This window comes from Periplaneta americana, chromosome 9, assembly GCF_040183065.1.
Source record: "Periplaneta americana isolate PAMFEO1 chromosome 9, P.americana_PAMFEO1_priV1, whole genome shotgun sequence".
Lineage (NCBI taxonomy): Eukaryota > Metazoa > Arthropoda > Insecta > Blattodea > Blattidae > Periplaneta > Periplaneta americana.
In genome coordinates, this window is record NC_091125.1 from 58589339 (window position 1) to 58711682 (window position 122344).

General features: G+C 34.4%; 3 protein-coding genes across 3 annotated transcripts; all 3 read right to left on the minus strand.

Annotated features, from left to right (window-relative positions):
• Positions 1–1474: 1474 nt before the first annotated feature.
• On the minus strand, positions 1475–25231 carry CtsL1 (cathepsin L). Its single transcript, XM_069834770.1, has 7 exons — positions 25092–25231; positions 24626–24735; positions 12743–12895; positions 11597–11791; positions 8957–9148; positions 5064–5229; positions 1475–1967 (listed from the first exon to the last, which is right to left on the minus strand). The coding sequence occupies exons 2-7, from the start codon at positions 24719–24721 to the stop codon at positions 1756–1758; spliced, it is 1014 nt and encodes a 337-aa protein (XP_069690871.1). The 5' UTR covers positions 24722–24735; positions 25092–25231; the 3' UTR covers positions 1475–1755.
• Positions 25232–33946: 8715 nt separating this feature from the next.
• On the minus strand, positions 33947–47314 carry Trs31 (trafficking protein particle complex subunit 31). Its single transcript, XM_069834773.1, has 4 exons — positions 47006–47314; positions 41742–41868; positions 37788–37970; positions 33947–35352 (listed from the first exon to the last, which is right to left on the minus strand). Exons 1-4 carry the CDS (start codon positions 47167–47169, stop codon positions 35254–35256), a joined length of 573 nt encoding a protein of 190 aa, XP_069690874.1. The 5' UTR covers positions 47170–47314; the 3' UTR covers positions 33947–35253.
• A 7978-nt stretch (positions 47315–55292) lies between these two features.
• On the minus strand, positions 55293–103388 carry ClC-b (chloride channel protein 7). The gene is made up of 17 exons (XM_069834774.1): positions 103112–103388; positions 96692–96823; positions 89085–89283; positions 80433–80542; positions 79492–79635; positions 77711–77888; positions 76051–76342; positions 72540–72678; positions 70736–70829; positions 68499–68668; positions 68063–68242; positions 64870–65079; positions 64257–64421; positions 62751–62834; positions 60744–60824; positions 58495–58631; positions 55293–55495 (listed from the first exon to the last, which is right to left on the minus strand). The coding sequence occupies exons 1-16, from the start codon at positions 103229–103231 to the stop codon at positions 58530–58532; spliced, it is 2400 nt and encodes a 799-aa protein (XP_069690875.1). The 5' UTR covers positions 103232–103388; the 3' UTR covers positions 55293–55495; positions 58495–58529.
• Between the last annotated feature and the right edge of the window lie 18956 nt (positions 103389–122344).

Sequence of the window (122344 nt, forward strand, 5' to 3'; positions counted from 1 at the left end):
TGATGTTCAATCAGAAGTTTCGGGTAGGTGTTGTGAGCATGTAAAATTTTATTCGAAAATTAGTGTAAGATAGCATTAGAATGGCAGATTCACCCAAGTCAAAACTGAGGAAAACGTGCTTAAACCAATAACGTGCAACAAGAAACCCAGGAAAAGTCCACTATAGTGTCAGCAACACAGTCCACTTTTTTTTTTTTTTTTTTTTTTTTTTGACGTGATAAAGTAACCATACATTATTAAATGAAGAACAAAACAAGGTAAATCAATTTTGTAAAATTTTCTGGATTGGAATTTCAAATGTAATATATCAACCAGCTTTGGTTCTAAACAGCTATGATTTCCTACAAATTTTACATTCTTCAAGAACATGAGTCTTGAATTTGAGTACAGAACTCTTAAACTCAAAGATGGTTTATCTATGATATTCTAAATTTATCTTGTAAACATTTTTCTAAATTGAAGACCTAACATCCTAAATGTGCTAAGTGCCAATTTCTTCAAATTTAACTTTTTCCCATCTAAGGGAGGAACATCCATATGACAATATCATACTTAATTGTCTTTGTAGTAGCTCCACTGTAAGCAAATCATTTGTGCAGCAAAAGACAGTGTTGTAGGCATCTCAACATACATTTTGCAGTGTATTCATCGATTTCTCAGAAAGCTGTTTTTGGCACTTAGCACATTTAGAATGTTAGCTCCTCAACTGACTTAACTTGTGCTTTCCATATGGTCTTAAAACGTTATTTCAGATGTTGTTAAATGTCATTTCAGTCATACAGTTTTCTCACATAAAAAACATGATATAAATTAAGTTTTCCTCTATTAACCTGCTGTAAGACAGGATATTGAAAGACCTGCAGTAGCAAGATGATTCTGAGAATAGAACAGACTAAGTATCCAGTCAGTGATGTAAAACAAGGACAAGAATAGAGGAAAGTTGCGTAAGACTGAATAAATTGAAGGATGTTAAAAATTATCTTAAGTATTACATTATACATGTGACAAAAACTAATTATAAATAGAACTGAAAAAGCAACGACAGGTTACCCCAGAAAATACGAAAAACTCCAACCTTAATGAAGTTAGATAGGCCTATTAAGAGACGAAAAAAGATAGCAAGGTTGAAAAATCCTAACAGGTAATACATCTATTAAGAATAGGGGAAATTTCCAAGAAATCAACTATTAAATCACTTATGAAACATCAGGATATGAATACTAAATCCTTAAAAACTAATTTAATCTGTTATTTCGAAAACATAACATGTTCAGTTCTGCACAAACTACTTCAGCAGCATTTATTATATTAATCAAACTAAAACTCAGTTTCTTATTCATTTCTATAGATGAAATATGCGACTTATTTTCTGATGTTATAGGAATGGGTAAAAAGCACTAGTTGAAAAAAAGTTAACATGCATGAAAATATCACATGTTATGTTTCGAAATAACAGATTCAATTACACTTCGTATTTGTATCTTTTGTATTATTTATTAAGGAACATTATACAAATAGGAAAAATAAAACAACCATTTACTCTGCACTTGTACCGTACCAACTAAAATCTTGATCACACAATTGTCAGCACAGTAAGTACAGATGAACTTAAAGATGTATCAATATACTTCAAAATCTGATATCAAAACTCAAGTCTTAATCTTAGTAATTCTTGATTCATGGTTACAGTAATTTTGTTCGTCACATATGATTCAAGATTACAATAATATTCATCACCTATAAATACCACAGTAATCACACCAATGGATAACTTGCTAGAGTGGCAATACCACAATTGTTGTCACGATTGCGAGCCATCATCACATAACCATTCTTGCCCCAAGATAATCCCCAGGAATTCTTAACCAACCAATAATCTTCGCCTGTTTCTTCATCAGTGCCATATCCAACAACAAGCACACCATGGTCGAGATTTGTGCTATTACACTGTGGTTCGTAATATACACCTAAAATAAATCAATCAATATTAAAAAGTTGACAATTCAATAACTGCAACACTTTCTCCATACCACGTAACTACTGCGCTGATAATGTTTAAATCATGAGATGGGATTTCATGCTTTCATGGTGATAGATTGAGAAGATTTTGGACTTCTTCAACCATACAGAATTACCAAATATTTGTAACTATTTATAGAGTTCATACTTTTCGACTGTGCTGTATAACCTTCAGTTTGCAAGATTCACTTTAAACGATTATGCTTGGCCAACCTCCAGAGATACTACACCAAGCATGGACCCTATAAGCAACTCCAAAATGTTGGAGAAATTAAATATCAACACAAACTCAATTAGCATATTCTTTCAGATTTAAGTGACAGAGAAATCCAACAACACATGTTATAAAACCAAAATTACCTTAATGATTAGGCCCTTATCCAACAGATCTTAAATTTTCAGTGAGTTCATCGAAATCTTACAAAGGTCCAAACAGTACTAATTTAACTCTTATTTTGGTATATTATCATTGATATTACCGTGATCACAGACTAAGTCATTTGGTAAAATTATTAGATTTTATCAGTGTTTTTCAAATGCTAACATAACTGAACAATGTCGAATACTTGACAGTGAAGTCACACTCTCTTCTGCACTGGTCCTGACTCATTTGTTACTAGTTTCGAAGTTGTGCTGCTCATACCAATATATTGAGAGAGAGAGAGAGAGAGAGAGAGAGAGAGAGAGAGAGAAAGGTGAATAAGCGAGATTTTGAATTTCTTACATAAAAAACTACTTCATTCACAACATAATATCTATCAATCACTTCAATTCTTCAATATATGAAAAAAAAATTGTTAGATAATCTCCCCAAAGTCAGTTTATATTTTGAGATAATGCAAGCATGATGTTAGAGAAAAAAATGCCTGCTTGTGATTTTCTAACGGGTTTTTCAGTAATCTTTTACTGGCTAGTGAGCTATGTAGTAGTTCTGTCACCCTCCTTCCCAAAGAAAAATGTCGTGACTAGAATGCTTTAAGAATAAGTGTGAGATGTAGTAGTTCTGCCTCCTCCCTCCAAAAGAAAATGAGAATGCTTTAAGATTATGTGGTAATGGAATTACCAAATAATGCTGACCAATATTCATTCCTGTCATTCTATAACCTTCTACATTTTCTTCAAAGAAATACGGTTATATTACAGAAGTAACATGAAAACATGCCAAATGGTATTGTTCACATCATGTAGTACTATGAATAAGTTTATGATATAATTCAGATTGTGTGCATTCAGAAGTACAGATACTCATTTAAATATAATGCAAGCACACAGTAGTTATGTTTTGAAATAGAGGTTACCAAAGAAACAAATTTAACAACTGAAAACAAGTATTGTGACACACTCCATTCCCTTGTGAATTTCACAGTTTTATTTTCATAGAATAAAAATCTAATTTTTAACACAGTTTTGGTGGTTTTCAGTATCTGACTTCAGTAACTTTATACAGGCAGTAAATAAATTACCTGAGGATAATGGCTTTATATCCTCATCTGAATATAACATTATTTAGGAGTTTTTTCAAATAAAAGACTGCTGTCTGAGGCTAGAACTGAACCTTGTACCTTAGATACAAAGGATAAGTGCAATATAACTAGAACAATGAAGCCAACTGGTTCAATATACATCACGCACTATTTTTAGTTTTTCATTATTTGAAATAAATGAATACTCTTAAATGAGTTATTCAAAAAGCTTTTTCAATACCTAAAGAAATTGGGCTACCTAGAGATAACTATTGTAATTTTTGCAAAAGATCGACTTCAGGGTTTTCTCAGTGATGCAAGTTTTCAGCATCCTTTGAACCGTAAGTACCACCACCTGTCTGAAATTCTTTGACAAGAGTACTTTTACACTGAACCAATTTATTCAGGAAGTACTGTATGAATATGAAATTACAAATTTTAGTCTAACAGCAATGTTACGTTGCTTTAAATGCTTGAAAAAAATGGCACAAAATTATGATGCCATTAATACCAATTCAATTATTTTCTTCCTTATTGCTCTTCTTTACAGACTTTATAGACTGTATATTTATAAAAATATATCCAATTTGATGAACTTTTAAGTACACAAATGCTGGGTAAGCTACTGTGATAATATAATGGATATATTGTCAGGAGGGCTTCTATAACCATGAGACCTGAGCAGTTTTCCTTCAATTCTCCTATATCTGCGACCTAAATCAATGGTGCCAACTATTAGTAAGTAACCACCTGTTGCTTCTTCCAATTTCAGCAGTTACTTTTAAAGAAATGATAAGGTACACTGTACATCTTTTATAAGAAATAAACCAATTGTGAGTTTAAGTTTAATAGATAATCATTCAATACATAATCATTCATTAACCTATCCTATCTGAATCCCATCCTCACCTACTCGTGGTACAACCTATTTCTTCAAACTAGACTCTGGGAACCAAACAACAGCAGTGTAACCAAAACACCAGAAATAAGGGAAATGCTATTTCACCAAATATGCTGGCCTGTCACTGTATAAAAATAACCTGCAAGTGGCGATTGCAAGGGTAGCTGGTAGAACTGATAAAGATCTCCTGGCTAGGTTAGAGGAATCCATTGACCAACGACAGGTGTGGTCCTCCGCTCATACTGGAAGTTTTTGAATGAGTGGGTTATGTAACGACCATAGCATATAAAAAAAAACTGGTGCCCACTTAAAAAACGATTATATATATGCTCAAAAGATAAAGATGACAAGAGAGATACTGGAAAGCAAGAGAGCTAATGACTTCATTGCCAGACCCAAGCATTTGATAACATACGCGCAAAAAAAAAAAAAAAAAAAATCCATTACAAATAAACTAAGTCAGATCTCAGGATAAAAACAAGTTTCATTTCTGATCATAGTTCCAACATGGCAGTTAATGTCGTGAACTAAGTGAAAAAATAAACGGTCATGTTGTATGTACAATACTTCTACTTTCTTGATATCTGAGTGTGTGTGGTTTTAATATTTCAGATAAAATGAAAATAATAGTATAACTAAACTGAGATGACCAAACCAAACCTAATGAAAGTTACACTTACCTTCACGATACAGCTGAAATGATTCATGACTTGCGTCAATAGCAACAGAAACAGGTCCAACTGTAGCAACTGCTTCCTTCAATTTGCGTTCACTACCATGCTCAATGTCCACAAAACCAGCATCTGTGGCTCCTGAAGTTTTAGGGTTGTACCTGCATTTATCGTCCTAGAACAAAATTAATGACAAGCATTTCATACTGTACAAGTGGAGAAGTAAGTTCTAAAATAACGTGAATTTTTCAAAGCCTAAATGTAGAAAGGAAACAGTGAAACAACTATAGATAGGTGATCATTAACAGAAATGTGATCTCCTAGGAAAAAATCAGATGAATTTTCGTAAGTATTTATAGATCAATTTTCGTTAAGTATTTATTAAGCACTATCTTCACATTTATACAGATGGATAACGAAAACCCTAATAATAGGACATGAGGGCCATTATGGTATATATGGAAATGAAGTTAACTTTCGAAACAGGCACCACATTTTGCAACCAAGACCATTGCAAATACTATTTTTATCCAGTGTCTTTGCTTCAATTGACACATTTTACAAATCTATGGTTCAACAATTGGATATCTTCTGACAAAGCAAAATTTTACAGGCCATAGAAAAGAAACCAAATGACCTGAAAATTTACAAAACTTTACCACAACATATTCAAACATTTTTAACAAACACCAAAGAGGTCACAGAGTCACATCTACACCAATTTCACCATTTATCTACTGTATGGTGCAATAAGCATGAAAACCTGGATCACACTCTTTCATATTGCACATCCATAAATCTTAAGTTAAAGTTATCACTGTCATCAATACCAGTCGCACAAGACTCAATCTCTGCAAAACATACTGACCACACCATAATTCTTGCTAATGGTGCAGCAGGCAACTTCTCCAATCCAAGTTCCTCACATTTGTTAGAAGAAATTACTAACTGGAGACTATAATGGATTGTATATTATTTATCAGTATTCTGCTCAATACATCAAGAGGATTGTCCATACAATAAATCAGCAAAAGAAAATATAATTATCTACAGAGAAACGAAATATACGTATTTACCATATATTTCAGCTGAGAAGATGAGATACAGTCCTCAAAGAAATCGATGTTCAATATTTTATTGCAGACTTATGAAATATATGATATATATTTTGTTTTTTGCTCAAAAATTGTTGCATATGTCTCTATAATTCCAAATCCAATGTTGCCACAACTCTTTTGTACTGCCTGATGCGGAGGGCTAGTGATACCTCAGATTGCAATAATATGATTATGTAATGACTGATATGGCACTTGCAGGAGAGAACTACTATAAGTACCCTACAAGCAAAACTCAGCTCAGACTTCTCGTGACGTGCATGCTATACCCCTCTTACCCCCCCCCCCCTGCAATAGGTGTAAGAGCATGCTGGTAACGGGAGGATAAGTCATCTGCACGAGACAGTCATGCCCACTGGTTTCTGCACACTGAGTTTTCCCTTGTTGGATGCCTATAACAAATCTATTTTAAAAATAAAACATAGTACTTATCTCACTCCAGAAACTAAGCTAATTCAAAATGAGACTCAGATGCTTGAGGAAGAAACCGTGACAATGCTGCATAATTTAATTGACATGCACCATATAATTTATAGTTATATTTTGGGTCAGCTATGTGTCTGGAGAGTGATGTCAGTGAGACTAAGGTTGGTGAAAACTATAATATTTCTTAAATCACAGTACACTCTTATAATACAGAAACTTGGTTTTCCTTCATTTACTTGGAGTTGCATTATGTTTTTGGGTACTGTAATGTGAAAAAAGAATAATCCATTTCACTATAGACTATTTGGAGCAAGTATTGTGGAATTGCAATAAATTGGTTTTGAATTATTCACAGGAATACACATTTTTAGTGCCCATGATATGAAGAATATGGTTTTGGAAAAATGCACATGACAATTTTTAATACAAAATTAATGGGTCTTTATTTGAAATCAAAAACACACATTGGTGATTTAGTGCAAATCACTTTCAACTACTTTTTTTTTATCACTTTTTATTATGCGCACTAAACTAACATGTGAAGTGGTATGGTTTGTATCGAAGGAAAACTGATTTCCTAAGAGAAATTTATTATTTATATTTTCTGCTCCACTTTTAGTTTATGCTTTTACCCCCTTTGGTTAGATGACTATACACAGATAAGAAAGGATTAATGTTCAGTAGTTGTAAACCTTCCCTCCCATTATACATGCATGAATTTTTCACAAAAGCTATCTGAATTATAAAGGTCTGATTGAAAGGGACGATAAGGTACATTTAAATGAATAGAAAACCTACTAGACCAGGGCTGGGCATTGGGAGCGGAACTAGACTCTAAACGGGGACGATTAATATTCATCCGTCACTAAATCAACGCTGCACGGTGTTCGGCAGGGAAGAAAGGGGATGAAGAGAAATCATATGGCTCCCCGTGAGAGAGTAGAATCCGCTCTTGCTGCCCAGCCCTGTATTAGACCATTTGAAAAGCAATGGCAACATAGTTACTGTTTCACACTAAATTTATTTAGTGTTACTTTTGACATATACTTCAAATATAGTCTCCTGCCATGTCAACAATACATTGCCACATTCTCGGGAGACAGCAGACTCCAGCTGCAGCAGCATTTCTGTATCTCTCCCTCAATGATCAATCTAAAGCTTTTGGATGTCAACTCTTGATTGAAAGCGAATGCCTCGCTTCCACCCAACTTGCAATAGTTCATTTTGGTAGGACTTCTCTCCCACAGGCTTCTTGTAATACACTAAACCATGTTTTTCTCTTGCAACTTGGATTTTTTATGAAGCACCTTTGTTCACATCTTTAGGGCTGTATGTTTACTACAAATTAGAAACAGCCACTGAATTTACAAAATACAGCCATTTCGAGACTCAATATTGCAATTTATGAAACAACTGCTGCTATATTTTGCAGTACAACATTTCAATGATCACCAGGGAGCACTGATTTACAGCATTGATGCCATTACTGATCAAATGCCCTAGTATATTACGTTTTGTGATTAAATGCACGATTAATTAGAAAATTAAATTGGATGTTTCAGCAGTCTGGCGCACGCGCACGCACACACACACAACATTGCAATCTTTTCACATCGTTCAGTGGCTTGAAATTTGTGGTTTTCAAATTAAATTTACACGAAAACTGTCCATGTTATTGAAATACATCAGAGGGATAAATGATTATTAGATTTTCTATCGATATGGACAAAAATCACGATCCTACTCGCAATAGTTACAGAATAAGTGTGTGTTAAACATTTGGGGGAGGGGGGGAATTCTAAAAAACTAAACTTTACACTAATATGATGTTACAATGTTTTGTTACCTACAACATGAACTATTCACTCTGATAATCTGCTGAAGGTTATTTCACTTCTACCCTGTATATTCAGGATGTAAATGATACAAACTGCCAAAATTACACACACTATACATCTAGGTCTACTTAACGTGTGTAGTGATTTTTTTTTTCCATTTTTGTTTTTAATTTCTAAAATACCATGTTTTTGGGATTGATAATAGTCTAATATTTACTCTTCGAGTAAATGTGAACGTCATTGCCAATGACCTTCTGTCCAACACACGCTAACATCACTACAACATCACAACAGAGTACCCTGATTAGTAAACAAGGATATTACCACAGTTGCAATGTAGACTATGTGGCGGACCAAAGTAAGTAATGGCAGCCTACTATTTCGAAAAACTTTAGACTCATAACATTTTAATTACAGGAAAATTTTATTAGACTCTTCAGTTCAGCAATTTATGCTTTATCACTAGTATTTTTCTGGCAGTTTGTATTGCTTACACCCTGTATATAGGCCTAGTCATTATTACCTCAGCTTCGTAAGGATATGAAACTTCAGTGTCAATTCCGCCATTGTCCTTCACATATTGGAAAGCCTGATCCATTATTCCACCATTACAACCTTCATTGCCTTCAATAGTTGAGCAATCAATCAGATTCTGTTCACTCAGAGAAACAAGCTTTCCAGTCTTTCTGAAGTGTTGGCCTTCAAGTGCTCCAGTCTGTAAGTAAAACATGAATTCTTATTTGTACAATGAAAACAATTTTATTGTTAAATGTAAGTCATTTCAGAACATCGTACATATACAAGATACAGTCTTTACTGAGTACGTAATGAAACATTCTTCATAATATGTATCGAGACTAACTTCAAAAAAACTCAATGAGCTATTCTGTAAATGTTCCTATGAAAATTGGTGGAATTAAGATTTTTTAATTATGGTTATTTAACGATTTATTTAGTGTCGATGGAATTGATGACAGCGAGATATCTGGCGAGATGAGGCCAAGGATTCGCCATAATTACCTGACATTTGCCTTATGATTAGGGAAAACTTCGGAAAAACCCAACTAGGTAATCAACCTAAGCAGGAATCAAACCCACACCTGAACGCAACTTTGGATTGGCAGGCAAACATCTTGGTCAACTGAGCTACACTGGTAGTTGGGAATTCAGATATGAAGATTAAAATATTTTAGTAAATATTACGCAGAAAAGAAATGTTGGTAGCTGTGATGTAGAATGTGCATGGACTTTAAGAACTTTGACACATAATATTTTAATTATGTGTCAAAGTTCTTAAAGTCCATGCACATTCTACATCACAGCTACCAACATTTCTTTTCTGCGTAATATTTACTAAAAATAAGACTTATACTTCTAACTTTATTTTGAGGCATTATCTTTAGTGTAAGCATTATGTAATATAGCCTGCAATTAATCCCTTCATTAGTTACTGGCCTATATATGAGAAAGTTTGTGTGTCTCTGCTCTATACTATTCAGCATTGAGATTATAGGACATTTATTATACCTCAATACAGATAGAGAATCTTATATTTATAGTAATTTTATTAAAAGCAGCTAATTCTATGTTAGAGAAAAGAAGACTACCTGGCTATAAACATGAAATAAAGCAGATCACTAAAAGGATTGTAAGATTCTAACAGCTGCGTGAAAACTTCAGGTGTAACATTGTTACACGCAATTGATGAAAACATTAAAAAATGAGGTCATGAACTTTCTGATTCTCATTATTACTTCCTTGCTATGCAATACCCCAGAACTGTAATGTTCATAAACTAGACCTATTGCAACATGTCAAGTACATACGTAAACAAATTCCAATGACGTAATCTTTCAATACACAGCCAAAACAATAGCAGCATTTTGTAGATGTAGTGAAAATTAGTGCATATTAAATACGTATCAAGTTCATTACTTTATATTGTATTCCTCAAATGACATGGTTTGTCTTCTGTTGTAAGTTTTTATTCAGCGTTTAACCTTTCACACAATTCTTTTTAAAATTTTTTATGAGAATATTCTGTAGGAATGAAAATTGTGGCAAGTCCATGAATTTCGGTATCTAAAAACTTATTTTATTAGCAATTTCAACTTTTGTTACTATGATCCTGTTGCAAAACAACGAGGACAAAGTATAAATGTCGATAAACAACGCAAAAATGATATCCAAAACATAGGTCTAGTAATAGTATATGGATTATCGACAGAAAGATAGCACATGCTCAGATACTCTTACGCCATTGTCATAAACCCACTGTAGGTATTACTATAGTATTCTTACTAATTATTGTGCTTTTCAGTAGTTCAACTAGATAGAATGTATAAATATTAAGTAGTTTTTATATATTATTTCAATGTACCGAAATACACATGATATTTCCATGCAGATATTCTGCGTCATCATACGATGAAAGAGTAATGGAACGGAGAAAAATTCTCTCCGGCGCCGGGATTTGAACCCGGGTTTTCAGCTCTACGTGCTGATGCTTTATCCACTAAGCCACACCGGATACAACCCCAACGTCGGACAGAATTGTCTCTGATTGAGTTCCAACTCTTGGGTTCCCTCTAGTGGCCGCCCTCTGCACTACGTCATAGATGTCTATGAACATAGGACCGAAGTCCACACATGTGGTGAGGTGCACTCGTTATGAGTGACTAGTTGGCCGGGATCCGATGGAATAAGCGCAGTCTTAAATCACTTCGTGATTTACGCATATCATATATTATTTCAATGTACCGAAGTACATATGATATTTCCATGCAGATATTCTGCGTCATCATACGATGAAAGAGCATGTCTCTCCAGAAAATTTTGGAAAGATCACATACATGGCATTAGATCTAGGTCATTGATATGCTTCTTACTGCAAACCAATTTGCAACATTTGTGAAATACTTAACAGAAAAAATGCCCAGAGTTTGTGAAGTATGTATTTATTCGCAAGTATAGTAAACAACAAATTAATTGAATTATAACTGGAGACTAGCATTCCTTATCAAGTTAGGAGCAGAAAATTTTACCAATAAAGAAAAAAAAAAAAAGGCATTACTTTTTTAATTGGAAAAAATTATTAAATAAAAACAGCTAGTGAAGTATTAAATTAAGTAACTTAATATTATTGACAGGAAATATTACTCACAGAGCTGAAAGCCCAGCATGAGCCACATTGTCCCTGATCCTTGATAGGTGTCACAGCTCCATCATCACGCCAGTCAACAGTGCGAGGCAATTCAACATTTGCTGGAGTGATGAAAGTTGCTCCCTGCAGTATCTTATTTTGTTTCTTCTGCATTTTGTTGAAACCATTCATAATATGTGTGAACTCATGAGGGAGCTGCAAGGAATTAATTTCATATAAGCATATCAATTGTTGTTTCAGAGGTCTGGTAAATGTCCTAATTGTTTTGGCAGGAAACAGAATGTAGAGTGTTACAGAATGCAAGTAAACATTCTCATTCCATATACAAAATTCTTCAACATGTAACTTTTAATAAGGAACTCTACATTATAAAAGTTATTCAGCCTATTTTGACAAATCATTATGAAATTATTCATATATATTTCTTTAAGTAAAATCTTGATTTTATTGCTATTAATTTAAGTTCGCCATAAAAAAGAATAAGAACTGTAATGAATCAATTCTGCAATATACGTATTAGTGTATCGTATTAAAAAATTGTTCCGAAACTTTCATACACAATTTAGCAATTAACATTACATACGAACATCAAACAGGTTTTTTTTTTTCAGAATCACGACACATGAATCATAACCACTTTCGTAAATACTCTTGATGTAAGTAGAAAAACTGTTGTATGCATAAGAAATTTTGAATTCATTTTAGATTTTACAACAAACTCAAAATATATGCATTTACTTTTCTAAAATAAATTTAAAAAAATCACTTGCCGAAGTGAGCTAACATTTTCTATTCCTTTACAGGCTTTTCTTTTCCTCCTTGATTTGCATCAAGTAAGGTACGAACAGTTCAATAATCCTCTACTTGTGAAAATGTGAATAGTGCATAAGAGAATAAGAGAGCATATGCAAAGAGAGGAAAGGACAGAAGAGGGAAGATATGAAGTGTGAGGATGTGTTGATGGGAAAGGAAGAAGGAAATGCGGAAAGGAGGAAGAAGGGAGAAGGGGGCGGGAGTGGAAGGTAGAGGGGAATAGGGGAGGGGAGGGAGAGCATGTAGACATAGAATAAGAGCTTGGGTGCGTCAGTATGCATATACGTATTTTTCATTATTGAAAATACATTAAAATTGTAATGAAGTGATCACCATGTCTCCATATTTGTTCATGCCAAGCTTGAATTTATGGACGCCCTGCTCATATGCTGCATTATGTTTTGCTACTTTATGTCTATTTTCCATGAAGATCTTCATCCGAAACTTGTCTTCAACATCAGATTTGTATTTCTTTCCATGCTCAAGCTGTAATATAAAAACAAAAGACATTAATGACTTGAATAATATAAAATATACATTTATCATAAGTGAAATTACTTTCATAGCTTCTACAACTTCGACTGATGTTTTTTAAAGGAGAACTTGAATTTTAGTAACTTAAAATAATTTTTAGCAGCACAAAAATATATATGAACACCTTTAATAACACAAGGCCACTGGGAAGTAGATGGAAAGATGAAATTCAGAAGAAATGCATTGAAATGGGAATTACCAACGGGAGGAACTAGTAAAAGAAGGTACAGAGTGGAAGTGTTTTGTGAAATTGATATGGAATCGACGTGTTCCATAATGTCCTTTGGGTTTGATTGATTAAAATAATTTTTATAGCTAACAGCAAAGGACGAGCAGCTACATCAAAACTACAGTGTTTTGTGGGATTGGGCCATGACTTCTAAAATAAAGACTCATATTTATCTTACAGTAATTAAAAGTACAATTGGAGAGTGTAATTCTAAAATGTGTTCAGTCCATTTTTATTAAAGAACTGGGCTAACTTTTGTATTCACAATTCTACTGACTGATCAAGTTTTCAAGTGACATGCACAATAACACAAACTTTTAGACAAGGTTTGCCCTTGTTTTGAAAGAAAACATGTTTAAAATATTATAGAGGGCTGAAACATAATCATATACACATATATGTTTAAATCATAGAAATGGTCAAATGAATTGTGCGAGTTTTAGAATCACACTCTTCAATTACTAATGCAACAGAAACATGAAATTTAAAATCAATGTAGCAAAATTAAACTTAAAAGAAATGAATTTTTGGCAATGGTCAGCTAGGATTTCTAGGAAGGGCAAAACTAAGAATACAATATTTAAACAAAAAATGAATATAACTGGGTCTCTTTTGGATATTAAAACAAAACAAATGAAATCTTATGGACATGTCAAGAGAATGAAAGAGGGTAGGTTACCAAAAGAAGTTATGGAATGGTATACACCAAGAAGATGGAAAAGAAGCAAGCCCAAATTACTTGGTTACAAAGAATTGGCGCAATGATGAGAGGATTAACAGAGAGAGATTGGAAAGAAACAACTGGAGACTGAAGATAAACTACTGTAAATGGGCAGAGAAAGATGTGGTAACATTGTACAACCTGCAGAGTAAGAGTAGTAATAATAATAATAATAATAATAATAATAATAATAATAATAATAATAAAATGTAGACGTATAATTATAGCAACCATTTTGAGTTTTCATAACACTTTTTAAAGTAGGCCCTATTGTTTCTTATCCCTGTTGATCTAATTACAAAAGTTTCATGGAAAGGTGGATCAAGGTTTGCAGTTTCTTCTTAAGAGAGATATTGAAACAAATATATGCAAAAAATGTTTATGCAGCTTTATTTGAATATTAAAGTGAAAATAGGAAATAAAATATTTCGAAACATTCAACAATACAACATAGGACAAACTAGGTTTTAATCTATGTAACAAAATTAACAAGGGAAAAAAAAATTGTAATAAAAATTATGAATGTTTCCAAAAACAAAAAAAATATAAAGTAAACTAAATTCTGAGGTATTTAAGGGGAGGCAGAGGTGAATATTTCAAAATCCACAAAATTTATCAGATTTGTTTGAAATTGATCATGGATACTAAGTATGTTACTAGTAATGGACATACCAAGTTTCAACTTTCTAAGTACAATAGTTCTGTAAATATTAATAATTATATAAAACTTTATATCGTTTGATATAAAATGCTCCATGCACCATATTGTAAGAAATTTTCAATATTTCTTTTTATCTGTATGTTCAGACAAGGTATATAAGTAATGATAAGTATTAGTTTATTATGGGAATAATATAGTAATACAGTTATTTTGGTTTTAATTTCATACTTTTAAAGGGCACAAAATCAAAAACTAACATCGGAATATGAAAATAAAGAAAATAAAAATGGAAAAAACCAAATTTTCATTTTTTCTTCAGTTTTGTTCGAAAATTTCACCTCTGCCTCCCCTTAACAGAACAAACAAAATAATGAATGATTTAAGTTATACACACTTAAGTATTACACATTAAAATGTCTAAATAAAACTAGAAAAATTACGAAGAAAATGACTAACAAAATTTAATTTAAAAAAATATTCCACAAAGCAATGTTCAACTCCCTCATCTGCAGAATAAACTATGCAAATGTCTACAGGTAACATACAGTATTGTGTGAAGTGAAACATGTGCCCCTCTGCTCTCCTCTGAATACGTCCCTTATCATACGCAGGCTGTGAAAATGTTGTTTTGGGTTTTTATTTGACATAATTTAAAAGCGTAAATATGCGTCACATTTGTAGTTTACATGTATTATTGGGTAACGAAAGTATTCCTCATTATGACACTGAATTATAAAAGAAGTGTTCTTTATGGCCATAATACAGAGTGAAAGTGAAATAACCTTGCAGATTTTCAGAGTGAATAAATAGCTCACGTTATATGTAACAAGAAAGTATAATACCATATTGGTGGAAAGTTCATAGTTTTCTCAGAAAAAAATATTTTTTCCCCAAATGTTTGACACCCTCTTATTCGGTAATTATTGCTAGTAGGATCGTTTATTTTTGTCCATATTGATAGAAAATCTAATAAAGCATTATTTATCCTTCTGACGTATTTCAATAGCGTGGACGGTTTTCGTGTAAATTTAATTTAAAAACAACTAATTTCAAGTCATGAACAATACGAGGAGATTACAACATCGCAGCGAGAGAGGGAGGCTTGCCTACAAAGTCAGAACTGAGTTCGTTGACCTCTTACATCTGTATGACGAGAAGAAAGAAGACTGTGTTAGCAGCAATGTTGCCAGACTGCTGATAATTCCAACTTAATTTTCTAATTATCGGTTCATTTAATCACGAAATGTAATATAGGTTTTCTATTCCTGTAAGAGTACCCTAACATTCCTTTCAATCTGGAGAGTTATTTCACTTCCACACTGTATACCTATTCCTTCAAACATGCAAGGAAATATTCTCATATGGGGAAAAAATTCAACACTTGATAATATATTTAGAATTAGCCCTACAGATAGTATCTTCCAATAGTAAGTATTGCAGATACATGTCGAATGAAATAAACTTATGACACGCTACTTTCATAACTATCATCAAAGCTTTATTGCAGAAAGAAATATTCAAAAAAGCTCTATGTTTCTAGTCATTATACTTTGGGGTCCTTTGATCAATACCTGATAACACGTGGCTTTAAAATTCTTCGCTTGGAAAAAAGAAATCATATCAATTATGAAATCCACATGCCCTAGAAAAACCCCACATTAAAAAAATGCTTGCGGCACAAAGGTAATTTAAAAAAAAAAAAAAAAAAGTTTCATTAGTTTTTATGTTGGAATCTTAAAGCAATATCTGGCAATATTTTCTATCTTGATGTAAGAATCTAAATCTATGCCTCATTTTTCCACAAATGTTAAAAATATAGAGATTTCTCAATGTGTTTAATCCTAATTTCTTTTTCCAACTATTTTGTTAATTCTGTCAGAGTATTTCTTCTGAAAATTGCTTCCTAATGGTTCAATATTATTATTATTATTATTATTATTATTATTATTATTATTATTATTATTAGAAGCAACATTATCATTATTACTCATTTACGTTACTGCAGGAGTTTTTTTATTAATTCGGTTTAGAGTTGTTTTTAGTGATTGATTAAATGTTTTTATTTTACTTATTTCTGGTTTAACAATATTTATGGCTGGATTAAGGGTGAATTTTGAGTATGATTTAAGGAAAATTATTGCTCTCTAGAATTAATAATGCAATTTGAGTTATGATTAATAATCTTAATATTATATAGTTTAAGAATGGACCTGTATTTCCTAACAAGGTTAATTAATAATAAATGTCCGGCAATTATGTTGGCTGCTATTCGTACCGCAAGTGTTCCAGGTCGAATTATATTTCTGATTGTTTCAATACATACTATAAATGGTATTAAGATTGAACTATTAAAAGTAACGACATTTAAATTTTAAAAAAAAGTCATTCTCGTGAGCAATGATGTAATCAAATGCCACGTGATTCATCATCATATGACGCAGGGGAAATCCGGAATACATGGGTTTCCTTATCACTCTTCTACGGAATAAATTACCATACCAAGATAACTCTGTACAATAAAAGACGAAAGTATGTCTCATAATCAATGTATCAATGCCATTTAACAAGAATTTACAATAAAGTTAATGAACGTTTTAAACTGGCTGAGGAAATCAGATAAATGTCGAAAATAGAAGAAGTATGAGCAGATTTATTTAGTAAATTGTTCATTTTTTTATTCAGAACAAATTTATATCATGATACAAACATGGAAAACTCATTTATAACCCGAAGGAGTGGTGAACTTATATAGGCCTATAGTAATGACCTGATACATATATTACTTTGAACTATAATGCAAAACTGTCAAAATGTTCTAGTCTTTCTCATATATTTTAAATAATTTGAACAATTTTCGGCAACCTTAGACCAACAAAACCCGTGGTAATGGTGATTGTTATATTATTCATTTTTTTGCTCCTTCCCTGTTCCATGGCCCTAGGGTCGAAGACATAACAGTATGGAATGAGTGCTGGTTTGAGTCTCCATGGGAAAATCTCATGAAATTATGGTCAACGTATGTAACTGATGTTACTTAGTGAGTAATTTAGGAACCTACAATGAGAAACAGAATCCAGTTTTGTAAGCTAGCTGTTAAAAATGTTAATCCCATAGGTTGGATGACCGAACAAATATTAAATATGTTTCATTTGACCATTATTAATAAAAATTTCAACTCTAACTCTGCAATATTAAGAGAAACATTAGTAGAGACAGACAATGTTGTAGCTTTCTACAAGTTAGAGACAAAGAATGTTAAGTCTAGTTAACGCTGTTTGATTCATTTTTTTAATGCCAAAAACATTAACTCCAAAAAAAATTTAAACTACTGAAAATACGAGAACAGCATTTTGCGGTCGAAAGGTGTGAAATTTGTGTTCTTAAAACTGCCTTTAACTCAAAACTTGATTTTTGGAGTTATCGTTGTCTAAGTCCTCAATCTGTTGTGATGAACTTTATTATATATTTCTCACAGCTTCGAGTTCTAACAATCATTTTTCTAGACTGCCATAATAAATTCCTCATTTTACTAGAAGAATGTTCCATTCCTCAATCACAATAACAAATCAGTACATATGTCCTAGCTATAATGCAGAAGATAAAAATCACATCACATGATGCTGAATCATGTTCACTGGAAGTACATGAACTTCCTTGTAATGACTTGCCCTCAATAATCAATAGAGAACTTCTTATAGAAAAATTTATAAAAAATTTTAGCATACTTTTCAAAGGCGTTCTAAAGGTTCTGGCACATAATGAAAAGAAAATTGACGTGAAAGTGCCAGTTAACAGAAATGAACACTCAAATTACACATGTAACATTAGAAGAAAGTTAAAAAAAAAAAAAAAAAAGAGAGAGAGAGAGAGAGAAATGGGAGAGGAATTGAACACTACTGGAAAAAAAAAAGTGCACACGCACATGTGCACATACACACACAAAAGTAGTACCAGGAATTCTCTTCCAACAATAAGCAATCTTTACATTAAAAAAACTGTCATTACATAGAATCCAGAAATATGTTCTATTAGGTAATTAAATTAATATTAAGCAAAATTCATCTTAACGGAATTACATAATATTACTATTTCTTGATGTACCGGTAAGTATAAATATATCCCCCTGTTGTGTCACTAATATCAATGATAATTATAATACCAATGAAATAACAATAAAAAAAAAATTCCCATTTCGAATTGAGCTGTTTAGGGAGTGCTTTTAGGATTTCGAGCTTCTGTTTCTAAGTTTACCATTTATTTGGTGAAATCATTCAAAATTCCTAGTTTTCATATAATAAATTCTGAAGCAAATACTCAAATATTCTGTACAAATAGTACAGTATTGTTTATATATTGTAGGTAATTAATTTCACATTTCTTTCATACATTTGCTTTTGTTATTTTATTATTATTATTATTATTATTATTATTAATAATTGTTATTCTATTTATGTTATACGTATGTTTCTTTTTCTACATTTAAAATATTTTGTTCTAATTTCTGGATCTCCTAGGTCAATCTTATTTGAGGACAAAGGATTTCAATAAATCAGTACATAGACTATATCACATTAAATAATAACACTGAAAAATGAAACGCACAAAGTGTACTTTGATAGAGCTATCAGAAAAGATAAAGAAATGCGTCACACTAGAGGGCAGATGTTACACCAGTTACAAAAAGAAATTATTGCTATGCTAAACACGAACAACACTAATATAGGCTACAGACATAAATTAAGCAGATTTCAGATTTTTTAGTGTCCACTATGGTGCACCACACCACATGCAGAAACATATAACGTATTGGAACAAAGTAACACTTTCATCATCAGGGAAGGCAGAACTATTGGATCTGTTACCAAGAGTTATAGTTTTACACGAAACTTGATGGGAATGTATTTAAAATCGAAGTACAAACAGTAGTAGCAATTCAATCAAAATAAACTAGGCTAACTTTTTTTTGCCTAAATATGTCTATATCGAAGGGGAGTAGAAAAATCTGGCTAATAGAATCAGGAAATGAAAAGTACAAGTTTTATGTGGAACATTCAAAGTCTCTCTTTGTTCTCCCAGGGTTAGCATGTTTGAAACGTATTCCCCTTCCATTGCATATTCCTCCGTTAATAATAAACAATGTTTAAAACTATATTATCAAAACATATCCTTTTTTATTTCCCGCCCCCAAAAAGTTATTTCTCTCATTTTCAGGTTGTTTTATTTTATCCTACTTGTTTACAATATAAAATCATGTTTGTCTTCTATTCAGACCTTTATAATATGTATCAGTTATGAATCTACAGTGGTGCTCCTGACTTTATGGCACCAAACTAACTTTTTTCCAAACAAACATTATTATTAACACGAGGAATTTTTGTATGATATACAGTGCGAACAATTTGAATGCTGATATCTGCAAGTAGGCCTACCATCTGAAGCAGATTTTGTTACATTTATAAGAAATCCACTGAAAAAGGATTTTAAGATGTTTAAATTATAAAATACTCTAGTCTTTTTTACTTTTCTACAAACTCGGCTTAAAATTTCAAAATGAAAAAACTAAACTACAAAATAAAATTTTGAAAGTACACCACAGGGTACCAATTTTTTCTGCTGTACCACCGAGTCATTAAACTACCAAACACCAGTTTTACTTCATGAAATGTTTTCACTGTTGAGTGCACGAAACAAACATGCAAGTTTGGCAGCCTTTCCCTACAGAACAAGTGATCATTCAATCATGATCACTTGCTCACTAATCGATACTCAACAGTGGCATCATAAGAAATCCAGATATTCAGTTTGATTGCAAACATGTCTTTGTGTTTCTGTTGTGTGGTCCAAGTAATAAATACAGTAGTAAATCCAAAGTAATCGGTGTTTTAAGTATGCTGTCTAAATATTTAGGAAAAGGAAATTTTGATGAACCTCCATTAAAAAAAAGTGTTTATTTAAAGAGGTGGAGAGATGTGTACAATTGGCTTGTAATAATCCCTTTTAAGCTTACAATGAACCACAAATGGTCGAACAGCAGGAACAGATGCCCCACTGTTTTAATGAAATCAGAATTATAACTTTGTGCCAATTCAAAACTGGACTGTCGAGTTTTTTTATAATGTTGTAAAAATGATTTCTCACTGGTTAACAGATTATAGATCTTCAGAGAAATATATGCAATCAAACTGAGGTAAATTTTAAAATATTATTTTTTTATGAAATTCACCATTTTCATAAATTTTTTTAGTTATCCTACTAGTATATTAATTTTAAGAATAAATAACCTTATATAATTTAATAAACACAGCGATAAATTTGAAATGTCTAAAATGCCAGTTTCCCGAATTTTTCTTAAACATCTGGAATTTCGCTAATTTTTACAATACTCATCTGGCAACCCTATGTAGTCTATAAAACATGTTTAAAAAAATGTCAACTTTGTCATTTTCAACAGTTGAAAAATTAATCGACTCAAAATATCAATCATTTCCACGAAATTTCAAATAATAAAAGATGGGAGAGTCAATGTACAAAATATAATTCCTGAGTATCCAAGGAAAAGTGCAGCTGCATCCTTTCGATTACTCACAGAGTATGACTGTTTATCAAAACACTTGAACAAAACTGGAATTTTTTCTTCATTGTGCAGTTTTCAGAAAGAAATGGACCAGAATCATACATCCAGCCTTTTCCTCTAAACCCACTGTGTGAGAGCAAGAGAATTAATGGCTTTATTACCAAGAACTCAGTATTAGTTAACTAGACGATGACAACAACAACACATTTTAAAAACGCAATATTTCATGATACTGCTTAAAACAATATAAAAACAGTTTAAAACAAAAGGAACACATTTATTTTTTTAAAATAAATATGTTTTTTTTTTCCAACCCTGTTCTCCATGCAGTCCATATCACTACATTACATAATATATAATGTACCTAATGGTCTTCTACAAGTTGCAGTATTTCTGTCCTTCAAGTGCTATTAGGTTATATTCCATTTTTCCTCCCTTCAGAATTCTCATAGTTCTTTCAGGAGAATAGTGAAAAACAAAGTGAAACAACAAGTGCTAAAGCTCACACAGATTCTTTCTTACAGCCTTAATTCTCTTGCTTGGACCCACGATTATGTAATTTTTAATTTCCCCTTCTATCATCATCATAATCATATCACCACCACCACTTTCAGCGTAATTCATCTCACTCAATTCTCTATTGGATATGGTACTGTATATACAGTCCATCTATTTTGCTTGGGCTTAATAATGTACGGAATTCAGAGACATCAGTTAAACAAGCACAAGTCGAGTAGCCAGGCAGTGATAAGGTATCATGATGTATGAGTTAGCTGTTCTGAGACATGTATGCAGTGCAATTTCAGTTATCTGCTTCTATCTACCATTTATGACATGGTTCAAAGATTTATTACTGAAAGAAGAATTTGTATAAAATTTCAGAATCAATTTCCTGTGGTTAATCCACCTAATAGAAAACAATTCCTAAAACAGTGAACTGCAGGATCAGTTTTGGATAAGAAATCAAATCGAAGAAGTCACAAAACCGCGTAAGAGAAGGAATAGTCAACATTTCGGAAGTAGAGCTGAAACAGGTGTATCTAATGTGTTTAGACACTATAACACAATTTTAAATTGCAAAAAAACTGTCAGTTCTATGGTTTATTTCGCATGTTCTTGACTAACAACCAACCTACATAATTATACATCCAACTGAAACTTCAGATTAAAATACAGTAAATTAGGCTGTAAGATATCTGCAAGAATTTATTACCAAAACTGACGTAACATTATTCTTAAAGAAATACGAGCAACGAAAGTAAGCATAAAATAGGACAATATGAATGTGTTCTAAGCAGACGTGTACATTTTGGCGTTACTTCTAATTACCTTCCCTCTCTTTGAAAGCAGTAAGCAGCGTCACTCTCGCTTGGAGGAGAGGCAGTAATATTTGTCACTGCAAATACCTCTGCCAACCCTCCTCAAATAGGCAGTACAACTTGGTCCCGGTATTCGTACTCCTAACTGCTCTGGTATACGTATTGACATATTTATTCAGAAAAACAGTATACTGGTAAATAAGTTAAGATTATTATTTTCTCTTGCATAGGCAATAGTACATTAAATTTTTTACAGATAATATTATGTTCAGTTATGTTCCTTTAACACATTGGTGCACATTAATAATAGCTGCCCGATCTCTTCACTTACTTTAGACAGATATCTGCATTGCAATCATCGCAACACAATGTATAATAAATGAAATGGATAGGAAGTTTTAATTTAGGGCTATGCCTACTTCCATAAACTGAGCACACCTGCTATATTGCTTTAACAAAACAATGATTGCGCAAGCAACAGAACATTTGCTTTCTTTTCGGAGCAGTACAATCACAGTCAACTATACCTATTACAGAGTGTAGTAATAGTACTAAGCATTTCATCCTGGTCAGGACAAAATTCCCATCCTACCAAAGACTGAAAATAACTTGCTTGCTCTCATGCAGTACACTTCACTCTTTTCCTGCCTGGACGGTCAAGCAGTAGTAAGCAGTACAGATAATGAAAATGAACATGCCTGATTCTAAGAGATCGTGAAGGGACATGTTGACTGATCTTCGATATTGACCCATACCACACACGGGACTGACGTCTGATATAAGTTTCTTTATGGATTAGTGGGGTTAAATGAGGGGATAGCCAAGTGACATTAAGCCAAGGTAATTCTAAAGAACGACCACTCCACGATTTTCGAACATTTTTTTCACAAACGACGATTTTATACTCATTTTTTTTAAAGATAAAAAAAAAAGTCTAACATAACCTTAACTGCAAATCAAGCTTCCAGGTATAACTCCCTGTAAAGTTAATTTGAATAATTTCGAGGGAAAAATTGTTCCGGGGCCGGGTATCGAACCCGGGACCTTTGGTTAAACGTACCAACGCTCTCCCACTAAACTACCTGGGAACTCTACCCAACACCGATCCAATTTTTCCCTCTATATCCACAGACCTCAAAGTGGGCTGACAACTGTCAAGCAACCAACATTGAGTGCACACTAACTCTGTGTGACTTAAATTGTACGTTTAACCAAAGGTCCCGGGTTCGATACCCGGCCCCGGAACAATTTTTCCCTCGAAATTATTCATAACCTTAACTAACCCTAACCCAAGCAAAACTAAGCTAACCTAACCAACAAACATAACATTATGCTACCATCCAAAACTATGTAAAACTTTAAAAATCTAAAACATGTAAAATCTTTGTCCGTCCGCAACAATCTACGCATATAAATGATGGGAATTTAATAATTATAGAATTACACATGCTCAGAACTTGTAAAATCCATGGAGAGAGTTTGCTCCAGAATTAATTCCAAATTAACTTATTTATTTGTTAGCAAGTAACACAGAGTCCCATTATGAAGGGTTAAAACCTTTTCATATTCCTATCAATTTTAAATAGTAATTTTTTGGAATTAAAAAAATAAAATGAATAGCAGAAGTGAATTTAATAAACGAAGTGGTATAATGGAAATTGTCTTCTTCGCCAAACCACTACCATCATTAATATTCATAATTTAGGCCTAGGCATTTCCTGCTTGTAGCAGGATATAAAATTATTTTATACCGTTCTCTGGGAATGATCACTATCCGTTTCTGAAAGCTTCAGAAAGGACAATCAAATGCACGAATGATGCTGAATACTTTAATTAAAGTACAGATAATTAATGATAATGGTATGTTTGTCTAAGAATTGTAGCATTAATTTGCGTTACTGTAGACTATGCAACTAACATTTAGAAGTAAAAAAGTTTAACCAATTAGGCTGTTACAGATTGGTACTACGTCGAAGTTTCAATTGAACAAAGAGGCATTGTATTTCTCGGTAATGATGATGGAATGCAATATGAGTCATCATCATGTGATGTGAAGAACAACAGGTGACTTCCTTTTAGGCCCGTCATAACCGAGAATATTTCTAAAAAAAATAAATAAAAAATGAACAGAGCATCTGGTAAGTTAAAACAAATGTTCTGAAACGAAGAATAACCTACCTTGAATGCTTCCCACTCTTCTGTGACTAGATCGAAGAAAGAAACTGCGTTAACAGCAGCAGCAATAACAACACAGATTACTATTAGGACCTTCATTTTGAAGTCTATTTCTGCAACATACAAAATTAAAATCGAAATGCGGGTTAATAAAGTATGCACAGAAAGATATTCGTTTGTACACAGAAAACACCATACACACACAAAGTTAACCTATCTGGTGAAACAGTGAAAGTACTGTAAATTATAACATTCCAATGGAAATATATGGTTATAAATCAGTGAATAAAAGAAGAATTATTTTCCTGGATCAAAATACAATAGACCTACAAATGGGGTGAAAACTAATATTTTACCCCTAGATCAAATTTGTGGTAAAACGGCTTAAGTACACGTTACCGTGGCTCACTATAGCTGAAATTAATGTGACGTATTATGTATGAGAACAAAGAATTTGCAATACACTTACATCAAACTTCCAACACTTCCTTATACTAAACTACGAGACAAAATATCTGCAAACGACTGCTAAATGAAACGCGTATTAAGCGCTATTAAAGCTTCTGTAGCAGATGAATACTTCCCCCCACTCTGCACTCACCCAATCACTGAATCACGTGCTTGACAAAAGATACTTCCCCCACTCTACCAATCACGTGCTTGACAAACGATACAGATTGTTTTGCCAATCACAGAAAAGAATGAAATTTAAAACTCGGAGCAAAATACGACATGTTGTCTTGCAAGGAGCTTTGTTGCGTCAGTAACTCAGTATACAATAAACAAACAAGAATATGTGCTAAATGTTTTGTTTTTCCATGCTAATTAAAACTGTGTACCAGACACAATGGCTACGTCGGTAACTGCGCACACTGCCACACTGTTTTCAATTAGCAGTCACAAATTCACTGTACATTTCCATTTCTCTAATAATTGCTTAAATTCTCTCTTCATGCCCAAATTATTATCTAACTCACTGCATTTTTTTACTTCCTGATCACAAATTTTCACAATAGTATTTGGTTGTTGAGAAGTTAATAAAATTTGATAACCTATGAACATGTTGCCACGAAGTCAGGATGACATCACTCTTAACTGAATGAATTAAGTCTGTAATAGGCACGTGAATAGTAATATATTTTATAAGACACATGGGAGTCACTTTTCACCAGTGTTCAAATCAGACATTAGTATCCTCCGTGAGCGACTTACATTATGTATACCGATACCTACTGGGGGAAGGGGTGTATGAAGAGCAAAAGAAACTAACTTAATTCAGATCTTACTTAACAACACCAGAGGCAGTTTGTATAAAAATCGCATTTGATAACTTCAATATCATACTTCATATTATAATTTTATTGATTAGTATAGCCTACTTTGTCTTATGGCAGACCATGGAATGCATGGTAAGTTCATTAAAAAAACATAGAAAAATGGGATCAATTAAAGAAATAAAGCTTTCATTTTTTATAAATGTACATTAATATGTCCGCCACTGTGAAGTACAGTAACTGTTAGCACATCTGACCGTGAAATGAGCGGGCCCAGGTTCAAATCCTGGTTGGGCTTTTTCCGGGGTTTTCCCTCAACCAATTGAAGCAGAATTGCTGAGTAACTTCCGTCGTTGGGCCTCGGATTCATTTCGATATCATTAATTCATATATCATCATCATCATCCATACCATAGATCGGGTTAAGTTTACAGTACGGTGTGCTGTACTTGTACAAGAGTGTGGCCATTCGGATACCCAGTCATTCACAGGATAGGAGTGGTAAGCACAATAAGCCTCTGGCTGCAGTGTAAGCCTTTGGGTCCCTCCTCCTTACAAAAGAAAAAAATTTTAATATAGCATAAACTTAAGAATTTTAATACTGTTATGGAATATGAATAGTAGGTACTGGTACCTTAATTAACCTTATTTGTAAAAGCCAATGTTAAGTGTTATTTTGTGTAAATTATATTATTTAGTTTTAAAAATGTGAAATCTCAATAGGGGGGATATCTTAGAATGTGATCTTCATCCAATATCAGATGACATTTTCACTATAAAATTGTATTTAGATTTAAATTATAACTTATTCATTAGATAGGCTACAGTATGTAGGTACTGTACTATACTGTATTGCACTAATAAAAATTAATTAGAGGTATATTTGTTAATTACTTTCCATAAACCGGTTGAATACAAAAGCAACTTAAGCATACATCTTTCAAGTGATCCCCACAAGCCCATTTATGCATCTACCACAAGGCTGTGCGCAAGATTTTTAAAAGGGAAGGGGGGGGGGGGTTGAAAGGAAAAAACAATTTTCCATAAAGTGGCGACTTGTAATCAACTTTGTAATAAATTATTGATCAATTACAACATCACGATTTTAAATGGTGTGTATAACTCCGGTATTGTACATCACATTGAAATATTTCACTTTCTAACTCACTGATTTCTTTCCAAATGTGGAGGTTAAACCTACAAATTCTCCATTATGCAGGTTTTATTCCTACAACACCATTTTCTTGTTCTTTCCCGACTTCTGTCACATTCGAAACATTGACCTTTAGACCCTCGCTGTTCTTGAGGTGATATTACAGGTTTCTTGATTCCCAGCAGTACTTCTGCTCGTCTTCAGAGTCTTGGAATTATAGTGAGTTCACATCTTCGTTTTAGTTGTGGTCGTCAACTCTCACGCAATGTTTTCTAAAAACGTGACTCTTTTGACATTTTTCTGACAACTCTTATTGGATTTGTGAATATAAAGTGCATTGAATGTTGCTATATTGAACATGTTATAAAAATGATCATGGGTCAATATTTCGTATTCCTAGCTACATCATTTTTCTGACAAAGGTGATCTAAATGATTCACTCCAATTTTTGTTCTATTAACTAATTAATTAATTAATTCATTCATTCATTCATAGTGTTCAGCTCAAGAGCAGGTCTTTCAGTGAAAATCCAGCATTCTCCAATCTTAGTCTTCGCATGTTCTATTATGGAACATTATCATGTTGGGGTTTTCTGTCTTCATCAATCATATCATGATGCATAGTGAAAAAGTACCAAAACTGTTTTGTTTCTTTGCGGACAATATGACAAAAAATCCGTTAATGGTAAAAATTCCTTACATATAACTCTCTTTTATTTTTGTTCACCCTTCCCGATCAGTCATTTGTGACCACGTCTGGCTCTTTACAGCAATCTTCTTTTCCAGGAAACGTTACAAACTGCAAAATTTGGAGAGCTTTTATTTTAAATACCTGTTCTACAGACGCATGACGATTGTGACCATGAGCTGATAAATATGATTTTATACTCTATCTTATGCCAGAATTCACAATTTAACTTCAAGTCACTGTCCTCATAAGATTAAAACTTGTGTATCATTCATTCATAGTTTTCTGCCCAAGGGCAGGTTTTTCACTTATTTTCTGCCTTCCTCTTAGTCTCCGCATACGATCCATATATCTTAACGTCGTCAATCATCTGATATCTTCTTCTGCCCCAAACTTCTCTCTCGTTCACCATTCCTTCCAATGCATCATTCAGTATGCAGTTTCTTCTTAGCCAGTGACACAGCTAAGTATACCCTAATTAAGAAATGAAAATAAATATAGTAATATGTTAAATTTATGTCTGTGTTAGGAGAGCACGTGACCATGTGTCCTTATGAAACAACAGCCATTGGTACAACAATCCTATCACAGATTTTATTTCAGTATCCTTTGTAGGCCTAAGATCCCTACAGTACCAAGTACATTATTATCAAGAAATCTAAAGATTCAATTTCGGATTTCACTCTCTGAGCGTCACCTCTAGGTCCAGGAAAGTGAACTATTATCCTATAATATGGCCATGTATGGTCACTACAGTGAATTAGTTCCCTACTGGCAAGCTTTGTGTTGGATATATCTTTTTTCCACGCATTAATACTTGTAATGTCAAGTGGCGTTGTCACATTCTTATTGCAAAACTTATCCCTAATTACAATTATTATTATAATGACATCAATACCTTGATTTCCACCATCACCACCAACACAATGAATCAATTTTAAAGATGATTATCAAATCAATTTTTTTAGTCGTCGTCAATCAACCCCCTCGAGATATGACATTTTATATCCACACGGAGTTGACATGGGCACGTCACTTTAAAATGCTAAGACATCATTGGTAATATTGTTTTATACTCCACACGGAGTTGACGTGGGCATGTCACTTGAAAATGCTAACACATCATTGGTAACGTTGTTTTATACTCCACACGGAGTTGACGTGGGCATGTCACTTGAAAATGCTAACACATCATTGGTAACATTGTTTTATACTCCACATGGAACTGACGTGGGCATGTCACTTGGAAATGCTAACACATTATTGGTAACGTTGTTTTATACTCCACATGGAATTGACGTGGGCATGTCACTTGGAAATGCTAACACATCATTGGTAACATTGTTTTATACTCCACAAGGAATTGACGTGGGCATGTCACTTGGAAATGCTAACACATCATTGGTAACATTGTTTTATACTCCACATGGAATTGACGTGGGCATGTCACTTGGAAATGCTAACACATTATTGGTAACGTTGTTTTATACTCCACATGGAATTGACGTGGGCATGTCACTTGGAAATGCTAACACATCATTGGTAATGTTGTTTTATACTCCACATGGAATTGACGTGGCCATGTCACTTGGAAATGCTAACACATCATTGGTAATATTGTTTTATACTCCATATGGAGTTGATGTGGGCATGTCACTTGAAAATGCTAATACATCATTGGTAATGCTGTTTTATACTCCACATGGAATTGACGTGGGCATGTCACTTGGAAATGCTAACACATCATTAGTAATATTGTTTTATACTCCACATGGAGTTGATGTGGGCATGTCACTTGAAAATGCTAACACATCATTGGTAATGTTGTTTTATACTCCACATGGAATTGATGTGGGCATGTCACTTGGAAATGCTAACACATCATTGGTAATGTTGTTTTATACTCCACATGGAATTGACGTGGGCATGTCACTTGGAAATGCTAACACATCATTGGTAATGTTGTTTTATACTCCACATGGAATTGACGTGGGCATGTCACTTGGAAATGCTAACACATCATTGGTAATGTTGTTTTATACTCCACATGGAATTGACGTGGGCATGTCACTTGAAAATGCTAACACATCATTGGTAATGTTGTTTCATACTCCACACAGAGTTGACGTGGGCATGTCACTTGAAAATGCTAACACATCATTGGTAATGTTGTTTTATACTCCACATGGAATTGACGTGAGCATGTCACTTGGAAATGCTAACACATCATTGGTAATGTTTTATACTCCACATGGAATTGACGTTGGCATGTCACTTGGAAATGCTAACACATCATTGGTAATGTTGTATTATACTCCAAATGGAATTGACGTGGGCATGTCACTTGGAAATGCTAACACATCATTGGTAACATTGTTTTATACTCCACATGGAATTGACGTGGGCATGTCACTTGAAAATGCTAACACATCATTAGTAATATTGTTTTATACTCCACATGGAGTTGATGTGGGCATGTCACTTGAAAATGCTAATACATCATTGGTAATGCTGTTTTATACTCCACATGGAATTGACGTGGGCATGTCACTTGGAAATGCTAACACATCATTGGTAATGTTGTTTTATACTCCACATGGAATTGACGTGGGCATGTCACTTGGAAATGCTAACACATCATTGGTAATGTTGTTTTATACTCCACATGGAATTGACGTGGGCATGTCATTGGAAATGCTAACACATCATTGGTAATGTTTTATACTCCACATGGAATTGACGTGGGTATGTCACTTGAAAATGCTAACACATCATTGGTAATGTTGTTTCATACTCCACACAGAGTTGACGTGGGCATGTCACTTGAAAATGCTAACACATCATTGGTAATGTTGTTTTATACTCCACATGGAATTGACGTGAGCATGTCACTTGGAAATGCTAATACATCATTGGTAATGTTGTTTTATACTCCACATGGAATTGACGTGGGCATGTCACTTGGAAATGCTAACACATCATTGGTAACATTGTTTTATACTCCACATGGAATTGACGTGGGCATGTCACTTGAAAATGCTAACACATCATTAGTAATATTGTTTTATACTCCACATGGAGTTGATGTGGGCATGTCACTTGAAAATGCTAATACATCGTTGGTAATGCTGTTTTATACTCCACATGGAATTGACGTGGGCATGTCACTTGGAAATGCTAACACATCATTGGTAATGTTGTTTTATACTCCACATGGAATTGACGTGGGCATGTCACTTGGAAATACTAACACATCATTGGTAATGTTTTATACTCCACATGGAATTGACGTGGGCATGTCACTTGGAAATGCTAACACATCATTGGTAACGTTGTTTTATACTCCACATGGAATTGATGTGGGCATGTCACTTGAAAATGCTAACACATCATTGGTAATATTGTTTTATACTCCACACAGAGTTGACGTGGGCATGTCACTTGAAAATGCTAACACATCATTGGTAATGTTGTTTTATACTCCACATGGAATTGACGTGGGCATGTCACTTGGAAATGCTAACACATCACTGGTAGATATGTGTTACCACTTCTGGTGTTTGGAGCAGTTTGTGAGAAAAAAGCATTCATTTTGACAGAGGCTGGGTGTTTAATTAACTGAGAATACTATACGAACATTCACACTCCATCTTGATTTATGTTACATGGTGTCACTGTCCTTTCATATGTATTGCCCTTCATCACCGAAGGTTATCATCTGTGTTGTCTGCTCGACCTCATACAAGTCCTGCTCTGATGAGTCATGATTGTTTTCCCTTACGTCATCTTCATTATCAATTTCAACATCAATGTAACTTCCTCTTCCTCCTCCTCCTTCTTCTTCTTGTTGTTTCATCGACCCAGTCAACCACACATTTGGATCTGTTCAGTTTTTCGTCTCTTACTCTCTATAATTTTGGTGTTATAAAATTCCCGAAAATGTCTGCAAATGAAACAAAGTAGTAAAAGGGAAGTCCCTACTGCCATATTATCATTATTAGTCAAAAGATAGATTGTGGTTGATTATTTATTTCCAGGATAACAGATGTTAAAAATTGTTGCTTCCCTGTATTGAAAATCTGGTCTTTTAACAGCCTCAGTTATTCTGCTACTTAACTGAAATAAATATATTATCCTTCAGTCTTTTAATTGCATTAGTGCACAGTTTGAGTTGGGTAAAAATGAACTTTAAATAAAGAAAAGACTATGCATTGTTGAAAAAGTCTTTCAAGATTTTGGGACTTCAATCTTAGGAAAGTATGAATAGGGTGCGACATAGTGAAAAATACAAAAATTGTTTATCTATCTGCCTAAGGTATCGAAAAATTCACTAGAGGTACTATTTTTCGAATGTCTTTAAGAAGTTTCGGGATAATGAGATTCCGAACACAATTTATTTTTGAGGCAAATAGGAAAATGGACACCATTTGGAGAAAAAAAAAGGGGGGGCCATTTGGCATGCCCATTACACTTCTCTCAGTATGTGGAAAAAAAGGCTGAAAAAAGGGTCAATCATATTTTAAAAACAAACGAAATAGCAACCACAAGTAATATTGAGTGACACGATTATCAAAGAACGGCAAGCAATGAGGACTTCATGGGTTGCAAAACCTATGCTTGAAGCTGGTCAATGACACACAAGTTCGCTATTTGAGGTTTAGCAGAAGCAGATCATACTTGCAACATTGGAGTAACAATCTAATAAAATATCACTTATTTGCACTAATTATATACTTACCAATGTCACGCAAGGAGATGATGGAACTGCTGATCTTAATTTTCCACACATTTCTAGTGTCTGCTTAAAATTACTCATCACCAGGCAGCGAAACTTGTTGTCTGATGAAACAGTTTTGCTGTTACTTTACTATAGGTATTGGTTTGTTTAATTATGCGTGAGTAGAGTCATGATCAGCAATGGAGAGGGATAGGTAGAGACCACAGATTTTCGTATAATGACATGAAGCATAGAATGAATATTTTTTAATTTTTTTTTATTTATTATTTATTTGTATTGTCATCAACATTTATACCAGTTATGGTGTACCACCACATTTCTGTATATGGGTTTCACCCTAACTTCTATTACATTTACTTACAATTAGTATGCAGTCTTGACAGTCTGTTTAATAACTCTTCTACTCTCGCTATTAACTTAACTCCCAAACATTCTATTTCTCTTTATTGGTCTTAAATATCTACCGTCTGTTAGTCCCATACTTTATTTACGTTCCTTCCAGCATTCTATTCTTCCCAACTATAAGTTCATAGTGCCTAATCTTGGTGACATGGACTTACATACATTCGAAAGCTGACCTGAAAACTGTAACACTCATTAAGGGTTGGACTCAAGTCCTGATAAGAAGAAATAAAGGTGAATTTTAAATCCTACAAAAAATCACCCTAGCTCTGGGAACCAAAATTTTTACAAAGCTTTAATTCGTCCACTTATAGAATATTGCAAAGTTAAGGCTTCCGATGTAAAGAGACGAAGGAGGTCGATCCACGAAAATGAGTTTTGTACTTGTGAGCAGAAGGATATTTCACTCTAAATCAAGAAATAGATCTGACACAAGACGGAGAACATGCTGGAAAACTGGAGGAGAAGGATTTATGACAGAAACAGGCGAGACTAGATTTTAGTACCTATAATAATACATTTACAAGACCACATATTGATAAAGACAATGATGATGGTGACAATAGTGGATTGAAATTGTATGTAATTAACATAATATATTTTAAAAGTAAGCATATTTTTAGTAAATTATGCTGTAACATGTTGTACTTTAATTAACATTAATTTTTTTAACCAATGGCGGGTATTTGATTTACGTCATTTACCCATATGAAGCCAGTTATGTAGACCAATTTACCAACAGAGTCTTTGCCCAGGTGCACAATAGAAGGCTGGTCTAGGTACATTACACCCCCGAAGAGATGGCTATGGAGATTTGTTGGGATGCCACATGGAAACTGGAGCTTCCCGGAGAAAACCCATGTGTTACCTGGACCATGGGCTTTCCCAACACAAGTTACAAATCGGGGGTACACCAGGCATCGAACCTGGGTCCACAGGATTATAAGTTCAGCGCTCTAGCTGCGAGACCACCGTGGCAGCTTAATTAATATTAATATATTTGCTATCTGTAAGAATGTGAGTGAGACAGGAGGGTGGGAGAGAAAGGAAGCAAAATAAAGCAACAAATCTGGCATGTACCTATTTGTATTTAATTGGCTGCTACCTACTTGAGAAGGATTGTAACAGCAAATTAGTAAAAACTAATATGAGAGACTAAGACGAATTTCATAAGAATACAGAAATTTCTTTTCGTTATTTGATGAAGAAGTTAGTATGTCACATTCAGTTTCATGTATTAAATTTTCCATTGAACATATTGTAGTCAGCCTGGGTAACATAGTCGGTATAGCACTGGCCTTCTGTGCTCGAGGTTGCGGGTTCGATCCCAGCCAGGCATTTAAATGCGACAGGCTCATGTCAGTAGATTTACTGGCATGTAAAAGAACTCCTGCGAGACAAAATTCCAGCACACTGGCAATGCTGATATAACCACTGCAATTGCGAGAGTTGTTAAATAAACCATAATTAAAGTTTTTTTTTTTTTTTTAACATACGATACTGTACGATTTATATTTTAATATTATATTGTATAGCACATACTTTCTTTTGAATAAATCTAATGTAAAAAAGTTAACAGCCAATATTCCATGAATAGTAATTGTCTTTACGTTACAGTAAACATTTTTCTTCTATGACAATTATAAATCCCATGAAGCAATACATAGTTCTTCATATACGATATAAGTTAATAAAAAGAATTTTACCATATTCGAAAATAATTAAAAGAATTTATCACGGTCTTCCTGAATCGAAAATACAAAGTGTGAAAACTACTATGTACATGTCACTCGCTGTTTATTGGGTGCACTCACTACTATATTGGTCTGTCCTTTTTATACACCATCAAGTGGACCAGGCTTTCTAAAGCAGAAACCACTTCTTTGTCCATCTTCTACTTCGCTGCTAATGTGCAAACCTCGAACATTCCTGTGTCCACATTCCCAACACCCATTAAAAATTCACGCATATATCCAATGTCCATGTGTCCCCAGTCTAAAAGTTATCGAAACATTCATAATACTTTGTAATAACATTAATTTTTTCAGAAATTCTATATTTCACTGAATTTAAATATATATTAATATACGTTTAGAACTAGTAACACTCAGGTTTATATGACTTCTTAATGCAAGCAATTTTCTCCTACTTCAGAGATGAGAGGAGGAATCCATATCATATAACAATGAAAGTGACTTATCAACCAACGAACACCAATGCAAAAGAATTGGCATCTGATTTAAGTTAATATTTGTTACATTATATTTAAATTTATTTTCATTATAATAAGCTTCATTACTTTATCTACAAAATAAACATCAATACACTATACATACAATTTGATAATTTGTCGCAAGTAACTGTTTTATGTTTGTGATTATCTGTCTTCTAGTTGTTTGTCTCTTGCAATCACAGAATCTTCAAATTTGACCATGTATGTAGTTCCCTTATGCCAATGAGCAGTAACTTTAGCAGGCTGAAAATAAACATGAATATCAATGCATATAATAAGTAGAAAACAAAAAAAAAAACACACACACATATATATCATACCTAAACTGAAGTGTTTTTGTAATTCAACTTTAAATTAAATAAACAGTTGTTTAGACTGGGAAGTTTTGAAATGAAAACTATGTATATGTACTTCATCGGAAGTCTCGAGGACCAGATAGTATTGCTACAGAGATTCTTAAATTAGGTTCCGAGGCCATAATTCCATACTTAATGCGTATATTTCATGTTTCCATAAACAATGCAGCTATTCCATGTGACTGGAAATCAGCTATAGTGGTACCCATACATAAAGGTGGAAATAAATTAGATGTCGGAAACTACAGACCGATTAGCCTTACATCTGTCGTATGTAAAGTCTTGGAGCATTTGATATCGGATTATATTCGTCATGTTCTAAATGCGAAAGACTGGTTTTACAACCGCCAGCATGGTTTTAGGGAAGGCTTCTCATGTGATAGTCAAATTACGTCGCTGGTTCAGGATCTAGCTGAAGAGGTAGATAGAGGCGGAAGAATCGATGCAGTTGTGATTGATTTTTCGAAAGCATTTGATTTGGTGCCACATGACATATTAATAGATAAGTTAAGTAGGCTAGGAATAGATAAAAGAGTGGTGCTATGGATCCAAGAATTCTTAAAAGGTAGAACCCAGAGAGTTAGAGTAGGTCATGAAATATCGGAAATTGGAAATATAAGTTCAGGGGTGCCACAGGGCAGCGTTCTGGGTCCATTACTCTTTATAATATACGTAAATGACCTATGCCAGGATATTACATCAAATGTGAGGCTATTTGCAGACGACTGCATTATCTATAGAAAGATTAGAAATAATTCAGATGTAGATGCTATTCAAACAGACTTGAATAAAATTTATAACTGGGCGTTAAAGCATAGGATGAAAATAAATGGTTCTAAAAGTAAATCTATAACATTTTGTAAAACCCGAGAGGAAACTAGTCTTAATTACGAATTCAGTGGTGTTGTAATTCCGCAAGAACAATGTTGTAAATACCTAGGAGTGTATTTAAACTCCAAACTTTCTTGGGGAGAGCATGCTGATAATGTTACAGGCAAAGCATGGAGGGCACTTCACTTTATTATGAGAATCTTGAGAAAGGCTAGCCCCAAATCGAGGGAAATAGCATATCTAACGTTAGTGGAATACGGAACTACGTGTTGGGATCCCTATAGAATATATCAGATAAATTCCTTAGAAAGAATCCAGTATAGGGCAGCTAAATTTGTTAAAGGTAAAAGAGAAGATGGGAACGATACGATAAAAGAACTTAAATGGGAAACTTTGGAAAACAGACGTAGGAAAACTAGAATAACATCATTGTATAGAGCACATCTAGGTCAGAAAGCATGGGTAGATATAACGGCTCGGTTAGGAAAGCCATCGTACTATGGTAGGAACGATCATGATTTTAAAATCAAATGTAGGAAACAGAAAACGGATGTAGGTAAATTCTCATTTTTAAACAGAACTATAAATGATTGGAATGACCTACCTGCAGCGGTCTTTGAGGGCTGTCCTTCCTTAAGGAGATTCAAGAATAACTTAAAAAGTTGTGTATAAAGTGCAAATTAAAATTAAGGTGACATTCAACATTTAATTTTTTAAGGTGACATGTATTTATCTAGCCTGACGAGTTTACTTCCTTGGTTTGAATTGTAAATTATTTAAAAATAGCGTGTAAGAGGGCCGTAGACTAGAAATGTTTAGTTTAAATGTAGTTCTGTTTATAAGTATGCATAAGGATGCAATTATTTGACTTATTTGAACTGTTGTATCAGTGAAGCGAGGTGAGTCAGTGAAGTTATGGTTTTACAGTGCAGTGAACAGTTCCGATCAGTGATAATTTATAGCGGCAATGAAATGTGTTCTATAGTGTCAGTGAAATGTGTTACAGAGTGTCAGTGAAATGTGTGCTAAAGTGTCAGTGAAATGCGTCATAGTGCCACTACAGGGAATGAGATGAGAGTAAAGTGAAAGACTATTGAAACTTATGTAGGACCTATACATAATTATGTACGTTGTGTTGTAAAATTAGGTGTTTTATTTTATGTTTTATTATTATTGTGTTAAATTGTATTGTGTATAAAATTGTATATGTGTTGTAAATTGTATTATGTATTGTAAATTTTATTGTGTATTGTTTATCATTTTATTGTGTATTGTTAATATTGTATATACCACTGCCACCGGGTGCTTGCCCACTTGCAGTGTAAATAAATACATACATATAGATAGGGTTGCGAGGAAGGAAGAGAGATGGGAAGGAGAGAGGGGGAGAGGAAGAGAAAGAGGAAGAGCGAGAGAGAGAGACAGAGATGGAGGGAGAGAGAATGTGCTTGGTCGTATGAATGCAATATAAAATAATATTAAATTACTTACAAATCCACATCCATTAAGAACAGCTTCAATGATACCAGCTGTAAATACAGAACAGTTCAGACTTCCTTTATCCTTAGGTACAGAAATAAATTTATTCACGAGAGGTTCCTTCTCAATAATATAGTATGTTCTCTCATCATCATTTGCATGTTCTAGTTTGTCAGCTTCTCTTCCAAACAGGGACTGAAAAGAAAAATATCGCGGTTATATAGAAATAATGTTCATTATTATTATGACTCTACCAGCGTATTCTGAATCTCACCGGGTCCGGTGGCATCAATGACGTCATGTTGCAGCGAAATAAGGAATAAAACTGCTGGAAGGATCAATGGCTGTCATGGCGACTGTACAAGTTGTTGTCTGTGCTACGCTAGCAAAATTTTGCGAAATTTTCGTACTGCCATCTCGTTCAAAGAAAAGAGAGCATAAACAATTTATTTCTTGAACCGGTAGTAATAACTGGTCCGTTGACATGTTCGCTCATAAGCCATTAACATATTGTCTTTACGTTGTGTTCTTTACAAACAATACAGCAGAATTAAAGCAGAACACACCACCATGACAGAACAGTGCACGATGTTATTCGTCTGCTAATTCCCGCCCTATGCAAGAACCAATCAGATTCACTGATGGCGGCTGATGGAGACTGCCACCACCTCTGCAAGTTGATGGCACCGGTGCGACACCGGTGGAGCATCAATGACGTCATCAGTGGAATTCGGAACACCGTGATGCCATCGGATTGCTCACCGGTGAGATTCGGAATACGCTCTACATTACTCCTCCATGAAGTACAGTCAGCATATGCATAGACCACCAACAAATTAACAATAGTTTGAAAAGATATATAGAGTAAGGAAACGAAGTACAAGCAATCCAAACCTAGCCACACACATGCATGTAATGAAATATTCTGAATAATAAAAAAAAAACACATTATACTGTAATGGACTAGGATTGTGGAATATAATCTAATAACAATTGAAATGAAACAAAACAAAGTCAAATACCAAATTCAATGACGATAAATGGAAAATTCTAATCGTATCAAGAAGAAAACGACAATATAATTGACAAACGGATATTTATTTAAACAATAAGACATCAGAACAATAGGAAGAATTAAAATACCTAAAAATTTAGTTGGCTCCATTTTGATAACACATAAAATAAGTTACTGAAAAGTGTGCATTACTGATAATTAGGGAGCAGATTTTTATGTACTAATAGTTAAAAATGACATCAACTATAAATTGAGTACATCCACTCAGTTAGAACCATTTTGAGGCCTTGTTCACAACACTCTGAAATCTAACAGAGAAGAGTTGGGTCACAAAGACTGGAGAATGCATCTACTGAACTTTGCTTGCTATTTGTAAATAGCGATTGAGATTGTTCATTTGAACTTGCATTTGAAAAACATGCGCCATCTACTGAGCTCTAGTCAATAGTATGGAAAGTCGCGAACTTCGTCAATTATACAGTGAACACGGAGTTGCATTAATCGCTATAATTGGCTAATGCTTTCAAACCCAACAGTGTTATTTATATCAGAGAGGGGATTACTGTTTGCTAGTTTCTAACTATAACGAGTTGGAATACTAGCTTTTAGTACATAAAAATCCACTCTCTATGTGACAAATATGCTGGCAAAATCAGCAAGACTGAATTGTGGACTTGGACACCAAGTTCCAAAAGCTATCTATAAAGAAGCTATTTTACTAAATTTATCATATTGAATTTTTTAAGTTTTTGAATTCTAAATCACTAGATGATCATGCAGAGTTCAAGAGAAGATCAGCCACTGTCAAAAGAGAAATCCGCAAGATAAAACGAACTAGATGGCAAAAAAAAAGTACCAGTATTGGTGATATAGATTATGGCATATATGGAGCACAAATGAAAGCATATAAAATTTTAAGATAATTAACTCCAACTGAATGTGATACCCGAATTTGAATGGCTTATTTATTACCAAAATCTCTGAACACATGATGGAAATAATCTCAATTTATCCAGATTGAAATTGACTTAGATCCCATTAGAGAAGAAGAAGAACTTCTAACAGTTCTAAAAACATTTCAAAACACAAAAGATACAGGTATTGATGGTATAAACATAGAATTATTCAAGAATGCTCCAACAATTTTATGACTCGCTTTTCACAATTTTTTTTCTTTATGTCGAACCTCAAAAATTTTTATAGATACTTGTGTAGAAACTAGTGCTGTTGATAGATCAAAATATTTAATCAATTAACTATTTGAATTTAATCGATTAATCCATAGACTAATCGAGTTGAAAAAATGTTTTAATATACTGTAATACATAATTATTGTTAAATTTAACTTGTGTTCGGTGATAAGCTTAAGTATTAAATGTTATATATTTGTATATATATTGTATCATCATATTACAAAACAACTATTTTAATTACTTACTAACATATTTATTATGAGGCTTATAATTTATTGTGTCAATTTCTCAGGGAATTTTTGAGACAAACATAAATAACAAAAAGTATAAAAACTCAACTAGTTAATACTGCTTCATCTATGATTTTAAACATGTGAGTGCATTCACATGCTCCGAATTAAGTGCAGCTCTATGTTTAGTAACAATGTTTCCTGCATCACTAAACACGAAAAAACTTTTTTTCTGTCAAGCACTTCTCCACGATCATTTAATTTAAATCCAAATGTTTCACTGAGTTTACCTCTCAAATTCTCATATGACATAATGGAGTTTACACTTTTCACAAACCACAGAAAACTGATTTTTTTTTTCCTTTATCACAACCTTCATATACAAACTCAGTACAGAAACTCCAACTGCAAAACTACAGCGGTCGAAACGGAAGACTGGCACCTATTGTAATCGAATTACCAGATTTTAAAAAGAGAAGAAGGTAGTTCCGCTCTCACTTGCACATAGTGTAGACAAGACTATTTTAAAAGGGATGAGGGGAATGAATCCTGAAAAGTATGTACTTCATATGCTATAGTCCCGACACTGTTATTTCCGGCGTGACTCCGCCTCTTTGCTTATGTCTTAGAAAGTGAAGGCTCTATAAAGTCTAGGTAGGTAGTATCGTTCGCCATTTTTGTTCTCACGTTGCCGAGCTACCATACGAGGAATCTATTTGCCACACCGTTAAACATTATAATGTCGTAGCTCCTATGATAATAAATCAAACGCAATGTAATTCAGCAAATATTTGAGCGGAAAATAACGTCTTCGTGTGCTTTCTGTGAACGCCAACTAAAGAGCTAAAATGGCGGGCGATTATATTACGTATTTATCGAGCCTTAAGAAATGAATCAGCGAATCACAAGACGCAAACGTTTAAATGTAGCCGACCTGCAATGCGATCGGCTGCCGGAAATTAGAGCGACGGGACTATAGGAAGATGCGCTGACAAGGTGGAAGTTTTCTTGGAAAACCATAAAACCTAATAAGGATTTCGCATTGTGTTTCAACTTTCAATAGAGGTAGACTAGGTCAATGTCCTCATATTTCCATTTTTTTCTGAAGTGTTTGTGCAAAGATTTTCCCTACTCTATCTGGTTTACAGTTAGAAAATAACAGTACTCTTGTACTTTTAAGTAAGCAATGTCTGAGAGAGGAATATTGTCGGAATTTTTAGTATGAGTTTATATTACCAAAATAATAATTAATATCAACTACAATTGATTAATTTTAATCGACTCGATTATTCAATTAAATATTTTTTATTGATTATCTTACAACAGAAATTGATCGATTAATCGATTAAATCCCACAACACTAGTAGAAACATGAATTTAACACTTCTTCCAAGTATTAGAAGAATCCATCTGAAATTACAGAAGCTTTTTATACTGTATTCTGTGAGCTATACTTCAGAATCTGGACACAAATCTAAGTTTGAAAAAAAAAAAAACTAATAAATAGCTTACATTAATATCATCTTACCTTCCACAGTGTAGATTTGATGAAAAGGAGAATATTTAATAATTTTATTTCACGCTTGCAATTTCTCTCTCGAACAAATAGGATATCAATCACTTTTGCACCTACTTCTTGTCCCATATCAGCAAGTCTGGAACAATTCCAAATAAAGGATGCTGCTAAATCGCACAGACTTGCTCAAAAACACTTAATCGATAAAGTATAATTAAATCAGTTATTTTTGTACAATGAATTATAATTAAATCAGTTATTTTTGTACAATGGAATATGGCTCTTCAGTGCACATAGGTCTGTATGCTCATAAGTTTGTGAAGTTACTGTGGCAATATTTTTTCGTAATGTAACGGATTTCCGACAAACTGACATTCGTATATAGGCCTAATGGTAGATTTGATTCTATTCCGCAAAGTTAGATTATATCATTGAGTCTTTTGGTTAACAATCATGGAAGAGGTAGGATCCAAAGTGCATGGTTCATGCAACGGTTGTTAATGGATGGTTCTGCTTCTTCTCAGTATATTTTTCGATGTCCAATAATTTTATTAGTCAATGGGCACCAATTTTAATATTAGGTTTGTGAATTTGTAGCCAATTAAAAAAAAAAAGGTGGACTATTTTGGGATTTTCAAAGAGGCCGTTGTTGAATATTGAAAAACTGTGATCTTATTCTGTTAAGACATGGTGTACTGTCTGATAAATGTGTGCAAATTGTGGAACTATGGAATAAGCGAGTTTTAGTACAGGTCGAGTGTCAGTGACAGGTTAGGTTTGGGTTTTTTAGGCTTTTGGTATGCCTTTCAAGTATGTTTTTTGGTAGACAGGTAGATAGAAAGGGAGATTTTGTAAATTCGAGGATCAGTAACAGGTTAGGCTTGGTTTGTTCACGCTTTTAGTATCCTTTGCATATACGCTTTTTGTAGATAGGTACACAGATATACAAGTATAATTGGTGAAACTAGCGCACAGTTAGTTCTGATGATTTCAGAAGTGACCAGTACTGATAACATCACAAAACAAAATTCACAGCTTTTGCCCAGCACTTGAAAATCGTTCACAGATTCGTATATGCAAGGCTTAACAAAAGCCTAACATAATCTGTCACAGATTCGTATATGTAAGGCATAGCGTGAGTGTACACTAGCTTGAAACTTTCGTAATGTCCTCAAACTTATGTTGGTATGACTGAGGAAAGAGCTTTAAACACTTGAGGCCTTCTTAGGTATAATAGCCTACCAAATTATCTTACAAAAATATCTGCACATCTAAGAAAGCTCTTTACAAAATTTTAATCAAAAATTGCTTTTACAGTATGAACGAATTTATTGAAAATTGCCATAACTGAATAGAAAAAGAATGCCTTACATCAAAAATTTTACTTCATCTTTTCCAGATCCTGACTTCGAGAAGAGATGTTATCTCATGAAGGACGCATTTGTCGAAATTGACTCCAGACTGTTAAATGAAATGTGATTTATCTCGTGAAGTGTTACATCTGTTCTTGTGGTTGTTATTTGTTAATGCTGAAATTATTTATAATTAATGTTGAAATTTTTATGTTGCATTTTAGTTAATGTAACTTACTATGTTGTAATAAATTTCAATTAGACCATCTATGCTTATCTTATGTTACAATTATAAATTTGATTAATTTGTCACATTAACGTTTTCGGTACGTTGGTGTACCACCTTCAGATGTGTGTATATGATACTAATTAATAACCAAGCCAATAGGTGCATGTATCGTAGACTTAAATGATCTGTGTTTGTGTGCATAATATACTATATCCATGATGTATTATAATGATTACGTAAATAAATACCTTAAAACTCTTATATGCTATTAGCTGGTAAAACACTCTATTAAAATTAAATTGTTTAAAATCAATATTTAAAAACACTATTTAAAAAACACATTGGTCGTTGCTGTTATGTCGTGATATGTTGATATGTGTTATCATGATGATTTAATAGGGCAACAAGTTATTAAATTTCACTATGTTGTATCACTGTATTAGTTGCAATGTATATTGAATATAGTTTTAACCTTTAGAATTCTTGTATAATTGGTATTGTCACTTAATGTTCATTGTTGTGCACATGCTAATATTGAAGCACTTTTAAATGGAACGTTACATGGAGTACACCAATGTTAATAATTATGCGCGTAAATTAACTCAATCATCTTACATATTTAAATTACAGTTTTTTGAATTTGTTGTCAATCCCCGGATTCCAGTGAAGCCTTGCTTTCTGCAAACAATATAAATTAAGTTGTAAAATTTTTTATTAATGTTACTTGATGCACTATAAATGATGTGTAATGAACTTACATTCTAACTGCTTGACGTGGTGTGTTCTCGGTGACAGCTTGGCTTATACTGGGATACGGTTCATGCTCACATCGCTTTACCTAATGTACATCTCGTGGGACTGGAAGTGGAGTGAGGGGTGGGGCGACCTGTGTGGGGGCTGTTTGTGTTTGTTTTTTGTATGGAAGCAATTTAAATAAATTAAATAATGGGTTGTTGGTGTTTACTATTTGTTCGTTAAGGAGGGGGTATCCAGAGTTATAATCCCTGGCGATATAAAATTGTTCTGATCAGTTTCTGAATATGAATAAGTATAAAAGAGGAGAACTAAGGGAACGAATAAGTATAAAAGAGGAGAACTAAGGGAACTAACTCTTCGCTAGTTTAGCCGTATAATAACTGTGTTATCCATTTTTAGCTATTTCTGAAATTTGGAGTTTGTAATATTTTATGAGCCATTTTTCAGTAATTTTCATTTCTGAAAAACCATGAAACACCTATGACCATTTTTTAAAGAAAAAAAAAACAAAAAGTACCCGTCATGACAGGCCACAGTTTGCAAAATAACAAAATATGACGGGTTGGCAGTGCTGTCATGGGGGCCATACGGGATCATAAACCTCTAGTTTTTTAATGAATCGTATGGGGAAGACAAAATTCTGCCCATAAGGAGCCATATAGCATATGCATGCCTAATTTTTGTACATAGAGGTCTGTACTGATCTTAGATCTTTGTTTTTTTAATACTTACAACTTACAAATGGCTTTTAAGGAACCCGAAGGTTCATTGCCGCCCTCACATAACCCCGCCAGCGGTCCCTATCCTGTGCAAGATTAATCCAGTCTCTATCATCATACCCCACCTCCCTCAAATCCATTTTAATATTATCCTCCCATCTACGTCTCGGCCTCCCTAAAGGTCTTTTTCCTTCCGGTCTCCCAACTAACACTCTATATGCATTTCTGGATTCGCCCATACGTGCTACATGCCCTGCCCATCTCAAACGTCTGGATTTAATGTTCCTAATTATGTCAGGTGAAGAATACAATGCGTGCAGTTCTGTGTTGTGTAACTTTCTCCATTCTCCTGTAACTTCATCCCGCTTAGCCCCAAATATTTTCCTTAGCACCTTATTCTCAAACACCCTGAACCTATGTTCCTCTCTCAGAGTGAGAGTCCAAGTTTCACAACCATACAGAACAACCGGTAATATAACTGTTTTATAAATTCTAACTTTCAGATTTTTCGACAGCAGACTGGATAATAAGAGCTTCTCAACCGAATAATAACACGCATTTCCCATATTTATTCTGAGTTTAATTTCCTCCCGAGTGTCATTTATATTTGTTACTGTTGCTCCAAGATATTTGAATTTTTCCACCTCTTCGAAGGATAAATCTCCAATTTTTATATTTCCATTTCGTACAATATTCTGGTCACGAGACATAATCATATACTTTGTCTTTTCGGGATTTACTTCCAAACCGATCGCTCTACTTGCTTCAAGTAAAATTTCCGTGTTTTCTCTAATCGTTTGTGTATTTTCTCCTAACATATTCACGTCATCCGCATAGACAAGAAGCTGATGTAACCCGTTCAATTCCAAACCCTGCCTGTTATCCTGAACTTTCCTAATGGCATATTCTAGAGCGAAGTTAAAAAGTAAAGGTGATAGTGCATCTCCCTGCTTTAGCCCGCAGTGAATTGGAAAAGCATCAGATAGAAACTGACCTATACGGACTCTGCTGTATGTTTCACTGAGACACATTTTAATTAATCGAACTAGTTTCTTGGGAATACCAAATTCAATAAGAATATTATATAATACTTCCCTCTTAACCGAGTCATAAGCCTTTTTGAAATCTATGAATAACTGATGTACTGTACCCTTATACTCCCATTTTTTCTCCATTATCTGTCGAATACAAAAAATCTGATCAATAGTCGATCTATTACGCCGAAAACCGCACTGATGATCCCCAATAATTTCATCTACGTACATATTCTTTAATTTCCATAAACATAAATGATCTACTTATCAGCGCTGGAATCCAGAAAGATATAGGCCTAGGCTATGAAAGAATGACTGAAAAACACCGAAGTGCTGCAGATACATACGTACTTCAGTATTCATCAAGACAAGTGTGCTTCTACTATAGAAGGTTGACAGGCTCTTCTTTAAATTAAGTTTATTTCACAATTTCATTAAATTGTGTGGATGGTGGATAAATTGATGGATGATTCCAAAGGAGAAAAATAAGGGGTAGAGTATGGCCAAGAAAAAAATTACTATGACATCGCTTGGGTTGGATATGTAAGACTGTTATATATTGAGGATGTAGGCTAACAGGATTTGTAACATAAGAAAATAAGTGACTCACAATACAGCTACAAATAACCTTAAATTGTCCATAGGTTGTAAAACCTGTTACTTATAGCAAAACAAATAATACATTATGTAAATAACAATTTTGCCAATCATCTTATGACAGCTTCGTAAAAAATGGCAGAATGACTTTTTGTTGTAATTTTAAAGAAAACATTCACATCTGTACGCAACCTGGATAAGTTTCTATAAATTTTGGGAAAATTTCAGTATACGGATTCCTCACTGACAAATAATTATACTGTATCTCGAAATACTAAAAAGAGCAGATTTGTCTGCATTTGTCGAATGCGCATCACCGTGCTTACGAAAAGGCACTTTTCAGTGCCAATAATTTATTTTGTGTGCATAAGGTTGGAATTTTGAAGAGGGAAAGGAAGGAATCCATGTTCTGAAATTTATTCTAAATTTTCCTCGTTCTCCGCCCCCTCAAAGTTACAAACGTGAAAATAAGAGGGTTTTCACGGAGGCTATTCACACTGTATCTTAGATTAGGGTAGTGCTTATCTAGCTAACGACTAATACAATACGTGTTTCCTATTTTTTTTATATACTTTATAGAGAAACTTACTTATTTTGTAATTCCGGAACCGTATACACACGATTCTGACAATACTGTACTAGTTCCGAAAACAGTAGTGCGAAGCAACTCAGGTTAACCTCACCTCTACCCCTGCTCAAAGATTTGTCTAATATACTCGCCCTGGGACGAACCGATGATATTGTTATACTCATTGTGTACAGATCAGAACGTACGTGCAGTTAGATTATACACTCTATAATGTTTAAAGCACAAGCATAATCATACATTACATTCTAGTTTGATACGAGTACGATCACAATAAAGTATCCCACCGAACAGTATTGCCAACTCGATTCTTGAAAATCTGCTACAGTGCAGAATTCGCGAAATTTATACATTACAATGTAAAACACTGATATTAACATTGTAAAAGATACTTTTGCCGTTATGTGGCTTAAAAACTGCTAAATACCATATTGATAAATTGTATCCACTAAACAAACAAGGAATTACACCAGATCTAGCGGAAAAATAGCTGAATAGGCAACACTGTAACCAAGTTAGGGACATCATATCCCACCAACTTTTGAAGAATAAAATTTCCAGGTTTCACTAACTTCCTCAATATCGAATTCGAAACGGGCAAAAATATAGAAACTTGTCTAGACAGACACTTCGCATTCTTCTGTGGAATCAGTGGCGAAGTGCAGGTTGAACGTAGGGTATGCAGTAAGGCAGAGACATAATATTTATATTTAAAAGTGAATCTGGAAGAACATGATATTACTATTTTTACCCTAGATATAGATTACCTGGCATTCACCTTACGGTTGGGGAAAACCTCGGAAAAACCCAAACAGGTAATCAGCCCAAGAGGGGATCGAACCCGAGCCCGAGCGCAACTTCAGACCGGCAGGCAAGTACAGTCGTACGAAAGTTTCTTTCATTTCGAAATTCTGGACAAGGCATAACATCTCACTCATACACTTTCTGCCCTAGTTTTCCTTGCATTCGCAGTCTTATGGTAGGGGTAAATCAGGTAGTGGGCCCAAACGGAGGTCGAACCCGCGCACGAACGCAACTCCAGTTCCCCAGGCATGTCAATTATGTGATCTGGGCTATTACTGATACTACCATCAATATAGGTACTTACTTACTTATGGCTTTTAAGGAACCCACAGGTTCATTGCCCCTCTCACATAAGTCCGCTATTGGTCCCTATCCTGAGAAAGATTACTCCAGTCTCTACAATCATATTCAGCCTCCCTCAAACCCATTTTAATATTATCCTCCCATCTACATCTCAGCTTCCCCAAAGCTCTTTTTCCCTCTGGCCTCCCAACTAACACTCTATATACATTTCTGGATTCGCCTATATATGCTACATGCCTTGCCCATCTCAAACGTCTGGATTTAATGTTCCTAATTGGTAACTATTAAATAATAATAATAATAATAATAATAATAATAATAATAATAATAACAACAACAATAATGATGATAACAATAGTATTAATTCGCCTGTTTCTGTAAGTTCTTTAGATGACAACTCTATGTCTAAGTATTTTGCTCGAAGCATCTTAAATAGGTTTTCTGTTAGATAAAAATGACACAAAAACCAAAATAAGAAAAAAGTTTGCAAAGGCCTAAAAAAATAGAAATAAAAAAATCGATCATTATTGAAAGTAAAATTGCAAGGACACACTCGTTATTTTTAATCATTGTCATCACCCTTTCATTGTACTTTCAGCATGTTGGTGTACGAATTGCGGCAATTTCGTTTCGTAGTTGGGTGTTGGATTTGTTTTGTTGAGTGAAAAGAAAGACAAAATCAGCTAAGAGCACTGAAGAATACTTTACATTCCTTTATGTTGTTTGCAGATTGAATCAGAACTAAATTACCAATAAGCCTCTGTGCTGAACAATGAACAAAGGCATTTGAAAAAGACTGTCTTACTAAAACTTGTATACCACACACCCCAGGAAATACCACAGCCCCCTCATATGTGAGAAAAATATGTTTAAAAAAGAAAAATCAAAGGGGATAAGCCTCTGGAATAACATAAAATCAATCCTGAATTTACCCACAAAATCATATGTTGCAATGTTCAGATTCATAACACGCCATGATTCTTAGGTAGGCATCTTCACAGTGGCGTATACTGGTTAAAGGGTTTGGGCTACCGCTGACCCTATTATTACACAAAATATATCTAACAATTACTTTAATTTAAATTACTATGGTAAAACTAATAATACAAAATTATTACATTATGTTATATTATAAACTTTTTCTTTTGTAATTTCCTTGGGCTACCGCCGGTAGCCCCAGTAGCCCGCAAAATACGCCCCTGCATCTTCACAGGATTAGTATATTCCCAACACCATACTGCTTCTTATGCAACCAGGTAGAAGAAATGGACACAGATCACTTAACTTTTGAATCTTTAAAATTATGGAGATCTTGTAGCAAAATACTGAGAAGCAAGAAGGAAAATAATTTTATTGTTAATCCTTAACAATAGATAAATTCAATTTTAAAATGACACAACATAAACTTCAGAATGAAGTGGTTTGCTTCAACAATGGATTTCCATTTCTTTATTTCATTATCAATGGACTTGTAACTGAACCAATTTTATCCCTTTGTAGCATGTGTTCATTGGGTGTATTCAATTACTTCCTTTCTGAAAGGTGGTATGGTAAGAAATTGTTATAGACCTCGATCAGGTCTCAGCTCATGAACCTTGAACTTAATAATAGCTATTCCATCATCAAGGAAGGCTGTGATATAGACACTTATATATTAAACATGAACCAAAAAGAATGGAAATTGGTACACTAGTATTCAAAGATACATGACACATACTAGTCAATAGTGATTAATAATAATTTGTTCATGTAAGTGTGGCTTCTTTAGTTATTACTTCAATGAATAGATAGCGAGGATAATAGTCAGCGTCATCAATAGTACATGAAATATACCCGCATTATAGAATTCAAAATTTCATCTCCCTCAGCTGATTGTAAAACAAAACTAAAGGTACGATCACACGTCGCTACTTTTGCAGCGCTACTTTTATACTGCAGCTGCAAAAGTTGCGTGTCGTGTTCACACGTAAGCCAAAAGTAGCGCGCTGCACGCTACTTTTCGTGCTGCGCAACCCGAGTGCTGCAAAAGTTGCAACTGGAGGTTGCGAGTCTGTTCACACGCAAGGCGCTACTTTTGCAGCCGCAGTCATGCTGCAGGTTCCCATCTCCGTGTTGATTTCTCAATATACATTTTGTGGTTATGTTCGCATTATTAAGAAACTCATGCGAAAGCTTCCTTATCTATTATTTTATTTTCTGTCCTAACTAGTATTCAGAAATTGACATTATGTTTACTATAAAGCTTTTAAAAACGCCTATATACTTAAATGATAACCAACAGTATATTCACAAAATCAATGTTGGCAACCCTCCTGTTTGGAACTACGCTACGGAAAATTTAAAAAATGAATTATATCGTCACCAATTATGCTCAGACTGTGTTGTGTATTTAATAACTGTTACAAATAATTTATTTTCATCACATTTAACATTAAAATGTATCCAAACAATAAAAGTATCATTGACACATTTGGGTGGTAACACTGGTTGAAACCGCAGCAAAAGTTTCAACAAAACCGATATCAAAAATGCTGCGGCTGCAACCCTGAGAACCCTGTTCACACGTCGCTACTTTTAAGTTGTGCGCAGCATGGAAAGTAGCGGGCAGCAGGTTCGGCAGCTGCTACTTTTCAGGTTGCACCGTCGTTCACACGTCGCAGTACAAGAGTTGCGCAGTTTTTTATACTGCAGCGCTGCAAAAGTAGCGACGTGTGATCGTACCTTAAGTTTAGCGGGAAACCTCTAATACTGTCAATTGTGAGAATAATTTAATCTCAATCTATATCATCATTTTCCCCAACATTTCTTTTACCCGTCCCAATAAGTGTCATCTACTGAAAACTAGTAGAATTATTTCAAAGTTTGTTTGTTTGTTATATCTTTGGTTCTGACTATCCTGCAGATAAATAGTTCGCTTATACGATCAGAAAATTCTAGGTCAGATATCTTCGAATGCCAATGTATCATAATTTTAAATGCTGATATTTCTTACAAACAATGGAAAAAAATGTTATGTGAAATTGTACACTGTGCTCCTATACAATTGAGAGATTTCTATGAATTTCTCTCCCATTAAAACAACCCATTTCCTGTTTATTGTTCAACGCCAAACCAGTAATGCAGAACTTCTTAAGAAGCCTCTTTATCACTGACTTGCTTGAGACATTTACATCAGAAATTTTCTTTCAAATTTAAATCTACATTCATTATACAATCCATACTTAGCAAAGGTATTCACTAATAACACGCGATGTTCCGCAATGTACTTCATGTTTTCTACCCAAGATCCACTGGACTAGACAAGAACAGCTAATAGCCTGAGTGCCAGGTATCATGCAGTAAGAACACTGATCACCTAGGTGCTGGAAATCATTTATGGCCTTTTCCATAGAGTTTCCAGGAGAGTGGAGGCACTCTTGATTAGAAACCCTGTAGATTTGGGCTCATCCCAACATTTTTTTTATGCCTTAGAGAAATCTCAGAAAAAACAAACAAGGAAAGTGGTCTTAATTTAGAAGAACGAAAAAACTGCCTCATTTATGTTTTCAGTAATTTTGTCCCTTCCTAGATGATGAACATTATTTCAGTAGGATATCATCTTTTAATGTTAATAGTAACCAGAACATTGTCCTTTAATATTAGAAGTACAGGCCAGTTACTTTATGGGGACTGGTCTGGCGACGCAGTGCTTTGGGCGAGTTCACTGTTTGTTCGAAGGAGTGTTCATTTTAGTCTTTCCCTGGCTGCGTTAGCGGTCACATCTCAGGAGCGTTAGTATGGGTGTACAGTCGCGCTAAGGACGTACTACACCACCACTATCTTGTGTATTGCAATTTAAGGTGTTTGTTACGTACGTTTCATTTAGTTACTTAAATAGTTGTAGTGCTTCTGTTTTGTATTGTTTAGTCTGTAGTATTTATTGTCTAGATTCACTGCTATTTTCTGTTTGTGAAAATGCTGCCTGTTAGAAACAAACTGTAAGGTCGGGTATTGCATTCGCAGTCCAAAGAATTAAGCATAGCTATACAAAATTTAAAAACCAAGAAATCTCTTGGTCCCGACAACATTCATTCAGAATTTTTTTAACATTTTGGGGAAAAAGCCAAGTCTGTACTTTCCATTTTCAATTTATCATGGAACACCTCAATTCCTGCAGCTTGGAAGAAAGCAATCATTGTACCAATTCACAAAAAAGGGAAACCTGCTCATGATGTTAATAGTTATCGACCAATAGCACTATTAAGCATGATAACAAAAACTATGGAGTCCATGATCTCCAACAGATTAACTTGGTATTTAGAATCTCAAAATCTTTTATCACCAAGACTCTACTAATGAACAAGTCATATGCCTTGGCCAAGAAATAAAAGACAGTTTTAACAAAAAAGAAGATACCTTGGCAATATTTATTAACTTTCAATTAGCATATGACTCTGTTTGGAGAAATAAATTATTATTAAAACTACATAAATTAGGTATCTCCAGCAATATGTTCAGATGGATATCAGAATTCCTTAGTCAAAGATTCATTGCTACTAAATTCAATAACTCACTTTCTAGTTACAGACAAACATATCGAGGTCTACCCCAGGGCTCTGTCCTCAGCACAACTTTATTCAATATTTATATAAATGACTTACCCTCCCTATTAGAGGAATCAAACATGAAAACAGCACTATTTGCAGATGATATAGTTTTGTGGACTTCCGGATCTCACAGACATAGAGACAAAATTCAAAATTCTGCTCTTAAAGCTCTAAATCAACTACATGAATGGAATTACATCAAATTTGATGACACTCAATTTAGGCAAAAGTAACTACCAAATATTTTCACTTGTAAAAAAGAAAGAGAATTCAATATCCAATACAATGGCCAACACCTCCCTAGGACTTATGAATCCAAATATCTTGGGAGTTATTTTCGACAGTAAGTTAACAGGGAACAACCATTTGAAATATATTTCTGAAAAGGCTCGTGAAAGATTCTCCCTTCTGAAAAGACTAGCAGGAAAGAAATGGGGTTGCTCTAGAAATACTTTGAACACTACATACAAAATGTTATACAGCCAGTGCTGACATACTGCGGAGAAATTTTAATTACTTCACCTTTCATAAACGAAATAGAACGTGTTCAAAACCAAGCTCTCAGGCTCATTATTGATGGGATCAAAACAACTCCAATAGATTCTATGAGATTCCTCACTAATATTAACAGCATCAAAATGATCATAGAAGAAAAAGCACTGATTCAATATGAAAAACTTATCAGATTACCAGGAAACAATTGGCATTCATATAATCCTTTCTGTAGATTAAAAACTCAAAAAAGTTTCATATCCATGGTTCAAGAATTAAAACAGAAAATCAACGTCCCGAATTTAAAAGAAAACTTACAAATTAAACCAAACCCTTTAACACTATTAAATACAGAGTATAATCTAAATTTTAACACAAGAAATACTGAAATCAGAAGTAAACACTGAAATAATGAAACAATTGTCTTTAGAGACAATTAATATTAGGTACCCTCCACAAAATTGGCTTCATTTATACACCGATGGATCCTTGATCTCCAGGGAACAAGGTGCAGGTGCAGGTGTTACGTGCTGTCTCTTCTCACTTTATAGATCTCTTGGATGTGGAACAACAAGTCTTTATGGAGAAATCACTGCAATAAGTGAAAGTCTCAGGAATCTTCTATGCCACATCAATAAATTCAGGAATGCAGTTATATTGTCAGACTCCAAAGCAGCTATTCTATCAAGTCTCTAGACACACACCTTCATCTCAAATAGCAGAAATAAATAAAATGCTCTCTCAACTAATAACACTCAATAAAAGAATTGTATTCCAATGGATACCATCCCATTGTGGAATCCTGGGAAACGAGAATGCGGATGCTTTAGCAAAGAAGGGCAGCACTGCTACTTACAGACCTGTTACTAAATCTACGTATTCCTCTGTGAAAAGATTTATTAAATCTACATACTTAAACTTCAACAAACAAAATTTGATAACACAATCTCAAGGGAAAAAATGGAACTCTCTGCATCATAATCCACAGTTGATTCTCGATTTACCACGAAAATCGTCTGTAGCTGCATTTAGATTGGCAACAGGCCATGACTGTTTGGCCAAGAATCTGCATAGAATTGGAATATATCAGCCTCCTAACTGTCCATTGTGCAACTCAAATCAAGAAATGGATTCAGAACATCTCAAAATCTGTGCGTCAGTGGCTAACCATGACAATATCTTTGAAAAATATTGGAGTGCAAGAGGTCAAATGACTTTACTGTCAAATGCCTGGCATTAGAAAACAACAACAACAAGAGTTCTATATTTCACAGAAACAGAAGCCCACACTTAAAAAAAATATTATTGAAATTGAAAGACTATCGATTTTCAGGGAGGTATCTCGACTTTGAAGAAAGTTATTTTAAAATTAGGATTTCATTGGAAAAAAAAAAACACACACACAATAATAGCCAAATTCTGGTGGAGCATCACAGCATTAGGGCCAAAAATTTGCAGTATTTGAGGAAATAAAGAAGTACAGAGGAAGGCCACCTCATCATTTACATGGATGATGATTATGATGATGATGATGATGATGATGATGATGATGATGACGATGATGATGCGAAAAGTAACAGTGAAGCAGTTATGAACATTATGGTACTGGTATTTACACATAAGTATATTTCATTGTTAAATATAGTGATTCGATTGCTGCTCATTGTATTTCCACATTAGTGTTTATTAGTGACTATTGTTCCGAACTGCTGCTCATTGTATTTCCACATTAGTTTACTTCTTTAGTGTTTATTATTGTTCCGCACTGTTGCTCATTGTATTTCACATTAGTGTTTATTAGTGACTATTGTTCCGGAGTATGAAGTGAACACAGTGACAGGAGCTCAAAATTATGCAGACGCTGCAACGTGCGAGAGAGCAACGTGAGACTTCATTTCTAATATGACTGTATTTCCCTCCCTCCATCTACAAAATGCTCACTCCATCTCGGATCAGTCTCCCTCCCACACTCGAACCTTCTCCTCTCTCGCATCGACGAGCTGTCACCATAAAGTAACTGGGCTGTAATCAGGTTGGAGAAGGGTAAAGAGTTTGGCTATGAACGAGAGAGATGGAGTTCAAAGGTGCACAAAAAGAATACAAAATTTTAAAATATAAAACATATCATTCAAGCATAATTATGTACACAATTATAATAAATATTACATAATACTTCATGTGATATAATGTACAGGAACAGGACTTTGGCTCTAAAAATTCAGTGTCATGGTTTTATCCCACTCTATCATCATACGACAGTCACAATGACACAAAGACTTGTTCACACCTTGAGATGACTTAGTTTTTCCTGTAACAAATGTACAAATATTGTTTAGCATTTTATTTTGCAATGTTTTTAATTTACTGTAATCTCTATTTAATGTCATTAAAAGGATGCATTAGAATTTATAAAACAATTATATTACTGCTTGTTCTGTATGGGTGTGAAACTTGGACTCTTACTTTGAGAGAGGAACAAAGGTTTAGGGTGTTAAGAATAAGGTGCTTAGAAAAATATTTGGGGCTAAAAAGAATGAAATTATAGGAGAATGGAGAAAGTTACACAACGCAGAACTGCGCGCACTATATTCTTCACCTGACATAATTAGGAACATTAAATCCAGAGTTTGAGATGGACAGGACATGTAGCATGTATGGGTAAATCCAGAAATGCAGACAGAGTGTCAGTTGGGAGGCCAGAGATATAAAGACCTTTGGGAAGGCCGAGAAGTAGATGGGAGCATAATATTAAAATGGATTTTAGGGAGGTGGGATATGATGCTATGGACTGGATTAATCTTGCTCAGGCTAGGGACTGATGGCGGCTTATGTGAGAGCAGCAATGAACCTCCAGGTTCTCTAAAAGCTCTTTGTAAGTTAGTAATAATAGGATAGCGTTATGGATTGAAAAATACACAAGCAATACACTTCAGCATTCCCACACTGATTTCCGAACTAAGACTAAGACTGATTAGGAAGTTTGTATTTGCATTTTTATTTAACTCCGTTCAGGTTATGTGGATTCTTCATCCTAACATTCACTGCCAACACTGCCACTGCTACCCTACCACGCTGAAACCACGACCATGATCAAAACAACCACCCCTGCCACTATCAGCATCATCACTGAAATTTACCCATATAAAGTTGTGTTATCTTTGTTGATATTGAAATTCACAATTTCACTGACCATTAATAAAATTATGAAAGTGACTTAATTCAGAACATTTCAATCTCATTTACTGAGTCAGTTTGCTATGCACAGAAGTTGTAAAATGTGTATAAAAACATTGCACAGCATTTCTCTGATTTGAATATGAAGATTACCAAAATTCCTACGTAGTTTTTGTGTAAACCAATTTTATTTATTTATTATTATTATTATTATTATTATTATTATTATTATTATTATTATTATTACTAATTTTATCATCAAACTCCGATGCAAGTGTCAATTAGAAAAGAAGCAATTCCATTTAATTATTGGACATGATTGTTTAGCTGCTCACTCGCATAGACTATGTATTTACTCGATTCAGTTTATGTTTTGTGTGAAGAGGAAAATTCAATTATGGAGATCACCTGGCAAAACACTCTGGATTTGAAAACTTTCAGCATGAACTTTTGTCAAAATTGTACTGGGAAGCATGAAGGATAATGAAGATCATCCAAGAACCTAGGACTACTACCACTGCCACCACCACGGCCCCCACAGTCACCGTTGCCACCGCCGCCGCTACCGCCACTACCACCATCCCACTCTCACCACTAATTTTATTACATAAATCACAATATTAATATAAAAAGTATGCAAAAACAATAACCAAGCACAAAGCAATTGAAGTCACCACTACACTCTCCATCAACCAAGCACAGTAAATTGATTCATGAGGTCATGTAATCTTATAAGTTAACTGGGCTGTTTCCGTACCTGATGATTACCATAGTAAAGTAGGAGATATTATATCATATTGCCCGAATCTAGTATGATGATTTTTGCATAAAAACAGCCAGGTGGAAACTGTACTCGACTGATTATATTCTCGGTCATCCAGGCCTTCTACTTTGCTCGAAATATGACATCAAGGCATAATTACTCTTTAGGAAGGTACAACACAGAGTATAATGACTAGTTGATTCCAGATTCCAACAAGCAAAATGAAAGACCAAATATGTAGTTGCTGGTCTAGTGGATAATTACAGCACGGAACAGGGTTAGCATTGAGTCAACTATGAAAGGTTTCAAAGAGCACTGTATTTCTAATACCATGGTTGGAAGTTCAAATGATATTTTGTTGAAGGATTACCTGTGTGAATCCAGTTCCAGTTCAGAAGATGAAGTTCTTTTCACTCTGTTAACATTTTCTAAGTGTAGGTCATATTATATTCGAGGTTGTATTAGATTCTGGCTAATACAGTATTCACTTACACTCTAAATAAGGTTATGTTAAAAAATATCTACTTGGAGGATTTGGGAAGAACTGTTTTCAGAACATGGGAGGCGTGATATTAGAAGGAAGAAGAATAACGTGCATATGATTTCCTGATGATATGGCGTTGTTAGCAGAAGAGGAAACAATACTAAGGAATATGCTACTGGAGCAGTACAGGACGAAAATAAAAGCAAACAAGACAAAGACAATGGCTGTTGGAAGAAAAATAAAGAAGGGAAACTTTCGAATACTAAATGAGGCAATAGAGCAAGTGAACAGCTACAAATACTTGGGGTGTACTATAAGCAGTAACAGGAGTTGCTGCCAGGAAGTCAAAAGGAGGATAGCAATGGCAAAGGAAGCTTTTAATAGGAAAAGAGCGTCTTTTGCGGATCTCTGGAAAAAGAATTAAGAAAAAGACTAGTGAAGGGAAGAGACTAGAAGCATTTGAAATGTGAATATGAAGAAGAATGGAGCATGTAAAATGGACAGACAGAATAAGAAATGAAGCTGTGTTGGAAAGAGTGGGTGAAGAAAGAATGAAGTTGAAACTGATCAAGAAGAGAAAAAGAAATTGGCTGGGTCACTGGTTGAGAAGAAACTGCCTACTGAAGGATGCACCGGAAGGAATGGTAAGCAGGAGAAGAGTTCGGAGCAGAAAAAAAAACGCACAGATGCACACATAAAAAACAATTTATAACATGTAAAAATCTTCATTTCATTTTAAATCTTTCTTAAAGGATATGGTAGTAGACTTGAATTCTAAGGTATTTTATCACTGGATTTGCACTATACATGATCCATTATACACCTTACTGGTAAAAGAAGTTACATCACATACTGTGTGCAGATGAAACATGAAATTTATACTCACCACAATAAAAACATTCTTCCTAACAATGTACAATATTATATATTCTCCGAAATTATGAGTTCATTCAGACCCATCCGCCCTCGATGTCGCCAAACCCGATACCTTGCTAGATCCTTTCTTGTTACTATGCCAATCACCTGTAACAATATACAATCATGATCACAAAAACATTAATTTAATCCACTAAAGTCTTACGACGACTTCTCATTTACTTACCAGCAAATCAACACAATATGCACAACATAATACAAAAGGCCATATAAGAATACTATGCTACTTCTTGCTTATCTCCTTCAATTGCTACAATAACATTTTTTAAAGTAATTCATGTAAAGTTCTTAATCCTAAAATTTTAATCTTAAGAATTTTTTGAGTAGAGTAGTAATTTTATAGGCAATAATTAATTTCTCTAAGAAAACATCTTTGGAAAAATAATCTATATTGTTTCATTTGCCATAAAAAATCGAGGAGATTTGGAGAAAATTGTCATTTTGCTTTTTAAGTCATTAATTTTTAGTAAAACGATTGCAATAATTCATGAATGAACAGACTCATAGATACAAAATATGAACTAAATCTGTCGAATAACTTAAGAGAAACTGCTGCACACTGATCATGTGTCAAAAACCATTTTCTCAATATAAGAAAATATTTCCATGAAAAACACGAACTAAATTTCTTACCAGTATCCCAATACTTCCCCCTATGCACTTTATATAATGAGACAGTAAAAATTTGTGTTTATTTATATTATCTTCGCTTAAATATGTGGAAAAAAATTGTTACAAGAGGGTAAAATTATGTAGGATTATATATGAAATGTCCAGTGACCATATAAAAAGAGCATAATAAACAGGATAGCATTATAAGCAGAGCATATTAACGAGGTTTTACTGTACATGAAACCATTTAATATATGATATGATATATATTTGATGTCAACATTTACATCCACGTAATGTGGACCTTACAATTTTGTATCTGGTGCCACAATTACATTCATTACAGATATACCTTTTGCAGATGCTCTTTTAATTTAGATTCATACCTCTTGCTTTCATTCCCTCATTATTGTATCCTCCTCTTTCCCTTACACTCATTCACTATTTACTATAATCTCTTACTTTTGACCTCATCTAAATTGATCAGTATTCCCACCTTTAAAACCTAACGACTTAATTTAGATCATCCAAATCTGACACTTTTCTTGATTTCCAGTTCACTTATATCGAACAACTCTGTTTCTAATAATACTTGTTGCTAATCCTTACTACGCCATAATCCAATTGAATCATTATTATGTCCATTTCTTAAATGCATTACATAATTCTATCTCACTTATTTTCTTCATGCTATGCTTCACTATCCTGGCTAGCCTCCTCCACCATCTTCCTCGCCTATTTTCATTACCTCTCTCTTCTCACTTATCCTCCTACTAAACACCTCAAATGTATTATTTAAAACCATTTAATATATACTACCCAAACAAAATGAACTCTTGTTCTTTAGATTTCACACAAATGGCGTTCTCTGTAGTCCCAAAATGAAAACATGTGACTTAATTTATAATTGTACAGTTTAAACAGACATATGTAATTAATTTTGCTCAAATTTACACAAAATAGCTATGATCATGTGTCATATTTTTCTACGAAGTGAAAACAGTCATTTAAAAGTGCTATTAGTGTTAAAATAAATTAGAGTTTGCTTTGATTTACTCTATTGCACTATTCACCAAGGGCAATGGCTACCTGGCTGGGTCTGGAACTACTGGGACAAAAAAAAAAACATAAATAATTTTGCATATGATTAATTTCTCAGAAATGTTAAGTCTGGAAATAAGTCAGGCAACCCATTTCATTTATTAATTTATTCCCTTATCTAATGAAAGAAACGAAATTAAAAAAGAGATGATGTTAGAACTGATTTCATCAAAATTTTATGATTTTGATTCCAAACAACATAGGCTATTAACTGCTTTTTAAGAAAAAAATATTTTATCTCATGTAAATAATTCCAAGTTAAATTTATTCACACATACTGAATAGGAACAAAAGAATTTAGAAGTAATCACTGCACACAGGGCAGAAAGTTGGACAGTTGGACGAACAGACAAACATACAGCATGCCCAAAACCATTTTTCCACCTTAGATTCCTGTATTTCTGCTAATAGTTTGAATTATATTATATTTTTTTAAGCACGCCTATCACAATATTTGTTGTAAAAGTAAGTAAAAATCATTCTTACCTCATTTGTGTCATTCACAACTGTAAGATGTCTCAATCCCAATGCCCTGAAGAGGCGGAATACACGTGGCAAGGAGGAAGACTGCAACAGACATGAAGATGTGTTACATGTAAGATATAAAATCCTTTAAATTCTGCATCAGCACACCTGAAGTGTATCCTGAAAGACATTAATAAATGAATATGCAAGTGGTAAGTGAACCAATATTCAAATTTAGAATTATAAATTCTGAAGTAAATTATAACTATACAACACAAAGGAAGGAAAAAAAATAAAATAAAAAAAAAAGAAACACATGCACTCCCACCCACGTGTAATGGAGAATTAAATATGAAAGAGGAATTTACTTATCACTTTGTAAACAACCTTCTTATTACAAATGTTAAAATAATTATACATCAAAACAGTACTGTAATTATAAGGGTCTACCAACATTTGTATCAAAATGCATATAGACACATTGCGTGTCTATGTACAGAAATAATAGTGTCAAAGTTCCACCTAGGAGAGAAAAATGTATAAAAACACTAATTTCTACAGTTAGTTACATGTCAGTTCTCAATAATTAGCATGTCTCGAGAATAATCAGAAACATTTTATAGTTACACTTTCATTTTGGAAACATGTAAGAACGAGTGACAAACTTCGTTTGCCCAACTAATTTCAGGAAGTACTGAGTTAAGGATGAGATGACTTAAAACTTGAAATTTGTTTGCAGAAATGAAACAATGCATTTTGGTAGTTCATGTTTTTTATATATACATCTACTGTGCATCCTTTACTTCAATCTTTGAATCAATTCTAATCATTAGCAAAGATAATTATACTATTAACTGCGACTTCCAAGAGGCTCATTCTGTTCCAAAACATATCTCCCGAATATGCGAACTGTTTATTGTGCTCAGAATTAGAATTATACCAAACGATCAGACTAGGCTGGGTCCATGACATGGAGTTTTTGCTCTCAGTACACACTCTATATTCTTCCAAGCACCAAGAGACATCTGATACGGTGTGAGACTCTGAGTAATAGCTGTGTACGGCAAATAAACGATAATCTTTGTTTGACCCACGCCTATCACCTTCTAATAATAATCTTTCGTGACTGGTATACATCAGCAAGCCCCGAAAGATAATTTTCAGTGAGTAGTGTGTGTTAGTCTTCCTTTGATACAAGTTAAGAAAAATAGAAGACTTCTGTTAAAAAAAAATAATATGCAATTCATACTTACTGGCAGAATTTGCAAGAAGTATGAAGATGATTTGAGCAACAATTTCCTGGTGTTGATGTTTCAAGTCATTCAACTGTTCATAATTTTAGAAACAAATTTCAGGAAAATGAAAAATGTTATAGTTGTTATAGACAAAAATCTCAATCACATGCGTCAAGTGATAAGGGAAGAAACTTTGTACGACAATGCATTTCGAATATATAATATTCTTCTAAAAAATCTCTCAGGCAGCTCTCTCAACAAAAAGCAATTTCCTGTGTTGGTTTGGAAGCAACAAAATCATTAAAATTAAAACCTTATAAACTTACAGTGATGCATGAATTAAGGCCAAGTAATTCAGTTTATTATTGTTATCCAAATACTGAAACCCTATTTTACCCTTTGGTATATTAGGGTTGCAGTAATTCAGTTTCTAGATGCAAGTTGTGCGAATTAATTTTGACTAGTGTTAATTTTTCTTTTCTTTTCAGATGAGGTCTTGTTCCATCTGTGTAGATATGTAAATTCTCAAAACAATCGACAATGGAATAGATAAAAACCAGACCTCCCCTATGAAGTGCTCCTTCACGACCAGAAAATTGGTGTTTGATGCACCATTAGCAGCAAACATTCATTTATTTTATATTATACTTTTTTTAAGATCAAAGTGGAGGTGAGGAGAGTGGATTTGATTAATTAAGCCCTCCAGACTTAACCAAAATTCACCACAATGGTTAAATATCAGTTCTATCAGGGTCCAATCAGAGACCAGGAAAATGCATGCATAAATACTTACATGTTGAACTGTATATGGTGAGGGATTCATGAATGGTCTCAGATCTATTGTATAGCCTCTCTCCTCCTCAGTAACATTCACTTCCTATAACATAGATAAATAATCACACTCATAATTACTTAATTTTATTCTATGAATTCTGTTATAATGGACGTATTTAACTTGTATTATGCTAAGTTACAATTTAATGAGAATGACTTTAATTGTAGCTTACTCTCACTTACTATGACTTATCCATGTCTAAATTGGGAGATCAATATTTAGATTACATAGTTTCGAAGTCACAACATATTCTATAATGTAAAATGTTTAAAAATGAAAGTGAAGAGATCAAAATATATAAAGTCAATACACTGTACCACGACCATGAATTACAACAACAATGTTCATTATATTGGAATTCAGTTTTGTATAGAATAATTCTTTACTTAGCTAAGACTTCTCTCTGCCACCAATCCATTCTTATAGGTGCAACATCAAAGATGTTAGCACTAACTGTCAGATCAAACGAATGTAACAGTGGATATTTGTATAATAGTTATGGATTTTTTAATTGAGACACATTCGTAAAGCAATTTTCGTGAAGAAAGTATTGATAAAATTATATAGAAGTTCCAAAATTATCTAGTTCCTGATAAAACGAAAATATATCAATTAATGGCAAAATCTTGTGTTAGATAAAACCGGAAAGAGATCAAAATGTCTTACTTGAGAGAATTATTAACATTTCATTTGAAGAATTTCACGTTTTGTAGAAAATAATCTACAGAAACAAGCTGTGCATATAGTCATTTCGAGAGTCTACTTTTTACAGTTTTAATCAGTTTTAAGTTTCACCAGTAGATGACTCATCACTATACGAGAATGCAGCATGAGAGAGGTCAAAGCCAGCGACATTTGTAAACACTTTTTAGTATTTTATTAATATCAACACTAAATAAGGAAACCCCTTCTTAACATTTTTTTATTGCTTATAGAAAGAGTTAAAAAGTAAATTTAACTTTTAAAAAATATAGGGATTGTATTCAAAGGAAACAATTTTAATACTTCATAGGCAAGTTATCAAGAAACAAATACAAAATGTATTAAAAAAGAGAACATACCACCCACCTAAGCAAGAAGATAATGGTAATACAGTATGTAAATTTGCGTATTTCATGAATCACTAGTTCTTGAGACATAAGACTCCTTTGTACATACCGATATTTAAAAACAATTTTCCCCACTGCTGAAAATCAATGTCTTTTCAAGGTTGATATTTAAAAGAATACATATATTTTTTATTTATGTTCTTTCACTATTATAGTGGTTGTTACCTTCGCTCATACTTGTAGTCCGTCACAAAATTATAAATTACATAATTTATAATAGTATATAATGATATTTTTTGTAATTTCGTTACTGATAAAACTAATTAGATAATGCAGCATATGATGATAATGACATTTATGCGAACTACAGAATTGTTTAGTGTTGCATTTTGAAAGAAATATGTAAGGAATTTACCTGAATTGTGGGATATCGTGGATATTCATCCCTAAACATCTTCAATGATACCTGCTTGAAATTCCAAATTTCTGGTGATTCATTAAAGATCTTATTTTTTAGTAGTACTATGAGCTGGGATCTTAGTATCATTCCTCTAAAAGTGCGAGACAATTCTCCATCACTCTGCAAAAAAATAAAGAGTTTACTTTAAAGTAAAACTTCATCTCATATCATTACTATGAATACATCAACAGGCAAGATGTGCCAGGAGTGTGATGTAATATATTTAGGATTGCACTATTCAGAAGCCAATCAGTAAATCGGAATAACCTGAATTTCTTATTATTCTCAGTAGCAAACTCATGTATGTGGACGATATTGTATACAAAATATAAATAAATAAACAGTTGCTTTATACAAGATATCACAGAATAAAGCGATTATGTATTTTTATTCCTGAATTTTCTGTTTTGAAATGGGTAAAACTTAAAAACCTGGAAATCTTAAATCAATGTGCCAAAGTCACGCATTCAAAGTCATTCATCCCTGTGACATGTAACTCAAACTCCATATTATAGTCAGAATATTGAAACATGGTATTATACTTACGTAAATAGGTAAGAATGCTAACCTGTCCATTAGGATGAGGATCCACCACTGGAAAACCGTTGTAGGATTCCGTTTTGAGAACATCCACGATACGTCCAACAGATTCAATTGTACTGAACGTTACAACTGGATTATTCATTACTTCACTGGCGTAAATATTGTAAGACAGTGGAGGTGGTTCCCATGGCAACAGTGGCACTCCACTCAGTTGAATATGAATATCATAAATACCCTAAAATTGAATTATTTATTAATGTACCATTTTGTGTAAAGGAGCTCTTCCCTGACCATGTCCATCACCAAACGTTCTTCTAAGAGCATGCTGGATATCAGCAAAATTTACCGGTATTGGTTCTTATTCATGGTAGTTTTTCCACTTTATTTCAATAACTTATCTTCCGAGAATGGAAACAAAATATCGTTCTTTTACGCTTCTTTGGATTTTAATTTTTTATCTAATTTTTCCATTAATTTACCAATTTCACTTCAAGCATTATCACAGGAATAATTATTGTAGTAGTAGGCCTACTTTCATGCTTTGCCACAAAATAGCAAATAATTCTGAACAAGATTTATTCACTTTTCTTCATTCATATTATTAAATTGTAATTTTCTATATACCTACTGTTTCAGCAATAACTTTCTTACAAATTACGTTACCAAAAATGGATATGGCTTTTTTTTTTATTATGGGTTCATGAAAACATACTGTCATAACCGAAACAAGAAATTAATAAATGTTCTATACTTGTTTTTTTGAAAGATGGGACATGGCAGTTAAGCAGCCGAACTTGGAACTATAGTCCTATGTTGCCAATATGGAAGCTAGGAATTGATGTTAAGATAGCTGACGTTAAAACATCCATTGACAATTGATGTGAAGGTAAGAAAACAATACAAAAATCGACAGAGAATCAAAAACGAAATGTCGCCAAGAGAGCTATTAAGCACTTGCCATGTGGGAACGGTAAGTTTGGCAATTCAACCACTGTTACCATAGCAACAGGCCTACCAAGCTATGTGACATTCAGTTGTTTTTCTGATTGCAATGCTCCTGTCATGTCCCATCTTTAAAAAAACAAGTATAGCTTATGAATTCTGTTCAATTCGACATGCCACTTTCTGCTATCTTCCATTTAACTACAGTGTGGAGAGAAATTCTGTTTGTTGACCATGGTCATAGAAAGAAAAATAAAGAAGGTAAACTTGCGAATTCTAAATGAGGCAGTAGAGCAAGTTGACAGCTTTAAATAATTAGAATGTACTGCCAGGAAGTCAAAAAGAGGATAGTAATGGCAAAGGAAGCTTCTAATAGGAAAAGGAGCATCTTCTGCAGACTTCTGGAAAAAGAACTAAGGAAGAGACTAGTGAAGTGCTTTGTATGGAGCATGGCATTGTATGGGGTAGAAATGTGGACTTACAACAAAGTGAAGAGAAGTGAATAGAAGTATTTGAAATGTGGATCTGGAGAAGAATGGAATGTGTGAAGTGGACAGACAAAATAAGAAATGAAGCTGTGCTGGAAAGAGTGGGTGAAGAAAGAATAATGCTGAAACTGATCAGAAAGAAGAAAAGGAATTGGTTGAGTCACTGGCTGACAAGAAACTGCCTATTGAAGGATGCACTGGGGGAAGGATTGGTGAAGGGGAGGGGAGTTCGGAGTGGAAGAAGATATCAGATGATAGACAACATTAAGATATATGGACCATATGAGGAGACAAAGAGGAAGGCAGAAAATAGTAAAGATTGGAGAAAGCTGGGTTTGCAGTGAAAGACCTGCCCTTGGGCAGAACACTAAATGAATGAAATGAATGAATATGATTTTTCGAAAGGAATGCTGGTATTTTTTAGAATAATTTGTTTTTAAAAACAATGTAACTATGCATACATTGAGTCTCCAGTCCACCTCTTGTCAGACATGTTGTAGCTCCCTCCAGTGATACTTTCAACCACACAAAACTAAATGAGAGTAGACAAGTGCTCCCTTAGCATCTGGGAGAGAACGATCTATGATTCAATAACAGCAGCTATACCAGACTTGGATTTTTATATAACCCTAGAGAAAAATCTCAGTAAGTTAAGTCAGAGAATCAATCCTCCTCTACCAATTCACTTCCCAGAACATTTCTCATTTAGAAAGTCAGGAACTAAGCTGAAGAAATGTAATTGTGCCCCATCAAACTGATCAAATCGAAAGATGTTTTCTTTATTTATGAATACTTATGGAAAACTATAAATTTACATATGTACAGAAATGAGTTACCGGTACTCATTACCATTTTCTTGGGATATGAAAATAGTTCATAACTTTTCTGTCTGTTAAATGCACACCACATTCAACTGTATTGCTCACACTCTTCTTAAGAACTCAAATCTTGGCTGTTTAATTATATTCAACAATATTTCTGAACTACTTCCAAACGATACACTTTTAAGCTTAGCTTTTCTGAAGACCATTTTTTTTGCAATGGCAGAGCCCTTAACTTGTTGGTATTCATTCTGACTCTGCAAGCATGGCTCACAGATGTCGCTAGTGCCAAGAAGCATACACCACTCAGTTTGTCAGAGACTATTAAGAGTATACCACTGGCAGTGGGTTTACAACAGTTGAAATGAATGATTATGATGGCGAATTGTTGTATATGTGACAGGGGAACTAGAATACCCAGAGAAAACCTCAGTATTGTCTACATCATGGGCTTAACTAACACAAGTTATAATTTTCTGAAAAACTCTGTGGATAATAGTTCAGCACTTGCACAGGTGAAAGGCTTTATTGGATTCCACTGGAATGCTTTGTGAATACGTTCAATTATTTCATTCAATGTGACCAGTCTCCCTGCAGATTTCCTATTTTCAACATTTCATGCCTCTTTAAATACTTATACTACATTTTGATGTTCTTTTCACTCAGCCTGCAATTACACACATTCTTGAATTCACACTGTATCTTAATAACAAATTCAAATTTTGCATACAGTACATTCTTTGCCTTTGCTGCAAGAAAGCTGTGATGACTTCAGGAATAATACTGAATTGTTACCAATCAACCTTTAGGTTGCACCCACAATCTTATCCATACGAACTGTTTGAGTGATTTCACCAATAAAGTGAGCATCGCTGTAAGTTTCTTCATTCTAAAACGAGAAATACTTAAAAACTCAGCATTCTTTTTGGGAAATTTATATATTTATTTCTCAAAAATAAGTTCTCACCTCATTGAAGAAGTCACCAATCCACTTAGCCATTATAAGCGTAAGCATAAGAGGGAGACCAAAACTGATATTACCAGTTGCTTCTATAAGAATCACAGTCAAGCTAATGGTCATCCGTACTACACCTCCCAGCTGTGCAGCAGCTCCCACAAGTGCGTACTTTCCAGGATCAACCCAACGCTGAAATAAAATTATATTCAATATTACTATATTGGTATTTTACTTTCTAAACATCTTATTTTAAGTGCTACATTTTTTAAGTCTGAAGTAGTCTCTAAGTGATATGTTTAGAGGGATACAATTCACTGCTGAATTACTGTCCATTTCTATTGAAGATAGAGAAACTAGTTTAGATTCTGTAAACATTTAGTCCCAAGTAAGTTACTATATTAACAATAAATTAGTAACTCGCAACAAATTTAACATTGTTACTTACACCATTTGGAAACAAAGTGCCCAGTCCCATACCAACCAGACGTCCCCATGCAGCACCAGTGAGGAGTGATGGAATGAAGAGACCACTGGACACACTCAGGCCATATGTCCAGCAAGACAACAGAAAGTAGAAAACGAAGAATACAACAACAGACACTGCTTTATGTGATCCTGAAAATGAAACAACATTACTTACTGTTACAGTAGAACCTCTATTATCCGTGGTAATGAAGGGGGTGGGCTGAACGGTTAATCGAAAAAATTGGATAATCCGTACCATAAAAGATTTTCATAAATTTAGTGAATAATGCTTACACTTTCGTAATTCCTTTCGTGGTTTTGTCGGTGTTGCGTTTAATATGCTAGACAGTGGATCAGAAGTAAGTCTGGTTATCAACGACGAGTTTTTAAGGGGCAAGGAAACTCCTTGTAATGGCTGTCTGTGGGAAGATATCAGTATTGGAGGTCTCGTGTTGTAGATTTACGACTTTCTACACTCCAATCTCATATTCTGATGCGAGATGAGCCACGGTATATCTTTCCCCAAACCACTAAATTATTTACACTTTTTTTTTTCCGATTCTTAGCACAATGAGTGTTCGTTTGATACCCGTACAAAATATTTCATATAGAAGTTATACAGTATGACAATTCGAATAATAGACCATACTGTGTAAGGGGAAAGGCTTGTAATAACCCTCTCTAGAAAAAAAATAATGTGCTAATATAATGTGCAATACTTCATATATTTCTGCAGCAAAAAAAGCGAGAGAAAGACAGACAGTTAATCCAGCAATTGGTTAACAGGGTGGTGGATAATCGGGGTTCTATTGTATATATAACTATGTATACGAATTTTACATCATGACCTGGTATCCTCCTCTGGATGAATATGCCATACTTGTAAACTCTGCCACACAGGTTGTCCTTGACACACCACAGGTGGTCTACAGTGCACCAGCGTGATGATTATGATGATTAATGGAGCAATGGTGGAATGTCAGTAAGGGAAGTGAATACCATGCAAAAACATACCATCCAACACCGTCTTTGTCCACAACAAATTACACATGGACTCACTGGGATTCGAACCCAGGTTACCAGTATGGAAAGCTGATGCTCTAGCTGTTCAGCTAACAGTGCGATCTGTATATAGCATTATATCACACGCTTATTGTATATCAGTAATCATTACATGTCATACCCGTGTATATCATATGTATAATACAATGAGTGAATCACAAAATTAATCTGCTACTTGCAGTGTTATTCCTGAAAACACCCTAATTGAATTCATACGAACATATGTCCAATTTTGAACAGTAATGCAGTCATTTTATATTTAGAGCAATGCATCACTATAAATGATATTCGTTCATGCAAAAGGTTACACTACCCACATCACACAATGATAATCTGTGTTAAATTGGTCTGCACATTTTTTGTGATGGCACATAGTTCATAAGTGTGTGGAGTGCATGGTATAATGTTGTGAAGCAGAAAATTATTTTTTTATTCTTCTGTAAACTATGTTTATGCAGGGAGATCAAATTCTAACAATCAAAAAATAATAATTCATGACGCACTGTATTTACTTTTATGCTCTGTGAAATGAAATAATGATAAAAATCCTTTTATCAAACTGAAAAAAAAAAAACATGAAACTTCCAGAGAAAATATTTTAAACATAATATGCCATTGCACAACACTTCTAGCATATATGCCACCGTTATAAAGATCTGAGACACATGTTGATATGACTTCCGTGAATTACCTTGTATATATATATATATATATATATATATATATATATATATATGTAAGATGATAATACAGATCATACTGTGTCATGTATCACACCACATTACATATTATCATGTACTGTAAATAGCAGTATAACCAGTAATGAAATTATACTTAGAGGTAAATCTCTCATTACAATGTTAACCTAAGAGATAATTGAATCGCACTTTTTAGAAAGGAACTATGTCAAAATTTGCGATTTTTATTTTAACTGATGAAATGATTAATACTTTCAATGCGCACTAACTGGCAGACAAAAACACTGAGTCAAACCTCTCCCTGTATCTTTAACATCAAGTTGATATTTATATACGGCGCTGGTAAACTGGTATTTATTCATAAAATAAGTTTCTTTTGCTCTCCAGAAAAGTAGCATATTTTGACTTAGTTCCTTTCTAAAAAGTGCGATTCAATTACATATTTACTTTCAATCACCTGGAGGATCATGGAACAAAGAACGAACACTTGCTTCTGGAGTTTGGAACCAGATGGCAGCAACTGCATTATATTCCCCATCACCACAGTACATCTAATAAAAAATATATTAAAGTAAGCTTACAGTATCAAATATGTTTAAAAAAATATGTTATTATCTAATGCTCTGCTATCTTAGCAATAAAGCCATCAGTTGATTAAAATATATATATATTTTTTTTTACATTAACCAGTATTATTACGTTAAATTCTGCTACAAACTAAGCTACTAAATGTACTAAATGCAGAGACAGTAATATAAACTATTTTGATCAAATGAAAAATTATTAACAAGAGTTACTAATGACAAAAAACAACATAAGTCACAAATTTTTGCACAAGAATTCAGAAACATGAAAATATTTAAAGCTTTAAGGCATATATTCTCGGAAAAAAAAGTAAACAGTCACTCAATTTATTCCATAATGAAATTAATGGTCATGCAAATCATTTATATGTGAATCTATAATGTAAATATATACCTGTTCTAAAATGAAGGAAAAACACTGAAGTCTTTTCAGAATTTAAAAAAAGAATGTCACAAAGATGACACATAACCTCATTATATGTTTTAAGCACTTCACAACAGTTTAGTTTTTTCATTATGTTGCCTGTGAAATTGTTTATAGTTTATTTTCTTAAACTATTATTCAACAGACATACATCAATGAAAACCATGTACCATACTCAAATGTAAAGACGAACGTTGGTTTTTAAAGAACCTGGAGATTCACTGTCACCCTCACATAATCTGCCATCAGTTCCTATCTTGAACAAGATTAATCTAGCCCCTACTATCATATCCCACCTCCCTCAAAACCATTTTAATATTATCCTCCCATCTATGCCTCGGCCTCCCCAAAGGTCTTTTTCCCTTAGGTCTCTCAACTAACACTCTATATGAATTTCTGGATTCACCCATACGTGGTACATGCCCTGCCCATCTCAAACATCTTAATTTAATGTATCCTAATTATGTTAGGTTAAGACTCAATGTGTGCAATTCTGCGTTGTGTAACTTTCTCCATTCTCCTGCACTTCATTCCTATTAGCCCCAAATATTTTCCTAACCACCTCGAACATCCTTAACCTCTGTTCATTTTCTGGAGTACACATAACAATACGTTATTTATAATTCCAAACTGTAATGCACTTTAATTTTTTTATTATGTCATATTAATCATTTCATTATGATGGACACAAATATCCAAATCTCAAAATAACTGTCATTACACACTGTAACAATAAACAGTAAGTATATTTGTGTTAGGATGTCTGTTGCACTACAATTACATAACTTGCAATCGCATATTTTACTAAATTTTTTGCACATAGGCCTACATATATTTGCATTTAATGCATGATTTAGTTTATATATATATATATATATATATATATATATATATATATATATATATATATATATATATATATATATATTCAAAATGCAGTAATTACTAAACATGAATGCATTTATGAAACAAACACACATTTCACGAATATTACTACTAAAAACAACATTTTGCCATTTAAGTTTCAAATGACTTACCATAACATGAAGCATAGATTTCCATAAAAGAGATGTACAATTAACATCACTAAGTGTAAATTTTCAACACATCTCTATAATCACATCAGTACATTGATTCATCACTTCATCCCAAGAATTCTGATAACTACAACTCAGTTAAGGCGATAAATGAAAAGAGATCTTAAGACCTCCTTTTTTACAATATAATTACATTAGTATCTACTGTCTTCTAACCTGAATAGGATTGTTGGTGGGATCCTGCCCTAGAGGTTTACAATCATTGAGAAAATACATCATCATAAATCCCAGTGTTGCAGATACTGCAGCAACTATCACAGCCTCCAACACTCTCATCCAGCAAGCTTTAATATTTCTGCAAAAGTTATGAGAAAATCAAAATTAGGCAACCAATAGAATTTATAAACTACTGTATGTTCATACTAACATTTTATAAATATAATGTGTACAAGTGAATTGAATTTACTAGAAAAAAGAAACCATTGACAAAATGTAGTAATTTACAGATTCCTTCTCATTCAAGAAACAAAAACATATCTGTAATTGAGTTAGTACATATAAATGAATGAATGAATGAATCAATCAATCAATCAATGACGTTTTAAGTTTAAAAGCTACTCAAATACAGTAAAACTTCGTTTACACATTTCTCACATTTTTTTCTGAAGTCCTGACGAAATTCCTATACTTTTCATGTTAATTTATTTCAGTTATACGTTTTTTTCACTTATACGATCTATTTTAAACCCCAGGAGATACAAAACTTAATTTATATGTTCTAATTCAATTTTGCTCGAAAAGTAGATTTTCCATGAAAATGTAAGAACTCGAAAATACATGACAATTTCATTGTTAAGATGTCACTGACTTTGAAATTCCTGGAAATTCGAAGCTCGACATTCTTGTCTCCACACATGCTAGCTTCAGTAAGTTGGTTATGCACTAGTGGGAGAATGAATTCAGAGAGGGTAGAGAAAATACTAATATGTGCAGAGGGAAGAAATAGAACATTGTAAACAATGAGGATCCAGCGCCAAAGCTGTAACTGAACTGAATACAACTATCCTAACACTTCTCCAAACTGACAATATTTTGACAGTAGACTCAACCTGATATGACTAGAAGGTTGCTGATTGATTTTTGGTGATTGTAACACTGATGCAGATGCTATAAAGACAGAGATGTTTCTGTTTGTGATGAATGGGAGATCGGGGTTCATTTGATGACTATGTGGCTGAGGATACAAACGTTATCACCAATGAAGTCATGACAATCTCAGAAATTGTTGAAGACATTCACAGGAGTTCTGCGAGGAAGATTATGATGATGTAGATAATGAGCCAGCCTCCAACAATCTTGTATCCTTTAATGATGCTATTACTGCTTTAGAAACAGAGAAATGTTTTGTAACAAAGTGTGATGTAACTGAACAGCAGATGTAATGAAATGTCATTTTAGCTATGGTATGTTTTTTCTCAATTATACGTTTTTTTTTTTTCCTTCAGACCCTATAAAAAACGTATAAATGAAGTTTTACTGCATAAATACAAAATAATTTATATACACTGCAGAAGTCTAGAATTACATGTTTCACTATTTCACAAAGTGAGCAACTTCAAGCCGGCCTGCTTCAGCTACCTGTGCCGTGAGCAACTTAAAACCGGTCAGCTTCAACTATCTATGCTGTCTACCATCTCGAGTAGTCTTTGTTGTATAGCAACTTAAAACCGGTCAATGCTTTAGCAAGAAGGGCAGCACTGCTACTGTTAGACCTGTTACTAAATCTACGTATTACTCTGTGAAAACATTTATTAAATCTACATACTTATAACTTCAACAAACAAAATTTGATAACACAATCTCAAGAGAAAAAATATAACTCTCTGCGTCATAATCCACAGTTAATTCCCGATTTACCACGAAAATCGTCTGTAGCTGCATTTAGATTGGCAACAGGCCATGACTATTTGGCCAAACACCTGCACAGAATTGGAATATATCAGTCACCTAACTGCCCATTGTGCAACTCAAACCAAGAAATTGATTCGGAACACCTCAAAATCTGTGCTTCAGTGGCTGACCATGATAATATTTTTTAAAATTATTGGAGTGCAAGAGGTCAAATGACTTTATTGTCAAATGTCTGGCATTAGAAAACAAGAACAACTTAAAACCGATCAGCTTCAACTATCTATGCTGTCTACCATCTCGACTAGTCTTTGTTGCATTAGTACCATTGGACAGGGAGTTAATTTTCATAATATTTTGTAAGAGTAAACATGTTAAATTCCACGAATATAGTAAGCATTTTTATTTATTTTCCGCATGAGAACATGTATAGTGTGCCAATTTTCAGCTGCTCATTCTATATTGTATATTTGGTTTATTTTCTTGTGTGTGTTTGTGTCTTAATATAGTCTTTATCTTAAAATGTAAGCACTGTAGCTCGGTAAGTAGATACTTTAATACGAATTATTTTCTAAAAATAAAATTTCACACAGGTTTATTAAACTTCACGTACGTACATCAATAAACTTAATTCCCTGAGAAATTTCCATAATCAAAAATATTACCGGTATCTCATTGTGTAGACTGCAGAGATTTTCTCTTCTTATTCATCATAAAATCCTATACTATTAATCACTTTATTAATTAGATTCTCAATTAATGAAAATGCATGTTAGACGAATATCTGAAATTATAAGGTACTCTTTCTCTTCTAAATTAAACTACTTCAGAGTCTCCAGAAACAGATCTACATACAATAGATTACATTCCATCACACTGTAGTTTGGAAGGAAACGAGAAAGCAGATTATCTGGCAGGGGAAGGTGAAAAAAGGGCACAGAAATCCAACAACTTAGCTACAAGGAGATTTCTGCATCATAAGAAGTCATCACAGCAGTTGCATCATACGACCTTCAGCCAATTCCAAAATAAATATTTTTTCCAGAACTGTTTTCAGAATGGTAGCAGAAATGCATTGCAGCTGGAGGTAAGTGTGTGTAAGTTATTACAATTATGTTTGTATTCACAGTAGCTGACTTACTTTATAATGTACATATAATGAAAACCACTTCCTAATCGCAAATTCTACAACATTTTACTAGCAAAACAGTAACAGTATAATTCAAGAACTGTTATTTATGCATTTGTAAACAACTCACTAATATGCAATGTATTTCTATTGCCCCATTTATTATTGATATGATATGTATTTATAAGATAAATTCTTGCATATGTATTATAATTAAGATTCAACATCTTAGAAAGTCTACTATTATCTGTGCATTTCAAACTGGTGGCTCAAGGTCAAGCAATGGACTGCATTTGCCACGTGTGCTTACACCAATCCTGGACCATTCTCCTCAACTAATGTCAGCTGGGACAGCCGGAATTATCAGTGCTTCAGTTCACAGTTTTCAGTCCAGTGACTCGTGCAGGGTTTGTACTTATATACGTTTCGTCTGATTTACTAAAGGTTAAGGTACTCCTTATATAGTATATGTCATGAAGGTATTTGGGAGGCACAGAGGTAGAGCTCCATGCTTTCTTGACCTTGGCACTAGAATGAGGTGATATGGTCGGCACAAAGTTCCAATCACATTTTTAACCTCAGGGTAATTCTGGAAGTCTGACAAGGAGAAATCCCATCACTACCTCGAATTGAACCCAGGACCTTCCAGTCCGCCATATTAAAAAAAAAAACAAACAAACAAAAGATTACCTCATTCTGAATACTGTTAGTTTATAGTTGATGTGATTGAAAAGGGAACCAAGAAGACCGCCAACAGCACCCATAATCATAAATATCAGCAGCTCAAATAATTCATATGATATGTTCTCAAATTTTCCGAAGTTGAGAAGACCAGTAAATGACAGTTCCCCTGGGTGACCGTGGTAAGTGCTCAATATCACATTGAGTGTAAATGTAGATATAATTGAGGCAAAGAAAATCCTCCATGTCAAGCTCTGATTCCAGAAACTTGCTCCTTCTTCCAGACTGAACAACACACCACCTGAAATGAGAACACACAACAGACAATATTAGCATCTCTATACAAGTCCTTCTCAGTAGTCTAGTGGTTACTGTGCTTCTTTCCGGACACAAGTATTAAGGTTTAAACCTAGTCAAAGGGGTAGAGTTTTCGAAAAAGTCCGAAGTATATAGCTTTATCCAACAGGAAAGTAAACAAAGATAGGGCTCTAATCTTATGCAGTTTATGATATACAAAAGAATCTTACAACATTCGACCAATTAATGTCCTACGAAAACTACTACAATCTTAAAATTGTCCACATACAGTTGTCGCATCTGTGGCTAAGTGCCCATCCAGGCAGCCCAGGTTCGATTCCCGACCAGGATACTTCTGTTTCCCTCTATTATTTCACTAACACTATCGACCTTCTCCGCATTTCATCTCAGTTAAAAATAGGTTGGGGTAAAGTCTTGGATTAGTACAGGTTTCTGATGTTGATATAGCAAGGGCTTAAAGTTCCAGGCCTTGAGGCATATCAGATCTGTTCAGAGCCAAAATTAGATGGGAAAGAGGATACAAGAACTATGTGAGAGAATCCTTTGCTCTACAAAAGCTATTAGTTAAGGAGTAACCAGATTAGTAGGTACCTTGTTAAACAATTTAGTAAACAAGTGAAAAGATGAATTAAAATAATAATAGTAAAACATTTAGCAATGGTAAATAAAGTGAAGTGAGTTTATTATGATATTATTATTACTATTATTATGATATTATTACTATTATTATGATTATTATTTTTATTATGATTATTATTACTGCATTCGTGTGTGTTGTATAGTATAGTGTGGTAGATATGCAGTATTAAATAGTACTATACTGTTATTACCAGAGCTGTAAAATTAAGAAGCTAGTACTTATGAAACTATCATGTGTCATATTTACTTAGTATTTTATATGGGAATGGCGAATTTAAACAGATCTAAAGCTAGCTGAGAGAGAGAGAGAGGGGGGGAGGGGGGAGAGAGAGGGGGGAGGGGGAGGGGGAGAGGGAGAGAGGGGGAGAGGGAGAGGGAGGGAGGGAGGGAGAGAGAGAGAGAGAGAGAGAGAGAACGCACGCACGCACGCACGCACGCACACACACACACACACACACACACAGAGGGTGAAAGTGAAATAACCCTGTAGATTTTCAGAGCAAACAGCTCATGTTGTATGTAACAAAAAAGAGTAATACCATATTGTTGGAAATTTCAGTTTTCTCAAAAAAAAAAAAGTTTACCCATATATATATATATATACAGGAACTAAATTATAATGCTGCTCATTTTAATATGTTTAGTGGGGCCCAATCATCAGTGTACAACAATAACAAATAATGGAAACATTATTCATTATGCTTTTGCTCACCTACTGGTGCTCCAAATGCAGCAGCCACACCAGCTGCTGCTCCTCCTGACACAAAGTCTCGCTTCTCATGGTCTTCTCGAAAATACTTAAATATCTTTAGGTCTCGACGAAATGATGTGCTCTTCCCTTGTGATACACCAGCAGCAACAACTGCTCCTGAGTGGATCATAGGACCTTCCTGATAACAATGAATAACTTTTTAAAACAACTAGATTTGACATTTAATTGCAATATAACAAATTAATCTGACGAATATTAAGTGGAATATATAAATTATCTTCTTTTTGAAGTTTATTTGTAGCTAGGTAGTTATTTGGTGATCCTTATAAAATAAAGAAGTTATTCAGAATCAATATGACATCAATATTTACTGCTATGCGAGAGATTATTCTGCCTGCTTTAGACTTATTTTATCTAAAACAGTTGCTGCATTTCACCACTAACGAGGTAAGATTAACTCGCAACTGTCAGACATCACCAGTGAGGAAGTAAGACCACAGTCTAGTATATACAGTCGCGAAGCTCAATACATAGTAAATATGCAAACATTAGGTAGTTGCTCACCACTAGGATCGCTAATATCGCCTCATTACAGGCAATGCAAAATAGTACCATCACAGTCTATTGTTTCTAGCACCCTCAAAACTCAAGCTTCGTGACTGTATATAGTAGACTGTTGTAAGACTATGTCGTATCCCACCTTCATAAAATTGTAATCAACATGGACGCCCATCACCTGTGTAACTGCTCAGTTACAAAGTCAGGTAATTTCTATTTTAACTTTTTCACTTTTTCTGCTAATGGCTTCATTGCCAAATGCAAGGCACTAGACAACAACTTTTTCACTTTTTCCCTTCTTTTCACTCTGTTCTGTGTAATGACGTCAAGCTTCTTATATTACATTGAGAATGCAAAACAGCTTGACAATATTGGTAGGCTGTAATGATTAAATGAAAATGGCAAAGAAAATAAAAAATATAAAAACCATTTGAAAAAATGAGGAATCGATGTTATCGTAACAGTGATTCAAAGGCCTTGTTTTATATAAAAACACAAATTGAAAATATTTATGCAAACAAATTATGAATTGCGTATCTGTTTATAGAATATTTTTATTGAGAGGGGGAGAGAGGGAAGGGGAGGGGGAGTGGAGAGAGGAGGGGTAGGGGATTGGGAGAGGCAAGGAAGAGAGAGAAAGAGGAAGGTGCCAAGGAAGGAAGGAGAGAGGGAGAAAATTATCATTTTGTACTGTCACATCTATCAGAAATGCACTTTTCTGTAAGTCAATATATCAGATTTCTAAAGTAATAGTTTTGTTATAATGATGATGAAGATGATGATGATGATGATGATGATGATGATGATGATGATGATAATAATAATAATAATAATAATAATAATAATTCTTTTACCAATGCCACCAGGTTGTCATTTGACATTTCTGGTCTTCTCTCCTGGCCATAAGTTATTTGTAATCCACTTCTGAGATTAGGACGCCGGGAAGGCGAAGTTACGCTGCCCCCGATGATATTATGATAGGGTGATTATGAATATGAAGTACCAGGAGAGGTCTTAAATCTAAACCTAACCTAATTTCCATGCCATGGACGAACACAGGAACAATTCCCTTTAAGGAAAAGTTCCTGTGTTCTACCCGGGAATCAAATCCAGGATCTCATGAACTGTAGACCATGAGGCTGGTAGTAGTAATAATAATAATAATAATAATAATAATAATAATAATAATAATAATAATAATAGTAGTGAGACTACTACTATACCTTTCCAACAGCAAGACCACCCACAACAGAACAGATAACACCTATAACCTTCACAAATAGTGTTTTAATACGAACGATACGTGGAATCTTCACCCCATTGAGGTAACATTTTACTTGTGGAATGCCACTTCCTGCAGCAGTTGGCTGAAACAAGAAAACAGAATTTTATTAAATGTTATATAAAAATACTCACTCATTTTTCTCTTACCACTGCAAGAAAATATAGACAGCAAATTATTAGTTTTAATATTATATTTATGACATACAAATATATTTTTAATGTAAATGATATTACTTATAGCCACGAAGTGATGAGAAGAATTAAAAAAAAAAATGGGGGAAATATTCAATGGTTCCTGAATGAAAGACTAGAAGTTACTGTAAATGACCTTGAACAGTGTTTCTCAACCGCCCTGGCATCAATTATACCATGCCACAAGATATTCTCCTAGAATTTGTCACTTTAACCTTCTAAGGATTTTTCATGAATAAATATTTTATAGTGGAAATATTCTCAGGAGAATCATTTTCATGATTGTGTCGAAAAGCACAGATCCAGATCATCTCTAAACTCTAACATAACATCTGTGTAGCAAATTTCAGTAACCAAGGCATTTATTTTTGAATGATAGAGAATTTTTTAGATTTAGAAATCTTTCAATATTCTGGTAAGAGAATACCACTGTTCATGATCAGTCATAAAAATTGCCTGCAAGCTGATTACAACAATGGGCAGTGAATCCTTTTCTCAAAACTGAATGAAATGACAACTGTGTCAGTGACCAATTAGCTGGGAAGTATAAACAAAGTTTTTTCACTTAAATTGAAGCATTCTACTAATTTATTCGTCTATAAATAGGCCTATGCATCCATTATCGCATGTTCACAGAAGTTCATAGTGTCTATAAAAATAATGAAAGATACAACAAAGATATGTTTACCTCTACATATGCCACTAGAATAGATCCTATAAGGACAGGAATGATGTTTGACACAACCCATACGAAATATGGAATATATAAGCAGTTCTCTTCAATGCATTGGTCCACATCTGATATCGCATTAAAGAAAACATTTTATAAACATTTAAAGATGCAATGATCAAATGACTTAGTAAATAGGCCTACACATACAGATAAATCAACAAATACCGAAGTAAAATGCAGATAAAGAATTAAACAATTAAGAATTTATAGGCAAAGTTCGAGAAAATTTATATTGGGTATAACACAATAGAACATTAAAATCTATATTAAACAATTTTTAATTCCAAACTATTATGATAACAATGATGAGAACGATAAATAAATGATATTATGGGTATTTTTTTTAATTATATACACCATTTTGAATCTTGCGTACACCACTTTTAACACTTGAATATAATTAATTGATGAACTAGTGGACTTACTCGTGTTAAATATGAAATATCTGTCCGGCTTACAGCTGTTTCAGTGCTTCACGCACCATCATCAGAGCCTACTAGATCCAACAACAAAACACACCCTCCTAACAGGCAGAGAAGTTCGAGATGACGCCGCGATCTAGTAGGCTCTGATGATGGTGCGTGAAGCACTGAAACAGCTTTAAGCCGGACAGATATTTCATATTTAACACGAGTAAGTCAACTAGTTCATCAATTAATTATATACAGTTGCAAAAGAAGTAAAATTTGCATGACACAGGAATTCATCTCAAAACACATATTAAAGGAAAGATATCAGCTTACTGCTGCAGACCATCTTCAGAGAGCTGCACATGAACTATGGAAAATAGCTAGAGTACAACATGGAAATTTCAATAAATAAAACAAAGGAAATAGCATTTATAGGACACAGATATAAAAGAACAAAAATTGTGATTGGCTCTTGAACAATTGAATGGATTAGCAGTTTTAACTATTTCGGTTGTAAAATTACATATGAGAAGCACCTAGACATTGCAGAAAAGTTAACTAAATTTCAACAAATTTGTGGCAAATTCCAACAAAGAAACCAAGATTAAGTCCTATAAGATCATGGCATTCCCTGTCTTATTATAAGATTCCGAGATATTGATCCTTACAACTACAGATAAGAAAAAAATTGAGGCAGTAGAAATGACATTCAAAGATCAATGGCAGGCTTCTCTCTACTTGATCGCAGACATGATGACGAAATAAGAGAAATCCTTCAAATTAAAAGTGTAAGAGATGTCACTTTGTGTTATTTTCCATGATAGGAAAGAAAAAATTTATTAAACTAAATTATACAAAAAGTCTTATTTTATTGAAGCTGTAAAGTTCTCCCATTGTTGTTTATTAATAATAAATTCTCAGGCTTCCAGCCAGGTCAAGGAGAAATGCTTCCCAGCTTTTGATACCAAAATGCTCGGATACCATCTTCAGGACTGGAAACCGAAAATGTATTTATTATTATTTTTTATTTTTATAATAATCGGTATTATGTAACTGTGTATCTGAGAATGAGAGATTGTGAAAGAGAGTGAGAGCCCCTGTTATGACCTTGGTCTCGTCTAACGATACCCATATTTTGTTGTTATTGTTACCAGTGGCGTATACTGGTTAAAGGGTTTGGGCTACCACTGACCCTATTATTACACAAAATATATTTTTAAATCCCTATAATAAAATTCCTTACATATTTATGTGAATTCCAGACGTCTTGATTGGGGCGAAAATACGTTGATGACTTCGTCCTTGAAATTACAGTTGGGCCACTTGCAAAGTTTCTGTAGAAATGACTTTTCAGTGGATATTAGTGCCAAGCCGGATAAATGTTCTTGTGTATGAGTTGATCTACAGTAGGATTTTATTCTCTTCAAAGCAGAAAATGTTCTTTCTACCGATGCTGACGTAGCTGGTATTGTCACAATTAATGTTGCCAATTTAAGGACTTCAGGAATAACTTGGTTCAGCTGGTTTTCATATATGGCAGATAATATTTCATGGATAGGTTTGTTCGAAAAATCAAAGACTTCTGCTGAATATATTACACTTAATTCATTTTTCAAACGTACTTGATCAAAGTGACTGTTATAGGACTGAAATAATTTGTTTAGTGCCTCATTCGGGAAGTTTTCTCTATAAGCAGAAAATTTTTGAGAATCTAGAAGATGTGTGAACTGAAGCTTTCCATAATCAGAAAATCTGTCAGTAATTTCCATGTGCATACGATCTAGTATGCTGTAGTACAGCTGCCTGTATTTCAATTCATCATCTCCTTTTCTTCGCTTTAATGGTGGTTCCATTGTATTGGCTGAAGAATTTTCATTTTCCATATTACTCCATATGGACAGAAACCCACTACGTCTGAACTCGGATATAGTATTTTTTTTTTAACTTTGATACCTCTTGCAAGTAGTATGCTATGTCTAGACTTTTTGTCTGAAGAATATTGTAGAGCACATCTGTATGTGCGAACACTCTAGCATAGACTTCAAGAAGAAATATATTCTGAAACTGTGTGAAAAAATTCAAATATCCTTGAGCCTGCACATTTACAGCATCATCCCAGTTTTCTTCAGAGTCATTACAAATGATATTTTTAAAGAAAGCAGTCCGTTTTTCTCTATATTCCTTTACTGTATTTACAAGCCGAGATGTAAAATTCAATCTAGTTGGTGCTACTTTTGGGAGTTTCTTGTTCATAAATTCCTTGAGTTTTATGATCTTTTAGGAGATGATGAGAAAAATGCAGCTAAATCCGACAGTGTTTTGAAAAAAATGCGGCATTCTGGAATGGATGAAGTAGTTTGTTGCAAAAACTAAATTGAGAACATGGCTGTAACAATGGACAAATAGTGCTTGAGGATACTTTTCTTGAACTTTTGTTTTTAAGCCATTAATATTTCCCGCCATAACTGAAGCACCATCGTATGTCTGTGCAATTAACTTATTGCCGACATTGTATTCTGCTATAACACCTTCCACATGCTGAAACAAAGCAGCAGCAGTTTTGTCCGAACTGACATTTGTGAATCCTATAAACCGTTCTTGAACATTGGCAGTACTGTCGACATATCTTAAAAGTGGACAATTGACTCTGATTAGAGCAGTAACTTGTTTCATCAACAACAATGGCCACAAAAGGTTTTATGTTCTTTATCATAACCCCACTTATAGCAAATATTAAGTCATTCTGAATTGCGAGAGAAGTACCACGAAATTCTGTTGAACTCTCAAGATGATTGGCCAGTAAATGGTCAAATTCACTTAAGGAACTTAAATATTCAATATAATTTCCTATATTGTCTGATTCCACACTCTCGTTATGACCCCGAAAAGCCAATTCTTGTTTTCCTAGAAAGCAGACTGCGTTAATAAGACGCAGTAAAATCTCCCGATTTCTTTTCACAAGAGCATTGTGTTGGTTGATGTGTAGAGCTTTTCACTTATCTAGCTGTAAATCAATTCTTGTCTTCCCAAAGTTTGCAAAGTTCATGCTACTACAAATATAAGCTTTTGATTTGTCGTATTCTAGGACTGCCGTTCGAAGGGAGTTCATATTAGAAAACCCCTCTTTTGACCACTTTCGCGGCTAAATAACAAACATGGCCAGCAAAATAGTTTGGACAGTTTAGAAGTACCACACAACCAATTCCACTTACCATATGATGTTGAAGTGAAATGGTGTGTGTACTCTCGCTGTTTTTCTTTTATGTCCATGGACAAATTTAACTCAGGAGTTGGTCTTTCCATTTTCACAATTTCAACTTTCTCGTTATGTACGACGGTTAAAAGGCACTTTTAATAAACCTTCTATTACACAGTCATTTTCAACACAAACCTCTCCAGAAACTTGTTCTGCCATATTTTTCACAATATCACTTAATTGGGAAATTAAAAACTTAATAATTCACAATTAATATAACTCTTAGACACTCGAACAAATTACAGATTTAAAATAATGCACTGCAAGAACACAATCACATTCAATTGCTAGCGTACTAAGCGTATTGCTGCTTTGCGCCTGCGAAGAAACCGATCACGAGAGCGGCAACTCGCCCGCCTACAGTGCACGATGGAAACAGAAGGGAGCGGGGGGGGGACGGGCAGTTGTGCGAAGGACAGCGTGAGCGAAACGGTCACAGGCTACCTCACGTAGCAAGCGGTTTCTCCAGCGATGCCGCCTTGACAACTTGTTTCTTTTCGAGAGCAGAGAGCGCATATAAATCTAACAATGACTTTAATTTTAATTACTATGGTAAAACTAATAATACAAAATTATTACATTATGTTATATTATAAATTTTTTCTTTTGTAATTTCCTTGGGCTACCGCCGGTAGCCCGGTAGTCCGCAAAATACGCCCCTGATTGTTACACATAACATTACATATGTACCTAAATTGTATCAGTATGTGATTACTTAATTCCGATCCAGTTGTATGTTCACCTATGTAAGCAAGTTTTAATCCTGGTTGAGTGTTAGAGAAGGCCTTATGGCCGTAACTCTGCCAGGTTAAATAAAGCCATTGTTATTATTATTATTATTATTATTATTATTATTATTATTATTATTATGCAATTCAGAGTACTATCGTAGTAAGACTGTAGATGATGTGCACACATGGCACTTCCCTGTTTGTATATTTATTAATGAATTGCTTTAAAACGTTGATTATCCAGCTGATGGAAGGAGATATATGCATATATCATTTGACACAAATCACTGAAAAACTGCCAGTGGTCACTAGTTTATTAGAATCTGCGTCCCAAGATGATGCAACAGAAAACAGTTTTAAATGTTCCTTATATTTTTACTGTCACAATGTTTTTGCATACCATAACATCGTTCCATTTGAAATTCCACTTTACAAAATATGTTTCTTTCTTCATACTGAAATAATACTGTGATATACAAATTTCCCATCTTTTAACATTTATTTTTCATTGCCTCTTGACCCGTCCCATAAGATATGTTAAAATTTCCCTCATATAACATTCCCATTTCTAATGCTTTCCTACCTTTATGATCCTTTTCACCAGTTCCAGGCAAAATCTTTGTACGGTATATAAAATGTTCTTTGCTTATGGAAGTCACCTACATATAGCCTTTCAATCAATGACATTCAAGTAGTGTGAAGAGCAGTGACATTACTGTACACAGTGGTTGGCAGGGTTGTCAAATGGAGTGTAATTCCACGAAACGCAAATTTAAAACACAGGTGTAATTTGGCGTGGCTTTGCGTGTATTTTGATCTCGGGGATATCATAATTTTAACTCCTGATATTTTTATAAGTTCTATACTATATTTTTTGTTAACATTTCTCTTACATTTTCTAAATTTGAGTTGAATTTTCAATTTTCTCTCTTTCTCTTTTTAACAAGTCTGATTGGAGTTACATACTATGGCTACTAAATCAGATGTTAAAAGTGAATTGGATTTGGTCGAGTTGCACAGTGGAAGCGTAGGAATAATCAGACTAAGACTTAATGGCCGCCAATTAACACAATCTATTCTATTAGCTTACTTCCGGCATGAATACAATCTTAATTAGGCCAGTAACAATTTATAAGCACACATCTGTACAAAATTTAACAATCACACATATAGCGTAGACTGATGAGAGGAGGAAAGTATGGCAAATAATTTGGAAAATAGACAGTCAATACTTTACCAATATAATCCATAACAATTCAATATAAATCCCCGTGGCACAATATCCTTTCCATGTAACCCAAATCTCAGGGAATAACCTATCTACACTTTCAAGCAGAAGGCCAATTCCCAAGTCTAATAAAATTGTTTACGTCTTCACATGACGACAAGTTTCCAAGTCTATCAAAACACTAATTCCAGAACATAACTTAACTTCATATCTAGGCCGAAACAGGTTTCCAAGTGTAACAATAGCTATCACAGAATGCAAGTTAACTACTTCTCTAGGCCAAGGCAGGTTTCTGAGTACTTAATGAAAACTATCACTGAATGCAAATTAGCAACATGACTAGGCCGAAGCAGGTTTCCAAGTATAACTATCATCAAATGTATTTTAACTACATCACTAGGCCGAAGCAGTTTCAGAGTGTTGATAAGATCCGATTAAGTTATCCAGGAAACATCTCATTTTCCCCCTCTCTTATCTATTCATGATTCATTGCTGACAAATAGGAGAAAAGATACAGAAAATGCCAATACTATAGGTAGTGCTAAGGTCTAAAGAGCTGCCCGAGTGATCGAGCCAAACTGCCCAAGCGATAGAGTCGAACTGCCCAAACAATCGATCCAACGTGCACAGCTTATAAGAACAAAAACAAATTTCTCCACTCTTGTATGAGAACTCTGTAATTGATCGGAAACTGGCTATGGAACATTTGATTGAGCGAGTCTTTTTTATTTTAGTAGGTTATTTTACAATGCTTTATCAACATCTTTGGTTATTTAGCGTCTGAATGAGATGAGGGTGATAATGCCGGTGAAATGAGTCCAGGGTCCAGCACCAAAAGTTACCCAGCATTTACTCATATTGAGTTGAGGGAAAACCTCTTGAGCAAGTCACTGATATTTCTTGCAAAGGATGCTTTGTCTCTTCCTAACTTCATGAGTTTGGAACCAGACACACAAGCACATCACAAATTTTGTGAAATGAATATGAGGCATTTTATAGTGAACCCCAATTTGTCATGCATGATTTTAAATAGGTTGGGACAATAACTGGACATGTGGGAGAGTTCTGCATCAATGAAGGGAAGCTTCTTTATTTACTTCATTCAATCATCTTTTTACTGATGTAAGACAATACTTTCCGTGGAACTTTCACATTGATTGATTAAATACTAAACACATGCTCAAGGATTACTAGAAATTGCTCCAATGTAACAACTAAACAGCATCTAACTCTATTTTGTTATAAAAGGCTTTAAGCAAAGGCAACTCTGCAACATAGTCTTTTTTTAAGCGGATGAAAATTGATTGCAGTAATTTACTTAAGGCTAGCACATACGTAAGACAAACAGACGACTGTTTCATTTGCACAAGACCCTTAAGAATATATAGAGATGTGCACATTGTTAAACATGGAAACAACAAAACAGACAGTCAGTTACCTTTGCTAATAGCCCAGAATTTTTCTGTCGACCAACTGTAGCTGGCCCTTCGAGATAATATATGAAAGAAATAGCACAAATGACCTCTTAGTTGTTCTGGCTTTCATTTCGTGAGAGCATCTGCAGAAAGCAGACGATTGTCACACATGGATTTAGTGAAAATTGTTACAATATATTGTGATTTGCCTCAGGAAAAAGAGGAAAAGGAATTACTGGGTACATCCGTTATACAGTGAGAGACTGTTGAATGGAAAATTCCATACTATGTACAAAACACTACAAAATTACCCTGCAAAATTCTTTTCATATTTTCGCAGGGGTACACAAAATTTTGATGAGCTTCTAATTATAATTGAGACCGAGCTAGATGTCAACATCGACTTCTATGACTGCATAATTAAGACATGTTGTGTACTTCATAATTTTGTTCACTCTAAGGATCGCATATGTTTCATTCATAATCTACAAGAACGTCCTCTTGAAAGTATTGCTGAAAAATAGCTCACGCACTTGTGAAATGAATGTTAAGATTTTTTAATTTCACCTCAAGGTTTTTCAGGGGTTTTCCCTCAATTCATTACGAGCAAATGGTGGGTAACTTTCAGTGCTGCATCCTGGATTCATTTCGCTGGCATTATCACATTCATTTTATTCAGATGCTAGAAACATAGCAGTTGATAAAGCATCGTAAAATAAACAAATTAAATTGCATAACCATTTAATTTTTTGTCACATAAAGCAGAACATCTTTCGACCTCTTAAATATTCTCTTCTTATAACAATGCTAACTTCTGTACTTTGCGAGCATAGAGAGAAGAATGTGGAACAGAAGTGAACAAGAAAAGATGGTGTAGCTGTATGTGTATGCATGCTCACGGACTGAAATGTCATGTCATTTATAAATTACATGCTTCATATGTTGACCACAGGAAGTCAGTCAACAGTTAAGCCATACATGTGCACTAGCCCTTAGGAGACATGCTGGGTGAGAGGTACAGTTCAACAGAAAGACCTCTTTACAAGTATTACATTATTATTATTATTATTATTATTATTATTATTATTATTATTATTATTATTATTACCATGGTCATTCTCACTAACAAAAATGTGTGTGTTCAATATATAGTATGTGATATATTTTCAAAGAATGAGCCAAAATTCAATTTTCTACTTATATTGTGCTTTAAATCTGGTCTGTTAAAGAGCGTTATAGTAAGATTTTATGTATGTACTGTATGTATGTATCCAATGCCTACCCACTTCACTTTATGTGATTGGGGTTCCGCATATTGCGAGGTTCCAAATATTGCAGGGTTCCGCATATTGCGGTAGTAAGATTTTATTGTACTTCGAAAAGAAAAGGGCTTCATGTGTATACCAAACTGTTATTCTGAAGAATAAAGTGAGTCCACAAATATTTCAAACATGCCTAGTGTTTATCTTAGTATATTAACCCAATATGTTTCAGTTCAAAGCACTTGTATACATTTGTAAAAAGAAAAAAAAAAACTTGAAAAGACATTACTGTAACAAAAGGATACAGTATTTCAGTTCCTTGTACTTAATCTTAGATAACTCTTCAATAGCTATATCAATTATGCATGCAATGGCAGCTGTGATGGTTCCAATGAGCAGAAAAATGAACCATCTTGCTAGATTCTTTTTTATAATAAACTTGTATCCTTTTGTGCGTTCCTCTTCAAGTAAGAGATGATTCTCACAAATGTCGTAATCCAAACTCTGTAAACACAAGAAGGCAATCTTAAGACTACAGACAATTTTATAACGAACCATAAAATATAATTTTAATATTAAGAAACCAAATATAAAATGAAGCGAAAGGTATAAAGTATTAAAGTATTAAGTATTTATTAGGAACCTATTAAGTATTAATTTCATTAACTACTTACAAATCATATTTACTTAAAAAATACAAATCTCATTAAATTTCATAATTATATCATCATATTTACTGATGTTTAAGAGGCAAAGATTAATAAAATTATGAGAATCTTAAATTCATCTTATTACCTCAAAAAATTTAACATAAAATATTACCAAACATCAATAATAATAATAATAATAATAATAATAATAATAATAATGATAATGAAAATACTAAAGTTAATAATTATAATAATATTGTTAATGATAAAGATGATGATAATAATAATAATTTATCTTATTTATTTATTTACTAATATTTAATGTGCTGTGCAACAGCCAGGGGCCAATAACAGTTCAGTACATGACAATTACATAACAAGAACAATAATAATAATAATAATAATAGAAATTACAATAAAAGTACATAGAAATAATTATTAAAATAATGACAATTAAAAATAATTGTAATTGAAAATGAAAGGATTGTTCATACAAATGAATAAACTACAAATGACATAAAAGATAACGAGAATAATATTATAATACATATCTAAACAAAAGACGGAAGTTAATAACGGACATAAAACTCCAAAAGTATATACAACACATTAAACGGATCCAAGTTCGATCCATGCACATAGGTATATTTTATACATCTACAGACCAGAGAGAGAGATTTAGAATTTCTATTGTAAAAAAAAAAATTATGAAATATTAAATCCTTAGCAGAATTACGAAGACTTATATTGCTTAGGAAGGATTCACAATCAATATCACCCTTAATGACTTTACAAAAAAATAAATAATCAAGATCTTGACATCTGTCAAATAAACTACAGCAATTAAAATATTTGCAGTCAGTGGATAATAATAATAATAATAATAATAATAATAATAATAATAATAATAATAATATGACTGGGCTATTTAGTCTGTTGTCTCATCCTCAAAAGCATTACAAAGAAATATTAGATATTCACAAGGAGTGGTACTTTCTGCTCACATAGATAACATACTTAAAAACAGGATAAACACGTGAAAAGAGACATAAATGTACACCCAATCCGACTTGGAAAAGATGAATTTTCAGTCTGCTGGATTTATACTATGGTACTGCCTGGAAGGAGGCAATATCTAATATTAGGAAAGATTTTAAGGGCAAATTTAGGGTAAGTTTAGTTTTTAATCATTGAATATAATTTTTGTGTCTATTGTTTTGTAATAATCAGCAGTATTCAGGTTACGACATTGGAATAAATCAATCTCTGTTCCCAGCATGGACAACATGCCTTCAGACACTGGAGCTAATAAACTTGCTCCACTGTCATCAGTCCAAGACTTTGGAGTGGTGTGGCTGCTATGGCTGTATGTTTCGTCTGTAAGACTTACTGGACTTACCTTCTACCTTATCTATCTTACTTATTTGAAATAACGATCTTGTTTAGGATTAATTTCATGTTTCTATAGTAGAAATGATTTAGTTTTCTTCCATCAAAAGTTGAAGTAATTTTCCAGCTGTTGGAGCATTTTTTTCTGCATATAGAAATCCCGACCTGATCTCCTAATCACATACCTATTAAAATCATCATTAGTTATTTTTTCTGAACACTGTATTTCATGCCTGGTGCACGAAATGATGTTCCTTACATTCCTAACTCTTTTTACTGATCTTTCTGACACTCCAATAGCATCAGACACTCACTTTTGCACTTTTTATGTTTCCAAAAATCTGATAATGTCACTAATTTCTTGTTTCTGACTTCTTTATCTTCATATTTATACAGGGTGATTCAAGAGGATTTACTGCCACTTACGGAGCTCATTTCCGAAAACATTCTGAGCAAAAAATGTCGTATAAACATGTGTCCTAATCTCAATATTGTCCACACCTGTGGAGTAACGGCTAGCGCATATGGCCGCGAAACCAGGTGCCCCGGGTTCGATTCTTGGTCGGGGCAAGTTATCTGGCTTAGGTTTTTTCTGGAGTTTTCCCTCAACCCAATACGAGCAAATGCGGGGTAACTTTCGGTGCTGGACTCCGGACTCATTTCACCAGCATTATCACCTTCATCTCATTCAGATGCTAAATAACCAAAGATGTTGATAAAATAAACTACTTAAATAAAAATAAAAATCTCAATATTTTCAGAGTTACACTAATTTGAAGTAAGTAAAATCCTTCTGTATTTAGTTTTAGAGATAAAAGAATATTACAAATAGAGAATGAACTATTCAGAAGTATCACCTCTTTAATTGGCTAGTGTTCTGATTATATTATTTTAATGTACCGAAGTACATATGATATTTCCATGCAGATATTCTGCATCATCATAAGATGAAAGAGTAATGGAACAGAGAAAAATTCTCTCCAGCACCGGGATTTGAACCGGGTTTTCAGCTCTATGTGCTGATGCTTTATCCACTGAGCTTTATCCACGTTCATAGACATATATGACGTAGTGCAGAGGGCAGCCATTAGAGGGAACCCAAGAGTTGGAACTTAAACTGATGGGTATCCGGTGTGGCTTAGTGGATAAAGCCCGTGTTCAAATCCCAGTGCCGGAGAGAATTTTTCTCTGTTCCATTACTCTTTCATCGTATGATGACGCAGAATATCTGCATAGAAATATCATATGTACTTCGGTACATTAAAATAATATATATGATATGCATAGATCACTTCGTGATTTAAGACGGCGCTTATTCCGTCGGATCCCGGCCAACTAGTCACTCATAACGAGTGCACCTCAGCACATATGTGGACTTCAGTCCTACGTTCATAGACATCTATGACGTAGTGCAGAGGCGGCCACTAGAGGGAACCCAAGAGTTGGAACTTAAACTGAGAGGATTCTGTCCAAAACCAGAATGGGTATCCGGTGTGGCTTAGTGGATAAAGCATCAGCACGTAGAGCTGAAAACCCGGGTTCAAATCCCGGTGCCTGAGGGAATTTTTCTCTGTTCCATTACTCTTTCATCGTAATGTTCTGAAGCTAAAAATGTGTTGTTAATTGCTTTATACAGATTTTGTTTTACAATTTTTAACTAAAAATTACGTTATTCTTACGCATTTATCACAAAAATTGTTACAAATCATACGACTTTCGGAACTCGATTCTTTACAGTTTAATTATGCATCCTAATGTACAGTCTTGAAGAATTTACAAAAGTGGCGTAATTTGTAACAGTTGTCACAAATGCATAAGAAAAATGTAATTTTATAGTTAAAAATCGAGAAAAAAAATTTGTACAAAGCAACTATGGAATTCACAAGGCATTTTTAGCTTCAGAATACTAGCTAATTACAGAAATGATACTCTTGAATAGTTCATTCTTTATCTGGAATATTCTTTTACCCTTAAAACTAAACAATAGTGGTATTTTCCACACAACTTCAAATTAATGTAACTCTGAAAATATTGAGATTAGGACACATGCTTATATGACTTTTTTGCTCAGAATGTCTTCAAAAATAAGCTCCGTAAGTGGCGGTAAATCCTCGTGACTCACCCTGTATACATTTAAAACAATTTTTTACTTCAGCTACACAGTGTTTTGTAGCCTACCTCTGATATCACCCATGGCTTAACTAATCTAAAGAATAATGTAAATAAATAAAAGATAAAAATAAAGAAATTATATTGGTTACTATAATCAATATAATTAACAATGAGTGTCTCGCTAAATTATGTTCACTGAATACAGTTATCCACACATCAGTTTAGTATGAAATATTTCTGTAAACTGAATCAAGTATTGATAGGGACTGTACATTAGCTGAAGGAACTGACCCACCTTGCCGCTCCTTATATCTATGGAATTAGTGTTAATGCGATTGTTATCATTTCACAATCATAACATGATTGTTATTATTTCACAATCATTCAATCAGGTTCACTTACTAGTTAGCATAACAAAGCAAAGTCAGGAGATAAAATCAGTGAATCCAAATGTACGTAATTGATGCCAATTCTGGCAACAAGCAGGATAATTCAACAAAGTCTTAAGGTAATTCTGTAGATGACGCTCATTTTTCACATATTTCAGTTTTCACTCACCTTACACCTTATCAATGCCAATGACAGCAAAAACAACTATAGCTTCGGTTTGTCACTCACAGATTCATAGATGGGGACACTTGGGTGAATAAAGAAGTAGGCCTACCCGCCACTGGGGACAATATCTCATTACTATTCACCGTCACTGTTGTTTCAGTATACATTTTCAGTTTTAGCTTGGTTTTATCATGCTCGTTTTCGTTAGTGCACATGATCTTTGTTGATTTAAGAGTGGGTTTTCTCAGGCTACGAGTAGTTTTAGTTTGTTTACATGACTTTTAGTTTAAATTAGGTTTTATTTTCTTAGACTAGTTTTAGTTTCTTTAGGTTAGCTTTGATTTGTAATCAGAATTATACAAACAGAAAGAGACATAGAACGAGAGAAAAATAAAAAGGGGAATTACAAAGAAATAACATAATAAACGTTGATAGCAGAGAATAACAAATTAAAGAAGATGAGTGACTACGATCTCAGGTTGAGAAAAAATAACTTAATAATTTTCGGGGTCGAAGAAAGGGGCCGGGAAAAAGAGATAGATACCTTTGAGAAAGTGAGAGATTTATGTGAAGCGATCTTTAATATAGAGTTGAGAGAAGAACATGTCGACCATACATACAGATTAGGGAAAGGAAATAAAAGGCCTATCTTCTTGAGCTTTAAGAATACAAAAGTAAGGGAAGTTATTCTGAACAATCTAGGACGGCTCCGGGGTTCAGGAGTGAGGTTGGAAACAGATATGTCATTTGAAGTAAGAAATAGAAGAAAACGGCTACTACCTTATATGAAAGCAGCGAGGGCGAAGGGTCATTTTGCTAAAATGTACGAGGACAAACTGAAAGTGAACGGAAAATGGTATGATCTGGAGTTTTGCCTGAGGAATGAAGATCATCCAGAATTTGGACTAACGAGAAGAATGAAAGAGGACAGTGGACATATTTCAACTTTGCAGAGGGAAGCAACGAGAAGGCAACATAGAGTCGACGTTAGCTACATAAGCGGAGAGAAGGAGCAGAAGAAAATCATCCCAACTTCAAGGATGGAACAAGTGATTGTCGCAGATCAACACATGGTAACAGGAGTGAATAGTAAGGAGTTCAGGAACCCACATGCTGACGTATGAGGAAGTGTAGAGGTGATGACACAATGAGAAGATAAGTGTAACATGATCATGCAGCGTAAGCGGATTCCTAGTCTCCATACGATGGCGGTAAGGTTAGCACACTCCAGAAGGAATGCTGACAATAATGGAACAAGAAACACAAGTGCTAGAAAAAAGGCGAGTGGGGATAAAAAGAGAAACCAAGAGTCAGGAAATGATAGGGAAGAAAGTAGTGAAAAGATTAAGGGTGCAAGTGTAAGTGGAAATCTAGGATGTGAAAGTGAAAGCGTGGGGGGGGAATAAAATAGGAATAGAAGAAGAAGAAGAAGAAGAAGAAGAAGAAAGAAATAGAAAGAAAGACAGAGATAGAAATAAAGCAGAGACGAACAGTAAAGAAAGGTCAGAACCTGCGACAGCTGAGGATATAGCAATGGTATTAGATATGATTAAAAAATGTGGGGATGTGATCAAAAAGTGCTAGTAAAGGGAAATTGTAATTGTAAATGATAGAGAAGTATAGGGGAGAGAGAAAGTGTATAAGCTGATGTCCAGAGAGAAATATAAGTATTTATAGGGAGTGAGAGTAGTGTGAAAGGATTAGGTGTAAGTGAAATAGTGAGAAAGTGAAAGTGAGCGCAAATAGGAATGAGTGAAAATAGTGAAAAAGGGTTAAGAGAAATGAACAAGTGACAGCATAAAATTAGTACTAACATTTGAACGTAGGAACAGTAAATGAATATAAGAGAAAGATAGGAGAAAAGGTCAAAGAACAAATAGGGCAAATAATTCAATATGATAATTTGTAGAGAATAAGTGAAATTGAAATCTTAGTGAATAGTAGGCCTAGTTAGAGGAAAAAGGGGGTTTGAAAGGCGTATATAATTTTAGATATATTACGATTAATGATCAAATCGAGAATAGCAAACGAAATGTAGGAGAAATACTGAAGGGGAGATTGAACAATTAATAAAAAAGGTACATAGTGTCATTGGGAGAATTTGTGTAGACGCGTACTGCAAATAATGTGTTACTGTAAGATGTTAATGGTGGCACCGGATACAGAAATGTGAGGTACACCATGATATGTAAAGAAGTGCTGTGACCAAATATATCATATCATATGTCATGTCATGTCATGTCATGTCATGTCATGTCATGTCATATCATATCATAACATGTCATATCATATCATAACATGTCACATCATATCATATGTCATACCATATATCATATCATATCATGTATCATATCATATATCATATCATATCATATCATATCATATCATATATCATATCATATCATATCATATCATAATAAACATTTTAGGCTACAGCTAAACTCTAGAATACAGGTAAACAAACTGTGACTCTGCTATATTGAGCCTCAGTCCAAAGAAGAAGAGATACAAGTGAAGATCAATAAAGGCTATGCAATGTATTCCAAATAATAAATCCCTGGATTAAAGACTCTGACTAGCTTAGTAGATGCTGTTGCAATATACCAAGTTAAAATGAGTAATGTATTTGATCAGAGAATAAAGAGTATTTTCTCTGGATCAAAATATTACACTGTTTTCCCCTGTAAAAAAAAAAAAAAAAAAAAAAAAAAAAAAAAAAAAAAAAAAAGAGGCAAGTACTTTCCCTGGAATGATTACTTCACAAGTTTTTTTGTACAGTTTGCCTTGATTTCTTGCAATATTACATCATGGTTTTTAGCTACTTACCTGTATTCTACAGTCACTCCAATTTTACTATGTTCCCTACCTCTAACACCACTCGAATCATGGTGTCATAAGAGATTTCAGTAAATGGGAAAGTGGCATAGCTATGTCAAAGGCAGATATTTACACAATTATCAGTCTTTGATATAAGTACAAATAACAAGCTTGAGAAACTTGACAGTTCTTCCTAACATCATCATAACAACAATCCATATTCTTAACTCAAGCAGTTCCACTCTGAACCTGGCTAAATTACATCAACTAATGAATACAGCAATAAGCCTATGGTGAAACTACGATCCTCCCACACCATAGACGGCAGAAAAAAAGTACTTAGGCTAAATCATAAATAAGCTATTCTATTAAGCTGAATTTAAACTTACCTCATAGTTAGCAGAGATTACATTAAGACATCCAGGTTCAACTTTCTTCACTACATATTTTCTCTTTAAGCCTAAAGTTAGTCTTTCAGATGCATTCAACACTTCCACATCTGCATTAATGGATGGTGAATCCTTGAACAACAAAATTATATAAAAATTACAATCAATATTCTAACCAATGACGATGCAAGTGAAAGAAATTCTCGTTGCTGTATGAGAAATGACTAATATAAATATATCTAACAATTTGCACATTTACAAATGATTTTGAATCTTCGATCCCACTACACAGCACACAAGGGAGAAAGAAAAATGTACTTAAACCACAGTCTAGTATATACAATCACAAAGTTCAATACGTAGTAAATACACATCCATAGACAGTTGATCACCATTAGGATCACTATTCTCGCCTCATTACAGACAATGCGAAATAGTACCGGCACAGTCTATTGTTCCTAGCACCCTCACAACTCAAGCTTCGTCACTGTATATACTGGGCTGTGCTTAAACCATTTAAAATAACCTCAAAATTACAGCACACCACTCTAGAGATACGACGTGATCACTGTGAAAGCAGTAATACCACTCAACCCCCACAAATACCTTCGTTTCTTATATAGGCTACTCAATAGATCATTTTCGAAATTTTCAGACATAATGAAATGACCCAGTAGTAGGCCTACCTCCATTATTTTGCACTCTGCAAGAAAGTAAATGTTATCTATCAAAAGGTGTATACCATGCAAGACAAACCAAAAGCCTGAAGAAACCAAAATTATCAACAACAACAAAAAAAAAGTAGATGAAAGGCTATAAAACGCCTCAACAAACCAAACCCAACCTGTCACTGATCCTCGACATGTACGAAAACTTCCTATTTACCTACTACTGGTACCAAAATGCGCAAGGCATACCAAAAGCCTGAACAAGCCAAACCTCAATTGTCACTGATCGCTTCCCCCCCCCCCCCAGATATTGCAGCACTACGACACCCATTTGAAACAATATGTAACAGACTGAAACATTATTTGTATGTGAGAGTTGTCTATTGAGTAATTCTACGGAATAACTAGATCAAAGGAAGCATTATTTTTTTAACAACTGCGTACGTACTAGGAATAGTACAGAGTAGACCTACTAAGACTGTGGTTTATTTTCGGGCACTACTTTCTACAGAAAGGTTCTGGTTTTACTTTCTACAGAATAACCTAGAACTATCCACCTGTTGTAAGCAGTAATGAATGGATGTTTGTCGCCATTATGGCACTTGCTGATGAGATATGATATGATAATTAAGTTTGCTCAAGAAGTCCAGAGTTCTGGTGCAAATTTCTGTACAGTGGGTGTTTGGGGACCTGGCAGCAAGAAAACATTTTTAGTGCTAGTGGGAACAGATTTTTTGTCGGATGTCACATTTCGAGATAATTAACAATGGTACCAGTATTTTATTTTTAAATGGTGATGCATTTGATGATATGGGCAATATGATGATGATGATGATGATCATATATATCTATTCATCACTATGTACAACAGATGAATAGTTCTCTGTAATTCTGTGGAAAATACTGAATGCAGTAAAGTAAAACCATGTGCTTAATACATACTTTATATGGCCCGTGGGCCACATGTGGCTCTCAAAGACATTTATTGTGGCTCTTGAACTAATATTCCTAATACTATTTTTTTTTTTCGAGAATTAATTTTTTACTTTCTATAATAGTGTGCAGCTGCAGAAAACTTTGGTTATCCTGCATCATTGCCAGTAAAGGTGTTCAGGTGTATTTGTTTTCCTTAAAAAAAAGTAGCGTCATATGTATGTGCTTATTATGTCTAGATATAATAATGGGTTATAAACGCCATATTTCAATAGACATTACATTACCGTACATTCAAATTATAACGAAAACATTATCAATCAAGGAAAGGAAAACTGAAAATGTTAAAATTGTCCGTAATATCTGAACAGAAAGTAATGTATTCCACTGTACATAAAAACGAATTGACAACAAAAGCATCGCACCAAGTAGCAGAAATTAGCCATTTACAGATGCAAAGAATGTTAAGGAGTGCCTTCTAGCTGAATGTGACACTTTAGTTTCTAAATTTTTCAGATTCAGAACAGATTACAGGTAGATCAAAACAACAAATCAACCTGCTCGTAATGATATGATTTTACAGAAGAATAGCAGAATCCGCCCTTCAACTTCAAAATATCGTACCAGTAAAATGTGTTAGTTGTTACGGTACCTAAACATAGATTAAATAGGCCTATGTGAAATGCCTGCTATTATTAAGCTGAGAAGTTTTTGTCATCCAGTCTGCTTTCAAAAAAATTGAAAATCAGAATTTATAAAACAGTTATATTACTGGTTGTTCTGTATGGTCGTGAAACTTGGACTCTCACTTTGAGAGAGGAACTAAGGTTAAGAGTGTTCGAGAATAAAGTGCTAAAAGGTGGGGCTAAAAAGGGATGAAGTTACAGGAGAATGAAAGAAGTTCCACAATTTAGAAATGCTCACATTGTATTCTTCACCTAACATAATTAGGAACATTAAATCAAGACGTTTGAGATGGGTAGAGCATGTAGCATGTATGAGTGAATCCTGAAATGTGTTAGAGTGTTACAGTGAAACCTCTCATTTACGGACATTGAAGGGACATAACAATCTGTCCTCATCTGGGAAGTGTCCTTTATTGGGAAGGAGGATCCCCAATCTAAAAGTAAATTTATAATATGCATTATGTATCCCTTCAAGCTTTAAATGAAATGTATTACTGCAATTTAATTCTAAATACAGTACGTATACAGTATTACAGTAAATTCTTTCCAACTTTGAACTACAATAGATAAGACCAAAAAAGGAAAATACAGTACTGTGCCATTCAATTTTATTCTAGGTCTACAGTTATGCAGTACTGTAATTTACAGTTTTCAACTTAACCTTTACGTTCAGGTGTCATGACTCTCGAAACAGAACAACTGATTGAAGTGAAGAGAATAATCCTACTAACCCCATCATGTGTCGAATACAATTGCACGATTGCGGAAACCTTGGACCCATCAGACAGGTTAAATTTAATGACTTTGTTTATCCACCAGTTTCCAGCTAACAAGAGGTTGCTGGCTATGCTAGTGGTAGCCTAGGAGACCCTTATTGTCTTCTTTCACGTTAAGGAATTTCTGTACAGTTCTCAAAACTAAATTTTCCATTTTTGTTAACACATTAGGTCTTGAAATCCAAGTTGTCCGTAGTCAGGAGTAAAGCAAGCTTTAGGACTGTGAAACAGCTGTCTGTGTCCGTGTCTGAAAGTGTCTGTAAACGAGATTTAAATTTATCATTATTCCTATAGTATTTCAGTTGGGACATAAAAATCTGTCCATATATGAGGAGTGTCCATATCTTGGGGGTGTCCGTAAGGAAAGGTTTCACTGCAGTTGGAAGACCTGAGGGAAAAAGACCACTGAGGAAGCCCAGACGTGGATGGGAGGATAATATTAAAATGGATTTGAGGAAAATATAATATGTTGTTAGGGTCTGGATTAATCTTGCTCAGGATAGGAGCCAATGATAGTCTGATGTGAGGGCGGCAATGAACCTCCGAGTTCCTTAAAAGCCATAAGTAAGTAAGAGGATTTTTTTTTGTGTGTGTGGCAATAATGTCTGAAGCACATTGACTGTTACTGGTACAATTTATAAATTTGTTTGATTAATTACTGTTGATAACCTTCATGCATTATTAAAGTTACTGAACAGTACAAAACTGTAAGTTTAAACACAATGGCCACAAACATTTTATTAGTTTTGTCTATAATGGATCGCTGCTTAAATGTCATCATAACAGGGATGAAGATGAGTTCAGAGATTATTTTTCAGTTCCCAATTCTAACAATTTGTGAATTAGAAATTCCTTTATTAGCATGGATATTCACAATCTCAACGAAAAGGAACAAGATCAGCTTGTTGAGTTATCATGTGACACTGCTTGAAAAAGTCAAAGTCAGTTTTTTTGGTTTCCGGCTGAAAGTTCATGCAGAACATAAAGAACTCTCAGAACGAATCTTGAAGCCTTTAATGCTGTTCCCCACAACTTAGTAGCCTATTTTCTGCTCTTTTCTGTATCGAAACTGTTAAAAGAAACAGAGTAAATGTGACAGTAAACTTGAGATTAAAGATGACTGATCCCAAATATAAAGATATTTTAAGTGCAAAAAAGTAGTTTTATCATTCTCACTGAAGTAGGGAAACTCGTAAAAATACACAGAATTACTTCCATAGAGAGGCAATGGCAAATTGGTATTTTTATTTATTTAATATCGTCGTTCTTCGTGCAATAACTCCTATTGCAAAATATAGGCCACAATTTTTCAGTAGGAGGAAAAAACATTTATTCATCCTATGACAGCTGTACATAGGGGATTGTGAATTGTTACATTTTCGAAAGAAAGAAATATAATTACATATAGGAGATTTTATTATTTGCTGTATCACTATTTAAGTTATTTAATAGAGCAAAAATCTGAAAATCGATAAATATGTCACAAAGGAGTTATTGCAGTAACGACGACGATATTTAGGCTACTTAATATTAATTCCAAAGTCTGAACTACTCTCCATTCCACTCATGATTTTAAAGGGGTCCACGAAAATAGAGATCTATAGAAAGGGGATCCACAGTGCTAGTAATTTTGAAAACCACTGGTTTATATAGTATACTATCATCATGTACAGATAGGTGGCTCCTTTGAACACCCACTTAACAGATGTATGACTTCCTATACCAGTGGTCATGAGCACTCGCTGAAATGGATAAAGGGTAAGTGAAGCCATCTCATATGCCCCATCATGCAGCAGGAAGAGGTAGAGAGCATACCCACTAGCAACTACAAATGCACCATAGTGCAGTGTGTTCTCTGCAGGTAAGAGACGCTAGCCCCAGGATGCTCTGTGCTGATGACCGCTATCCTACACAAACACTTCTGACCATCTCATCCCGTCCCCCAATTCCCATGTTCACAGTTGCCACATTCAACGATATTCTTCTGCTTACTGAAGGGATTCTTGAAATTTGGAAAAGATGTGGCAACTTTCCCTCCACGTGGATATGAAGAGAACCTGTCAATTTTTCTAAACGAGGATTGTGATTGGTTATTAACAGGAGAAGACAAGATTTCCGTCACAGTAAGGAAGACACTTAATCCACTGTTGTGGATAATGGTCAGCGCGTCTGACCGTGAAACGAGCGGGCCCGAGTTGGAATCCTGGTTGGGACAAGTTACCTGGTTATAAGTTTTTTTCGGGATTTTCCCTCAACCAATTGAAGCAGAATTGCTGGGTAACTTTCGGCATTGGACCTCGGACTCATTTCCCATTATTAATTCACATATCATAATCATCCTCATCCATACCATAGCCCGGGTTCAGTTCATGGTGCGGTGTACTTTACTTGAACAAGAGTGCAGCTATTCGACTACTCAATCATTCACAGAATAGGAGTGGTAAGTACAATAAGCCTCAGACTGCAGTGCAAGCCTTCGGGTCCCTCCTTCGTACAAGAGAAAAGACAAAGAAGACATTTATGACAACCAATTAGTAGGGGGCAGTAGAAGGTCTGTCGGCAAAGTCCTTTAGTTGTGAAACTGCACTCCATCATATAAATGAACTATGTTATCGTGGTAGGCGACTGTTAAAGAAAAAATGGTACCGGTACCTCCTTTGGTCTAGTTGTTCTACAGAATTACCGTTTGTTTACTGAGTGCAAATGTGTATTGTAATGTATTAAACGTGGCTTATGTAAAAGTGTGGATATTCCACCTGTCAGTTAAGTTTAATGAGTTAAAAACGCAACAGAAATTAGGGTAAGTTCAATATAGAGTATTCACCAGTCACTGAACGAATATTGCACACTTTTATCGCTGCCAATGTGGCGCTATAAACCAATTTTCAATACTTTTATCACAACCACAACACATTTCAATAAAGAAAAAACTTACACAGTCCACCCACTAATTTAACCTATTTTATGTGTCGTGACCTTCACAATGATTGCAACAACGTAGTAATGTTAATTAACATGTAGCCTACAGTGTCAGTATAAATCACTGTAGTCCCTGATTACGTTATATTGTGATCAGGGCAGTAATCTAACCTAAACATGTCATCGCTTTTCTCTATTATGTCAACCGATATTGGGTCAAATTTTTATTAAAATTACTCTAACTGACGTCTATCCGATTTTAATATAACTCAACGGTTAGACAACAAAAATATTTTTCGACATACTAAGTTACATAAAACAAAAATTATACCAATTGATCGGTTAACCTCAAATATATTGAACAGAAGCTTACTTGGCCATTATAATATTAAATGTACATTATTTATTTCTATGCATAAAATGTCGAACTGTTCTCACCGTTGCAGGAAAATGACAATGAGTACCATATGATACATTAGCTTTGTTTCGAAGAATAGGTTCCTCTTCGCTGGGATCTGATTTATGAGCTCTATTTGCAACAGTACTGTATAATGCCATTATACTACTTCCCAATACTTAAAACTATAAAATTCACTCCATTTGCTCTTCTTCGCACAGCTCATTCTACTGTAAACTCAATTTCCGTTTTCCGTGTCTCGTGTGACTTACGTATACTCTCTAGCCGCCTGGCCCATGATTCATTCGCTTCGTTTCAAACGAAACAGTACCACGGTCCAGTGACAGTACCATGTGACTTTGTGGCGGACTGCCAATAATCAGTGACATACTGACTCACATTTGTAGTCCTGTAGTTGTAAATAGTAAACATTATCATAGCAGTCTGTATGATGTTATTTGCACTTTACAGAAGTCAACTCCCAAAAATATTTACTCATACTCTCAAAGTTTAATGATCTCGCTACGTACACAAAACACACAGAGAATGCAATGATTCTTTTTTAAATTCTTTATTATGTGTAATGTGTGTAATATGCACATAGGCGGAGTTATGAGGGGCACTGCCCCCCCCCCCCAAACTTGTCTCAACTCTTTCTTTTATTAACGTTAGAAAATATTGAATTCAAAATATATTTGCTTTTGTTTATGATTATGTTTCTGTGTTTAAATTGACGAATTAATGTCTTCAGATCATGTGTCTGGACTATAATATTTATTTTAAATTCTTGAATGTATAAGAATTTCTATCCTCATTAGAGAATTGGAAGCACTGTAATGTTTCTTTTGTAACAGCCTGTTCTCATGCGTTAGAAGCCTGCAGGTGTTCAGGCTGCCACTTGGAGAAATATGAATAATATTCTGCACAACAATGCAGAAAAAAAGTGATCCCGGTGTAATATGTAAACTTAAAGACGAGATTAAATAAAATAATTAGAGTTTAAATTTCATATGATATCTTCAGGAAAGCTTAATATAAAAAAGTTTCTGTTAGCACTGTTACGTTGTTACGTGTTTCTGTACGAGAAAGAAAAAGAGAGGGATTATTTTAAATTATGCCCTATTATAATTTGTAGTAGATCTAGAGTTCAAACCCTATACAATTCGGTCCGAAACATCGCGGATATGGATGCAACACTGTAAGAAAATGCTACCCGAAAATATCTTTATTAAATGATCATATTCCGATATACTGTACTACGGTCAAGCTATAATGGGGGGAGGAGGTAAATGATGTCCCCTATAACCCCGTTATATGGGAATTCTATGGTTTTGCTTTGTCCCCCCCCCCCCAAGGAAACGGTTCTCTTTCCGCCTATGAATATGCGTTTTTTAAATTTACGAGAAAAATTGCGGAATTTTTATTTACAATAACGCTACAAAACTGTACAATAAGTTATTTTCAAAGACAGCGAAACGAGATGGACTACTCTTTATAAAATTTTAAAGCAACTGCACTGTACCAAAAAGTCAAATGTGGCAGAAAATTCTACTCTTGACATGCGTGCATTCACCACAACTAAATTCAAGCAATGAGTAAAACAGTAGGCAACGAGAATACTTTCATTCATTTTCTTGCACCTAGCCTGAAATGCACTGATTTGCACGACGCACAGTGGTCCAAAACGTAAAACTAGTTGGCCAAAATTAATAACTTTTCTCCTATTTATAACAAATTCTCGTCCACACCTGTGGAGTAACGGTTAGCGCGTCTGGTCGCGAAACCAGGTGACTCGGGTTCGATTCACGGTTGGGACAAGTTACCTGGTTGAGGTTATTTCCGGGGTTTTCCCTTAACCTAATATAAGCAAATGCTGGTAACTATCGGTGCTGGACCCCGATTCATTTCACTGGCATTATCACCATCTCATTCAGACGCTAAATAACCTAAGATGTTGATAAAGCGTCGTAAAATAACCTACTTAAAATAAAAAACAGATTCTCGTGAAACTTTGTATAGTAGTTGCAGGCAACGTATTTGTTTTGTATACAAACCCTCATTACAATCAGTTGCTGCTCTTCAAATTGATAAATACCGATGCTTAGTTAAATTGTTTTGGCGTAATAAGAACCAAAGCTTTCTCAGGAATTAATGGAATAGGCTGACAAGTGTATTCTTATACAGAGATATCATTTTATTTTTATTTCAATTTGTATTGTACCTGAGTTTTTTAATGTACTTCACGCCCATCCCTTCTACTAATGAAGTTCCAACTGCCCTCCACACAGAACCAAGGCCGCATATAGTAAACAGTACGGAGTTAGTGAGTATAGTATTTTCCAGAAATATGTTCGCGTTTTCCAGTGAAGAAAGAGCTTTCAATATTGAATCATATTTTCGCACAGGTACTTTCGTCCGTTTGCCTACGCTGGATCCCGATTTCCTCCCACCTGCTTCTGCTCGCCCCTCTGTAAAGGCTAGTGGCTGGGCTGTCTTAGCTCTTTTCTGAAAACATTAATTTCTGTTAGGAAATGGACGTCTACGTAATATTATACAACTGTTTAAAATAACTTAAATAAAAGGGCCTTGTTAAATAATTAATTGTCACATGATTTCCCCCCTTTCTACGATCCTGCGACATAACCACTTGGACGGACAATAGATAGCCTGTCTGAGTAATTTTATTTGTGCGGGTCGTGCAGAAGTGAAGATTGAATTTACAGTACGTAAAATACTCTTTTATAGAGTAGGTATAGAATTATTTCAACATGAGTTACTAGTACGAAGGACGAAACTGGTAATTGGAATTAGGTATAATAGTCTATAGTGTGATAATACGCTCAAAAGAACTGAAGCCTGTATCGAAATGAACGGCCACCATTTTCAAAAATGTGTTTAAATATCCATATTATGATTATTTTTCAATTTAACTTCATTCTCTACATTGTACGCTAATATGCTGTAGACAGTATAATATACACAGCATAATGAATAACTTGCGTTTGCATGGATAACTCAGTTAGTGAGTAAAAAAACTTTTGTTAATACTGTACTGTATTTTGATTAAACAAAAACATAATGAAAATTATCAAACTCAAAATTGCGATATTTCCTAGTTTAAGTAAATGGATGAACTACTTTTCTTCCCTCCTATACCTAGTAAAGTGATTTGTTTGTATTTTACGCCAGTATCATCGAATTCCAGTCGTGGAAGGGGGTAGCAAACGGTGTTTCCCGTTCTCAACCATTAATCCAAAGGTATAGCCAGGTTAATATTAAAAAATGTTAATAAAAATAAAATGATGTCCCTGTACAAACTATATACTGATCAGCAGCATCTCTTTTCCCCTGATCTCTCAAGCTCGTCTGTGTAAGAAATGTAAGTTCTTCTTGTTTTGTGATTGCAGTGTGTTCCTAGCTTTCCTTTTCTTAGACCTTTCAGAGAAGATTCGGGAAAAAGTTTCCTTGGTCTACCCCCAAAGATATCTCATAGCTAGTACTAGGACTTCGTTCAGTATGGCTACTAAGCCGAATATTATGCTTTCATTCAGCCATTCATAGTTATTTTTCAAATAAGTATTTATAGTACAACTTTTCGCCCAACTTTTTGTTAAACTTATTGTGAAACGTGGTGGGAATATAATGGTGAAGCAGTGTGCAGCCTCGCCCGTTCTCCTACTACGTGATGACGTCACGCGGGAAGCATTGCAGACTCTCTCGCAGCTTGCTAGCTTAGCTCAGCTCAGCTCCGTAAGGTTTTGGAAGTGGGGCAGGTTAATTGATTATGAATACCAAGAAGCTGTATTAACTAATCCCTTCCCTACTAACGTCTTGTGATGCGCTCCCAAAGCATAGCCGTCTAGACATGACGTCTTTGTGACCCTGCGACTTTTATTGACAGTTTTCATTCAAGCTGTCAAATGCAGTTTTTTCAAGCTGTCTATTTAGAGGGTTGTTGTATGTTGTAAAACGATCTTTCGTGAAGAAGAGGAGTTATCTTCCTCTAAATATACGCGAAAGGTTTTCCTGAATTCTGACTGTTTGAATAAAAGTGCATTGAAGTTCTGTCCTGCATTCCAAGTGGAATGAACAAAGTTTAAGAAAGGGCGTCAGAATCGAGGTCTTGTAAGAGTTATTGGCAGTAAAGTGACATGACAGAAAAGGTCTGTCTACGAAGCACATGGTCAACATAAAGGAAAAAAGGGTAACAATGAAGGGGAATAAACAGTGGTGAAACTGAAGGGCGTAATAGAGTACAATAACGTTATGTTGTGGGTTGACTGTCAGGTCAGCGTCAGAATGAAGTCTTATATCCCTTCTCCATTATGGGAAAATACGTAAAAAAAAACTACAGAAATGTTTTTTCAATATAATGTTTATGGTACTTTTCAGCTTTTCAATGTCTACGTAATTGCATGTAAGACCGTGAAAGGAAGCAAATCCAGGAAGGAAAGGATCTATACAAATCTTCGACTGGACCTGGAAGCAGGCATTTTATAGAGGGTTAACCTTGTCTAACTGGAGTGTTAGTGAAAGGGGAGGGGATGCTGGAGTTACGACGACAATATTACAAACAAGCTGTTGGGCTTATTCCCCCCCCCCCTCCCGTCATATACGTACCACCCACAGAAAAAGAAGCAAAGTTTGTAAATCTCACAAGAAAGAAGCGAAACAAGGTGGGAGTGCAAACAATGTTTTGTACTGGAGTCTTTCGAAACTGTTACCAAACTGTTCAAACTGTTACCAAATTATGAGTATAATATTACAATTTGTAGTAAAAGACCCATGTTTATTGCAAACGACCGCCACCTGCCTTTAAATGCCACTTACCGCACACCACCAATTCACTGTCTGCGCGTGGAGATTTAAATAGAGATTCCAGGCAATAAACCCGTCCTTTTAAATCTTACTGCATGAACTTAAAGGTAGCAACAAGCAAACTTTAGAAAAAGAGTCAATAATGAACATTTGTTAAAGGCAGGTGTCGAATTAATTACGTTCATTCTGGTGTACTGCTTTCGTTAGAAGATATCTTAAGTTCATGGACTCAACTCGGTTTGATCCATTCAGGGTGAAGGACAGAATACGTTATGAATCAGACCTTCGATTTCAGGCTGGCTTTAAAGAGGCTGAAAATGTGAATTGCAACAAATGGCAAGTGTAGCATGATGAAGTGTCCCTAAAAGAAGGCAAATTCGAAAAAAAAAAAAAAACCGCATTCTCGATAAAATGTGGACTTAACGCGTTTTGATTCCGAGCTCCTCAAATACGTTCAATAAAGTTTCGTCGTCAACATTTTTACATTACTTAAAAAAATACAAATCAGTTTTTCATTCCAGTGATTCTGCATATTTCTTTTAGTAAAATGCTCCTGCACACAATTTTAATATCTGAGTATTTTTTACACAAATTAAGTCCACAATTTCCACATCTGACATTAATTTTCGTAATGTGACCGGCTTTCTTGTTAGCAGCTAGTACTTGAAATAGACCTTGATTTACCCTCACTAACCACTTCTGTATTATCTTCCTCACTACCACTTTCTTTCTTCAACTCCGTCGGTAAATCAATTTCCAATAGCACTATAATATCACTTTCACCCAGAACATTAAGGCTGCTATTATCCACAGAACAACTCATGTCTATGTTCTGTATCCCTGAATACAACTAGATTTGAATAAACACCAATAAAGAAAGAACAAATTTACCAACTCAAGTTTCTACACTGCAAGTAAATGGTAAAGTGGAGAATTGAAACATTAAACGACTTTAACGGCATTACAAACAGTTACAACAATGGACAAAAATCACAGAATTCAAACTAGAAAATGTTAAAAGTGTAGGTCATATGAAATGCCAATGGTAGGTAAAATCTGTCCACTAACAAATACTTCAAATTATTAGTCTGCTATATTTGAAATCTAAAACAGTACACGTGTGCATACTTTATCATGTTAGAGACAAATAGAGTAATGGTGAAAGCTGTCAGATTTCATTAATTCAAAAAAATTTAGAAAATAAAAAGGGTGGGCAATTTTTTCCCAACAGTGATAATGCTAGGGTTAAGCGAGAAAATAATTATTTTATGCCCATTGATTGACGCCTTTTTTGCTCCTCTATTGACATTCGAGACAATTGAATCCTTCCATTTACTCAAGCCTTTTCTGTCTGGAAGTTGTTAAAATATACCACAGCTTTAACATTTTATGAGACATGTAATTAAGTCCTTTTAGCTTAGAAAGTTTTGAAGAACTATGAGAAAATTATTCCCTTCTGCGGAGCGACTCATATGTGAAAAATTTTAACAATATGATACACAGGAACTTACTAGTTAATAGTTATCATAATTATATAATTCCTGTAATTACTCACGTTTCGTTATTTAGGTCTAATGCACTATCCTCTGATACATGTTCGTCTGAATTGGTTTTGGAAGTGGCCTGAAGAATACATGATGTCATGAATTTCTTTTCTCCTTCTCCGTTTTTCACATCTGTCCAATCTCAGATTATCTGTTGATTTTCGTTTCAAGCAAGACTGGGCCAGAGCTTTTGTGGGTACAGCGTCTACTTTCAGATTACGACTGCTTTTTGGTTCATAATTTAGGAGTTTCTGCTTTAAAGGTACTTCGTAACTTGACTCCTCAAAATGAAGTGAACATATTCTAGCTGAAACAACATTAAGTCTTAAGATTTTTACCCCCTTTCTTTTCCCTCAAAGCAATCTATGGAATAAGTCAAACAAAAAGTTTAACATGAAAATATATTTTGCAAATGAGTTGCGAAGCAAATAGAATTTAGTAACATGCGAGAAAACTCATTGTGCTGTAAATTGACTTCATCCTCCCTTCTACAAGCATGCAACCATTGTCTTGCCAAGTCTTCATTCTTCGGAAACCTATAATATTTTACGTCAGTTCCTTTTGTTTTTCGATTGTAACTGAAACAACCAGATACTGCACATCCAGGCATACTAATAGCATGACCCGACATGAAGTGATTTTTTTTTTCCTGTTACTGGAAAACCACTTCCATGCTATTTCATTAATGTCTTCATTTGCAGTTTTCTTAAGTTCTCTGTTTATTTTTGTATTAGTACAGTTTTTCTTACAGCTTCAAAATATCCGTTTTCTTCTTTAGAATTTTGAGTGAATGATGAGAGAAGGTGTTGAAATTCACTTGCATAGAAATCCCAGTTAGTGAGCCATAGTTGATGCAAATATCATTTCACGATACAAGAGCTTTGAACTTCTGGAGGTTATCTTCGAAAATTGTGTCACTGGAAATACATACTCTATAATTAATTATGTGGAGATGTAAAATCATTTTTAACCTAGAAGCTACTTCTTGTAAACAAGCATAATAAATTATCTTGAGAACACTTTAAAAAACTTAGCGCTGTGGATTTCAAGACGAATCACAACCAGGTGAATGTCTAACATTTAAGTGCGATAAAAAAAATAACAATTGAAAAATTGAAAAAACAGTCATCAGCTGGCCACTAACCGAAATACATTTAACACGAAAAATCAAAATAGTATTTATAGTACACACTTTTACACAAATAACAATAACAGTATGGTAAACACTGTAATTACATATATTTTGGGATCTGAAGGATAGTCTTTTAACCTACTGCCAAAAGATGACGTTTAAATTTAGCTCTACTGTGATGCTGGAAAGAATTTAACAAGACATGAAAAATACAATACTTTACTAACTTGACAATAATTCCTGCATAAATCAATATCTATCCGATTTTTCATCATACTCATTAAACTACACCTATAAAACCTCCATAAACGTTCTTGGAAGGATCAGATGGAAATTGTGTTATAAGTAGAAAATTGGATTTTCTTAAATACATATTTTCATATTGTAGCATTTACTCTATTTTATTACCTACTAATAGTAATCATGATAGATAATTTTACATGAAAAGAATTACTGAACACTACCAAAGTCTTCTTTTAATGACATCTGTTGCATTTCATTTGTCTCCATATATGTAAATAACGGCATTGTCGATGTGGCAGACATTACGAAATAAATCTTCTACCATATTAGGATGATAAGTCAAATTTTCTCTAATGGTGGACAATGCATCCAGTGCAGTTGACTTCGACAGTGACCTTCTTCATTGTCATCACTGCGTTTTTCTTGACTATCTGTGCGGTATGTGTATGTAGTCAACAGTAAATGATACACTCAACAACAACAAAGTTATGGAAGTCAACGCTGACACAATCAGTCGCTCTTTACTCAGTTTCTCTCAATCTTGGACAAGTAATTTGTCAGGTATATGCCAAAAGAAGAGGTCGAATGTGTGAGCATTATAAATGTGGTCAGGTTTATAGCCCTCTAAAAACCCTGTGGTAGTTTACACCATAGTTTTGTGGTGTAAGACATGATGTTTAGGACTTGCATTATGGAATTAATGTTGGTTCGAGTCCTCATAGGCAAGGAATCTTCTCATAAAATTTCGGCCAATGTATAGAACTGTTGCATCATAATCGATTTGAGGAGCTATGATAGGTAGCGAAATCCAGTTTCGAAAGCTAGATACAATGGCTGGAAGGATCATTGTGGCTAAACACAAAATACAGTAAAACCTGCCTTAAACAGATCTTTCATTAAAAGGAACTATTTTCCAGCTCTGTGACTTTAGGGCTGAAAATATGTTAAATTCCATGGATTAAATGGAAACTGTCTCATGTGGAAAACAGAAATCAAAGTCTTTATAGAGAAAATTTTAGGCATCCTATACATTCTACAGAATTTTGTGTCTCAATGTTGGATATTCTTTGTTACAATAATTAAACCATTGCATTCAAGCATAATTCATCTCACTTGGAACATTTTATGGTCGATTGCTGCCTACAAGTTCAAGTAGGTTTTAACACGTCCATTATTCTAAGAGGAGTTGATATGTTTCTCCTTCACAGTTCTTTTGTTGTTTGTCTTACTTACATAATCTTACAGATTTTGTATTGTAATTGTCTCTTGATTGTTACTATCTCTGTTCTTCCCAGTTCCTACGCTAATGAATGGCCAGTCACCATTGGAACTGAGATTTTAATAGTCATCCTTGACTAGGTACCTGTATATTGAAATTCAACTGTTCACCCCTTCCAGAAATTTTACTCAATAAGGGCTCTAGGCCTACATTTCTTAATTTATTCTTGCAGTTGTTAATGTCTTCAAAGAGAAAAGTTGTGCTTGACATTAATACGAGAGTAAAGGTGAATAATGTGAGTGAGCGAGATACATTTTATTGTCTTTTAAGCAGATCATGAAGTTGTTCAACAATGGGAAAACTCAAATGCAAGATATTCTAAAGAAAAAGACTAATGGAGGGTACTTGACTTCATCATTCACTCAAAATTCTAAAGAAGAAAACGGATATTTTGAAGCTGTAAGAAAAACTGTACTAATACAAAAATAAACAGAGAACTTAAGAAAACTGCAAATGAAGACATTAATGAAATAGCATGGAAGTGGTTTTCCAGTAACAGGAAAAAAAAATCACTTCATGTCGGGTCCTATGGTACAGGAATATGCTAGAAAGATGTGTTTAGTGTGATTTTTCAAGCTGAAGTGTTTAATGGAAATCAGGCAGCCAAAACTGTAAACTGTGTGCAGAAAACTCTGCTTGCCTACTGGAAAAAATAAAGAAAAAGTGATTAATTTTTTCTGTTCAGTATGAAGTTTGCATGTGTTCAATTATTATAGTGCGACTAACTAATGAGCAAGATATTTTATAACTAATGAGCAAGATATTTTATTTTCACTGAATTACGTGCATATACCTCGTTTACTTTTTACTGTACACCTCCACTAAACAGAAAACAGGCTTTAGCAGAAAATTTTCCCGGTCTCTTGTGATTCTGTTACGAGCAGGTTTTACTGTATCTCCATACTGGTTGGATGATCGTTCACCTCTACTAAAGCATGTGGACATGAGGCCAGCAGTCAGCTGGTCAGCCTTGGCCCTTCATGGAAATAAAATGAAGCCCTGCAGTAACATGTGAGATGTAGGTGTTAATGACATCTTCGTTAACAGACTCTGCTTCCCTATTGATTTGCTAATTTACAGCTCGACCAAGTTAAGTCTGCGAGCCGAGAGGGAAAGTTGGAGGCAGTTCTGTAGTGAAAGGAGGCAGTAACGAGAGGAGACCAGTACAGTCTCATATGACAGCAAAGTTTTCCTACTGCGCTTCAGTTCATAGAGCAGTAACAATTTAAGACACTTTGAAAAAATAGACTGTACTTCTACTTCTGCTTGACAGTGAGGTTTGGCGTTCTGATTGGCAAGCGTGGGCGTAGGAGAGAAAGTTGCAACAGGGGGGGGGGGGAGCTGGGAGACAGCGTAACTGTTGCCTTTATCTGAAGACAAGGACAAAAAATCCGTGTGCTCCGTAGTGTATTTTAAACGATGTGCACACGTTGAAATCTGAGCATCAAGTGACCTATGTGGCAACTGTGTTTTACCTCTACATTCCATCCCGATATCCCCACACGCAGACTTGACTTGGACAAGCTGTACCATGACATTTTTGTGATAATGTTCGACCAGGACCTGTGGGAAAAGAGCATTATAGGCAGGAAAATATTAAAAGTGGGAGTATACAGAGTGAATCAAAAGTCTGGAACCATATAAATTTCTTCCATATGCTTAATTTTCGATTACTAGGCATAAAGTGTCTCCATTTTCTTCTCAGAGCTGCTCGCAGATTGTTTTGCAAAACTGAACAGTAGTACTGCGCATTGATGTTCTGCCTTGGGGAAATGATATACTTTAGGATAACACCATCTCAATCATAGAAGAGAATCACTATAGCTTTCACATTGGTGGGGTTCTACCGAACTGTTGACTTTCGCGGTGCCCCATAATTATGCTACTCGTTGGATTGGCATTTCAGTTTCAGTTTATAAGATCTGGCCCAGGTCTCATCAATTACGCTAATACACCATAAGCTCATATCGCTATGAGTACAAGCAGCATCGTATTGTAGCCATTTGTCATTTTCGTTAAATCATGTGGAACCCATCTTGAGGCAATTTTTTGTATTCTCAGGTGGTCTTTCAGAATCTGAAGCACTGTCGAAGGCACCAGTCCTGTCTCTCGGGCTAACTCACGAATTGTGAAGTTCCGATGTGTCTCCACTAACGCGGACACAGTAGCCTGCTGCAGTCCTTGGTGACAATGTCATGCTATGCAACCTCTAGTGCATTCAATTTTTAATCAGTTCTGCTTCTCCTGCTTCGAAAACATCGCGACTACACTCTGCGACCACTAGCTCACAACTGCTCTGTTCTTGTTGTCACTGCACATGGGAATGGAGTGGGAAGAATGAGTTCATTTGCTCTGAGGGAGGGTAGGCATGTAACTAATAATAACCCGTGGCGCTACAGCCCATAAAGGGCCTAGACTGACCAGCCGGCTGCTGGCCTCACGCCCACATGCCGAAGCAGAGGTGGACGATCATCCACCAGAATGGAGGTATCGTGTGGTTAGCACGATGATCCCCCACCAGCTGTTATAGCTGGCATTCGCAACCGGATTTCGCTACCTATCATAACTCCCCATGTGCATCATGATGCTGGGTGGACACCAGTCCAATACACTGGCCGAAATTTCATGAGAAAATTTCTTCCCTCATGAAGACTTGAACCAGCGCACATTCTGTAATGCGAGTCCTAGGCAAGATGCCTTAGATCACGACGCCACGGCACGGGACTGCATGTAACTACCTGTGATATAAACGATATCACCTGGCTTCATTGCACAGCATCGCTATAACATTGTTGCAGTACTAAAAATCATCCTTAGTATCAAACCAAATTAAAGAATGTGGAAGAAACTGTTTACAATGTCTTTTTTTTTTATTATCCAATTTAATAAACCCTATTTCACCCTGAGGTATATTAGGGTTATAGTTGCATCAAAATACATATTTTATAAGCAATAAACAATAATAAAATTATAATACAAAATAAAATTGTGGTCAAGGTTACAATTCACATGAATTATGTACAAGAATGCACCTTAATGAAAGAATGGATCGTTTCATAAAGCTCAAGGCATGTATCTATATTTATATCTAATGGTTATAGGAAGAAATATATATATATATATATATAAAATAGCTATTAAATATGTTACTTTAGAAGCAATAAATAGCTATACTAAGAGATGGCTTAAAATTTACGAATTAAATACATTACTAGTGGCTCGTCGCAGCATTAGCTGCATATTTTAGTGATTATACCACTGTGTTGGAACTGATAATCATTTAATTGATTATAGCAAAGTAAATGAAACCATAATTATACCATAGCCATATCTTCAATATGAAGTACTGCTTCATCTCAATACTTCATCATAAACGATATTCTTGGTGAAATATCCTTCAACACCTGGAAATTGACCTTGATGTGAAGTAGGCATAATCTTAATTTTCACATCACTTGCGGCTTTGACTCTGCTGAATGCCACATATAACTGCCCATGGCTGAAAACGCACCAAGACAAATAAATTCCAATTTTGTCTAAAGTCTGGACTTGTGCTTTGTTGATGGTCATTGCAAAAGCAAGACGTAATGGAAACTGACGCCTTTTAAATTTAAAAGGCAAATTATTGTCAGTGGACAACAAATCAATACGTGATAAATAGGTTACTTGTCCTTTGGATGCACCAGTAATCACTTGTAGTTTTAAAAGATTATTATACATCTCTCTAACAATCATTCGGACACCATTTACCAAACCAAAGCCCATATCCATATTTCGGATAAGCATTACAACTGCTCCAACTTTCAGCTTTAATGTATGCGGAGGCATCCCAGATGGTGTGATGGAGTGCAAATATTCTATTGGTATGGCATTTATTAAATTGTCATCATGGTCATCGGGCAGTACCATGTCAATACTGTTATATTCTCTTGTATATCCGTCAATTAGTTGTAATGCTTCTTCATTAATGATTGTACAGTCATCATTGAATGGACAGACAATAGCTCTGTTGCAGTAAGATGTAATATCGTTATCAATAGAATTACCAAAAACATGAGTTATCAGTGAATCATTAGTTATAAATTCATCAGGAATTCTTATTAGGTTATCTCCTATGTCACTTTTGATCTCATTATTTCCCAATTGTAAAAGCCATTCTGCAAAATTTTTTTCTGAAGATTTGGCTCTCATATTTGACTTCAAATGTAATATTTTAATTTTTGACCAAATTTGAGCAGCCTGAATACATGACTCAATTACTTTAACCTTTCCTCCTTTAGGTATCACAGGCAAAACTTGTCGAAAATCTCCACCAAACACCACAGTCTTACCGCCCATCTCTTTTCCACATCTTATAATGTCCTTTAGCAGGTGATCAATGCAATTTACTGCCAATGCAGGAATCATCGATGCTTCATCTATAATAATAATAATAATAGAAGATCTTCGCAAAATATCAGCTTCTTTACTATTATATTTAATGTGTGAAACAGAAGTTTCCGTTAGCGGAACTGGCAAGCCAAAAGTTTTATGAAGTGTTTTACCATTCGGTAATAATAATGCAGCAATGCCAGTCCATGCTGTAGCAAATGCCACTTCACCTTTACCTTTAATAATGTTCAGTAAACATGAATATACAAAAGTTTTACCACAGTCACCTGGAGCTTCTAAAAAGATGTTCTGACCTGTAGAATTATCAATTTCATTTAATATTTCGTCAACAACTGATTTTTGTTCCAAGTTTAACTTTGCGTACATCTCCATGCCCTGTTGACCATTTTGGAGAGTTGATGCTGAAGTAGTTTGAATTATAGGCGCAGCATCAGTGAGGAGTGGCAAACCAAGAGTTTTGCAATAAAATCCATTGGAATTCAAAACATCTTCAATTTCAAGTAATTCCATTTGTTCTGAGTGTATGTTGTCATTCGTCTGAGCAAAATCTTCAAATAAATGGTGTTTGAAATCATTCCACAAAGCCAATGGCGAGGATGGTTCACAGAAACAGCATATATAAGCAATTATGTTTCGTATCTGTTTGGGAATTCCAAAAGAAATCATTTCAGTCAAAGAGTTGTGCAATTCTCTATCATCATTGACTAAACCTCTTGAAATGGCAGCCCGGCGAAAAGTTGGATAAATTATAACATTCACTGAACGTAGATTTTCAAATGATGTAGCTCCTTTAACATGTAACAACAAAAATCGTATAAAAAACGTTCAGGATCATTAGGAGCAACAGCATACATTCTACCAATAACTTTATTTCCACCTAGCTTCCTTTTCCTCCATGTGTTGGAAAAAATATAATAATTAGGTATTTCAGTGTAAAGAAAAGAGTGTGCATCTGGATCCTCTCTGTTAAGCTCAAAACAGGCAGTAAGTGTGGTATGCTTATTTACAGCTGAATCAATAGCCAGTTGCTCGGATCCTTCCCTAAAGTATATATTCTGATATTGAGGTTCATGAACAGCGAGGCGGATAATAGTGTGTGACTGTTCTTGCATCTCATTCTCAAATAATCGCCAGCAACTTTCGTGGGCACTAACGTATCTCATATTTGCAAAGCTCAGTATCTCATCATAATTTTGACCATTTTCATTACTAAAAAATGCCATATTTGCAGCATCATATCCCTTACAGACATATTTAAAAAGATATTTTACACTCTTCACAGAGGAACAGATTTCTACATTTATATGTGCATTGTATTTCAAAGTAAGAAACTGATTATAGGGTACAATGTCTCTATTGTCAATCGGAGTATAGTTTTTTACGCCATGTGCAATATTTCTGCGGCGATAAATTGGATATCCATCTGAGTTTTCAATGGTTACATCTTGGAATTCTTTTGGATATCCTTTGCTGCAAATACCATCTTTCATGCAAGGTGCATTTGGATTACGCTCTCCACAAGGACCATGTACCATGCAAGAAATAACAGTATTATACATTATTGGATGTAATTCTCTATTAGGTAATTCGGCACATACAAAAGTATCAGTATCTTCTGGTTCTCTAAATTTGTAATCGTCTTCGAGTATTAACAGCATGTGACAATGTGGCAATCCCCTTTTTTGAAATTCTATTACATAAACATATGCAATTACTTTACCGATCACATGTTTTTTTAATGTCATTTTTAAGTTCCTTCATTTTCAAGGAAAAAACACGTGAAACTATGTCAGGTCGATCTGCAGGTGCTTCACCCGGCTGCAAAGCAGAAATAATATCAGGCCACTGTGGATTACAAGTAAATGTGATGAAAATATCAGGTTTCCCATACTTCCTGACTATAGCCATGGCATCCTGGTAACGTTGTTGCATATTTCTCGGACTTCCCTGAAAGCTAGATGGCAAAATAACAATTCTCCCAACTGCAAGACCATTTCGGTTAGATTGATTAACTATAAAATCTTGCAGTCCTTGAAAATGTTCCACTTTTAATGATTGCTGATTATTTCTTATGTATTCTAATCTTTGAGTCTCAACTCGTGTGTACTGATCAACTAAATATTGTTGGAAAAGTTTCTTTGCTTGGAGTAAATGGGAAAAGTCTTGTCTAATCGAAAGTCTATAACAAATAAACTGAAGCAGTGTTATTTTTGATCTGCTTACTTGACATCTACTGCCATTATGTTTAAGATCCTTGCCCCAGCCAGGTTCTCCAGAAGGAAAAATCAGAGGATACATCATTGGATCACAATGCGGACTGTAAGTAGAGAGCAGTTTCGGACCATCTTGTTTTCCATGAGCAACAACATAACGATTACGTGGAGGTTCTCCAGTTTCCGAGAAAAACACCCCAGCTATCTCATTTGCAGTTGGTTTATTGTATTTGCGCTGATCCAAACATATACTATCGACAAATCTTAAATCAATAGTGCGTGGTTGATTTGTTAACATTTCTTGTCTCAGTACATTACCAGCATTGTGGTATTATATGGCATATGGATTATTTGCCAAAATATTTGAAAGAATTTGTATGGTTTCTGGATTTAGGGAAGAATTGCTTTCATGTTCACACCGTATTCCATTTGCAACAGTGGAATCTATCACATAAAGCTGACCATATGACGGCAAGCAGTTTTCAACAGGCAATAAATCCGATATGTATCTATGTATCTGTCCTTGAATTTTAAAACAATAAGGACCTATCCCAGGAACATGACTACGATTAGCAGAAAACGAAGCAAATGACCTGGCACTATTATACTCTCTTATGTTGTTCATAAAATGATTATCATTTATCATCATATCTTTAAGAGTATCATTAATATGAGGTTGTGGGAAATAAACCAAACCATTATGACAGCAAGAATTGAAATGCCTGTTCACCACTTCATTTTGGAAGTGTCTTGCTTGACAGTGTCCACAAATTTCATTTAAAGAGCCAACATTGAAAATTTCAATTAATCTTTCATCATGAATAGTATTTCGTGCTAACGGATTTACATTTCTATTACGGATATTGTTCACTGCATCGCGATTACAAGCCCTGGCTGCAGCAGCGCAGCGATGTCCATCGCCTCGCCTTCTTGGGCGTCCTCTTAGACTCATTTTGATATCACTTAAAAAAGGATGAAATCACTTTTTACGTAGTTCATTTTATCCACTACACTTATGAAATTGCAATTCAACTGGAACATGTTTAACTCATTTCGATATCACTTAAAAAAAGATGAAATCACTTTTTACATAAATAATTCACTTCATTTAAGAAATTACAATTAAACTGAAACACATGTTCAACTCATTTCGATATTATTTTAAAAAATACGAAACCACTTTTTATATAAATAATTTACTTCAATTAAGCACGAATCAACTTAAACAAATGTTTAACTAAATCAAAACACGCGCTGCTTGAAAACATGATCGCTTCATTCTTGGTCGATGGTCAGGACTTGCTTTAACAAATGAAAACGCTACTGCGCCAAGTATTTCCAATCTCAAAAGTTCATGTTACTGGAGAAGATCGCTAGAAGGCTCTGACGCATAACTTTGAATTAGCTTTTGATTTTAAAATTATTTTCAACAATGAATTAACTTATTTAAAAAAAGCAATATTATATTTTCCAAAAATCCTAGGATTAATCCTTTATAGTGATATAAGGTGATATAATCTCATACCTACTGATTTTATGTTTTGGTAGTGACTTGGATTTTTGTATGAAATAGCATAAAGATTGTTGGTAAGGATATTATCTGACAACGTTTGGAGTATATTAAGCACCAGTGAATGCCGGACATCGTTTTGGCCACGTAAAACATAAGCATAAATTATGTCGAATAAATGACGTACAATTTTATTGTCCATAAGCTCGTAACGACTGCACTACTACCTAAGAAAATTAGGTACTCACACATAATAGCCTACATATCTACACCACACTGCAATTAAATATCTGAAAAAGACTCACACCACTTAAATATTTCATTTTTAATAACAATATATACAATAGGATAAATCGCAAAGAACAGAACACCAGTAGGGGAAGTTATCCCCACCCTCGCTGCTCTGCAGCTCGCTGGCCACACGGCAGCTCTCTGTCTACTTACATAACTTCAAAAGGTTTTTCTATCAATAATAACGCTATACTTCAGAATACCACGTAAGTACTTATGTACAAAGACTGTGCAAATTAAAAATAATTAAAACACATGTTTTTATTGATGGCAGAAGGGTAGAAAAATAAATAAGTACATAAAAAATATGTTCCTTGAACCAAAAATAAATCATTCAACAAAGCAATAACGACATGTACTTACGCGGTATTCTGGAGTCGTTCCAATAATAGCATTAATGTGTATCATTAGGGAAAAATAAACCATGAGACCACCTCTGTGGTGTAAGAGGTCAGCATGCTGGTCTCTTACGCAGAGGGCCCGGGTCCGATTCCCGGTCGGGTTGAATTTCCTGGTTGAGGTGTTTCTTCAGTTTTCCCTCAAATGCAAATGCCAAGAAATTCAGGCCACAACATCCCTGAATATCACCGGAATCATATTCATAACAAATCAGTAATACGTATACAGTCACCATCTACTTCACAACAATAGAACCAGTCTCAATAATGGTACACAGGCCTTTGGATTTCACACAGAAGATAACTCGCAGTATGATTTTAAAGCGAGTATAAATAACAGCGAGGATATTAACTATACAATATTTAAAAAACTTCTTAAGTATTCTCTGACATCAATGAAAATCAAAGACGACGTAGTTATATATCGAAAATCGACCTATTGACACTGTGATGTCAAAGAATCTGTTGGAAATCTTGGAGGCATGGCCTCCTTGATAATGTTTATTTTATTGCTTTGTTCGAATATGAGAAGCTATTAGTTCTCAAAACTGACAACAGATGGATTTTGGAAAATAGGAAAATTATGTAGAAAAATTGACATTTCACTGAAAACTACTACTTTTCCGAAAAACTTTGGGTTCCAAGCTTCAAAATGAGGGGCCATTTATTAAAATCCGTTCAGCCGTTTTCCCGTAATTTCCATTACCAGTTCAAATTATATATATATATATATATATATATATATATATATATATATAGATTTAGTAACAACAATTGGCAATAATCAGGTATTACAAGAAATGGTTCAAAATTAGAAATCAAATGCCTAATTAAAATAAAAATTAAAACCAATAGTACAATATTGTAGTATGCGAAATTGAAGACTTACAGTTTCATTATAGTTGATTAGAAATAATACGATTTTTTTTTTCTGGAATAATTTAACATTTTATAGTTTCACGAATATTCTATTCAAGAAGGACATGAAATACTTATATGATTTAGAGTTGGTAAGTATATTGGTTAACGGTTTGGTAAATGTATAATTTAAAGTGTTCAGTAACAACTCAAGCTCGTATCTTTCACAGCAAAAGACTGGACAATCATATATTACATGTTTGACATCTTGAGATTCCTCCCCACAAATGCAAGTTGCATCGTCTTTAATATGGAATCTATTTAAGTAATCCCCGAATTTTCCATGCCCAGTCAAAAACTGTGTCAGTACGAAATTTGGCGTTATTACTTTACATTTATTACGATCATAGACCGTTGGAAAATATAGCTCTTTTGTAAGAATTCCCTTATCACTATTGACCCATCTTTCGTTCCATTCTTGCATATAATGTTCTTTGGCTACTTTTTTTATAAAGGATAGCGGACATAAATTGTACGACAGTGGCACATCAGAGTTGGCTGCCATCTTTGCCAATTCATCGGCTCTCTCATTTCCA

Bases quoted from the DNA above. Each gene is read 5' to 3' on its own strand.
- ClC-b (XM_069834774.1), bottom strand. From the start codon at position 103,231: ATGGCATTATACAGTACTGTTGCAAATAGAGCTCATAAATCAGATCCC. The intron at 79,636-80,432 runs GTAAACATATCT...TTCTTGTTTCAG, and splicing joins TTCTAGTGGCATATGTAGAG to CCAACTGCTGCAGGAAGTGG. The intron at 76,343-77,710 runs GTGAGCAAAAGC...TTCTCATTTCAG, and splicing joins TGCATTTGGAGCACCAGTAG to GTGGTGTGTTGTTCAGTCTG.
- Trs31 (XM_069834773.1), bottom strand. From the start codon at position 47,169: ATGAGTATAACAATATCATCGGTTCGTCCCAGGGCGAGTATATTAGAC. The intron at 37,971-41,741 runs GTAAGATGATAT...TTTTCTTTTCAG, and splicing joins TCAAATCTACACTGTGGAAG to TCCCTGTTTGGAAGAGAAGC. The intron at 35,353-37,787 runs GTAAGTAATTTA...GTTTATTTTCAG, and splicing joins TTCTTAATGGATGTGGATTT to CCTGCTAAAGTTACTGCTCA.
- CtsL1 (XM_069834770.1), bottom strand. From the start codon at position 24,721: ATGAAGGTCCTAATAGTAATCTGTGTTGTTATTGCTGCTGCTGTTAAC. The intron at 11,792-12,742 runs GTGATCACTTCA...AATTCCTTGCAG, and splicing joins TGAACAAATATGGAGACATG to CTCCCTCATGAGTTCACACA. The intron at 1,968-5,063 runs GTAAGTGTAACT...GATTTATTTTAG, and splicing joins ATTTCAGCTGTATCGTGAAG to GTGTATATTACGAACCACAG.